General features: G+C 33.3%; 12 protein-coding genes and 1 long non-coding RNA gene across 24 annotated transcripts in view; 4 read left to right on the forward strand and 9 right to left on the reverse strand.

Moving 5' to 3' along the window:
* The window catches only part of LOC128178410 (2-oxoadipate dehydrogenase complex component E1-like), a 21678-nt gene extending 17254 nt beyond the window's left edge, over nucleotides 1-4424 (reverse strand). Inside the window, exons 1-4 of the mRNA XM_052845551.1 lie at nucleotides 4233-4424; nucleotides 1222-1339; nucleotides 759-927; nucleotides 1-106 (exon numbers count right to left, since the gene is read on the reverse strand). The exon at nucleotides 1-106 is cut by the window's left edge and continues 2 nt beyond it. Of these exons, the coding sequence (XP_052701511.1) occupies nucleotides 1-106; nucleotides 759-927; nucleotides 1222-1339; nucleotides 4233-4368 (529 nt within the window). The 5' untranslated portion in view covers nucleotides 4369-4424. The remainder of the gene's footprint in view (nucleotides 107-758; nucleotides 928-1221; nucleotides 1340-4232) is intronic.
* Nucleotides 4425-4430: 6 nt separating this feature from the next.
* On the forward strand, nucleotides 4431-21583 carry LOC128178411 (uncharacterized). 3 transcript variants are annotated; one of them, XM_052845552.1, is made up of 19 exons: nucleotides 4431-5026; nucleotides 5237-5314; nucleotides 7033-7087; nucleotides 7203-7540; nucleotides 8129-8183; nucleotides 9772-9912; nucleotides 10041-10128; nucleotides 11900-12063; nucleotides 12324-12422; nucleotides 12656-12728; nucleotides 13238-13294; nucleotides 13534-13641; nucleotides 14007-14261; nucleotides 14418-14585; nucleotides 14804-14887; nucleotides 15194-15405; nucleotides 15673-15759; nucleotides 16587-16738; nucleotides 19699-21583. In XM_052845552.1, exons 1-19 carry the CDS (start codon nucleotides 4977-4979, stop codon nucleotides 19886-19888), a joined length of 2454 nt encoding a protein of 817 aa, XP_052701512.1. In that variant the 5' UTR covers nucleotides 4431-4976; the 3' UTR covers nucleotides 19889-21583. The 3 variants fall into 3 exon arrangements, with proteins under 3 accessions (XP_052701512.1, XP_052701513.1, XP_052701514.1); XM_052845553.1 differs by lacking the exon at nucleotides 5237-5314; XM_052845554.1 differs by lacking the exon at nucleotides 9772-9912 and having other exon boundaries at nucleotides 4432-5026.
* Nucleotides 21584-28164: 6581 nt separating this feature from the next.
* LOC128178881 (uncharacterized) lies at nucleotides 28165-28957 on the forward strand. Its single transcript, XR_008243014.1, has 2 exons — nucleotides 28165-28344; nucleotides 28574-28957. It is a non-coding gene; the product is annotated as an uncharacterized LOC128178881 (long non-coding RNA).
* Nucleotides 28958-34003: 5046 nt separating this feature from the next.
* Nucleotides 34004-38292, reverse strand: LOC128178540 (uncharacterized). 7 transcript variants are annotated; one of them, XM_052845772.1, is made up of 4 exons: nucleotides 36736-37068; nucleotides 36113-36286; nucleotides 35225-35291; nucleotides 34004-34937 (listed from the first exon to the last, which is right to left on the reverse strand). In XM_052845772.1, the coding sequence occupies exon 4, from the start codon at nucleotides 34888-34890 to the stop codon at nucleotides 34243-34245; it is 648 nt and encodes a 215-aa protein (XP_052701732.1). In that variant the 5' UTR covers nucleotides 34891-34937; nucleotides 35225-35291; nucleotides 36113-36286; nucleotides 36736-37068; the 3' UTR covers nucleotides 34004-34242. The 7 variants fall into 7 exon arrangements, with proteins under 7 accessions (XP_052701732.1, XP_052701730.1, XP_052701727.1 ...); XM_052845770.1 differs by lacking the exons at nucleotides 35225-35291; nucleotides 36736-37068 and adding an exon at nucleotides 38275-38292; XM_052845767.1 differs by lacking the exons at nucleotides 35225-35291; nucleotides 36736-37068 and adding an exon at nucleotides 37610-37812.
* Nucleotides 38293-50731: 12439 nt separating this feature from the next.
* Nucleotides 50732-53344, forward strand: LOC128178852 (calmodulin-like). The gene is made up of 5 exons (XM_052846230.1): nucleotides 50732-50859; nucleotides 50944-50974; nucleotides 51648-51791; nucleotides 51906-52148; nucleotides 53153-53344. Exons 1-5 carry the CDS (start codon nucleotides 50842-50844, stop codon nucleotides 53182-53184), a joined length of 468 nt encoding a protein of 155 aa, XP_052702190.1. The 5' UTR covers nucleotides 50732-50841; the 3' UTR covers nucleotides 53185-53344.
* Nucleotides 53345-54100: 756 nt separating this feature from the next.
* LOC128178851 (purpurin-like) lies at nucleotides 54101-63266 on the reverse strand. Of its 2 annotated transcripts, XM_052846227.1 has the most exons (7): nucleotides 63030-63266; nucleotides 60420-60506; nucleotides 59972-60053; nucleotides 59702-59832; nucleotides 58073-58167; nucleotides 55483-55704; nucleotides 54103-54444 (listed from the first exon to the last, which is right to left on the reverse strand). In XM_052846227.1, the coding sequence occupies exons 2-7, from the start codon at nucleotides 60470-60472 to the stop codon at nucleotides 54332-54334; spliced, it is 696 nt and encodes a 231-aa protein (XP_052702187.1). In that variant the 5' UTR covers nucleotides 60473-60506; nucleotides 63030-63266; the 3' UTR covers nucleotides 54103-54331. The 2 variants fall into 2 exon arrangements, with proteins under 2 accessions (XP_052702188.1, XP_052702187.1); XM_052846228.1 differs by lacking the exon at nucleotides 63030-63266 and having other exon boundaries at nucleotides 54101-54444; nucleotides 59972-60046; nucleotides 60420-60478.
* Nucleotides 63267-64421: 1155 nt separating this feature from the next.
* Nucleotides 64422-69898, reverse strand: LOC128177878 (retinol-binding protein 4-A-like). Its single transcript, XM_052844777.1, has 5 exons — nucleotides 69802-69898; nucleotides 69444-69574; nucleotides 68072-68166; nucleotides 66764-66985; nucleotides 64422-65296 (listed from the first exon to the last, which is right to left on the reverse strand). The coding sequence occupies exons 1-5, from the start codon at nucleotides 69802-69804 to the stop codon at nucleotides 65256-65258; spliced, it is 492 nt and encodes a 163-aa protein (XP_052700737.1). The 5' UTR covers nucleotides 69805-69898; the 3' UTR covers nucleotides 64422-65255.
* Nucleotides 69899-72707: 2809 nt separating this feature from the next.
* Nucleotides 72708-77669, reverse strand: LOC128175664 (apolipoprotein D-like). The gene is made up of 5 exons (XM_052841465.1): nucleotides 77635-77669; nucleotides 75027-75111; nucleotides 74701-74831; nucleotides 73712-73806; nucleotides 72708-72754 (listed from the first exon to the last, which is right to left on the reverse strand). Exons 1-5 carry the CDS (start codon nucleotides 77667-77669, stop codon nucleotides 72708-72710), a joined length of 393 nt encoding a protein of 130 aa, XP_052697425.1.
* A 6406-nt stretch (nucleotides 77670-84075) lies between these two features.
* On the reverse strand, nucleotides 84076-89974 carry LOC128177988 (retinol-binding protein 4-like). Its single transcript, XM_052844937.1, is given in 7 exon segments — nucleotides 84076-84173; nucleotides 85702-85923; nucleotides 86905-86999; nucleotides 87933-88063; nucleotides 88630-88714; nucleotides 88928-89044; nucleotides 89830-89974. Coding segments are annotated over 6 exon segments (609 nt in total). The 5' UTR covers nucleotides 88963-89044; nucleotides 89830-89974; the 3' UTR covers nucleotides 84076-84132.
* A 4489-nt stretch (nucleotides 89975-94463) lies between these two features.
* On the reverse strand, nucleotides 94464-109108 carry LOC128175144 (purpurin-like). Of its 2 annotated transcripts, none has more exons than XM_052840570.1 (7): nucleotides 109035-109108; nucleotides 107511-107576; nucleotides 106823-106907; nucleotides 100828-100958; nucleotides 97921-98015; nucleotides 95964-96185; nucleotides 94464-94542 (listed from the first exon to the last, which is right to left on the reverse strand). In XM_052840570.1, the coding sequence occupies exons 2-7, from the start codon at nucleotides 107543-107545 to the stop codon at nucleotides 94514-94516; spliced, it is 597 nt and encodes a 198-aa protein (XP_052696530.1). In that variant the 5' UTR covers nucleotides 107546-107576; nucleotides 109035-109108; the 3' UTR covers nucleotides 94464-94513. The 2 variants fall into 2 exon arrangements, with proteins under 2 accessions (XP_052696530.1, XP_052696529.1); XM_052840569.1 differs by having other exon boundaries at nucleotides 107511-107579; nucleotides 109035-109093.
* Nucleotides 109109-109989: 881 nt separating this feature from the next.
* On the reverse strand, nucleotides 109990-121570 carry LOC128175143 (purpurin-like). Of its 2 annotated transcripts, XM_052840566.1 has the most exons (7): nucleotides 121523-121570; nucleotides 115102-115161; nucleotides 114322-114406; nucleotides 113635-113765; nucleotides 112717-112811; nucleotides 110773-110994; nucleotides 109990-110084 (listed from the first exon to the last, which is right to left on the reverse strand). In XM_052840566.1, exons 2-7 carry the CDS (start codon nucleotides 115134-115136, stop codon nucleotides 110044-110046), a joined length of 609 nt encoding a protein of 202 aa, XP_052696526.1. In that variant the 5' UTR covers nucleotides 115137-115161; nucleotides 121523-121570; the 3' UTR covers nucleotides 109990-110043. The 2 variants fall into 2 exon arrangements, with proteins under 2 accessions (XP_052696526.1, XP_052696527.1); XM_052840567.1 differs by lacking the exon at nucleotides 115102-115161 and having other exon boundaries at nucleotides 121523-121546.
* A 4270-nt stretch (nucleotides 121571-125840) lies between these two features.
* Nucleotides 125841-131343, forward strand: LOC128175609 (coiled-coil domain-containing protein 42 homolog). The gene is made up of 8 exons (XM_052841368.1): nucleotides 125841-126001; nucleotides 126462-126684; nucleotides 126997-127154; nucleotides 127417-127499; nucleotides 128705-128811; nucleotides 129094-129264; nucleotides 129595-129711; nucleotides 130157-131343. The coding sequence occupies exons 1-8, from the start codon at nucleotides 125925-125927 to the stop codon at nucleotides 130277-130279; spliced, it is 1059 nt and encodes a 352-aa protein (XP_052697328.1). The 5' UTR covers nucleotides 125841-125924; the 3' UTR covers nucleotides 130280-131343.
* A 1004-nt stretch (nucleotides 131344-132347) lies between these two features.
* Nucleotides 132348-139862, reverse strand: LOC128175607 (uncharacterized). The gene is made up of 7 exons (XM_052841365.1): nucleotides 139230-139862; nucleotides 138711-139145; nucleotides 138224-138418; nucleotides 136052-136244; nucleotides 135719-135873; nucleotides 135464-135525; nucleotides 132348-135318 (listed from the first exon to the last, which is right to left on the reverse strand). Exons 1-7 carry the CDS (start codon nucleotides 139336-139338, stop codon nucleotides 134146-134148), a joined length of 2322 nt encoding a protein of 773 aa, XP_052697325.1. The 5' UTR covers nucleotides 139339-139862; the 3' UTR covers nucleotides 132348-134145.
* Nucleotides 139863-140843: the final 981 nt, after the last annotated feature.

Below are 140843 nucleotides of genomic sequence, written 5' to 3' on the forward strand. Positions count from 1 at the left end.
GACACCGTAGCATTATATCAGCTAGCTCTACTCTGGTCTGGGCTGTTAACTCTATATCTCCTCTCCTCTCAAATGCAGAAGCCAACCATTCTCTCTCTTCTGAACTCTACAATGAACAAAGCAGCCATACCACAATCTAGTAAGTGCATGCATCTTCAAAAACAGCAGTAAATATCAATACATAGAGCAGAAATGATTTTCTCAATGTCACAATTTCTTCAAGTCTAAAAATTATGTTCAAGTTAAAGGTCATGCAATTTCAAAGTCAATCAACAAAAGAAGTAATCTGATTGAAGTAATCAATATTGCAGGAAAAGGAGCACTGTATACTACATAGAGATAACTCAATATGCTATAAACTTTTAAGGTACCTAACTTCATCAACACTTTGTAAGACACTACGTCACAAGATGGCAATTTAAATTTTTGTTAAGTTGTTTGCATCAATTGTTTAGGTTAAATATCTTCATAGCTTAGCGGTTAAAATATTTAGCTTGTGAACTGCAGATCATGAGATTGAATCCATCAGAGGCTTTTCATACCAACTGACTTGAATTTTTGAAAGTCATCATTTTTTATCAAAACTGCATATTTTCTGCCTATTTGACTAATATACACTGTACTTCTTATGCACCATATGCTATCTATCACAATCAGGTAATTTTCAGCTGATTTGAGAAACTATATTCCAAGGTTTAGTGAGCCACCTTAAACAACAATAGTTATAGATTAGTAAAATCGCTGGTGAGGAGGCAAACCTCTAGATGCTGAAACTCGAGAGCAGCTGGCCCACAGTAGATGGACTCCAGGCTGTTGACTAGTTCCTCCACTGTCATGTTCGGTCCGTGGAAGATCCCCTCCGTCTGGATGATCTGATTACTCTCTGCGGATATTCCATACAGGGCAGGATCTAGTTCTGGCACACATCTGAAAAAATAATGATAATGTTAAATAAATTGCAATGTCTCTTGAGCTTCACTTCCTGTTCAACTTTTCAAACTTCCAATCATGTTTCCGATCATCTGAATTTCTAGACAGCATAGTGTGTAGCATTTTGAAGTTCACTAACCAAACAGGCAATTCTGAAATTTTTTGAATCATCATCTTTTTTAATACCAAAAAAAAGATGATCTTAATTTTTTTTTTTACAAATAACAAAAGCATCCCTTCAGCTTCCCTCATTAAAATTCTAATTCTACTAGTACTGTCTGTCTCACATACTCTGCCTCTGTCAGCTGTAGTGGATCCAGGGCGGCTTTTTTGTGTCCATGGCTCCTGTATGCCTCCACCAGTCTGTAGATATTGCTTTGGTAAATCCTGTTCTGAACAGTGGCCTCATCTACAGCATTAAAAAGTATAATGATGACCAAATCTTGTTTTAATTACCTGGTTTTGTAGTTTCATTTTATTTTGTTTTATTAAGTATATTTGTCTATTCATTTGTACATGTATTCAATATTTCAAAAACTTGATTAATGCTGTCACGAAAACAAGCATTAGTTTATGTAGTTTACGTGTAGCCTTAATTTATTCTGGAGGGTGCATGGGTTGATATTTTAAGAAACAAGAAATTTTAATTTGTTTCTATTTTCTAGCCTACTGTTGTTTTGAAATGTAAAATATTTGATAGAAAAAACACTGAATATTTCAATTGTCCCTGGCTCAGGACATTTTTTTAACAACTTTAATCCTCCAAATTTGAGGAAGCTTAATAGCCTTACAGCAGGCTTGGGGTAATGCTAAATGTAATGGTAATGCATTGCAATGCATTACATGTTTTCAAAGTAATGCTAGTAATGTGTAATGCCTCAAAATTAGCATTACAAGTAATGCTAATGTAATGCATTACTTTCCAAAATCTAGTGTAATGCTGGCATTACATGGCATTACTTTGCATTACTATGCATATTTATGCATGTTCACTTTAAAAAATGTGATGAATAAATGAATAGTTGAAATTGAATTGGATTAAATTTATTTTCAAAGAAGAAAGAAAGAATTCTAATTAAGAAAAAAATGTTTTAATTGTACATGTTTTATTAAAAAAAAGTTTTTTAAAATTCATTTTTGAATTGTTTATATTACTTATATTACTAAAGATAACAGCACAATTTCATAACATTTTTAAGAGTGTTGTTATTAAGATAAGAGTTTTTAATCATTTAAACAATTTACTCCTCAATAAGAAATGTGTCAACAACACACTATGCCCCCAGGATAATCTAAGTATCAAAACAATCTATTGTTATAAGAAGTGCTAAACACCCCAATCCCCTTCCCTTCTCTATGTCACAATAGAATAGGAGACAGACATGCACCTTTGAAAGCATGATGAATGCACTGTCCATCCATGATGAAAATCAATATCACTTCCAATATTATAACCCATTTGACAATAATCTTACTTATTTTCTCTCTTTCTCTGTGTCTGTCTGTCTGTCTGTCTGTCTCTCTCTCTCTCTTGTATATTAATTACACTGTACATTAGTTTGGACTGATAGAAAATACAAGATTCATGTATTTTTTCTATTATTGCACTTAATATATCCTAAGATAAAGATCGTCAAACAGTACTTTTCAGTCCAAGCTTCGACTGCTCCTGTAAAACATTTATTTAGTATAGCTGGGAAGATTTTCAAACTAACAGGATGCAGTTAAAAGATGAACCCTTTGAAACTTCGATCATAAAGTGCAACAGCAATCTTTTGTCTTTAAGTGTACTCCGTAAAAAGAAATACGACTAAAATGTATTAAGAATTATAACTGGGAAAAATCATCTGTTTATGAATTAATAAAATTAAGTGTCCAAAATTATAAAGATTTGTGTAATCTGGGAATATATCTACCGGTATATTTAGCTTTTAAAAACCGCAATATTATTTCATTAATTGTTTTTGTTACGCATGTTATCCTGTGTCTCTATTTCATATCTGATATTGTATCATGCCAAATGTCTATAAATATCATTTTACTTATGTAATATGTTGTTCATATTGCCACAATATGATTATATATTGAGCAAATAAAGAATGACTCTTGTTTATTCATTGAATTTTTAACCTGATACTGAGCATGAAGCTGTAGATATGTTAAAGAGTGTTGTATATTTGAAACATTTGCAAAAACTCTTTATTAGCTTTACTTTAAAAAAAAAGTAATGGTAATGGTAATGCATTACTTTACTCACGTAATGGTAATGCAATGCATTACTTCAAGAAAATCAAGTAATGGTAATTTAATGCCCAAATTCATGAAGTAATGGTAATGTAATGCATTACTTTACAATGTAATTCGCCCCAAGCCTGCCTTACAGAGCAAATAGTTCAGTGGTCATGAGCAATAAGCCAGTTACTACAAGGTCGCTGGTTCAAACCCCACTGTGGTCACTGAATTGATGTTGTGCATTGTGCACTAAATCAATTAAGCACTTTATCTACATTGTCTCAGTCCACCCAGCCAAAAATTGGGTACCTGCTTACAGTGGAGGTTAATTTAATGATTCTATGATGGAATGGTGTCCCTCCAGGGGGAGTCAATGATTCATCTGCTTACACCACCAAAACTACAGATAAGCACCAGCCTTATGCACCTTCATGGCACAGAGAAGGATTTAACTTATTGCCTAATGGTTATATTTTAATATTAATGGCTATTTGCATGATTCTTTATTGGTTCATAATTATCTCCCCTTGGAATTAATGACTTCTTATTTTAACAAAATTAAAAGCCATATGCCCACAGATGCTATGTTGATATTGGTTAAAATTGACCCTGAGGATAAGATAAGAATGGATATTATAATGCATGTATAGCTGTTGGATGTTGCATGACCTGAGCTGTGTTCAGCAGAACGGGTGCTTGCAATTGCTCAAAAGACTTCCCTATACCTACAAAACAACTTTTGGTGGGTGCAATCGAGCGTCCACTCTGCTGAACATGTCCCATGAAAGCTCATTTGCACCTCTCCATTCACAGTTGCTAGCTGACCTAGAATTTAGACACTGTCAAATACATTATTTGCTGCAATGTCCTTGAGAAGGTGCTTAGTCTAATTTCGATTTTTCTAAAAACAAATTTAAAAAATGTAAATTTAAATTTAAGAGCTGGTGTTATTTGAGACCCAGAGCAAAATTATGACCTCTCAGAGTGTGGAGGTAGAGACACACCTCCATTTAGACCAATGAAATCTAAGGAGATCTGAAAAATAACAGATCCTGTTTAGAACATCTTACCGATTTTAAAATCTGGTGCAGTTCTTGGGTAGTTGCCATAGATACCACATTTTGTGTGATAACCACTCAGTGGTTTCAAAGAATCGACAAAATGCTGCAGATGTCGAGAATGCAGCAACTTCAACCTGGATAACATTGTTGTTGGTATATCAAACTAATTTTACCTCCCCACATAGAGAGTTCCAAGTTTTAGCCGCAGTGGTGCAACACCGTGGCGTTGTAGTAAGATATTTGTAAACTATCAAGTTATCATGATATGCTCATAACTTTAAACTGCCAGAAGTCAATATCTTATATTTGACAGGTCTACAAAATTGTTTTTAGCCTAATATTAGCCTAATATGTAATTTTTATGATTAACAGATTAATATCTTTGGAATCTGCGTAATTTTTTGTCCTCAGTATTATGTGTCTTCTTTTTACACGTACCTATTAATGAAAATTATGGGAACTATTTGTTCATATGTAAGACACCATATCATACTTTAATAAATACTACAAACTGACAAATATTGAAAATAAAAATACTTCTTTCCAAACTCAGTGAATGATGGAATGAACTTGAGAGAAAGTGAAAGTAGAACTTTCGTGGAAATCTGTCGTCGTGTGCACGTCAGCTTTATTTTTTGAAAACTTCCCAAATTGTACTTTCGTTTTGTGCTACCTTTCACCACGAGGCGTTTTTATGCAGTATATGGACGGATATTTCCTATATTAAAGCAGAAGAACTTGAGAATTGTTGCCATGGCTGATTATGCTGATTCAACTTCTAAAGACAGGGGAAGAAGACCTGAGTAAGATATTTATTGTAACAATATTGTATATAATATCTGGGTTCCCTCTGTGCATTGAGAATATGTCTTAGATCATACCTGATAGGAAATTTTAGTGTGAAAATACAGCAACAGAGAACATATGTATAAAGGTGCATTTAAGGATGGAAGCAATTGATTTTGAAAATGAACTATTTTGTAAGATCTGCATATATCTTTTGGTTAATTAAGTCCCAGAGATGAAGATCACACTAGAGACCCTAGTCCAGACCGCGCTGAAACCCCAGAGCAGAGGGGACGGAAGTCAAGGTATCAAAGTGGTTGTGGTGCTTAAACCCAGATATTTTTCAGTTATTACAACAGATATCCTTAACAGCTTGTTCTGATGATGCACCAATGTATATTGATTAGTCAGTATGTTTTCTAATTTAATCAGAAGAATGGGATTTGGGAATGTCACATTTATAATCATATATAATGACCCTATTAGATTGGTTTGAATTTCTGTTTGGTTTTAAGGCTTAATTTATCTAACAAAGTATTGTTATGTTTAATATTTTTATACCTGTACATGTTTTAATACCTAACCTATTGTACGGATATGTATTTAACTCTTTTTTATCCCCTTGCAATGGAGTTGGATGAGATATTGTAAAGGTGGTTAAAATACAAGTTGAAATACAGTTAAACTTCGGTAGTATCTCGAACTTGGCGGACTTAAGTAAAATTTTTTAGATACCCGAGGGTTTGATATGTTAAAATTGATGAAAGTTGGATCATTGTTATGTTTCTATACATGCTTTCACTTTCATGTGTTCAGTACCGTATGTTTGGTGTATACTTCGGTTCTTAGCGATGGGGATGGGCGTACAAGCATTATCATTGATAACAATTTTCCCTACGTAATTATCATCCCAAGCTTTCTTTAATTATTATGTCATCAGATGACGCTATATTAAAAGTATTAGCATTGGCGATTACCTCATGGCTTGCGTTAATCACAGATAAGGGTTTCAACACCTTTTGGCTATTAAAGCATGAAAATCAGAGGTGACCTCAGTAGAAGCCTGTGGTATGCAGCACTTTGCTTCCGGATTTATTTCAATAGATCGGAAATTCCGCATAACAGCGACAGTGTATAAAAGATGTGAAATTATTGAGGCAGTTAATTGACTTGACTTCGAATTCACACATGTTTTTTAATGACTGTGGTTACATCCAGAAAAGCGGGATGTTAGAGTTTTCCGTGTTTGACTTGCCAGGATTTTATTTGATCACTTAATATATAGTAAAAAGGCACAGAGGTACAAGATGTCTATGGTTTTCAAGATATTGGTGTTCGAGATACAGAAGTGTAATTGTACTTGTATTGATGATTTATTCTCAGATAATTGAAAGTGTTACTTTCGCCTTAAAATGTAAAAATTCTATTGCAAATTATCTCTGACTGTTTTCTTTAGTACTTATAATGTAGAATATTGATAAACTGTGGCAGAACCTAACAAATGTGAAACCTAACAGTTATCTCACCAAAACCATTTCAAGTTTAGATAGTTAGAATTTGAATTAGTTTCTGGACTTTCCTTTTGCAATTGCATAAAAAATTAAAATTAATGATCTTTCCAGTTTAATGTCATTAAATGGTTTGTTTCCTCACATTTTTTTATTGAGCAAGATTGGGACACATGTCGTCGGAGCCTGGGTATGTTATATGTTGAACTGAATAGTTATTGTAGCTTTGTTTGACAAAAAGATAATGTAGTTATTCAGAGATACCTTTGGAAGATTTATTTGTTTGCCTTCTCCCAATCATTTTAGTGAATCCCAATCATTCAGTTTTGTTCAAACCCTTACCCCCTGACCAAAAGTAGGGCTGCAGAAAAGTTGAAAAATGAACGATTATGGGGAAAAAATAATTAAATTTTTTTTTAAGAACCTCTTCCGTATTATTCATCACTAAAAGTGTGATACATGTATTTTTCATTTACCGATTTAATTGATATTAATTTTTTTAATTTTAATTACAGAGATAACCAGGAGGACCATGAAAGAGAATTCAGTCATAAAGAGTTAGCCCAAAGGGTAAATTTACCTCTAATTTCTGGGCATAATATACATGTATGTAGTAATGCATAATGGAAACATTCCATTCTCACAGTGATGACTGCAATGTAGCCAAAGATATTGCTAATTACAGGAGGATCATAAAGGACAAAACTGGGGAAATAACCAAAGGTGGCAAGGTCAAGACAGGAGAGGGTATGGAAGAGGACGTGAGCAATATTATGATCAGAACAGCCAGTATTACCCACGAGGGAGGGGCCACCATCCTCAACAGGGTAGAGGCCGGGGTTATCAAGGAGGATGGGGCCAGAATAACCAACAGGAAAGGAGCTGGAATTCTCAAGGAGGGTGGGGCCAGAATAATCAACAGGAATGGCAGGGTGACAGGTCCCATGGTAGAGGAGGTCAAGGTCACAGAGAGCACTACAACCATAAAGATCGCCAGCAGGGACGTTATGACAGATATCAAAGGTAAAAACTTTTTTATATCCAAGTTGAGTTTGATACATAAGTAACAATTTTATAAACTTTTTTGAGTTTAATAAATGTGGAAGGATTTACTTATACTCTTTCCCATCTTTCTTTTGATATCTCTTACTGTCTGTTCACACATACGCACATTTTATAACATTATTTGTACTGCAATATATTATTACAAAAAATAGACTTCTTATTTTTGTGTTTTAGATTTTTATGTATTTCAATGTGCTTCAAAATTAAAATCCTTCTGCAAAATCTGTTTTTAGAACCCTAGACAATTTTCATCCGCATTACCGAAGCTAGTGAAGTCTAATTTGAGTGCACATGAATTTGTGTAGCCATTAATTTTCTTGATGTCATTGATATGTTATAACTTAAAATACAGAAAATGTTTGCTAAAATAAAATTATCACTTATGCCGTAAGATATTATGGGTATATAAGTCAAATAAAATTAGTAAAATTTAGTTGCACATAAATATCACCCACAATACAGTTTGTTTTTACAAGTTTATCACTTCAATTGAACGAGTTCCATTGCTTGTCAGCATTTAATACTAAATTTGATCTTTGATACCAGTGAGAACGGAGAAGGGAGACAAGACGGCTATGGAAGCCATGGAGGCCGTAGAAGGGTAGGTAACTCTTACTTAATACAATTTTTTGGAAAAGGAGAATTATCTGTCTCTTCAATGTGTTGGAGATGTAATGGCTTTCTGATAAGAGAGGTCTCTTACAAGAATTCCTCTACAAAATTTTCAAGATCACTATTAAATAAAGAGTGATTTCAAATTGTGTCTCATAAATAAAGCTAGCTGTTTTTATAACCTTTTAAGTGCATTTTCAATTATAAGTTAGATTTCCTTTTGAAAATCATTACACAAAAGGTTGTTAAATGAACATTTTTATGGTTTTTAAATATATCCCATTTTTGTAATTATTAAATTTAAGGTTTTGTCCTTCAAATTTTAGTTGTAGGTTTGAGGTTAAGATTTAATGAACTAGTTAAACCTAGTTTTAGAATGTTTTTGCCATATAAAGAATTTGAAAAAAGGAGGATGGTATACATTGATGAAAATTTGTAGAAAATTATTTAATAGCATAAATTGTTACACTTTTAATGGACAAGTGTTCGTAAACTTGAGTGACTATTGAAATGTGATGCAGTTTGAAAAGCTTTTAGGCGCACACCAACTGTAGATTTCCAAAAGTATGATTTCATTTTCCTGCCTCTGCTTTGAAGCTTCTTTGATATATTCTTCTTCACCCAAACTACCAGCTATTACATGACATTTATTAAAGTTTTGAAGTCTGTTCTTTTCATTTTTTCTGAAATATAGACCCTGATTTAACTAAGAAATTTAATTCTACTACAGTAGATAAGGTCTGTGGTAATAGATCTGCTGTATGTCTTTGTAAGATTGAAAGCAGAGAAAAACAAGTCTACCCAGTAAACTGGTCACTATTAAAAACAAGGGGTTTGTCACAAACCTATACATGTATATACTCCCAGATCCTATAACTTGTGCTGCACTAATGATTTTAGATTTTTGCTTGATTTTGACCAGAAATATGTCATGATCATCACAGGGGATTAAAAAAGGAGATTTCAAAGTCACACAGTTTGTTGTGACCAACTGAAAAAGATCACATGTAAGACAAAATCTGCCCATATTATCATATTTAGGATGTACTGGTAATTTGAGCAAGATGCTAGGATCTTAAGGTGACTGATATCCAAATTATTATGAATGTTAAATTATTTGTTTTTTATAGTGATTGTTTAACCCATTAAATTATTATTCATTTAATTGCACTTAAATCCAGCCTTGTATTTTAATTAATGAATATCTGTAGAACACAAAGGTCTATTACAAATGGCTGTACTGCAAATGCTAATGCAGTTGCCTTCCAACTTAGTACCAAGCATGTCTAGTCCATGAGAGGGGTGGCGTTTAGGTCTCATAATTTTGAACATGTAGTTGTATCTCCTTTAGTATGCCCTAGACCACCAATCTTCAACTACATTTTTTTTTTCAACCAAACATACCCACCTCCTCAAAATAAATAAATGGAGCTAATTAAGTGTACAGTACACTGTTATTTGCTTTTGGGTAAATGAATGCTATATTGTTCATATACCTATTCTTACAAGTTAGGGACAGTATGTCCTTAAAAGTAAATCAAAAATATCTAAATTTATAAATTTTCATAAATGATTAGAGATGGGATAATGGAGGAAACAGACAAAATCAGAGAAATTATCATGGTTCATCTCAAGGTCCGTCACCGAGTAAAAGGGGCCGATATATGTCTGATTTTGACAGACATTATCAAAAGAGGCAAAATCGTTTTTATTACAAGGTAAATTCGGCAAACAAACGTAGTGTGTTTCTATTTCCCTGACTCTGAATGATTGAATACGAAAAATGGTTAAATTCAGCTAGGTACGTAGATTAATAAATTGACATGGCTTTTGTGTTTTATTTTAGGATGAAGACCCAGTGGTTTTTCTGTCCAAAAAATTGTCATTTATACTTAGGCACGGAGCTGAGAAAATGGGATTCAAAATGATGCCAGGTAAATCAGAATTATCTAGCCCTGTCTTTACATAAACTAAAAAAAACCCAAATATTTAATTCACCATAGATAAACTTACTTCAAGAATACAGCAATAAAGTCTTTAGTAGTTTAACAGGTACCATTAATTCATAGTCGTTATGTTTTTAGCTCACCTGAGCTGAAAGCTCAAGTGAGCTATTCTGATCACATTTTGTCTGTCGTCCGTCTGTCCGTAAACTTTTCACATTTTCAACATCTTCTCAAGAACTACTGGGCCAATTTCAACCAAACTTGGCACAAATCATCCCTAGGCAAAGGGGATTCAAAGTTGTGAAAATTAAGGGCCACACCCATTTTCAAGGGGAGATAATTAGAAATTAATGAAATATTTCGAGAAATTTTCAAAAATCTTCTTCTCAAGAACCATAAAGCCAGGAAATCTGAAACTTGTGTGGAAGCATCCTCAGGTAGTGTAGATTCAAAGTTGTGAAATTCATGACCCCCCGGGGGTAGGGTGGGGCCACAGTGGTGGCTCGAAGTTTTACATAGGAATATATAGAGTAAATCTTTAAAAATCTTCTTCTCAGAAACTAATCAGCCAGGAAAGCTGAAATTTGTGTGGAAGCATCCTCAGGTAGTGTAGATTCCAAGTTGTGAAATTCATGACCCCCAGGGGTAGGGTGGGGCCACAGTGGTGGCTCAAAGTTTTACATAGGTATATATAGAGTAAATCTTTAAAAATCTTCTTCTCAGAAACTAATCAGCCAGGAAAGCTGAAATTTGTGTGGAAGCATCCTCAGGTAGTGTAGATTCCAAGTTGTGAAATTCATGACCTCCGGGGTTAGGGTGGGGCCACAATGGGGGCTCAAAGTTTTACATAGTAATATATAGAGAAAATCTTTAAATATCTTCTTCTCAGAAACTAATCAGCCAGGAAAGCTGAAACTTGTGTGGAAGTATCCTCAGGTAGTGTAGATTCAAAGTTGTGAAAATCATGATCCCTGGGGTAGGGTGGGGCCACATTGGGGGGATGTTAAAGTTTTACATAGTATTATATAGAGTAAATCTTTTAAGATCTTCTCAGAAACTAATCAGCCAGATGGTTCTTTATAATTGTTAAGACTTTGGCTCCAGGACAATTCTTTGGCCTCACAAGAAGGTTCAGAGTTTGATGTAGCTTTATATCCCATATATAAACAATTATTAAGAATCTTTTTGAGAACTGCAATACTCATAATGTGATATGACTATAAAATCAGCCTGTTAGAAAAGGGACTAATGATTATAAACATAAGAATATCCAGGGGGGAAAATGGATTTTATTTATACAGGATCTACATGTATTATTGTACATTGTCCAGATAGTTTGTATTATGACTCCATTCAGCTGATTTTATCATACCTATTGTTCCTCAGGTGAGCGATGTGGCCCATGGGCCTCTTGTTAACAACAAGTTGCACAATTTTATATCTTTAATATTATATCTATGAATCATTTTTACACACAGTTGACAAAGCTTGTAACATGGATATGGACAATCTTACCACTAATTTCGTCCAATTCTTGTTGTGATTATTCTATTGTTTTTAATGTGTATGCCTCCCTGAGGGCCCTTGATTGGTGAATACACATACATATATAATGTAAATTCATATTAATTTTGTAACTGATCAACCTCCTAAGAGGGCAGCCTGTGCAATGTTAGTGAACTAAGATGACTCCCCACTCCTCCCTCTGATTGAAAAGAAGCTGTGTTTGTGCTTGTGTATCACGATTTAATGTATACAGGAGGATTCCTATGGGTGGATGAAATTCTTCGCCGGAATGAATATAGAGATTTTACTGTAGAGGACATCAAACACATAGTTGAAACAAATGATAAGCAGAGATTTAGTCTAGCTGATGAAAATGGACGTCTCAAAATCAGGGCAAACCAGGGCCACTCTGTAGAGGTAAAGTTTTTACTTACAAATTGATGAATTTTAGATATTTTATTCGAAGACACTATAATTGGAATACTATCTTTATAAGAGTAAGAAAACCTCTGTGTAATAAAAAGATGGAATGTTATCTTAATCTAATGAGAGAAAAGAAACCTATGTGTATTAAAAAAGAGAAAGAATACCTGTCCTTTTAGATAAAGGTATAAATTGCTATGTAGTTCCTTGTAAAATGAGGCTGCGTTCATTAAGCCAATCCTGTGCGGTTTTAGGTGGATGGTCTGGAGCTGACCCCCATCACAGATCCTAGCGAGGCCCCAGAAGTCATTCATGGAACTTATCTCAAGTCCTGGGACATCATCAAGAATCAGGTATAGATAATTTTACATGGAAGATATCATAACCCCAACCTTAAACACAACACTTGAAATACACATTACATGTACATTTATGAATAATATTCAAAGTGGATTTTTTTCCAAATTTCTTGTTTGATGCTTCTTACAGTACCGGTAATTAAAAAAAGAAAAGTTTCAAAGATGTAGCCCCTTCCAAGACCTATTCAGTTATATGAACTTTTACTTTATTTACAAACTTATTACAGGGTCTAAACAAGATGGGCAGAAACCACATACACTTTGCTGCAGGAGAGCCAGGAGAAAATGGTGTCATAAGTGGTAAGTGGTAGAATGGTTGTGGTACGTGAAGGTTTCTCACATCCTGTAACTTCTCTTGTAAAGAAGTGGTGCATCACAAAGCCTGTGATATTGGGGTTTGTTGTGTGTTTTTTTTTTAAACACAGCAACCCCCCCCCCCCCCCCCCCAATCTAAATTTTTTATACATTACATTATTTTTTGCTCTATTGATTTGAGATTAAAATTCTTAAGTGTGTTGAGCCACCTTTTTATAAGAAAACATAGTATTGACTTGTAATGATCCTGTTGTTGTTCTGTGCTTTTTTGCTGCTGTTTGGTAGGGTCTGTCTTGTTATAGAATAATATTTGGAGGGACATTATCCCTATTTCTACGTGAAACATTGAATGAAATATATCTGCTCCACTTTTAAATTAAAATAAAAAATCAACAGTGCAAGTAATGTTTGGTATTGTTTATTTGTATGTTTCACACATAAGGTTGAACTGTGGAATATTTACCTAATGGTTTATGTTCTTTCAATGTCCACAGGAATGAGGAGTAGCTGTGAGGTCATCATCAAGCTGAATATGGAGAAGGCCTTAAAGGGTAAGATCTCCACTCACACAAGTACTGAAATGGAATACAGAATAGTGTTAAATGTAATCAAAGTACTGCAATAGATTACAGAATAGTGTTAAATGTAATCAAAGTACTGAAAAGACTGAGACATTTGTGATGACATGTAGCCATTTCTTTTTGAGTTTGTGTATTTGAATAACTTATCAGTTATCACATTCACAATTGAATAAACTTGCCTCAGATTTGCTCGATGGATTTCTTTACAGATGGTTTGAAGTTTTTTCGATCAGCAAACAATGTCATCCTGTCTCCAGGAGATGCTGATGGGTTTATCAGACCGTGCTACTTTGATTCAGCATTTCAAAGATACCCTAGTATGTATATCATTGACATATTATTGAAGGGTTTCAATTTACTGTTATTGTCTTGTGTATGGTATGCACTCAAGTATGATACAGCCCCAAAAAGTTGTGTTCTTTAAATGAAATAAAAAGTTAATGGTATATGGACTTATTTTTTAAATATATTAATAACTGGTTCATTCTTTGTATGGTTCTAGTAATCACAAAAAGTGAACTTCGTTATTTGCATTAAATAGAAAGTGATGATCATGAATACTGCTAGTATTTATACTAACTAGTCACTGTTTATATTGGACAAAAACATACTTGTCTAGTGTTGCTTTTGGTGAACTTTTACCTAATCTTGCAAGTGAAATATTCTTTGTTGCATTTTATAGGGGGGATACTGCCTTTCAACAGTGAGATCAAAGAAGGACCCACCATCCCAGGGCTTTCTGGAGATTTGGGGAAAGCAAAAAAGAAGAAGAAACAAAAGAAGCATAAAGAAGAACGAGAAGGAGAAAAAGTTAAGAAAGAAAAGAGTGAAACAGGGGAACAGGAGGTTAACATGGAGGGAGCTACATCTATGTTTTCTGAAGAATCAACTGAAGGGGCAGATCAGGAGACAGAAAAAACAGCCCCTCAAGTATCAGGTACATGTAGGTCAATTATAGCATGCATGTAAAACTTTTGTGGTGAAAAAAGGAAGGTTTACACTTAAGAAAAGTAGACTTTTGCATGATGCTGTAGGGGGGAGGGGGGTAATTCATAGTTGATTGTGTTTTTGATGTGTCAAATCAATATTGTAGAAGAGAGACTGTCCTCTGATTGTGGGACTCAAGACAGACCCAGTATCCCAGGGCTCTCTGGAGATATGGCTAACCAGGACAAGAAGAATAAAAAGAAAAACAAAGAAAACAAAAACTCTGAGGAAGCTAGTAAAGAGGCAACAAACATGGCAGCCACACAGACTCAAGGTAGGTTAATCAGCCTAAAGAGGCATTGTAGGAGACTGCAGGTGGGAAAAGGAAGGGAAGGGGAGGGGGCTGTTCCTGACACCTCTGGGTGGGTTCAGGTGACACTGGAGAAACTGAAGGACAGCAGTATTGGGTAACCTCGAAATGTAAGATTTCCCTTGTATGTGTTTTGAATTGAATGTTTGTTTATATGCTAATTTTCAAAATTCCTTTTGTAGAAAATGTTCCTGAATCTTGGGATGGGAACACAGAAGGTGATAAAAGTAATAATGCTGCAAATTCAGCTCCAGAGAAGTTGCTGGGTAAGTAAATGAATATATATTCAACCAATTGATTACCTGTATAAGGCTCAAGAGCTGATACAGATCCTGCAAGACTAATACGGTTCCATATCACACCCCTTTTGGACTCCTCCGATTTCCGCTTAAAAAAATTACATCATAGTTTTGCCAAAAAAAAATTTTATAGATACATACTGTATTTAAAAATCATGCAATATTTGCAATTGATATTGTTAAAAAGAATTATTTGAACTGTATAAAATTATTGGACTTATAAAAAGTTCAGAGCTGTGGAAGAAATTAAATTCTCTCACTTTTTGTTTATAGAATTTACTTTTGTGGAGGATGAATATTGCTGCAGAAGTGCTGTGGAAGAATTGAAGTCAACAGGGCCAGTCTTTGTGTACTGTCATTTAAAAGGAGAGGAAGTGACATATGTTGTCTGTGTCTCAAAAACCAGAGCATTCAACTTTAAAACAAAGCTGTTAGCAAAAGGAGATCTGAATGATTATTTGAATACTAAAAGCCCTGAAGCTAAGGTATCGTGTGTGAATATTTTTTGTGATTAATATTTCTCATACCGGTAAATGTCAAAATTTAAGTTTCAACTTCTAAACCTGTATATTCGTGATCTTTGACTCAAAACCAGTCTTTGTATAAAAAAAAAAAAAAAAAAAAAAAAAGGGGGGGGGGGGGCACATACGCAATATAAAAAAAAGTTAATTATCTATAAAGTGGTTTAGAGTTCAACATTAAAAATATTTGAAAAATTATTTTATATTTATTTATTTATTTGAATATTCCAGATATACAACAGTATTGCTGACACATCCAAGGTGTTGTTTGACAACTACAGTGTAATTTTAGATGGCACAAATCCATATGACAATATGGTAGGTACAAATATTTTGAAATCAGTTACATTCAGAATGCTGTAATGTTCAAAGTTGTGTGTGTTCTTTAATGACATTTATATAAGTCAATCAGTTGTTTTCCATGTATAATTAATAAAACTTTATCATGGGATATTGAAATAAAAAGTTCAAAATTTCAAAATTTTAATCCATTTCATATTTTTTGATCTTATGCGATAGGCTTAAAACTGCATTTTTTTTAAAAACGCTCGTATGATTACAAATATTAAAACTTGAGTGATAGATCACACAACGTCACATTTAATACCTTAGGGGCTAGATATTTTTTAATCTAGAAGATTTAATTAACAACCAGCATAAATAACCACTTTGATAGTTCTTGCAAGCAGTTGTCGTCTGATACAATCCAGACTATTAATTTTAACCCATTGTTTAGAAAATGACTTTGTGGAATGCGTAACATTGTTCCAAAAGTTTTGTTTTTCTTTGTGTTTCTTGCATCTTTATTCCCCCCCCCCCCCCATTCCCCACTCAAAAAAAATCAGACTTCCTTCTGGCTATACCTTCAGAAAATATTATTTTTCTTGGGGGAATAAATTTCCATATCTCCACCGCCATCACCATCATGCAATAAATGGTTTATATGAATCACATTATTTTTTGTTTATTTCTTTGAAATTTTCCTGTTTTGGAATGGAAGCTAATATTCCGTGCTGGTATAATATTTTATCCTCATTATTATGAGTTTGTGACGTCACAGAATATTAAAACATTCATGTTTGCTCATGCATGTAAAAAATAGTATAAATCTATTGTGTGGTACATTTGATATACCAATATTTTAGGTTGCCCTTGATTTTGTGGATGGAATGGGACTTGGTGACAAAAATGAACTTCCACAAGGATTTGACCCCAAGGCCTGGGGGAGCCTCGCTGTGGGGCCTGAACTCATGGAGAAGTGCCAGGTGTCCCTGGAGGCCTACAAGATTCTGTCAAGGTGAGATCTAGATTTTTAGCTCAAGTATCAACTAATATGTATGATGTGTTGGTGTATTTTGTAAAAATTACACAAACGTATAATTTGTAATGCTCTGTTATATAGTAAAAAGTGAAATGTTTTGGAAACTTTGGAATGATGTCAGATTTTCCCATTAGAATAAGAAAAAAGAAATTTTGGAACTTTTGCCTTAATATATTGACTGCAACTGTTATTTGACAGAAGTTGTGGGTATTTATCATTTCACTGTTTTAAGATGTGCCAAACATTTTGAAAAAAAAACCCAGAAATTTCCAAGGGATAATTTTGCTAATTGTCAACTTTTCACAGGTTAATGGGGGTGTAATTGTGTGGATATATTATTGATGTATTCATGCTGTTTTTAGCTCACCTGAGCTGAAAGCTCAAATGAGCTTTTCTGATCAAAATTTGTCCATTGTCTGTCCTCGTAGTCGTTTGTGTTGGTGTTGTCATTGGCATTGGCGTTGACAGTATTGTAAACTTTTCACATTTTCATCTTCTTCTCCAGAACCACTGGACAGATTTCAACCAAACTTGATTCAAGTTTGTCCAAATGAAGGACCACACCCTCTTTAAAGGGGAGATAATTCAGAATTATTGGAAATTTGTTGGCATTTTTCAAAAATCTCCCTCTCAAAAACTATTAGGCCAGAAAAGCTGTAACTTGTATGGAAGTATCCTCAGGTAGTGTAGATTCAAGTTTGTTCAAATCATGGTCCCCACAATGGGAGATTTTTGCATAAGAATGTATAGAGAAAATCTATAAAATCTTCTGATCAAAAACTTTTTGGCCATAAAAGCTTAAACTTGGGAGGAGGCATCCTCAGGTAGTGTAGATTCAAGTTAATTCAAATCATGGTCCCCAGGGGTAGGATTGGGCCACAATGGGGAGGGGGGGGTCAAGTTTTACATGGGAATATATAGAGAAAATCTTTAAGAATCTTCTTCTACTTTAAATTTAACTCGCCATTTTATAATTCAGGTTGCTAGTAGTAAAACTTAATGTAGCATTAAGATATCTGCATATTTTCTCTCTGACATTAAATATACTATAGAAGTATATTGTTCAAAAAGTTTTTATTTATTGCACGTTTCATGTCTGGCAAAAAAAAAAAAAATAATAATTTCCATCAATCCAGTCATATTCATCAAAATGACATATCACACTGATTATTATAATATTTTCTGGCACTAGAAGTTTTCTTTTATATTGATTCTTGGGAGAAAAATTGTTTTGGGTGGAAAGGAATATCTTGTACGAAGTTTTTTCACATTGGCGTAACAAAATAAGTTTACCTTCGTGTTATGTAAAATTCTCGCAAACATTACTAAACATATTTGTCTTGTGCAGTTTGGCATATAAAACTTCCATTGGACGAAGTCTCTTCTTTGTATATATTAATATAGGACCGAAACATGTCATGTTGTTTAAATAGTCTGCTATTTTGTTTATATTTTGAAAATTTTTTAACCCAGTGTAACAATTTTGAAAACGAACCTTTGAGCCCTGTTAGGCCAGAAAAGCTTAAACTTGTGTGGAAGCATCCTCAGACAGTGTAGATTTAAATTAATTTTGTTCAAATCATGGTCCCTGGGGGTAGGGTGGGGCCACAAAACTTTTTGGCCAGAAAAACTCAAACTGGAGTGGAAGCATCCTTAGATAGTCTAGATCCATGTTTTTTTTTCAAATCATGGTCCCCAGGGGTAGAGTGGGGCCACAGTGGGAGGGATCAAGTTTTGACATAGGAATATATAGAGAAAATCTTTAAAAAATCTTCTTTGCAAAAACTATTAGGCCAGAAAAGCTTTAACTTGTGTGGAAGCATCCTCAGACAGCGTAGATTTAAATTTGTTCAAATCATAGTCCCCAGGGGTAGGCTGGGCCACAATGGGGGGCGATCAAGTCTTACACAGGAATATATAGAGAAAATCTTTAAAAATCTTCTTAAAAACTATTAGGCCAGGAAAGCTCAAATATGAGTGGAGGCATCCTCAGATTTGTTCAAATCATAGTCCCCTGGGGTAGGGTGGGGCCACAATGGAGGTATCAAGTTTTACATAGGAATATATAGAGATAATCCCTAAAAATCTTCTTCTCAAAAAGTATTAGACCAGAAAAGCTCAAATTGGAGTGGAAGCATGCTCAGATGATTCCCAAGGAAGGATGGAGAGACACAGTGGGGAGGGGTTAAACTTTTACATAGGAATTTATAGAGAAAAATTTAAAAGAAAAAAGAAAAAAAACCGAGAAAAGGTGCAACTTTAGTGAAAGCAACCTAAGATGTGTAGATTCAAATTTGTCAAAAACTTATTTTTACAGGAGTTGGGTTGGGCTACTTTGGGGGGGGGGGGGGGGGGGGGGTCAATTTTACAAAGGAAAACATTGATGTTAAATTTACAAAAAACCCAAATGTTATGATATTACTTATATGCAAGCATTTTGACATGTTGTTGATTCTTTAAAATTGTTTAGACTTTGGCCCCGAACAATTCTTAGGCTTCACAAGTTTGACATAGGTTTATATCCCATTTGATTCAGATCTTTTTGAGAACTGTAATGCGCAATATATGAAATAACTATAAAATCATCCTGTAACAAAAAGGGCTCAATGATTAACAAAATATCCAGGGAAAAAATGATTTTTTTAATACAGGATCTGTTATACTACATTGTCCAGATATTTTGTATATAACTCCATAAAGCTGATTTTATGATGTCCATTGTTGCTCAGGTGAGCAATGTGGCCCATTGGCCTCTTGTTTACTTACCTTATCAAATGACAATCAATTTGACATATGAAATCTAATTGCATGGAAACCATTGTGTACTTTTTAGACATAATTAATTTTGATTATAATTTCTATTGAAACGTATAATGTTATTAAATTAGAGTTATAATAGTATTTTCTTTAAATTGTGGAGTTTTTGTTTAATTAAGATGGACTGATCCAGAGAAGAAATTCAAGAAATCTTTATTTGATGAAGTTAACAAAAAAATTGGTGCTCAGAGAGTTAAAGAGGAAAAGGATAAAAGGAAGGGAAAAGGAAATCAAAAACCAGCTGCAGCAGAACCTAGTGTTCCACCGGATAATAAAAGCAAGAACAAGAAAAAGAAAAACAAGAAGTGATGAGTTACTAATAGTGAATTGTGATACATTTAGATCTACATGACAGGAGGACAGGTTGTAGATTAGAATTGATGCTTTAAGGGGGTATGGGACACCTGTCAATATTAATGTGGATAAAAACACATTACCTGTATAATCCAAATACTTCCACCACTTTAAAAAAAAATTTAATTTTGCAATACATGACCAAAAAAAATGTTTTAAAAATTTTTTGGAAAGGTAAAATTTATAAAAGCCTCAGCAGGATTTGAACTCATGACTTTCAGATTTATAGTCAATGCTTCAACCCATTATGCTACACCATTAGGTAACAATTTTGGGGAAAAAATGTTCATAAAATGCTTGATTTTATTGTTTATTTTGATTGGAAGTACATCACAATTAGGAGGTGTCCCATGCCACCTTAAATTCAACTGGAAAATTAAAGGATTTCATCCATGAAATTTGTAATAGTTTGTATTTACTGTTGATGATAGAATCTAGATTTAAGGTTCAGTGTTCTTCTGTTCATTAAAAATTTGTCTTGTAAAATAATTTCACTTATAATTTAAAAACATACATCAAATTCAGCACACTGTACAGGACATCATCTTGTCTTATAATTTTACAATTTGAAAAATGAATTGTAGTCATTCATCCCAATCAGTATTTTAACCAAGGACAAGTGAACAGTGATATAAAAATTACACATGTAAAATCAACCAGTGTGTGTTTTGATACTGAGCATATCATTTGTACAGCAAGCATATTGACTGTATACTAGCAGTAGTTCTTTGTGTGATGGAATCTGTTGCTGTCAGCTACAATATGTGCCATAAGCAGAAAAAGTTGACATTGTTGAACTATATATATTTCAGCCTTGACCTTGGCTACTCAAAATTTTGTTATGCTCCATAACTTTTGAGGAAGTGGGTTGAATAAGGTGTCTATCAAATGTCTCATTTTGTTTATATATACACATCAAAATGATGATCTGTGCACTTATAAATTGGAGTATACTTATACCCGGTACATGTCAAATATCATTGTTTCATAAATAATAATAAGAAACAACTCTCCATATGAGAATTTCAAATTGATTTCATTTTGTTCATGCCAGGTAATTGTTATGAAATGAAATTTTATCTTTAATAAATATTTAATATTGACTGATATATATGAGATTATTTTCAAAATAGGTGGAATGTAAGGAGACATGTAGTTTTCAATTCTGTTGAATTCAATTGTAGTTACGCACATCAAACATTCAAAAGGGATGGTGTGGTAGAGAATTTAAAATAATGTAGATAATTTGCTATTACAGGGTAACTAAGAGAAAATGTATAATTTTAGAAATCAACAAGTCTATGCTATGTATATATCTCTTTTAGATTACTAGTAATGTTGCTTTCAAATGCATTTTCCCTGATACACTATTTTTATGTACCGTAGATCAATTTTGTGAATGCAGATAGTATATTTACAAGTTGTTTGACAACATAAAACACTCTTTAGGAGAGTGAGATGACTTTTGCCTGTGACTGTTTTTTGTTCTGTCATTATTTAAACTTGTCTCCTTTTGTTGGTTGTGTTAGTTTTTGGTTAGTTTTAGTTAATTATGATATGATCGGCCATTGTTAGAACTGTTGATTAGATGTGCCCTAACAGTGAAAAAAGTGTTAGAAAATTACACATTAAACAAACATGCAATTCTTATTCTTTGTGGTGGTTTTTTTTTTTGTAAGTCTATCAATATTTTTGTAATATGGTTATAAACCTCAAAAGTGTCTTTAACTGTAAAGTTTTGTTTAGTACACACTTTTCCAGCCAAAATTTTATCAAAAGTCGCTATAGTATGTAAGACATTATAGTGGGCAGGTTAGTACTGAGGACTGTACAATGTTGGATATAATATTTAGGCGGTTTGAGGCTTTTAGCTTACATAAAACATTTTTTTCCAGTTTTCACCATTGTTCTGCATCATTTCATATACCTAACACTAACAAGGAAGTCCACATTTAGCCAGAATAGAACAGTGTTTACAATTGGGTATCTATCCATGTAAGAAATGAAATCGTGTCACAACGTTTAGGCATCTTTTGATATGTTTGATTCCTATTAGTCCCGAAGCAACCTTTGCTAAGCATGGTGTAGAGTTTGTTATATGGTTTAGGCTCTCAGACTTAATGGGCTCCATTCTGTAGGATTGAATTTTTCAGTCAATGAAATTGTGAAAATTAATTCATCTACTAAGATAAGATTTGGCAATCCTAAGTGACAAGTAAATTTACTTATTACTGGTAAATTATAGCCATTAACAGGGTATATACTCGGGTGACTGTAAAGGCCCTTGGGTCTTTTATTTTATAAATGATGAGTTGTCTTTCTTTAAATGATTCGCAGGAAATAGTTACGTAAAGAACTTTGGAACAATTAAAAGACATTTGGTTTGCAAAATTCTAGTACTTTGATCAGAATGCTGCAGTCTCAAAAACATTTTATGACTCATTAAGTGATAAATGTATGAAAGGTTGTGTTTTAAATGTTTATGTATTGATTTTTTAAAACAGAATATGAATGATGTGATATTGAAAACTCAAAATATAACAGTAGAAGCAGATATTATAATTAACTAAATAATTTTATATAATATGTACAGTTTCCAGTGCCTTTGTCTATGATAACTATACAAATTGATTTTGTATAAATGTACAGTCCAATACATTTCATCATTTTAATATTAAATCGTACAATTGCTGAATATATTAAGTAATAAGGAATCATTCTTTGTATATGGTGTTCAAATGTGGTCGGATTTGATAAAATCTATCATATCTGTTACTGAAAATGCCATCAAATACTTTTGTTTAAAACTTGATACCCAAGTTTTTGAATTCATGGAGACGGAGGGGACACAAGAAACACTCATTTGAATACAGCTGTAAATTAATTGAATTTCGTATCAAATTGCACTATTCAGATCGACTCATAGTCAAGGAAAACCAACTATTTGATAAAAAATTAAAGGCCCGACATAGATAAACCAAATTTGGTTACTAATTTGGAATCAATCGGTAAATTGCGTACCCACATTATTGCTGGAGCCATATTTTAGAATGAGCGGACTGGCCTCATTTTCTTTTAAATACAATTCAATGTTTTATGCACACACAAAAAATAAAATATTCAAAAAAGGAAAATCGGGGTATTGTAATCAATAAACATAAATATTGAAAATGTCATTTCAACATCTCACTAAAGTTAATACAAGGATAATTGTTGATCCAATTCTTGATATATGGTACAGATTTCCAGTTAAGGGTAACTCTTTATTCAGCTGCATACATAAGTAGCTGCCCACACTAATTATGTATAATTCATTCACTTCTGCTGCAACTAGATCCATTTGATTACATGCGGGGGTTTCCTGAGTGTAAACACATCTGCCTTTATCTGGCTGTGTATGTGTAACTTGCACCAAATGTATAAATCAACACCATCTCCTTGTGTACATGTAATCTCTGTAAGATTATGATAAGCAGTGTAATTGACACATTTATTTGCTGCAAGTCTAACTCTGGCTATGAGCAGATCTTGTCCGACACAATCCGCACTATTTATGACCCAAACACTTTGTTATGTACCTGTAAATGATTAGGTGGAATAATGATGATATTCCAGAAGTCTCTTGTCATTTTTAAAAGTGGGTTTTTTTTCATTTTAGATAAATCTGAAAAATGCAATTTAGGAATATAAGCAATACATTTTTCTAAATAAAAGTAGGATTTTATGAATATAAATGTTTATGCTTTCAAGAAACATATTACATTATTTTATCTTCATAAGATATGAATATATTTTGACAGTTTTGACACTTATACTAATGCACAAGATTATCTTACTTATACAAATGTATGCGTGTTGTTAATTTTTTCCATTCAGTTTGTGGTTTAACCGTTTTGAAAAAAATGTATGTATAATGAATGATTGGAATGCTAAGGGATGAAAATTCTAGGAAGTTATGTTTTCTTGGAAAAAAAGTTCAGTTATTTACCTACGACATGAACCTGTTATGTAGGTACTTGGATCACGAGATATAAATCAGTGTCCATCTGTCTATCTGTAAATTAAAATTATGATTGTCAGTAGAAATTCTACCAAACAGTTAAAAAAAAAAAAGAATTAAAATTATTTTTAAGTATACTGTATATAAACTTGGTATAATTGTTAAATGTGACCCTGACAGATTTTGATTTATTTGTTTACAAGTCAACTGTGTACATGTGTAATATTTCTCTGTCATTGATAACGACAGTAAACAGTTTTTAACACCCTTTGATATGAATGTTCTGGTAAACAAGACTGGCGTGTACACACATTCATAGTAGCTGTAGTGTGTGGGAGAGAGTGACAAGTCATTCATACAATTACAGGTTATGGCTGGTACTGAAGGGATTAATCAACAGTGTGTAAAATAAAGTGTCCATCCTTAATTCAGTCTCTGACTGGAGGCTGTTGTGTTAATTGTTGTTGCTTTAATGCTGTTGCTTGTTGTTTGTTGTGGTTGTCTATGTTGGTTGTTTGTTGTATGTATATGGTCATTGTTGTTTGATGAAATATTGTTTTCATGTTGTGTGAATTGACTGTTTGTTTTGTGGGTGTTGTTGTTGTTGTTGCTGCTGATGTGTAAGTTGTTGAAATGCCGTTGTATACTTGTTGTATTCTTTGATCCATATGTTGTAGAATTGTTAGTGTTGTCATTACAGTGTTTGATGGCTGCTTGTTTTGTTTATGTTGTTGTGTGTGTGTTTGCTATTTGTTATATGTATGTTTTAATAGTGTTATTGTTGCAGTTTATTAGTTCTATTTGATGGTTGCTTCTTGTAAAGTTGCTGATTTTTCTTATTTCATTGTTAAGTGGTTGTTTGCTTTATGTATGATGTAGTAGTTATTTTGCAGTATTGTTACTTGGTGTGTTGTTTCTGAGTGTTATAGCATTGTTGAGTGATGTTTCTATATGTTATAGTAGTGTTGTTGTGTGTGTTGCCTTTACTTGTTGTCGAAGTGGGGTGTTGTCTTGTTGTGTATTGTTTTATGTGTGTTGTCTTGTTGTGTATTGTTGTTGTGTGTGTTGTCTTGTTGTGTGTGTCATCTCTTTATGTTGTATTGTTGTTCTGTGTGTTGCCTTTACTTGTTGTAGTAGTGTTGTGTGTGTTGTCTTGTTATGTATTGTTGTTGTGTGTGTTGTCTCTGTATGTTGTAGTATTGTTTTTTGCATGTTGTCTTTACTTGTTGTAGCATTGTTGTGTGTGTGTGTGTTGTCTTTACTTGTAGTAGCGTTGTTGTGTGTGTTGTCTCTGTATGTTGTAATATTGTTGTTGTGTGTGTTGTCTTTACTTGATGTAGTAGTGTTGTGTGTGTGTTGTCTTGTTGTGTCATGTTGTTGTGTGTGGTGTCTCTGTATGTTGTAGTATCGTTTTTTGCTTGTTGTCTTTACTTGATGTAGTAGTGTTGTTGTGTGTGTTGTCTTTACTTGTAGTAGTGCTGTTCTGTGTGTTGTCTTTACTTGTTGTAGTATAGTTTATGTGTGTGTGTGTGTTGTCTTGTTGTGTATTGTTGTGTGTGTTGTCTCTGTATGTTGTAGTATTGTTGTTTTGCGTGTTGTCTTTACTTGTTGTTGTGTGTGTTGGTTGTTTGTCTTGTTTACGCTGTAGTTGTCCTTTTTGTTGTTGTTGTTGTTGTTGTTGTGTCTGTGTGTGAAAATATTTTTATAGCAGTGATTTGTATGCAAGGTATTTGGAAGCTGGGTCGATCACACTTAAGAGTGAGACAGAGGTCTCTAATTGTCAACTCATTAACGACTTCACAGCCAGTTTGCCAGCAAATTGACAGTCAGCATTTCAAAAAAATGTTAAGATTGCATATGTCGGCTTGTTATTTGCATATAAAAGTTTTGCCAACCTTCGCTTTAATGCAGTATTCATAAGTATTTCATGCAATTTTCCTTTGAATTTCTGAAATAGCGCATTTTCAAACAACATGTAGTGGGATTTTTATCAATTTATTTATTTGGGGAAAGGAGTCAAAGGAGTCATTAATTATTGATCACATTAATTAAGAGATATATCCTCCCACCATATTGTATGGCGACTATAGCTGTTCTATTTTGGGCTTGATTGATTATACCTGACTTTATTGTTAACTTTGGTGCGACGATCTGCCATTATTTATATTGACAATGTTTCATGGAGGATTTTCGGCCCATTTGTTAACTTATCAAGTTTTAAATCTGTTGAAAAATTCCTATCGATATAAAAAAAGCGATACATGAACAGATGTATCTTATAAGGACATTTTTTTATATAGGCCCTAATAAACTTTTTAAAAAGGTCTACATTTCAGAATTAAATAGACTATCTGGAGTATCAAAGCTCTTGTCATCATACAGAAATGTAATTATTTAAATGTAAGATGATAAAGCATATTTTAAAAAGACTTAGTATTTTAAATACATACAACACCCATGTATTTGATCTTGTTAAAAAGTTTGTCAATGCTCGATCAATAACGAAGTCTTGTGTTAGTAAACGTTTGACCACAGCATTTAATCTTTGATTGTTTTCTCCCACTCTGATAAAAAGTGGTCAGCTACTGGGGTTGTTTGACCGTGTAGGTACATGTACCAGGGTCCACACTTATTTAGGGGGTCACGTCCTGGTTGCAAACATTTTATAGTTTGCCTTTCAGTGACCTCTGACAATGTATACAGAACAGTCCTGATAGCACAGGTGTTTCTAAGGACAGCGTTGTCTTGCTGTCAAACCTCCCGTGTGTACCCTATTACCTGGTTCTAATCTCTGTCGAACACTGCACTGAAACAACCCTCAGAAAACTTGGCCTCACATCCTCCATTATTTCCTGATTTTCAATTCGGTTACACTTTTTAAAATGCACTAAATATGGCAATCGTTTTATTTTAAAAGAATTTATCGATAATTTCTGTCAGTTGGTTTATTATTGGCATATTTTCTGTTTTGTTACGTATTTAAAACACCCTTGTGACGTACGTGAGCACATTTCACTGAAGTCGTAAGACTTGATGTCATCGCCGCGTTCTTTGAGTGACGTAATGTCATGCAGTATGCATTACGGTTTTTTGTGTCATTTAAAGTCGCGCAGGCTAAACAAAATAATGACATAAAAAACATAATTCACGTAAATGCAACGATGTGGGAAAGCTCCTTTTTGTTTCGATCAATATAACCGTCATATTGTGATCGTTTGTAGATGCAATGGCCGTCTACACTGAGTTAACCTTTAGAAGTTATAGCCGAGAACGAACTTAGATTTAAAGTCAGCAGGAGCTCTGTATAACAAAAAGAACACACTCTTAGAATGTACTATTCAATGATCCAAGCCTAAAGGACACAGTTTAATAATGTACTTTGGCGGAGACTCCATATGCACTCTGTTACACACAAACATGTGTTTGTACTGGAGCCTACAAGGTGGCAATATATTTAGAGCCTCTAAGTTAATTCTAACTCGCAGAACCAGAAAGCATTTGATACATATGATTGTTTTGCAAAGATGATTTTTATTTCTCACTTCAAGGTTCTTTAGAGAATGAGCTTTTAAAATTCGGGAATTTGCATTTGTGCGGGGGGGGGGGGGTGTGTTAAAATCTTGATTGCTTTTTTTATTTATTTATTTATTTATTTACTAGTATTTATTTTTAGGGATCAATAGGCAATAGAGCCTAGCTGCACGCTACGGGAATTAAAACCAATTATTTGGTGTTTTAATATATAGAATATATTTGCTCTATTCTCTATAGAGAAATGGACATATTACCTCTTGAAAGAGAACACATACGCCCTCGCCAGGAATGTTTTACGAATTTATGAACTACCTTACACACATTTTTACAGGCAGGCAGACACAGTGGTTTGTTTGATGTACATAACCTTTTCTGAGCGCTCTTTTGATGCACATGTATCCAAAGCAGAGGTCGATTATCTCAAATATCTTATCCCTTTAACATTGCTACTCGGAACAAACATATCACCTTCCTTTGAGACTTAGAAATGCATACGTGCATTATTTGATGTAGTTTGCTTAGCGATACAGTGCCGAGCAAGTTATCGGGCGAATGTGGTTTGTTAAAACCGTGTTTAAGATGTTGTACAACTTTAAGATGTCTGTATTTTCAGTTGTACTGTGCACGGACCAGTTTCTGATTTTTCTTTTTTCTTTTTTCTCTCTCTCTATTTTTTAACATTACTTTTTAAGCGAGTTGAAAATCGCGTATTAGATTTGTTTGACAACTTATTTTCAGTTGTAAAGTACAAAAGCCAGTTCTGATTTTTTTTTTTTTTTTTTTTTTAGTAATCGTTATTTTATGGGTTTGCTCGACTGTTGCTGGCCGAGAATCGGTGAGCGGATCCAGATGGCGGCCGTACATTATCTTTGTTGATGTATTTATTTTTGCTATATCGAATATCAAACTTATCTCAGAGTGTTCAGAAACTTTTAATGTTCACATCGCAAATTATCTGACTATGTTTACATTAATGTAAATCGTCAACTGAATATTTTGACGCATAATTTATTCTTAATGTAATAACTTGATTTCTTTTTCCTTTTAACTCACTGAATGATATACCACTTCAATATTATCCGTTAAATATGCATTTTTCTTTTCAGCAATATGCCCTTTGTTGTGTAATATACGTTCTTGAAGGCCGGCTTTTATTTTCTTGATTTCCTCTCCCAGACACCCACCAAATTACTTTGAATTTGGAAAGTAGCTTTGCGCATGCAATATCTGACATGAAATTATTACGTAACCATCGAGAAAGAAATAAAACGTGACTTAAAATGTGATATTTGGACAAAGTGGGAGTATTGCAAGAAAAAAAAAACAATTTGCGTTCTCCTTTACTACTCATTATTAAAACGTATTAGGGAACAGTAAATTAAGCACAAGTTTTCTCTTAATCTTGTCATTCCAAGAGAATGCAGTGTGTGCTGTAATTTATCATGATCTACCCTCAGGTGTTTTTGGTCATAAATAGACAGGTGTTATGTCATTCGGATCATTATTACACAACTGTCATATTTTACACCTCCCAAACTATGGGTCGGAGTAACAGCTTGTGTTTGACGATCATAAAATAATCCCGTTGTAGCGATTGGTGGCCGTATATATGTAGAATGCTGTATTTTTGGCTACTGTATTCGAACTAGCCTATATCGTGTCGATTTTCTAGGATGGGCAATTGGCAATCCCTTTCCATGAACTAGATTGCAATAAAACACTGCAAACATGTAGTTCAAAGTAAACAATCTCTCTCTCTCTCTCTCTCTCTCTCTCTCTCTCTCTCTCTCTCTCTCTCTAATGCAGAAGTATTTTTATTGATGTTCAAGTATATTTATATCAAGCCCATACTATAATAATATTGTCAACATATTTGATGTTAATATATGTGCTGTTTCAGCATTTATTGATTACACTTGGAGACAGATGTGCCATTTTTGTTTGCACCTGCTGCAAAAGATCTCTCAAGCCTGAATTTGATAAATATTGTTGGCCATCAAAAGAGACTAAAATCTATGGTCACATGTGTTTGTGCATCTCCCGTCTCATCAATGGCCTTTATTGAACTGCAATCTGTTTGCTGTATTTCTTTTCCTTTCATCGAACTTTTATTTTGATGTAAATTAAGCATCGTTGCAAATGTTTGAATAACAGGAAAGGTATATTTGACCTCCAGTCATCGTATTGTTTCTTCTTAATGGGTCAATGATTTTCTCATTTAGTGCTAATGCTTTAATCCAGAGATGATTGTCCCTAATGTTATTTATCCTTGAGTAAATCTAGCGTACTCGAGCCAGCCACACGGTGTAACAATGCTCAAATAAATCATAATCTACTCGCGACTTTATCAGCGTATAATGCAGACAATCCCACCTGCGTTGATGTTTGGAATTATTCGGTATACCTGTATACCTGAGAGAGTGTAGAGAAACTGTTGCCAAAGGGCACGAGGTACTAGGATCCTTGCTGGCATCCGATGATTGTGTTGTGCCATCTTATGCCGCATTATTGATGTTTACCATCAGCGGTCTATTTAAGTGTAAAGAAGAGGAAAATGAACTGTAAGACGAGTTTACCAGCAGTAATTGGCTTAATGGCCGCTCGCTCGTCTGGATTGTGCGGTATTGACTCCGCTGATAGAATAAGCAGATTGCAAAGCTAATCTATTCAATAAAAACCCATTCCGCATCTGCCTCATCAGTCACCTTGCGACGAGTAATAGGAGATGTCAATTAATATAAAACGAATAAATTTGGTCTGCCTTGTGGTGTGCTGTAGCGAAGAACATCTTTGTGTTAGACCCAAGACCAAGAGATCGGTCAAATGTCAAACCACTCAACCGCTCTACTTTATTATATGTCAAGGTCAGTTTGGTTCGATGTCGAATTTGACTAGATTGTAATATTTTGACCATCATTGGTTTGGTACAGCATAATCAAATGTACTGCAAGCAAGACAGTCAGCCGTCACAGTATCAGTAAAACGTTCCTGATCAATCGATCATTTGTTGTTTTAAATCCCTTCTAGGGTATATCGGCACGATAACCATCATGTATCGACCTTAAATTGTTCAGTGCTAAACGAGTTAATGAACGCCAAGGTGGGAGGGGGGGGGGGCTTAATACTGCAATTACACTACGACACGGGTGCCAGTACATAAGTTTTCCTTCAAATCAAATCATGCTTTTTAAACTTGAATATTACAGTAAATTTGAAGAAGAACTGTATTGCTCTAAAATGTAAATGACTAATCGTTGTCTCATTAAGGAAACAGGCAGTGCTGAATCATTCACCATTTAAACAAAAAAGCAAATTATTTTAGTATTAGCAAATGAAAAATGAAATGATATACATATACCAATTTTGGATATCAAAGCATGGTTTTCTTATCCTTAGATTGGGGCTTTATACGTATTTATTATAAAGAACCATCAAAGAACATGTAAACCCCTGTTGATTCGCGTAAACAAACATTCACACAGTTGTAATTGCTTCATGATGACATTTCTTGCAAGACCAATAAGTCGTCCACAGGTCACTGCCCTTCGTAACCAAAGGTTCTCGTCCTTTATTTGTTGAATCCAAACGATCGCACCAGAGGGGTCACTTCTTTACGATCGGTCAATATTATACAGATAAATTGTGATGATGAAAACTATATATCCAGGTGAAAGGCGTAGTTTTCCATTGAAGATCGCGGGTGTTGACCTTCTGGTCAAGACCGTTACACTATAATGCCCAAAGACTGCTCGCGACCGAAAATTGATGAGATTGTTAGAAACCAATGAAGCGTATCTATTATCGGCGCTTATTATTAATCTCCACGTGTCCGTTTATTTGTATACTAGGCAGACTTCTGTGTGATTCCATGCCCCCAATCAGTTATGATCAGACAAAACATTGGTTTCAATTATTTATTGACGTTATCGAGATGCAGACACGTATCGCTATACAACAAACGGCCGGTGCTTACAGAATTTGACGGAAATTTATGTATCTGAACGAAATCATAGCAATGCAATTGATATAATCAGCGAATATGCCGCTTGTACTTGTCTGTAGAATTCGTGTCTTTGTGCTGAAACTACTTCGAATTGTGCAATACGCAGGAAATGGCTTTTGAAAATTACAACACATACTTTTCTTTTTTCCCTGTTGGTATCAAAAGTTGGTGTCAATAGATATTAAAATCTAAGTTCTTTTTATTCGTTTTCAAGGTCAAATTAATTGAAATCATTCTCGATATGCTCGAAGTGTTATAGATTACGAAGGGAAATGTCAGGATGTACATGACATGGCATCCTATTTGAATTATAATAAGTTAATATGATATTTTACTCAAAAGAAAAAGGGAATTTATCCCAATAGACATATGGCTTGATGACACATGGTATTGTTTGCAGGCCCGAGTTATTTCCGCGTCCGTGTTAGTTCGTCTGCTTGTACGAAAAGGGACGTGCAATATAAAACATCGTCTGTGAAATGTACGTCGACTTCCTGAAATCTTCACGCTGCTATTCTCGATCTCTGAATACAACCACTTGTTGTTTTTTTTTCACCGAGAACAAAGACTCAACCAATTATGAAAACCCTACATTTTATTGCCCAATGTTCGCTTCGCAATGCGATGTTATCTTTTACTGTATAGTTTTTTTTGTCTCTCTGCAAGTTTTGCACCGATTTAAAAAAAATGTTAGATTTTATACAGCATTTCTTTTTATTATTTATATTTTTTCTCAAAAGAAATAATCATTTTTGAAGATATCATAGAAGAAAAAAATTGTTTGATGTAAACTCGAAGAAAGAGCGTAGAGTTTCCTCTTTCACGCCAAATTAATTACAGGTTGCTCAAAAAACTTACAAATGATGAATCTTGATTTCTTTAAAGAAGGTTAACGAATTTTGATGAAAAAACGCCCTCTAATTTCCCAGAATGTGTGGCTCATCCCTTAGTAATGGAATTTATATGTAGTGTAGGCATAGAGTTATTTGGGCGATTTTGACAAGCCGTTGACTGTAGGATCTGATGCAGATAACATGCTCAGCGTCCACATATTGACTCCCCCGTTAAATTCTTTTTTTTTTTCCCAATTGAACCGCCCGCCCGCAAAATGACTGAAGCTTGTAATTAATTAATGAATACCTCAATTATTGTATTGGTAAAATAATACCTCCTCTTAAATAGTGTTCAACTGCAAAAGAGCATGGAAATGTCATACTGTATTGGAGACTGTGAACGGGAGACTCCTACGGGTCATTACGCCCAACAAGCATCGATCGCCTGTGAACACTTTCTCTTTTTTCGTTATAGTCCTAATTGTAATTTAGGGCATCTTATTGTTATACTAATCGAAGCTGCTCTTGCATGGAAAAAGATTTAGGAGATCCCAATTTTCTCTCATCTGTCATCATAGTAATGGAAATTGGTCAATTATATCCAAAAGTACTCTCAATCTCCAGCAAAATGTAGAAGGGATTTTTGATTCATTTCATTAGCAAATTTAATATTTGTTAACAGTCTGATTTCCATCAGCAATTCCACACGAATGGAAACAATTAACAAATTAGAGTAAAAAAATTTACACATAAAATGAGCAAGGCTTATTGTCTCGGCTACCGGCCAATCTTTGCCGCGTTTTCTTTCCGTTTTACACCATTTAATGTGTCTAAAAACCCTGTTACAGTACCACGGATGCTTGCCTGGTTAGCATGTATCGGGTGGCCAGATCCCTCTGCTTAAAAATCAATCGCAGCAGGTGGGGCCGTTTATTTGTATTCACTGACTGCTACTACAAGACATCATGTTCTTTACAACGTTAACAGATGTTTCCATTTGGGGGTTTCCTCACAAACACTTTGTCCTTATTTGTATCGTCTGCAGCCATTGGGCTTCTCTTTTTACCAAATACAAAAAAATCTTGAAATGATTCTAATCAAAGACGGTCTTTGAAATAAAAAAAAATCTTTTGTACAGACGGATTGTTTACACTATAAAGCTATTGATGACGGTATTTTCTCTGAACGGTGCCATTTAAATTTAAAAGCTAAATAAACCAGCCGGAGGATCAATTAATCAAAACCCAATCTCTTGAGGATATCTGGAAAAGACCGTACAAGAGACATACGGAAATGATAATCAATAAAATTATGCATATCATTTTTGGGGTTTGACTTTTATACCAAGAAAATTACAGCGACTCCATAAGAAAATTCTGTTTTCAAAGAATCTGCTCAGTCAGGTATAACAGAAGTTAGGAAGGAATTTTCTTCAAACAAAGGAAAAAATATGTCAAGTGATTAAATACCTAACGAGTAAGCAGAGGTTTAAATAGAACCGAGTTATTACATTGCAGATGGAACACAATGTTGATATATACAATGTACACAAGATTTATGTGCTTTTTCTAGCTCGGTGGTATCACTCCAGGGCCCTTCAAATATGCCTTAGGCTGGTGTAAATGATTAGTTCAAGCATTATGCAAAATTACCGCTGATCCTATAATAATAAATATGCACTGAATTCCAGACACCCGATGAAAGCTAAAGTGAATCATGACTTCTTTTAATCAATAAACAATGCATATAAATAAACTTAACATATACACCATTCTGTGAATATGACTACATTAATAAGCATAAATGACAACTCTCTCTCTCTCTCTCTCTCTCTCTCTCTCTCTCTCTCTCTCTCAGAAAGAAACATAAATAATGATTGCGAGCCTTTTTACACACACATACACAAATTGTCGAAATATTTTGCACAGTTTGCCATTTGTCACGTCTCTTCCAAGGCATGAATCAGATTGTTTAACACATCTATATCAGTACTGTATATCTGTCTCTCGCTGCACGATCTCTGCACTTGGGCACTCACAGACATAGAGTCTACATCACTTTCACCCTCGTTAACATAAAACGACTCAGTTTCGGGTAGAACCGTCGCACAGATTTCTGGATCCGCCTTTGGGGAGTCTGAACTCTTTTGGTCCTCCTGACCTTCATTCACCAACCTTTGAGTCAATTGGTCCGTGATTATTTTTTCCGATTCATCGGGAAGGGAAAACGGATCCTCGAACACGGAATCCGCCGATGTTAGATAACTGTTATTTAATACATCGTATCCATAACTAGGCCTGTATTTGTAGATGCAGTTTTTGTAGCCCTGATACTGTTTTTCTTCGCGTATCTCTTGTTGCAGTTTTTTAAGGGTGTTGTTTATCAACACTGACCGAGTAAGGAAGTATTCAGGGTCTTCCATCTGTCTCAGTTTCTGAATGGACATCTTTAAAATTTTCCTCCTTTCTTCCTTTCGTTCCTTAGGGGTGTTGTGAAAAGGTGAAATTCTTTTCACTGGACGACCCTCAATATCGTCCACATATTTTCTCTTGACGCCAACATGTTCAGGGTTTAATTTCATGGTCATGGCATTATTCCATCACTTAATTCTCCAGAAAAAAAGAAATGTATCCGCTGTTAAAAAACGAAATAAACGTATAAATATCAACAATGATTTTTCAAAAGTCCCTGATCAAGAGGGCTAATGTTATTATCCCTGTCCATATAATTTTTTATTCCTAGTCTAGCGACAAACAAAGGAATAGTGGAGTCGTTTTCAAGTGTTATTTCTATTAACTCGCTGAGCGTCCCGAACGATCGAGATAATAGATACACACCGGCGTCAGATCGATTTAAGTTCTTATTCCACCGGTTCACCTTCGGCTCGCTCTACAACAATATGCCTTTAACTGTTCGCTCACCTTTTTTGATGTGCAGTTTACACGGCGATTTAATCGTGACGTAACAACCCGACATGAACCAGTGAACCTTTAAACATAAAATGTGAACATCTTATTTTGACATATGGCTCTATATCCGTCACCAGGTAAATGATAATAATCCCCACGTCCACACGGTTTGTAAACTCTCTACGCACAAAAGGGGCCACCGACTCAACACATATCCTGAATTAATTTTTTATCCCCTTGGCGATGGACTGATAAGATACATGTAGATACTCTATACCCAGTAATCTGTACGCGCGGTGTACAAGTGAAATAAACCAATATCATATTCGCTAGGTTCCATTATGTACAATGGACCTTTGAAAATGTTAGATCACACCTAATGCTACCATGTTTAGAGCCGTAGGCGGGGTTAAATTCTGTACACTGCATGTATTTGTATATGCAATACCGAACTACTCTGAACCACATTAAACCACTAAAAGTGATGTATAGTGCAGTTTATGAGGGGTTACTGTTCTTTTGTCTGTAATTAAAAAAGTTATCCGTTCTTTTTTTTTTAATTGCGACACGATGATTATGATTTTAATTGGTATACACTTTCTTGTTTTCAAATGACCCAAGGTTAAATTTTGATTTTTAAATGATACGACTTTGTCAGATTTAGGCTTTTAAAATACGGCTGTAAATACACCGAGGGATAATCGAGGTCAGAAGCATAAAAATATAGCACCTGTCTAAAATTGAATAGCCCTGATGACAGGATTGGTGGAGAGAGAGAGAGAGAGAGAGAGAGAGAGAGAGAGAGAGAGAGAGAGAGAGAGAGAGAGAGAGAGAGAGCGAGACCAACTATCGAAAATAGAATAATTTTGAAAGAAAGAACGAGAGATAAAGAATTATTACCTTGGCGAATTAATGAAGCTATGATCCGTGGCATAAACTCCCGTCAAGACGTCCAGTAGATTCCTTTGTCCTCGGACGGAGAGTCTGTGTGGCAATCCTGCTGCCACCGATTTTCTGTGGGTCACACTAACTGTTACACTGGTGAACCTTGCGCTGTTCCCTTGAGCGGTAGACCTATATTCAACCAAAGAAAAAATTACATAGACTCAAGGGTTTTTTTTCTCTCTCTCACTCCAATCAATAATATCTGTACATGTACCACAGATGCAAATCAGTCACAACTTGAATCAGTATTTTTCCAGGCCAATATTAGCTCATTGAAACACTGAAAGTATATTATAAATAACACAACGAGATGGATTTTAAAAAGCGTCGAATAGCACTCAACGAGATTATGGTGTTAATAACTGGTCATAATCGAGGGGGAAGCCCTAACGAGACGCACATGGCGATAACATGTTCTCCAATCACAACCTGACATGCCATTTGTTTTAATACACACACATCTCGCGAACTGAAAAATTTGCTTCTGTGTTACAGATTACCGGATTTTGGTTTCACGGTCTATGTATCTACGTCATGATGTCCCCTTGTACACTCGTTAACAGATATTAATAAATTACCAATCTGCTTTCCCGTCAACTTCCTCCCAGTTTCCTGGACACAGACAAAGGAACTGAACAGAATTAGTCGGCCCAGTTAAAAGTTGTGTATGGATTCTCCCCTCTTTTAATTGTTACTTCCTCTCTCCACCAAGTTACAAAGCGTAGTAAGAACAACCGTAATGATTAATAGGCAGACTTGAACAAGTTCTATGGGCACAAACTCTGCCTCGGGCGCTCGGGCGCCACTGACAACAAAATGTACATTTATCAGCGCGAATCAAGAATTACCAAAGACTGGAACTTGGGTTGACAAGAAAGCAGACGCAGAGCTTGTACATATACAGTTATCAATCAATTTCAGATTCATTAAAAAAAAACACCAACAGTATGGGCTCTATTTTCAGTGTTTATGAAGCGCGTGAATTACATACCTGCGTCGAACATTAAATCCTGTAACGTACAAATTAAGATATCGGTATATTTCTTTCTACGCTATTTATTGCTCTTATCTAATGTATCCTTTCAGGAAAACAACAGCTCCTACTCAATGTTTTACTCAATTAAACACACATGCATGTCAGAAGGAACGCATATATGCTAAAAATAATTTTTTTTTCAAGTAAACAAAACGAGTCTCCTGGGCGAAAAAGGAAAAGGAATTTGTCACTAATAAATTGATTCTTAAAGATAGCAACACTTGGCACATCCCACACAAAGACGGAAAATTACTACAACTCGCATATTGTTAAAACTACCTTATCCTAATTGTACGTATAACTCTTTCTTTACATCTAAAAGGTTGACTAATTATTTCTAACTTTCGGAATGCAAAATAAAGAGGAAATATTACAACCAATCCAAACATAGAGTCTCAGCAATTCTTACCACGTACCTTGTCCAAGGCCAAAACACAACAAAGAGTCGATGATAACGGGTACCTTGTTTCGACTTCGACACAGCTGCCGATTTCCGATTTGTTTAAATGCCACTCCGGGGATTGTTACGAACACACGAGTGTAAATTTGTGTACCCAGTCATAAGATCTTCTATTTAATGGGTCTTTTACGGCCAGCTACCCAGCCTAGCCTCGCGCTTTAATACATCCCACCTGTAGGTCAGCAGGGGGTGGGGTGGGGGTGAGAGGTGCCGAGCTTATTTTCACAGATTGACCATTTGACATTTCGTTTTAAAAGTACTTGTTTATTAGTAATCAACGTACAAATAGATTTATCCGTATTGATATGTATCTATAAATAATACTTATGTAGACAGATGAAGGGGGATATTAATCGTTCATACCTTTAATCGTGTTATTGTTTACTTAACCCTTTGATGACAATTAGAAATGGAATAAATGATTGCATTGTTAGATTGCTGTATGTCAGGTAAACAATTACCTGTTTGAAAATGAAACTTCTATTTTGAACTGACCTCTCAGATTAAAAAACAAAGCAGGTATATTTACATCACAGGTAGCTAATCAGTAAATAACAATTTTGTCTTATCGGTAAATCGTGAACTCATGAAAAAAGACCTGGAATAGAAAATACTTCTCACCTTCTCGCCTTGCCTGGGATCAATCAGCATTGGCGGACGCGCACGCTCGCATGCACGCAAATCTCGTTAGCGACACGGTTAGCTGTGTGTCATGTTTCATATAAATTTGACGCCGAGGGCAGTTTTACTATGTTAAAAGTATATTGCTCACCAAATAGCTGTTAAAAAAGAAACATTTTGATAACTGAACGTGAGCACCAGCTAAATACCCCCCCCCCCCAAAAAAAAAATCGACGCAAATATCAAGGATGATTTTTGTAAAATTTAACAGATGCTTAGTTCTCTATGATGTTATGATAAGGCTACTCGCACCTTTGCACTACACATAATATTGCCCTCAGAAAAGGTTAATTCTGTATGCAATTAGTGGAAGCAATTATATAATAGGTCTGCAATAATTAAAATGCATACATGTTAATGATTAATCGAGGCTGAAAAATACAAAACGGAATAACATGACATTACTATAAAGAGACTAGTTACATTATAGGTTTATATAACAACAAAAGAAACCATTCTGACGAGACTTATTCATTAGATTAAAGACACCTACGTCATTGAAATGGTACCTCTTAACGACAAATTTATTATATTTTTAGCACAATATACGTAAGAGAAAGGGTCGAGATAGCGAGTCTTTTTTTTGGGGGGGGGGGGTTGCTTGTTATTTCTCGAGGTAGCCCTGCCCGTCAAACTAAATTTTATAAAGTTAACATGGCGTAACACAAAGCTGGTTATGGACCAGTTATCAGCTAGGACCAGTGATCGGCTAAACCGAGGTTCGGGTATTTAGAAATACGATTACTCGACATTCGTTAATTTAGCCGTCTGCTACTGATAAATGCGTGGAGAGAGAGAAAGAGAGAGAGAGGGATGGCAAGCTTATGATATTAACGACTCCAATATATAAGTAAATTGACAGTAATAAGTATGAAAAAAATATGAAGGTGACCATGAAAACTGTCAAATTTTGTGAAGTGATATTCTACAAAAATCTAATAGAATTCCAAGAAAAAAGCCGTCATTTTATCTGATAACCTGTCCAATATCAGTATATGACTGACGCTTGTTCCATCATACCCATGTACCTGCTTGAGTAAACATTTTATGTTATATATCTGCATATATAGGTCTACTTATCTTTTTAACAATGTCATCATATCTACTTAAGCTTATCTTTCAATCATGACTTAACAGGTGTTAAAAAACAATGTGATGAATTCACCGAACGATATGATATTTGCGAGGACAGTGAGTAATCAAGAAACAAATTTTTCTTCCATGTCATCATACAGTCCAACGATATACACAGAAAACGCAACGCTGGCCCAAAATTCTGCGACCTTGAAATTAAGCATTTAACAGCAGTACAGGTATAATGTTTGTTAAATCATCGTGGCTTTGTTATGGAGGTATAGACATTTGACATTTGCTGAGTTCTCAAATTCCCATTTTCAAGTTTCCACAACTTGGCATTTACATGGAAATTCCCCATAGTATACATGTGTAACGCAGTCTTAAAATCATTTAAAAGGTTGCTAAATGCCTTTAAAATTGTGCCTGTATATTAATATCACATCAACTGAGTGTTTTTGTCATATTTCGTAAGAAATCTGATCGTCTTCATATTAGCCACTGAATTAGGCGAATCACGATTGAATTGACTAGTTTCAATCAATTTTTTCCGCGTATAGATATACATGTATGCATTCCTTGAACTTTTTTTAAAACGCAGTATTTAGTAGTGACTGAATATCGGTTCATAAAGTAACAAAATTCATTCAAATACGTACAACAAATACTATTAACATTCTTAAATGGTGTCTTTTTTTGGAGTGCAATATTTTTTTTATTGATTTAAACATTGTAAGAACAATGACCACACAGACTCCATTAACTTTCACTTACTCTAGTTGACTTTTTTATCATTCGGCAAACACCGAATGATTCGTCTGTACGAACACGGGCACCTGACGTTAAGATATTTATTTTTATAAAGTAAGATTATTTCCTCTACTATAATAAAATAATTCAGGAAGCAAACTTAAATACTATAAAAAGAAATATATTTAACGCCAGGTGCCTGTGTGTACGAGACATGGATCAGCCGAGGTATACCGAGTACCAACTTCCATATATGAAATAATTCGCTGTTCAATCTAAACAACGTACCAATTTACAATTCCAATAAGTTTCATATTTCCACACACCTCGTATGGGTATTTAATTCAATAAAGAAAAACAAAGAGATACGTGAATATTAATTGTGAATAATTTATTGCTTTCTTTAGTTGTTACGCGGGTAATATAATTATATTTTGTGTTAAGATCGCTATCTTCAGTTTATACTTTATATTAATATCAAATTACAAAGAGGGAACAGACACCTCGTTCTTCCATATAAGTGAAGTTTTCCATGTTACTACTACTACTTTGATGTCCGAGTTTGTTATCTCAGTGTAGCTTGAATATCGATACAGCACGAAATAACCCATGCATTGTCATCGTGAATAGTAAAAACAAAACACCAATAAACGACGTCAACATTGATAATTATAGATATTTGATTAAACACCAAGGTTTCACATTTCTTAATTAGTTTTAAAGAATTTAAGGAATATGCATATATATATATATATATTTATATCAATACGCAGGCTAATGGATCTTAAATACTATAACTACAATGTAGATTATGATACGATCTTTTCATGGCTATATGAAACACAATAGGATACCTTAAGAAATAGCGAAGGAAAATTTTCAGTGCATGTAAATACTTCCGTCAAGTTAAATGTTGTCAATCTGCTCTAACCCAGGCCCGTTATTGCGTATTAATTTTACAATTCAATATTTTATTTCCTTCCTATTGCAAATAAGTAGAAATTTTTATTACCGTAATGCCGTTTTCACTTTCGTACCCTGGCTTATAATAACCTCATAAACGTTTAATTAAATCGTAGCATACAGAAGAATATTATCTCAAGCAAGATTATCTTTAAAAAGAATTCGGAAGCATTTGGGTAAGAATAACTGAAAAGCAATTAAAACAATGAAATTTAGAGAGTTATACTTGATTGACATTATAACTGTGTATCCAAAATAATATCATGACATTACCCTCATTTTTTTAATATAAAAATGATGAAATAGAGTATTTACATACCACCTTTTACTATGATACTGTTATACGGCCTTTATTATAATACTGACAAAACCCAATGCTATGCTGAAATAATGCTAATATTTATGTAAAAGAAATTACAAGATTCATGGGGTTCTTAACTTGAATATAAGGAAGAAAATAATTTCAATACTTCGTTTGTTCGCTTTACAACTGTACTGTCACAATACATGATTGGTTTTGGCATCATTGAGAGAGAGAGAGAGAGAGAGAGAGCGCTTAAACGCTTGAAACCCATAATGGTAAGGGGGGGCAATGATTATTTTTTTCTCACGTATTCGATTTGTTCTGCAGTCCACATCTATTAAGTTAAAGCTGCTTGGTCCGATTTTTCTTATTATTACAATATCAATTTTTTTTTATACAAACCATTTATCTTAGAAAGTTATGGACTTTTTCCTATTTACACCAGCAAAATCAGTCTCCTTTCAAAGTTAGAAATATTCAAAGTAAATAAAAATAATTTCTGTTTGGGCAAACGAAAAAACAAACTAAAATGCATCACGGAAATGTTTAGAAAAGGAAACCGTATGGTTTCGTCCCCCGAATAATTGGGATTATTCAACCCGCATGCTATGTATCGATTGTAAAGAAAGCAAACATCAGAAATATTAGCAAACAAAACGTACACGTTTATTTGTAATTTGTCTGATCATTTCGACCTTTACTTAAAGCGGTGTCAAAATCGTAATACAACCATACCCGTCTCGTCGTCAGGGGTGAACTTTAACATAAGGCGAAATAACGCGGTACCCTTTTATGTCGTTTGTTTTGTTAGCAAATTTTGTACGTATTTTTCTTCATTGAAATTTGGATTAATTGACTAGGAAAACTACTGCAATGTCTATTATTATAGATATACTTAGCATAACCATCGTTTAAAAGCGTGCATAAAATTCGATATAAAATCGGACCAAGCAGCTTTAACAAAAGTATTTCATGTTTTAATCTTTTTTATTGTCATATAGATGGAGCAAACGCACATACATGTAACTCTGTTGCATTTTTGTTTCTATTGGACACATGTCGAATTATTCCATTCAAATATAACACACCAAATTGTGAATGAATAGATAAATTTGAAAGAATGAACACATGGAAAAACATGTGACAATACAAATACATGTTATATCTGGAGATATATGACCAAATGTTTATCTTAATTCAGAGTCCCGAATAATCTGTATATTAATCGTCACAATCTCTAAAAACTGAACAAGAAAACCACGAAAACTTAATGATATGTGCCTGAATGAAACATGTTGGTCAGTCGATCTAAACCAACTTTTGAAACCCTCGCAAAAAAAAAAAAAAAAAAAAAAAAAAAAAAAAAAAAAAAAAAAAAAAAAAAACTAAACCACCAACCACTATTGTTCACCCAGGTCCAAAGAGATTTAAGAGAGACTTTTCAGGATGAGACTATCCGCCTCCCCGACATATTAACTAGTTTGAAGGCAATTTTTTTTTTTGTTTTACGGAAAACGCGTCCATGAGTTAAATGTATATGCTAATGAAGTAAATATTTAATGACCAAATAAAAATAGAAGCATTGACGAAACCAAACTGTCATTGCTCCAGCTCTCCAATAAATCAACTAGACCACTGAAGTTTAATCATTACAAATTATGATCAGGTCACAAAGTAAGACAGCGGTGGGATTAATTAATATTTCCTCTGTTAAAAAAAATTAGACTATAATTTGTTTGCTACATTCAAAGCACATGTGAACCACACATACACAAAAAAACCCCCAAAAAACAAACAAACAAAAGAACCAAACCCCCCCCCCCCCAACCCCCCCCCCCAATAAAAAAACAATTTGTATGTAAAAAAAAATATAATTATGAGATAGTTACATGTATATGGATAAAATAGTCCAAAATTTAATATACAACCTGCCTCTTGTCATTCACAAGCACATGGAGTTATTTATTTTTCTCAAAATGATAAAAGAGTCCGGTAATTCCCTACCTAATGATAAATTAGTTATGGGGGTATTTTTGCATATTATGAAAAAAAAAACACATATAAAGTCAGCTGTCCTCGAAAAACTTGTTGTGCAAGGAATACATGGGTATGATAATTATACAAGTTGTACACTTTGTACTCATTTTATTCTGAAACTATTTCGAAAGATTCAGGAATTTTCATCAGGAATAAACTTCAGAATTATTAAATAACATATAGATAAACAATATAAACACATACTTATTTATATCAACATATACACATGTACGCTAGAAAAATTGAGAAAGAAAGAAATCCTATATCTTAAAATGTCTAGTTTAAAAACGGACGAATTGTATTTGATAAAATTAACACTTTCAGTTTATATTTGTATTTTCTCTATGAATCTCTCCTTAATTCGTCTGAAAACGAACAAAGCTACGTCAATTATTTGTTATTGTCGATCAGTTCGCTAGGGAACCAAAAGTGGAAGCGCCAACTCTTCCATAGATGGAAGTAACGAAATTGTGGAATTATTTAATTTCATAGGGGCCAATTTTCGTGGATTGTGGGTGTTTTGCTTATTCGTTGTGATGTAATTTCGTGGGTGCGCCGGTTTTCAATTTCAGAAGGAAGACTATATATCTTATAATTAGTTTTCGTCGAGGCTGTAAATTCGTGGTTAAGGGTACCCACGAATACCACGAAAATTGAGACTCAGCGAATTCTAATGATCCCAGAGTAATCTTTTGGAAGTCTTACTTCATCCTTGTACTCAGTGCCTTCAATGGATATAAAAGTTTCGACCGATCACGAAATAGTTAACACTTTGTCATTTTCAAAAGTATATATATATAAAACATAAGACACCATTTCACAATGTTACATGTATCACTACATGTATCAATAATAGGTACCTCAATAAATGTTATGACATATGATAATTAAATATTTGTTTTCGACATGAAAAATGAAGAAAAACAAATAAAACAGAATGGGTTGGGGGTACTCACTGGGTAAGAACATATGCTAAAAAATGTTTATTGGTTTTCTGAAGAAATAGACAAGAAAAATACTCAGTGGGGGTTATTTTTTCCTGCATTCATTTCTTGATTAGGATCAATTGGCCTTTACTGAACCAATAGGCTAGCACATAATTTTCATAAGGTAAAAACACACGTTCATTATAGCTGTGAACTTTAAGATCGTCCCTGGTCTTATGTGTTGTGATGTGAATATCGAGCATAAAAACAAGTTGAAATTAATGTCACATCATATAAAATTCTATTTTGTAACAAGTACACATACCTTCCCTCAAAGCCAACATTTGATATCGATACAAGACAAAGATTCCCCAAAATATATTTTCACAACCCCCCCCCCCCCCTTTTCACCGGAGAAATCGGCTTGAATGAAAGCAAATTTTTACGAGAATCTAAAATACATACAAAGGTATGTATGAATATCTAAACATTAAGCAAAAGATAGAACCGTTTTAACAAGAGCTTGGACTTTCTGTTGGATGTTACTATCTAGTTTGCTCATCAAAACAAGCTGTCAAATATTGACCCGCTTACCTCTAATTCGCTAAGTGAAGCTCATTTATATTCATAGACTGTCAAAATCGGAAAGTTGTTTGCTAAGATCTGCTCTGCTGTGTGAAATTGACGCTGTTTCAGCGAAATATACATCTCTGGGTGAAGTCGGGCGAGTGTCATTGCATTCAATATATTCATATCTATTAGCCAATGACTGGACAGTTAACCATGAGTAGTCCCCGCCTTCATCAAATCGGAGTTGTCATGTACTGCCCAAAGTCCACGCTCTTATTAAAACGGTTCTAATGGAGATAAGAACTGGGACAGCCTATGTAGTTACTCCCCATTCCACGCTGCTCACTGCATTAAACACTAGACTCGTCTGTTTTCAGACAAATTCATTATAATTCACAAATTAAAAAAACATTAGCCCCCTCCCATTTCTCCCAATTTTTACTTCCGGTTGGTCAGTGAATCTCTATTGCACGGAGTAACAGTTGTTGACCGACAATCGTACTTCCTTTCTTCAAATTAATCAAAATTTACATCAACGGAACATTTTCCTTTGCCTCTTACATATAAGAAATCCAATTGTGTTTATAAGTGAATCCAGATCTAACCAGTTTAAATCAATTTGTCAGCGATTGAATTAAAAAAGTCCACGAACTTAAAGTTTCTTTAAGTAGCGTTCAGTGTATATAGTGAAGTCGTTTATAATATCAATAAGTACTATATAGAATAGTGTCAAGCCTATTAGACGGTGTCTTGTTTAATTAATACTTAATACTCGTGATCAGTGGGAATTATTAGCTAAATTTAAAACTTTCACTGCGCCGACTTACGTTAGGTTTGATTTCCAAAATGTTACAAGTAATTTCCATCTATGGAATATTTGTCTCCCATCCCAAACATCGTACTCGACGCAATGACGCTATTACTTTCTTCGGCTCACATTATAATGTAGATCAATAACCTAGGATCGACTCAATGAAGGGCGCCTTTTTCTATTCTGTATTTACATTTATTTTCTATAACGTTCATTTCCTTAATTCCTGCGCGCAAACCACAATAAGGAGCATTGAATAATAAGATCTTACATAGAATATTAGCTGTAAAGCGATATACACACTGTATAGTATTAAATTGTTTTCAATTTGTTTTTTAAATTTTTTTTTTAAATTGAATTTTCAATAAATGGTGTTTATATATATATTTTTAACATACATTTTTAAACGAGACTTTGATGCTTTGAACCTAATGTTTAGTTCATATATTAATGGAGTGCGACAGAATACAGGTTCCGAGTTCGAATCCCGGCAGAGAATGTTTCATATCTTGTGGCAAAGGCCGAACTAAAGTACTGAGAAAACTGATATCTTGATATAATAATGCATAAAGCAGCCTAGATACTAACAGTAAATAAGGCGAACGTTCAACGAACAACTGTCCGCATCCATTAACAATTAAGTGTGAGTCCCTCGAGTTGGAGTCCCTCTGAATATCAATCTTTCTGACCGATTCTTATTGTGTCAACTTCCGGTTGTATCCTTGTCCGTTTGGTACTGGTTGCTCCTGCATTCAATTAAAAAAGGTTTTTTTTTTTTTTAACCCAGCAGATTTTTCATAAACAAAGCTTTTCATTAGTCCAACGTTATCATTTTTCCATACCATCATTTGTAGATTAAAAAAAATGATCAATTCTTACGTACTCACTGTAATAGCAGTACTAATGATTTACATTTTTTTAACGTTATTAAAATCTTGTGATTACAAATGTTGATAATGCCGAACGTCATTGAGGGTCCTTCCCAGAGAATAATAATTATCGTCTGCGTTGCTGGACCGATGCTGCTATTATTTACGAGACTTCTCGGCTTTCTTATAAGGAAGGGGGTGACAATGGGATGAATTGGCTGCTGCGTTAGAAACTTGAAAAATAAACAATTTTTATTTCCATTTTCTGTTTTTGAAAACGAGAATGTTATTATTGATGATAATAAATAATGTTGATAAACAACTGATTTGCGGATATTTGTGTCAATATATATCATTGGTAAGCATAATAATTTTTTTCAAAGTTTGTATTATAAATACGTTGTATACTGTAAAACTGTCCCGATATACCTTAATATGGTGCAGTGGTTAATCGGCGTGTCGCGAGTTCAAATTTCACTGCGACTCTTGGTCTATATTAGAGAAAATTTCGACAAGGTTAGCTTACCAAAGGTTTTGAAAATCAAACAATGAACAACATTTCTTCTGCTCACAAGCTAGGAACTGAATAATATCTCAGTATTAGAGAGATTTTAAAGTGGTCGCAAATGAAAGTGATGAAAAGAAAAAATTAATAGGATATAAATTTAAATTGCTCTAAAATATTGACAGATTCCACACACAAATACTAGTTCGTGTACAGGTATAATTGACACAAGTCTGCGCGCTGTTGACATCAATAAGCACCAGGTGCTTCCGTGTGTATTCACAAAGCTCTAATCTACATCCTAGTCCCTGTAGTCGGGGCGGAATAACCCGAAACTGTTTTTATTTCCTCCTCTTGTTGAAGCGTTTCGTGATAAGAGTGTTGGTGCCATAAATGGTACATCCTGATACAAACCTGATACAGAATGACAACTCTCTCTCTCTCTCTCTCTCTCTCTCTCTCTCTCTCTCTCTCTCTCTTCTCTCTCTCTCTTCTCATAGCTAATCTAAGAACACTAGCGTCAGAAAATATGCTTCATGTCAATTCTAATTCTTTTTTTACCAATATTATAGTTTGCCTTGCAGAAAGAGCTCGGATTTCGGCGTCTGCTACAGAGTGATGCGCATTTCCACCTGTCGCGGCGAGAGCGCGCGGATTCCTGTCTACCTTGTAATAGCCAGAAGAGCATGCAGGTGTCAAAACGTTAGTGTGTGTACTTAAATCAACTGACATCAATATTCTAAGCGCGCACGACAAATGATCGATGACAAAAGATGTTTATCACACATCAACTTAAAAACAATACCCACTGGATTTTTAAACCAAAGAATTACATGGGCCTGAAGGCTTGTGTACTTGCCACCCGGATGCATTGCTTTCGCTTATTGCTAAATTGGGTGTCAGAATGGGTATTTTTTGCAGCGAAAAAACTTTATTGTACTTCCGATTTCATATTTTCCTTATCACGGGACCTACTGTGTAAGAATTTTTTTTCAGAAATCGAAGGACCTTTGAAAACTGATCAAATAAACGCAAGGTCGTTGCGCAACGTTTCCCCCGCATTTGTTTTTGTTTTAATTGAGTACACATTTCAAGTTTTTCTGCACTGATCTTCTCTGAAACGTTCGGATTGACGTACTGAAATGTCACAGGGTCGCCACGATAAGCCTTGCTACTGCGCTCAATGGTGCCTTATCAAATCATGAAATCTTGTGCAACATAATTAATAAAAGGAAGCGACACAAACTACTCTGCAGCGCGAATTTATGTACAAGAGCTCCGTCTTCATTGGGCAAAAAGCAACAGACATTCCGGGTTTTTAAGGAAGCCACTGGGACGCCCCCTTCTGCGATTATTCAAATTTTCACCAATTAAAATCATACCTTTGTCTTAACCATGAAGCATGTTTTGTGTCTATCTTAATTGCAAAAAAATTATGTTAAATCTTGTTAAAAGAAGTTACCGAGTACTTAAAAATGAAAAAAAAAAAACTAGTACTGATCAATGTAAAAAGGCATATCAGGGAGAATGGAGAGTTAATTGTTTCAAGGAAATTACCCTATACCGATATTTAACGTATCAACGTTGTACTCTATATGATGGGTTTCCTGATCATAATCAAGGCGCCAGGAGTTGTCTTCCATGAATCTTAGAGAATATACATGAATGTGCGCGATCACTGCGACTGCGATGTGCGAATATAACGAATTCTCGTATTTAATGAAATTAATTTCATGTGTGCGAAAGTACAAATTTACGTCTGTAGGTGACAGAAAAACGATTTCATTTCGTGATTATATAATACATCGGCTCCAAATTCGTACTTAGATTTTCTATATTTAGAGGGCAGGCACGAATCTTTATCAAAACGATCATCGGTTGGTGATTTAAAAGAGGTATAGCGATTTGGCCTCAAATATAGCACTTTTGCAAACATCAGACATTTTCAATATTATACAATATTTAGTTCAAATATATTCAAAGGAAGGCAAATTACACAATTACCATGCTCTAAGAGTCCCAATTATCTTACATGACATCATTAAAATATTCAGGTTTTGGCAGGGATATATAGGAAAATAGTTAGTATACGATAAAAAAAATGAAATGTATCTATTTAAACCACCTTAAACCAAAGAAATCCTATAAAATTTATGTCCTACAGGTATTGTAGTACACGTATAAATTGAATTAGTTTTGGTTTAACGTGCATGGTCTTTATTTGCACTGAAAACTAGACACATATTTCAATTAGTGCCTTTTCTAATACAATCATGTTTATAGCCATATATATACATTATATTGAAAATGCATCTGTTGAAAATGTTAGATGCGTGGCCTAGTGGTAACGCGTAGGTCTCTTTGATTTTGTGGTTGCTGGATCGAATCCACGAAGTACGAAATATTTTTCACTTAAATTGAAACATGAAAAGAATTGAGAGATTAAGTTCCATGTATCTAATCTTTTTTTTTTGTAAATTATCTTATTTAATTCAGTTTGGGTATGAGCACACCCAATGTAAACAGTTATCTTCATTAACACTTTACATGTACTCCATTTACACTTAGATCCAAATAAAAGCATTTTGCTTGAATTTATCACGATTCAGAATATCAACTAATATTATACACAGCCTTCCCCGAATTTATGACAAATCAGTTGTTACTGACACCATTATAAAATCAAGAACATTGTATATATAGTTTTCGAAAATCATATTGCGACAACAAGGTACATGTACCAGATGCTATTTTTAGTAACAGGTTTTTTCCGTCCAAAAACAGATGTATGCGAAATAATGGGAAAAGGCGCTATACCTCTTTAAACTTTTTCTGAGAGTTACGGAATTTGAGAACGTTGATCGAATAAAAGTAAGGTTAGTTAATGACTTAGACCCTTCGCTTCATCAAAACAAGACAGAGTAAAATAAGAATTTTAGAAATGTCACAGAGAAGATTGATATTTTTTTCCCGATCTCTATTGTATGAGCAGAGGGAAGTTTTTGATACGCATGTGGCGGTTTATTTCAATGAAGTGAAAGCACTAATGATTGTGTGTTTTATGAATGAAATACCTTCCTTTGCTTATAATATAGATAAAGACATATCCATGTATAAATGACTATGTAAGTGGAGGAACGGAAATTGCGACTGCCTGAACAATTTTACAGTTTGCTGATTCGCTTTTGCATCTGACATCATGAGCGGAGAAGAGAATTACCACCAAAATACCTTTTAGAGGTAAGACATCGCGCACGGTGTTGATGTTAAAATGTCCTTACCATTTTTTAAAAACAAGAAATTAGGACATATGTTATTTTAAAAAGCATTTTGAAACTGCCATAGATAAATGAACAAAGCACAAAACAAGCACATTCCTTCGGAAGGTGGAGGGGGGTGGTGTCAGTTTTCAAAATAACCCTGTTACCCCTTCTTAGTAAATTTAACAACATTTTTTACAAACATATATACATGAACCACACAACCATGGAGGGATTAGTTACCAATAAAATCCGTGTAAACGATCACACAAACACAAGAATTATGCCCTATCTTTGGGGATAAACTCCCGGAGGCTTTGTCCTGTGCCGTTTTAAGGGTCTTTCCTGGTATCGCAGGCCCCAGGAATGCGAGGCCGTGTCCCCCCCGAGTTCTCAGAGCGGTCCGGGTGAAGCATCAGGAATCAATGGGCTGTAAGGATGGAGAAATTATCCAAGGTAAAACCACGAAAATACAATAGAATGGCATGTATGTAACATGTTTATTTTCATATAATTAATAACTGCATTTTATTTTTTAAGATAGAAAACTTAACAGAGGATAAAATTGAAGGTAAGTATCTCGTACTTACTTTGTACCTAATGGAGAAGACTTATAATATAGCAATGATTGTTGCCTTATTCAAAAATATTTAAAGTGTGCACAATGAAATATGTTTAATCAGGACAGAAAACTCCATTTGTTGGCTCATGGTTGTTTCTCGGTCTCACTGAGTTCTATTTCAAAATATCCTAATTGTTTCTCGGTTTCATTGAGTTCTATTTCAAAATTCCTAATTGTTTCTCAGATTTCTATTTCAAATTTTCCAAAGTTGTTGTTTTTCGATTTCATTGAGTTCTACGGTAGTACCATTCTTGTTCTTTGGGGGGAAATGTTCGTGGCTTTCATGGGCTTGCACACGAATTCACATCCCCATGAACCTATACACACTCATTTGTTTAATATTTATCAAAATTATCTTGATTACACTACCAACGAAATAACGTCCCCACGAACCTGAAAAAAATTGGCTACCCACGAACATTGACCCCCACGAGTAAAATGATTCCGCAGTATTTCAAATTTTCCAAAGCTGTTTCTCGATCTCATTGAGTTCTATTCCATTTTTTCTCTAAATTTGTTTTTCGATCTCATTGAGTTCTATTTCAAAATATCTTTATTTGTTCTTCGATCTCATTGAGTTGTTTTTCTATCTCATCGAGTTGTTTTTCAATCTCATAATCAGAGTACCGAGAAGCCTTCCGACTGTTTGACAAGGACGGGAATGGTTCCATCACAACAGACGAGTTGATCACCATACTGAAGAACCTGGGCCAGAATCCGACGGATGCCGAGATCAGCGAGATAGTCGGCGAGGTGGACGCCGATGGTAGGCCACAGTGTATTACTGATATCGATACATCGATTGTACGATGGGCGATATTTTAGCCGTTGGTTACACATTCAACATGTTCAAACATCAGATCATGATTAACTGTTGCAGGTAACGGAAACATCGACTTTCCAGAATTCTTACTTCTGATGTCCAAGAGAGAAAAGGACGAGGAAACGGACGATGATTTATTAGAGGCCTTCCGAGTGTTTGATCGGGACGGGGATGGACATATAAGCACAACAGAGCTCCGAATGGTCATGCTGAATCTAGGGGAGAAGATGAGTGAGGAGGAGGTGGAACACATGATAGAGGAGGCGGATGAAGATGGTGATGGTCAGGTCAACTATGAAGGTATATTTGTTGATTTGATTCGAACATATTCAATTTTCAATGGTTTATTGACATCACTATGTTGGCATTCAGTCAAAATGAAATCAAATGACAGATAAAAGAAAATTATAACATAAAGGCTACAGCATGCAAATCAGTTTTATACAATACTTTATAGTCCCTGGAACTGTTTTCTCTGCATAAAACATTTATCCAAGTAGATACATAGACGTTTTGTAGTATTATAATCACATGGATTAACAATTTCTTTAATGGGATCAATACCACAGATCAATTTATCATTGAAAATATCACAATAATGAAATCGAAGTTTGTCATACACAAGACAGTAAAGTACAAAATGTTTTTCATTTTATTGTCTAAATTACTAATTCTCACAACTTACATGTTCCTCTCCTAATGATAATACATACAATATATACAATTGTCATAGTGATATTACATGATACTTAATTATTGACTTTATAATAGTAATATTCATAATTATGCTTTTACGAAGTATTTGCGAATACATGTATATAGTAAATAGCAAAAAAAAAATAAAAAAAAAAATAGTCATTTTTCAATCTTCCAGACTCTTTAATAAAGTTTTGAACTGCTGCAAAAATAAAGCAGTTTGTATTGTAAGACAAATTGTCACTACCCCAAAGAAGCAAATGTGCATTTACATAATTCTTGCTTACAAAGGAAAAGTGATAAACTAAAGTATGTTTGTTAAATGGACCAGGCGCAGATCCAGCTATTTTCTCAAGGGAAATGGGGTGTATACCTTAAACTCCTATCCACCAACCCGAACAGTTTTTGACAAGTAAAAAGAAATTAAAAAGGGAGTAAAAAGATAACTTATTTTTTAAAACGTATATCTGATACCTCGTGGGGGAGGGTGCGGTGTTTTGCATTACGTACACACGTATATGTAGTACAGCTAGTGCGATTAAATATCATATACACGTGTGTATATTTATGCCAATCATTATAAACAAATTGTTTTATGTTTATTTCAGAATTCGTCAAGATGATGACAAACAGACAATAAAAATGACGTCATTCAAATTTAAATATAAAAATCTGAATGTATTCTTCAACGAAATAAACCGAACTTAAGCTCTAAAACCTGTTCACTTCTTTCTTCACACTGCCCAAATATTTTATTATGTGTCGATATTTTGCGATTTTAAAAATTAGACATAGCTTTGCGATTGAAGAAATTACACAAACTAACTACTAGAGAACAAGGATGCAACGTTCGCGAAATGTCAGTTTATTTGTACAGTTATTCTAGTGAATAGCTACATTTAGTTATAACACAAAGAAAGTACAGTGTACGTGTATTTTTAAAAGTGTTACTGTTTGATGCTGTTTTTACTGAGAAAACCACCCCCTGAAAACTTACATGGAAAAACTGTACGTTTTGTATTTATTCTTATGTATGACTTCAATATGATAAACAAATGTATAAATTTAGTTGAATTTCACCCAAACATATAGAATACGTACCCAAAAGAAGATGAACAAACAGGAAATCATAAAAAAGACCTATTACCAGTTTGCTCCAATATCAAATCCACTGATTGTAATCTCCATATTGCATCAAAGAATTTTCTTCTTACGATACATAAGGCTCAAGTCATATTTGCTGCTTTTTTTCCATACCCATCGACATCATAAAAAATGCCGTTACAATCTTTTAGAATTTTAAATCGTTCATATTGCTTGTTTCCTTAAAATTCAACGTTTTTTGCATAAAGTTCTTCTGAATGTTCTATGTATAAATGTGGGTCTTTCCTATAGCGTTTCTTTCTGAGTTCTTGCATTGTGCAAATTTGCCCATTCATCACCATCTACATAATATTAATTTATCAATAACTGAGGAGGCGACAACCACTAATTATCCAATACCAAAACTTCATTACATCATTTCATTATGAGGATACATGTATATAAGTGAAATGGATAGCATTGTTTTTTTTTAATACTTGTTCATGTATAAACCAAATTACATGCTGGACGAAGTCTTTACTATTATCAAACGGAGGAATTTTCCTCTCTGTTTATTATTTAATTAAAACATAATTTATTGAGAAACAAAATAAATTGGGTAACAGGCAAAGCCTATGTGAACCCTCTCCAATTAATTTCTGGGTTTTTATTTTTATTATCCATTGTTGTACTCTTGTATTCATCTATGGTAACAAAAGGGTTAACTGAAGTAAAAAAACGAGTATGGTAAAACACATGATATAAATGGTCAGATGAGTTCTCTCTGCCATAGATCTTTTGATGTCGTCGGTACAATCTGAAATAAAATACAGATTGCATCATTTTCTCTTAATATTTTAAATTAGGCCTATACTCTGTCCCGAGTTTTTGCTTCCACCACTTTTTGCATGATATTTCAATAATAGTAAATACCTTTGTGCTCAAACTACGTTCATCCACTAATATAAAAAATGTCCAGATTATCTGTTTTGAAACGCCCCCTCTACCGCTTCAGGTTTCAATACACATCCCGAAATTGAAAGTCTACGGAGATTTTGCATTGGAACAGCCATTAATAAGCCCGGATGGTAACGTTAAAAAATTGCGCGATGTATTCCGAGTGTATTCCGAATGGAGAAAAAATGTAAACATTCCCCATTATAAATCTCCGTAAGGAATCTGTTTTCGTTCCTGTGAATTTTTCTGAGTGGAAAGGGATAATTGTTCAGTGAAGATATCTTGGATAAATTCCCTTTTAACGATTTCAACTGTATTTCTTTCACAGGTATGTGTAATTTTATTAAAAATCATCAAAAAGCGATGGAAGCAATAACTTGGGACAGACTATAGTTCGTAAATTTTCTTTGTAACCTCTGGTATGCAAGTGCAAGTTATGGCATCATGAAAGTTCGACAGCGTTAGTACTTAATACTGTTTTAAATTTATCACTTTTTATTACAGACTTCTCTCTGAAACACATTTAGCTCACGAACTACTATCGATAAAATTAAGCTATATCGAGTGTATTCGATTACTTTTCTGTATTTATGTATCTTCTTAATATTTACTTCTATTATACATAGAATCATTTTAACAAGACATTGGACTTTCAGTTTAGGACGTAACTATTTCTTGTATCAAAACAAGTTAAAAATGACGCTGGTGTCGAGTGAAATATGCATAGACTGCGTATGATCTTAGCTTAATTAAAAGACAGACAAATCTTGTTGTTTTCACAGAGCCATAGCTGAGTGGCCAGCAATGAAATAGACAGGCCTACGCCACATTGCTGTCTGACACAACTACCCAAAGTCAAAGCTCTTGTAAAAATGGTTCTATTCTAAGCAAGTGTTACCATTTGTTTGTCTGGTGACGAGAAATGACGTCAGATTTAAGCACAGTTTCTCCAGCTGGTCGTCTGCTTCTTGTAACAAGTCGTCTGCTAAGGTTGGCTTCCGACTGAACACCCAAGCTCTGGCTTTGAGGCACGTACCATCCTGTTGTTGAGTCGTGCAGCCGTAAGCTACTGAATAGTTGCTATAATCTGTCCTTATCACCCAGATGTCCGATAGATTCCCTACAAAATGAAATTTGTTCTTGTTGTTTTTACTTCTAGAACTACAACAATGATTTTACTAAGTTATGCTGTATATGATTTACCGGTATTGTGGTTTCATTAATGTTTGTGGACATCGATTTTAGTGGAATAAGTAAAATCTGTAATGTTTAAGATCATTTAATTCGTCTTGCCAATAAGATTGCTTGTAGCATATATTTTCCCCCATGAACATTTGATTTTGTTGACAAGACTAATAGCAAATTCCACGAAATTGGATGTGTAACAGATAGCAGTGAAACCACGGCTCTATCAAATGTGTTGACACAATAAATCTTAAACATTGTAACAAAATTCAACCAATGTTCAGGTATAGGTGGTATCACAATTAAATGTATTTGTAAATATACAAAAAATCAAATGTATACAGTTTTTAACTTAAAACCGATACTTATAGAGAAGGCATTTGTTATCAGTCCAGAAGGTTTGAAACTCTTTCTTTCACTGACTGATTGGTATAAGTAGGTTTTTTTTTTTTTTTTACATTTACACTGTTTTTTCTGGTTATTTACGCCCGAAAATCTCATTATAACGACTTTTATTCCCAATTGCTCATACAAGGGTTGATCCAAAAGTAATGTCACACTTATCACCGCGCTTCTCAATGACGTGCTATTGTATTGAATGATGCATCAAAATTTTCCTTATCAAAAATGTAATTCAAATTAAAATTTCTGAGATAAATTTTGTTGAACACTTAACAAGGTATTGATGTTTATAGCATGATATATACGTGACATCGCAGCGTCATGAATTTACATCTTTTTAAAGATTTGTATATAAGGAATAAGGAATCATTCTTTGAGTATTATGAGGTGATAATTTTGGTCTGGGCGTGATCAAATCCAATAAAGCCCGAAGAGCTTTATGATAGATTTGATCACACCTTGACCGAAATTATCACCTCATAATATTCAAAGAATGATTCCTTATTACTTATATTTATATAATTTTAAGCCATCGTACGATTAAATATTTAAATATAGATAAGCAAGCCCCGTTGGCGCCTCAGTTTGGCGTCATTTGTATTATGGGTTATATTGTACAAAATCGATACGTAGTGTTATCACAGGCAAAGACACTGGAAAATGTAAATATATATGAATAAATTACATGCTTCAAAATTTGAAAATGCCCCAAACAACACAATATTTTAAAACAGATATATTATTAACTTTTTCTAACCGTTTTGAAAAATTGTCCATTTCGGATATACTGTCCATTTCGGATATCCACCCAATGCCTTTTGTCTCTTGATCAAAATATAAAACGGCTGGACATGCGAATAGTGATACGATGCATATTTTGCTTAGGATATTTCAACCTAAAATTGAGAGTGAGTAAACTGGATACCTTAAACGTGGTTCCATACCTAATAAAAGCATGTGTCATGTAAAATAAATAAATGACATAGATAGAAGACATACGCTCTGAAGGAAAATTAAAGCTGGGTTCTTACGTCAATGGCTGTATCATAAAGCTACGTTCATGACTTCTTGAAGAGACCCTGACAAACTGATCGCACATTAAATAATCCAATATACTACTTCATTGATTATAAAAAGATTAGTTAGTTACTTTATTAAAAAAAAAATGAAAAAAAAATGTAAAACGAACATCGTGGCGAATTTATTTAGAGTACTAAATTTCGAAATTCGACCAGAACGCCAAAGATCCAGAAATGACGTCGCTAGCGTGCGGCGACTATCGTTACCTCTTGCTCTACAAAATATATTATCTTTCGAAATAATTATCACAATGCAATAAAGTTTTCAGGTCTGATTTGAATTTGGTAGATATCATACAGCACGAATTTTTGTCACTTTACGCGGATTTTTCACGATTTGATCGCATCTGTGACATTACGTTTGGATCAACCCTCATATATTGAGGTGTGTCTTACTTATTCGGTTGCACCTGATTCAAGTTAGTGCATCAATCAAAGATAAAACTTTGTACGTTTTTCCATATACGTGACATACTGATCAATTTTAATTACGATATTTTAAACACCCATTTCACATAAGAAGTTTTAACACATACTTTAGTTAAACGATTTATTTATAAAGTTTTCGGTTATAGAAAAAAATATTTAACTTTTTGACACAGGTTATATAAATTTCTGAGCGATGACGCGACTGTTATTCTCATATCAATCATAACCCCCCCCCCCCCCTACCCATTTTGTTATTTACATGTAGACATTCGCCCGATTTCTATCAAGCTAATGAAAAAATTGTGATACTAAAGCTACTAACATGACAAAGTCATGCAAAAAAGTTCGTTGAAAAAGGTTAACGCTTGATATCTAGAAAGTAATGGCACCTACCTTGGTTTTTCTCGTCTATCATGAATTTTCCAGGTGTTTCTGTTAAGTACAGAGTGGATTGGCGCTGGAAGCATTCCACCAGAGAAATAGGATCTCTGGAATAGAAAAAAATCAGTACTATTATGATAATGTTGAATTCATTTAATTTGATAGATGGCACAAATAGTACGTACAAAATTACTTATTAGAAATTGTTTAATATATTTTAAATTTCAAAACATTATATACATGACAAGAAAGAGATTTACATAATATAACAGAGTCGGACATCTTGTTCCTTGAACTTTCTGCTGATACTTTAAAGGGTCGGTTATAGGATTCAGTTTGGGATTTTTGAACGTGTAAAACAATCTTACGTTACTTCTTGTCATGAGCTGATGTCGGTAACTATGAACACTTTGGATGGATAACTATTCGTGGAATTTCAATTTTCGTGAACTAAGTTCACATCAAAGTTCCAAGGATACGTAAATTCGTGACCGATGATCTTATCAATAGTGTATTGATATTGCACTGTCGTGGATCAAATTCAAAATGTAATCCACGAAAATGTGTATCATTGATGAAAACACAGTATACCAAAGATGGCATTTCTTTACAACATGATATGGGAATAGTCGTTCTCAAGCCAAGCAAACTTGTACGAGTGACACTGTGTTGTTCATTCCTCAAGTGATACTTTTTTTTGCTTAATCAGAAATGTCAAACCTTTTAATTATTGTTTGACCTCAGGAGATTTTACTCATACCTAAAGAAAATTCATCCATTTTTTGACAATTAAATGACACGAGTTGTTTTAAAAACTCTACTTTGCAATGGAAATGAAACTTAAAAAGGCGAATGTAGGGAATAAATAACTTGAAAGCAATAAAAAATTACTACTCATAAAAAAAGGAAAATGGTCAATGCTAAAATATTCATGCCCGAATGACAAAGGTGACTTAATAAGAGGTTAGCTTTGCTTAACAGAAACTGTCTTGATCTTTTATGAGATTGTTCTGACGAAAACAATTTTAAAGTTAAAATTCTCCCCATGTTGGCGATGATAATTTGCAAATATTTCAATACAGTTTTGTTAATTGTTTCTAGCAGGAACAGGTAAAAGTCATTACACATTGAAAAATTGATAAAAATTCAGTGTTCCATGATCATTGTGTTGTCATTCAGAACCTTTTAACAATAGGTAACCCAGAACCTCTAATCAAGGAGGCTCCATAGTTAACAAATTACCTATCAAATATGCCTTCAAATTTCGATCTGATAAATTTGGTCATGAACAATTTTTAAATGAAAATTTGAATGTTTCCCTATTTCTCTCTATATATAGCTCTCCGTCTAAAAGAGATTCAAATTGTCTAAAAATGACCACCCAGCACTCTTAACCACACCCATTCTAAATATTGAGGTGTGTCTTACTTATTCGGTTGCACCTGATTCAAGTAAGTGCATCAATCAAAGATAAAACTTTGTACGTTAATCCATATACGTGACATACTGATCAATAAATAAATTGTTTGATATAGTATGAGTAGCTGATTAGCCATTTGTAAATATAAATTATGATATAAATTGCTTTCTTTTTTTCCCAACGTCTCTTTACATCTAAATTGATGTTGAGCATAAACTGACCTCCCAGTGTGTAGAACTGTTAAATTCCCACCTTTCTTTCTGATATACTCATGAGTGTAATCCTGGAATAGCTCAGACTCATCAAAATACACCTCCGAATACCATTTCATCTCATACCATTTGCCTAGATACTAGAAATGAAAAAAAATAAAATAAAAACCATAACTGAAAAGTAAAAAACTCCAATCAATTGATACCATCCATTCTTAAGTACCCTTTTTGTTATAATATTATAGTATAAATATTGTAATACTTTTCTCATACGATTACCTTATCAGTGTCAAAATGACCCTGCACTGGAAACGAATCCACCCTACACCCTTGAGATCCGACTCCCGAGAAAACCTGAAAGCTGTAATGAGCTTAGAGAACGATACTCATTGCTAAATGCTTAGTTAAATTAATTTGTTTTAATGGGCATACACAATACTTTATCAACCGATACTTCACTATACACCACACTTTATATGTATATACTAGTGTATACAAAAGAAGAGTGTATAATAAAATCAGCTAATACAGATTTTCAGTTTTTGTTGTCTGGTTACTTTCAGCGAACTTTTTGAGATTTTAGAAAAAACAACATTCTGTCAACGAAATAAAACAATGAAAAAGCTGTCAAAGTCCCTTTTTAAAGTATCAGTCCATAAATTAAACGTTTTCATACCACCTTCACATTCTTGTATTACTTTGCTTTAACACAAGGTGCGTGTCTTACCTGATAGCAAGGACAGTCAAACATTCAGCGTGTCTTCTGCTCGGTGTCGACATCCTTAATGGTTATTAACAGGCTGGTACAAGAAAGCTTATATTGACGCAAGCGTCAAATGGGCCGCAAAAAAATATAATTGTTTTATGAATCACCATTGATTGTTTACATAAAAACACACCAAAGAGAAGAATATAACGAGTTGGTTTACTAATTGTTATGGTAAATTTTTATATATTTTCAGCAACACGTTTTGAAGTTTAACATTTTGCTATTATTATAAAGAATCGAGTTTGTTAGCATTTCTAACGGTGATTGTATGACCACTGCCATAGTATGAAGTATAGGAAAACACATTGATTTGTATGTATTCTAATACAAAGTTCAACTCATCATGAAAAATGATTTTTCTCTTGGAGATTATAAATGTCTTTCAAATCATTTCTGTTTTTTTGTTACATTGTATTGAATTAAAACTAAATGCATTAGTTTATATGATTTCATAATAAAATAGAAATAGATTATTTTTAAGGTACGTGTAAGATCATATGCTCCTCCGGTAGAAACTGCACAATTTTAAGGGTAAAAATTAAGCCGGTTGATTTTTTTTCTAAAAGGAATTATAAATCTTATCTACACTTCAGTAATCGTGCTTATTTAATTGGATGAAATTCTCAAAAGTATTTTACAAAATAAGGTTAGCTCAATTTTTCAAATCTTTCATATTTTTGCGTAGATAATTTATATTTCATGAATCAAATATATCATTTATATAAGATTTCATGTTATTCAGGTCTTTAGTATTTCAGGTCTTAGGTATGTCACGTATACCGACCCCGATACATTATTTTGAAAATAGAGAAAAAATCCGAAAATTTTCCGAATAGATTATAGTCTCGATAAAAACGGGCCTAACACGACAGTCTCAATCGCAACTTCTCGGGCCTTTCCGGCAGGCTCGGAAAAACACCTCGAAAGTATTACCTAGGCGTCCATGACAACCCCCCTTTTTATAGTATACAATTATTTAATGCTTGAGCAGTCAATAGACCAGATCATACTGAGCTGTTCCCTGCACCAAGGGAAAAAATTCTGGTCTATTGACTGTTCAAGCATTAAATAATTGTTTTATTACCTAATTCCTTTTTTAGTTTTCGGGGTTTACAATTTGCATATTGCAGATGGTTTTCGTGCCATTTTGCAATATACTCAGATTTTTTTTTCATCTTTTACATGCACAAAACCTGTTGCATGCATTACAACATCTCAATTTAATATTAGTTTACACAAAGAAGGGAGAGTCTTCAACCCATTAGATTTTAAATAGTCTTTTACTTTATATAAAGCTTTAGATTATATGATACTCCATTTTTTGATAACATTGAATTTGGTTTCTTTAAGTATTAAAACAGCGTATATGTAAAGGAATATTCCCTGAGAACTATCGAAAGGATGTAACATTAACATACCCGCGTTCTGAAATACGTTGCCGGTCCAATAGATCGCAGTCTGACCGGCGGTCCAATAGATCGAAGTCTATTGACCGGCGGTCTAATAGATCGGAGTCTATTGACCGGCGGTCTAATAGATCGCAGTCTATTGACCGGCAGTTCAAAATAGACGCAAATATTTAATTTGTAATAAAACAACAAAATCCCTTTGATTAGGTAATAATATACAATTATTTAATGCTTTAGCAGTCAATAGACCAGAATATTTTTCCCTTGGTGCAGGGAACAGCTCAGTATGATCTATTGCCCTCGGCCGTTGGCCTCGGGCAATAGAATCATACTGAGCTGTTCCCTGAACCTCGGGAAAAATATTCTGGTCTATTGACTGCTCAAGCATTAAATAATTGTATAATATTTCTATTTACGGAAACTTATAGTTTATTCATAGCTCTATAGAAACAGCCAGACCGAAATCTACACGCCTCATTTATCGATTGGTCGAAATCTACAGCGGCTGAAACTGACAAGAAAATGACAGGGCAGATATTGACACGCCCTGTTTATCGATTGGTCCAAACCTATAGCGACCAAGGAAATATCACGGACTGCACGAAATAATCATTACGATGTCAGACTCAAAGTCTCACTGGAGACGATTTGGCTGTTTCTTTTAGCTAACTTACTTACGGTCATCAACAGTAATTTTGTGAATTTTACTTACTTTTCCTAATCAATTTATCGATTAGCTTGAAGAAAGATGTTAATATAAACAATAAAATGCTTTCTTTGATGATTCATTCGGGTTAAGAAGGTAGTGATCATTGCAGAAAAAATCAACATAACCCGCTAACGCGGGTTACGTATTTTTTCTACAATGTCACTACCTTCATATCCCGAATGAATCACCAAAGAAAGCATTTTATTGTTTAAATAATACACCAGTACATAAATCTATATTTAGCATATTTATTGAAGCGAAATAAGCTCAGAATATCCAAACAAACAGGAGTCTTGATAAAGTTACATGTATACACATTGCAATATTAAGTATAATTTGGCCATATCCAGATTTAAATTGGTCTTTTGTACTATGGTTTTCTATAAATGTACTATAAAAGACATTATGCGAAACAAGATTAAAATTCGATTAAAATACGTTAACTCTAACCTTGTCCACAATTTATCGTCCTTCGGCTAAAACACTGCTTTCTTGATATACATTCCAAGTTATCATGGAATCCAGCGTCCAACAGTGTCTGATGTTTGGCTTTAATCAAGCTTATCTGGAGAAATATCAGGTTCACTGTCTTCTCTCTATCTTCGTCTCTTGGTTAATTAGTAGTTTCCCCAGCGACTGTTTACATTATAACGTACCATTCTTAAGTAAGGGCTCCAAGGTACTGTATGAGTTTCAGACATTGAGGAATGTTATATAGATCATATCGTTATGATTATATATGTCACCCCTTCTCTAGTCCACCATTGGCTAAAACGGTCCAGCTTAACTTGAAACAACATAGCTAATTCGTTGTTGAGTTTTTATTTAATTTTCCTTTGGTTGATAGAGTATGTTTCCCCTAAAGTGCATCATAGTATCGCCATTGTTTCTTTTTTGTTCTTGATTATTTAATGATATTTTGAAATGTTGTTGTTTTATGAATATATTTTGCGAAGAGTTATTTTAAAAGGTTTGCAAGGCGCTCCTTAAACAATAACGAATCGATGCTATACGGATCGATAACGACTTCAAAGATATATAATCTAAGGTATGTGTATATACTTTTCGAAAGTGTACTGTTAAATGTTTGACATCGTAGGGAAACTAATACTAATTTCATGTTTATAAAACAAATGGAGAAAATACTACAAACATTTAGACCTACACAGTTGTGGGTTCCATATGCATTATTAAAAATGTTGATTTTTGACGTTTATACCATGTTGCACTTTAACATGTACGCATATTGCAGTGTGGGTAACCTAAGTACTTTGAAAAAATACGCACTCTGAAATTTCTTTTTCCAAAGAGTGTTAAATCAAGGACCAAATCAACCCACTTTGGAAAGAAACTAAAAGTGCGTTATGAAGATAGATCAACATGTTTTGTTATCGAGACATTTAACGCACTTTTAAAAAAAGTATGCATAAATCACAAATTCTATGATTTGATTTTTGATAAATCGGTAGTAAATTAATTTGTAAATACAAATGAATATGATTTATTAATATTGAGAACGTGGAAGGGACAACCAAGGGTACAGTTCAATTACCAGTACATCACTGATTACAGGAAGAAGGTCACTTACCTCTAATCTTTCCTAACCAATCATATTCAAGAAACGGGAGTAAACTTAATAGAACGAAAAAAAATAACAAGCTTTGCTTTAAATTAAATACAGTGACATTGAAAACAAACGAGCTGGTATGGTATGATGAGGAATTAGTATGTGTCTAGATATAAACCATATTCTCGAATTCAAACCAAATAAATCTTTTAATTATAAAAATAAGAGCGTTTCATTGTACAAAAATTTAAATATTAGCAACTACATAGATAAGCAAGAATGTATGTTTATTTTTACACTGATATTCAAATAATCATAACTATCGAATAATTTTTTTCATCATGTCTGTACATAAGCACATGAAATTCAATTCTTTTGGGGAAAAAATGTACTTTGATCTCCATAATATAAATCATTTCTTATTGTTTACGGAATAGCCGAATATTTTATACAAAATAACAGATCAATTCTGAGGGAGTAAATTCCCTGCATACATATTCACAAGATAAAAAAATTGAAAGTTGCTAAGTAATGCAGGTGATGTCATATTGGATATTAATACAAATCTCAGGAGTGTTCTAAATGTGTATATTGAACTTATGAGAAAACGCTTTAATCGAGAAACTATCAAGTAAGCTGAGAATCAAATGTAAAATATCCCACGAGCTATACAAGATTAAAATAATTGATAACAGAAAAACATTAGGGGCATATTATGCTATATAAATTCATAAGGTATCAAATGCTGGAAAGAAAAATAATGCATTATAATATGCTGGAAAGAAAGCAAAAGGAATTAATAGTATGAAGGAAAAGTGTCAAGCATTAAGCTGTAAATAAAGTATTAATAGAATAAATACATTTTGTAATCCATTCATACTGTTATCGATAAAGAATCAAAAAGTAGATTCTGAATACTTGACAATCAAATAATGACAACGCCTATTGTTTTCTGTTGAACTCTCAGTAGAAATAAAAAGCATATGTTTATGGATAGGTTATAAGCAGTTCGTGATCTCCAGTCCCTCTCTGTTTATATGTGCTGACAAGGACTGCTGCTTAATAATTTATTTAAAACATATTTGATTTACATCGAAACAAGTCCCAAGTTAGCCAAGAACGGATTCTGCACTGGTTGAATCAGAACAACCTGTAAAAGAAACCATACTGAGAATTTGATCAGCTTTCTAATACCAGGTAAGATTTAATTAAGGTCTTCCGTTTCCAACGGAAGACCTTATAGTTTTCGTACTGTTTCTTATTATTATTATTTTTTTCCCAAAATTTTGTGCACGCGATATCTCGAAAACTATTCGGCCGATTTCGACCATTTTTTCACAGATGATTGCCAGTGGTCATAATTCTAGAAGTTTTTTGAAATTTTAAAATCGGCACTTCCGGTTCCGATTTACGGCCGATTTTGTCAGTTTTTACGACCCATTTTGTGCAGACATAAACTCAGAGACTATCAGAGATAGGAATATGAAATTTTCAGGATAGGTAGACCATAGGTAAAAGTTGTGCACAATGTAGTTTTTTAGCGCCAGTGGCGCCATTTCTATGAGCTCGCCTAGGCTCGAAAATTGGGTACGAATTTCGAATCAAATTTTTCATACGTTTTGATCTGTATCTTTTTATGAGTTGATATTTTGTCAAAACATATATAATAAAAGTGGTAGATAATCAAAAGTCCTTTCCAACAAAATCAAGAAATAGGGGCTGGCCCCTTAAATTAGGGGTCAAGACTTTCATAAACTCTATTACAAATAACTTCAAAACGATAAAGATTTTGTAATGCATTACAGAAGCAAAGTTGTTGACCGTAACAATATCTATTAGGCAAGATCGTTGCCACGCCCATTTATTACGTAATTAGGGATTTTTAGGGGCCAAAGTACTAAAACTTTGACACAATTTATCTAGAAAAATAGACATATTTTGTTAAGCATTGTTGAAGAGAAAATGCTTGCATTGATGATTTTAATCGATTCCATTAATCAAAACACCAATGCCTGTCCCCATTAAGGATCTAGAGGGCTGGCCCCTAAAATATTCAATCATTTGTATCTAAAAAATGAACAACAATTCTAGATAAGTGTAAGAACAAAAAATGTTAGTATTCGTGAGACCGTTCAAATGAACTCAAGAAAATAGGACTGGCCCCTTAAATTAGGGGCCAAGATACTCGTAAAGTCTATTACAAATAACTTAAAAGCGATAAAGATTTTGTAATGCATTATAGAAACAAAGTTGTTGGTCGTAACAATAGCACTTTGTAAAACGAATTTCTAAACCAATTAATAACGTAATTAGGGATTTTAGGGGACTAAAATCTTAAACCTTAAATGTGCTGTATGTGAAAAAGCAAAACTCTTTGTTAAGCATTTCAAGGGATATCGACAATCGTATGCATTATCTGAAAGGGAGTGGTTGAGGGGGAAATTTGAAATTTCATTTACATTTTAATCGTATCGTTTAAAAATTGAACGGAAGACCTACTCGTTACTCGTAACGAGATCGTATCTAGTTTTATTAATAATATTTACAAAGAACACTTCTAAAATATGGCGTCAATACATATGAAGCACCCATTTAAAAAAATGAAAATAGGTTTTACTTTTGGAGTAAGTTGTTGTGTAGAACTGTGTTTCATTCAAACACAAATTCTCTATCACGTGATCAACTTCCGCCATTAAACTCTCTGGCAGGGTTTGGTGGCGACTGAAGACCCATGTTATAATTTTCTTACACGTGTTGTCGTCGTTCAGTTTACTGCACTCGTATACCACTGAGTAGTTGGTATAGTCGGTTTTTACAACCCAGTAATCCACAAAATTTCCTGCAAAATGTACACGATTTGAAAATTTAATGAAAACAAACTGCTGGAAATAAGTGACCCGAGAGGGGAAAGTCTGTGAAAAAATAGGCCTTCTGGCTCTGCCATACAATCTATAAACAGGAAAACATTACGACACTACAATAGTATTTAAAAAATAAACATTTTACACGTTTCTCACAAGAAAGTGAAAACATTTTTGTACATATTCATATACACTTTCATGGTTTGCCTCTTTCAAATTTACATGTCTAAATAATAATTTTCCAATTTCATTGTTATATTTTTTGAACCCCCCCCCAAAAAAAAACAACCCCAAATCAACAAATGATGATAAAACAGCTTACTTTAAATTATTATTGTGGTAATTGCAAATGAAAAAGAAAGAATTTTGAAAATATTTCACGGAATTCGAAATAAAATAATTCAACAGTAAGCAATAAAAATTGTATCGCTTATTCATTTTTAGTTAACTTTTCCTATGCATGTGTTTCATTCTCAAAAGGATTCTACCAATCATGATATAAACATATTGGAAACAATACACAATTTATGGGTACTTTATGAAAAAAATATCTGAAGCAATTGCATTTACGTGGGTCAAAGAGCTATTTTTAAAATCAGTGAGCGATAAATACACGATTTAAAAAGTCTGCTATGAACAATATATTCACAAAATGCATATTTTATTTTCAGAGATAACTTTGAATAAGAAACATACTACTGTTCTGTTTAAACTGTCATGTTGTAAATTTTGAATTTACTGGGTGGGTGTAAATACAAAATTTACCACATGACAACGTTGTCATGTTGTAAATTTTGTATTTACACCCACCCAGTAAATTCAAAATTTACAACATGACAACATTTTGCATTGATAAACAGTACTGTTAATTCTAAATTCTATACGTCTTTCCAGCAACCAAAACAGTCTTTATATTTCCAAGCTATTAGAAAATGCAAATATATGAAAAGCGTGAATCGATATCTAAGCCATAAAATCATATTTTTAAAAAGAGACTGATGTACGTTTTCAATCTGATGTATAGGATTTTGGTATTACATTTCACAATATACACAGATACATACCATGATCTTGAAAGTCTAACCGAAACTTTCCTGGAGTGTCTGTAAGATAGACGGTGGAATAAAACTGTATACATCCCTGGCTGTTGACTGGGTCTCTGCAGTTATACGGAGAAATATTTGCATTGTCTATTTTTTGCCTCTTTCGTCTTTGTCGGTGGACAAAAACATTCTTAAAATTACTGAGTTAAATAGAAAAAGAAAATATCATACAACTGTTGTGGCGCGTATTAGAGACGAGGCGAAACCCTTTGCAAGTGTAGAAGAGCAAAAAAATAACCCTGGCAAAAATAACCCTGTATACATTATTTGATTTGTAATATTAGTAATTAAAGGACTATGTGCGGTTTGGTCAAATATCTGCCCCCGATTTCAACCAATTTTTAAATAGTATCGTATAAGAATGAAATCTTCACAAATCATTGTAAAGAGGATGCCTATAACTTTAATCTTGATTTTAGTCATTATTGCTCACTCGCTTTTTATCTATGACGTCATCTAAATGACATAATTCCCGCAAAGTTGCAAACAAATGGAGATATTCTCATTTTTGCTCTATATTTTGCATTCGGAAGTATAGAGCGCAGGTCTGCTCAAGTGCAATTTTAACATATGTTTTACTTAAAATAGTTATACATATTATACTAAAAAATGGTACTTGAGCAAGCCTGCGCTCGATGTTTCCCAGTCGAAAAACCATCGGAAAACACCCATATTTTGCTACAAAACATCAATTTATCAAAATAATGCAATATTCATGACGTCATTTCTACGTTATGACGTCACTGTGGTGATAACCTTTTACACCTTTATTTCCAATATGATTTTAACTATCTTTCATCTTATTTTAAAGCTCTTTCTAAAACTTTGATTTTGGGGGGCAAAAATTGCATAAAACCGCACTTAGTCCTTTATTATTTTTTATTTTTATACCATTTAGAATTTCATAGCAAACAGAAATAAATCATAAAATGAAACCTCGCTCCTTCGTTCATCCTCTATATTTGTCTTCTCTTACTTTCTGCCCGAGAATTTGTGTATAACAAGCATGTCCTGAGCTTGTTCACATTACAAAGAAATGTGAGCTCTGTTTTTCGCTTAAAACTTGAAAAGGTAAATATCTTAAATTTACATAGTAATGTAAAATCTGGAAAAAAAAATCGGTACCATGCTCATTTAAATAAACCCAGCTTTTCGGTATTTAACTCAAATACCTTCAGTCTGTTTGTTACTCAACACTCCTCAATTGTTAAACAAAATATTTCCTATTAACGAATTTATAAGAGAAATATAGCCGTTTGTTGTTTTTTTTGTCAATTTCTTTCCGTATTCCATCATGCACAGCAATTTTTCTAAATGCACATGATAGATTTACCTGCCATGGTAGGTCATGGTTAAGTTACCATCCTGTCGTCTGCTTAATTCTTGTGTGAAGTCCCGGTAAATTTGTTCTGGTGCTACATACCTATTGGTAAACCACTTTATTCCATACCATTGCCCTACATACTTAAAAACAATTAAAATGCTCAAAATATATATATATTATTTTGTTACATAGAAAATTTGTAGTTAGTACGAACTAGTAAATGCTTTAAAAAGAAAATGCATACTTTGACATTTACAGCACAAAAAATATATATTTTGAAATACACAAATTCTGATTTAAAAAAAGTTTATTTAAGTTAACTGTGTTTAAAAAACCTTTACATCTAAAAAATTTACGCGAGTAATACCATGTCTGTGGTAAAATTCGCCACCGCCTGAACCGAATCCACGCGCAGTGTACAGTTGCTTGCCACGAGGCTTTGAAACAAACAGCTACAACATACATCAGAAGCCAATGTAGTTGTTTAACATTTAACAACGATTTTAAGTAAACGTAGCTGTTTGATAAGAATAATACAATATTTACTCTCCTGATCAACGAAATAGAAAGAATTTAAAAATATCTATAAAGATATCTACCATAAAGCCAATTCCTATGTTTGTGGGATTATAAACAAAACATAAAAAATTCAGAAACTCAAAGTATCAACGATATGATATCTATTCTTGACCTAAAGGCTCAACATTTATATATTTCTTTTAATGGTGCTCCCCCCTCCCTCCCTCTCTCTCTCTTTCTCTCTCTCTCTCTCTCTCTCTCTCTCTCTCTCTCTCTCTCTGTGGAGTTCTATTCTTTAAAAGTCAATAAAAGAAAACCTTTTCAGAAATAGAAAATTCATTTAATCTGTAGATAGCTTCGAAAAAGCATTAGGTATCGCAGTGTTAAAGAATAGTAATAAAATGTTACAAATATTATCTTAAGAACAATTAGCTTTTGTATTTTCAACTGATATCCTTTCTTGGTCTTAATTGGTAATTAAATTAAAATGTACAATGACTCCAAAGTTTAAAAAAAATGTTTTCTTGTAAAGAACGCTGCAATAAATGAATCCATCTCAAAAGGGTCAAACGGACATTCGTTATACTCTTCTGTTTCGACTAGAGTTTGAACACTTTTTTTAATAATAATCAAATGTAAAATAATTTAATATTTATGTGAATCTGACCTCAAAGAAACCATTGCTAGCGGCAAACGGAACATTTTACAGGTATGTCAGACGTCCTCACAAAAAGAAAAAAAACGTTTGAAAGGTACTGCAATATAGAAAGGATTCTCCTTTGCATTAGATGTGCTGTTTAAACTCATCACCTATTACATGAATTAATACTTTTTTAATTTATTATTATTATTTAAATTAGATTTAAATCTTCTGAAACAAAAACATCATGCAAAGGTTGCCAGAATGTGTTTATCTATAACAGAATGAGTGAATTCAACGGACCAAGGAATATAGACAATTTTTATTTAAATAATGTTATTAAATTTACAGTTTTGAATTTAGATCCAATTTTGAGCTCGAAAGGTCGTGATTCAAATCAGCTATTATAGTTCATGATAATTAGAAACATGAGGGACTCCTACTGACCCTTTTTGAATCAATACTAACAAACCAAATCTTTCAAAGGTTTGACTATATTGTTAAATTGCCCTTTTGAAAAAAAACCAAAACTAAATCATAGAAGGAAAAATATACAATGAGAAAAAGTGACGTAGCTAAACAATAGCCCAATTTATTTACGTGGGTATATTGTCTTATTTTCAGTAATAAGTGACCACAAGTCAATTTCATTCAGTCAATTGGAACAAATGAGTTTGATCACTTCATTTAGTTTAAAATGTCACAAGTGGCACCTTCTAAACCATTAAATGTCCTACGAAAACCGATTTCCGCAAATACAAATTAAAAAGCATTTGGTAAAAAAAGAATTACTAGTATTTGTTTTAACCCTATTTACAAATAACATCTTTTCAATACATACGTTTCTGCGTCGATCAGGTTCTTCAAAGCAAAAGAGATCCTAGAAAAAGTTTGCTTAATAATGCAAGAATTCGTTCAATAGAGGTAATTTGAACAAAAATCGACCTCTGTTATCAAGGAAACTCTACTTATATAGTTCACTCTCACCCAAAGAGAAGAAGTAGTGCCATGAGATAAATTTTCAAGCCTCTAATAGAATGAAATCAGCATACTTACAAATGATAATTGCATGATGTCATCTTTTGATTTGAAAATATGATTAATTTTTGTATTTCGCCTCTTTTGCAAAAAAATGTAAAACGCATGATGGCACATGTAAATCTGTTGAAAACTTTTACATGCACATATCTAGATTTTTTTAGCAGGGGAAAGGGGGGGGGTGATAATTTGGTTGTCAAGGGGGTGGGTTTGGCACCTATTTGTTTGTAACTTTACTATTTTGAATATTTTATGATCAACGTATGACTCCCGTTTTTCAGATGCACTCACTCATAAATACAATAAGAAATGCTATCAGAAAACCAAATTGATTATGTTAATTTGATTGCATTTACAGTCGAGAACTGGTAATATTAAAATGACTTTTCTAATAATTCTCTCTTTTTTCACAAAGGTAATGTACTTAGGATGCCTATCTGCATGCAGTTTGACTCATACAGGTCTGATGACGATAATTTACACATTGCACCGTTTCTATCATTGACGGTATTATATGCATATTTTATCTAATGATCTTCCTTATCAGTAATAACAACAAGTTATTGCTAACATGTTTCATTCTAATGATGAACAAAATTATTCCGGAAACTATATTGGGTATGGGGATACTACAAAGGGAAAAAGAATGGTTTTTGTTGGTAAATGGCTTTCTATATAGCCAACTATCCTTGAGAGAGACTGTCTATATATTGCTTAGCCAGTCCATCGAGTGAAGTTTCAACCTCTGACCTACCGTCTAGAGGAAGTCTCACTTAGATAATAATATTTCACTTTAGAACAACGGGACAACGTGATACTCAACCCATTGAATATATAAATTAATTTGGAGTAAAAACTCTTACAGAACTCTTCTTCTCGGGGTTCAGTTATATTTGACAATTACACATGACTGTACCTTTACCGTAATCTACTGTTTTCTTTTACATGCATATAGCATTAAATGTCTTATAATTACTTCACTGTAGATTACTAGAAGTGGGTGAATCATATCGAGTAATTTGAAATAAGACCTTGTTAACTTAGGCAACATGGAGGCTAACCACACTTTTTTTTTATCAATTGATGTAGTCGGTTTTTACTACCCAGTAGTCCGCTAGTTTGCCTGCAAAATAAACAATCGTCATTTCATAAATGGAAACTATCGCATGATTGTCGTAAACAACAAACTACGAAATTCCTGCACCATAGTTACTTCTTTTAAAAGCTTTGACAGCTCTCAACGCGTGTTTTGAATGTTCATCATTGTGCAATTTATCAAAAACCAACTTTCGTATTTTATAAACTCCTCCGAAATAGCCAACATGAGAGTAAGGTGGTAGCACGTTTTGAAAGATTATAGTCAGTGGGAGTTTGTATTAAAATATTTCTTTTTATATATCTAACATCATTTGTTTTAAAAAATACCAAAAATTTAAGATTTGACAAATGTTAAAAAAATGCACCAATTCGTTTCTTTGACGCGCAAATTAGTTTTAATGAAAAGAACATTCCAGAAAGGAACAAGATTTAGAACTACTACACCACCCACGTGTTAAGATAAAAATCATTATATATGTATATGCGAATAAGGGTTGACATTAAATTCAATTTATAAATGCATATGGGACATATATGCAAAAGCCGAAAAAATAAGTTTGTTTTTCTTCCGTCAGCTGCAACAAAAAGAATTAAGGCCACATTTTCTGAACTTCAGATTCGATTTTTATCCCTGCCCGCTCCTCGAAATATCAAGTAATTTTATTTTATTTCAGTTTTTAAAATATGGTTGGGATTTTTTTTAAACATTTGAAGAAAAAATCAAAAAGTATATTAAAAAGTTGTTATAAAACAATCTAGTCCGCATACTAGTTAAGTGTTATTTCCATTTCAGATATTCAAGGATTTAAGAATCTTAAATGTATCTTTTAGCAATGAAATCATTTTGAAAGTTTTTCGATCCTGTAACATTCAACCATATTGTAAGCCTATTCTCAATTTAGACCTTCATACTCTTTAAATGTTAACACCGATTGACTTGACTATGGTATAAGCAGATAACAATTTATATCTTAAAACATACCTTTATTAAAATAGTTATAAAACATTTTTCCTGGAGTGTCCGTAAGAATCATGCTTGAATGAAACTGTAGACAACCATGGCCATTAGCTGGATCTCTGAATAAGAAATGTCCTATCTTTAATTGTTAAATATACATTTATTAGTGTTTAAAGCGCAAATAGTTTGTCATATTTAAATATTTAATAAAAAAAAACAAACATAAAAATTAAAATTAAATCTCTCTCTCTCTCTCTCTTAAAATGCAACAGAAAAAAAAAGTTTTGGTTGGGTGGGATAGAATTTGTTTCATACATTCATGTCTAAGAAACAAGACATTCAACTTTCTTTTACTTTACTCAACTTAAACCAATAAACCAACCAAATAATAAACAACTTTTAATTGATGTTGTTGGAATGCATAGTCAGTAAGTAAACTTTTCCGGAGGAGTGATTTAAATATGCATCCATATGAAAAAAATCACATCTTCCAGTTTGGTATACGTAAACAGATTGATTCTTCAAAAGAAATATTAAATATGAAAACAATGTTAGAAGATTAAAATTGATCGAAAAAATCCAAATTTTATTGTTCTGATATCTCATATAGAATTCGATTGCCGATCATGTCATTCGATTGCTATGCACTACAAATATGATAAATGTTAACAATTTAAAATTAATAAAAAGGTAAATTCTTTACAATTAATATACTTCCATAAGCATGCTTGTATACATGATATAATCATATCATATTCCAATGTCCAAACACACATACTATAATCGCTGTAGTCAATTCTGCTTTCGGTATTCAAATGCCTTATTAAAACTATTTGTAACTCACATTTTTTCAAATTACTAATGAATGAAATGGTTGTATTCGTTTTCTCAAACAGATTTTGATTGAATAATTTTATTTTTTTTTCTAGTGATACATATATCTTTTTCTCTATTTCTTATTCACGAATCAACACTGCCCCGCAGTTTTACTAAAGGTCATAACGTTAATTTACCTGCCGTGTGATGTAATGGTTATATTTCCGTCTGGTCGTTTGCTGTAAAATTGTGTGTAGTCCTGGTACATTTCACCTGGTGCTTCATACCTGTCAGAGAACCACTTCAATTCGTACCATCGGCCTAGATACTTAAATTGAAATATTTTGAAATGTACCTTTTTTACAAAACAAAATTGGTTGATAGTACTTACACCAGAAGACTGCTAGAGAAAATTATAAGTTGTATATCTGGAGATATACAGAGCATTTTTAATACCAAATATTCAAAACCTATAACATATTGGCCACGAAAAGTGTATATGAAACTTGAAAGTTGGTCTTACTCTCTCTAAGGTAAAATTCGGTTGCACTTGAATCGAATCCACGCGCAGTGTACAGTTATTTGCTACGATGCTTTGACATATACAACTGCTATAGAAACCGTAAGACAATATGATATACAGTAAACATCGATTTTCAAAGCATAAAGTGATACATCTCTTCTAATCAAATATTCGGGGGAAAGTGAATGTGAGGAATTAATATCCGATTTTTAACTGTTGGCAAATAAATCTATACAAGTAATTTTTATAAAATATCAATAATATGCAAATATTTAAGTTTGTGTATAACTTTTTCATAAAATAGAATTGTCCAAAAATTATTTTTTTTAAGCTTTAAATGGGCATGCAGTTAAAGTAAGAAAATGTAATGAATTCTACCAAGTTTTACTTGAATTGGACATGTAAAATATAGTTAACTTTAAAGTTATAAGTGATCAAAAATAGATTGATGATGATCTTACGATATCCAATAGATCAGAAAATCACTGAGACAGGGTCGAGAAACAAGTATACAGGTAAGACAGCACTATACCTAGCTGAAAGCATGCTGTAAAAAAAAGACATAATGGACAGCACGTGCTCAGACCAGAAAGGGCTTGGAGAGTCACAATTCAAACAACTGACCAAAACTGACATGACAGAGAAGAAAATGTAAGAATAAGGATTGTAGAAGTCAGAAAATCACGCACTGCAGAAATCGACAGACAGGAATGTGATTAAGATTGTAGCTTCCGGGGAGGGGGAGGGGGGGGGTAAATATATACTGAGTTTCCAATAAGATCAGTGCATAATTCCCTACCATTACCAGCTAATCACCATCAGTAAGTTGTGTAACAAGAGGCCCAGGGCCACATCGCTCACCTGAGCAACAATTGCCTTAATTCTGTTCAAATTAGCATTACAGTATCAAAATACCTTGACAACTAAGTACAGTATATCTTGCTAAACAAAAAAACGAAAATCTGCCAATTTTTATCCACCTCTTTTTTGGTAAAATACCAAGCCCCTTTTGTTGTTGTACCTGTAAGAAGATTTTTCTCTATTCCTATGTACCCCCCCCCCCCCTCCCATTTCGTGGCCCCATTTTTCTCTAGGAAATCATGGTTTCATCAAACTTAAATCTGCATAACATTATCTTTCACACTATGTACTGAGTTTTGGACCGAAAACTTTCCCAGAATATTTTTAAAGATTTTCTCTATAAATTCCTATGTAAAAATTAAAACCGCCATCATGACCCCACCCTACCACTAGGGACTGAGATTTTGCAAACTTGAATTTACACTACCCGAGGATGCCTCTACACAAGTTTAAGCTTTTCTGGCCAAACAGTCTTTAAAAAGAAGATTTTTAAAGATTTTCTCTATATATCTATGTAAAAATTCATCCCCCCTTGTGGCCTCACCCTACCCCTGGACAATTATTTAAACAAACTTTAATCTATACGATCTGGGGATGCTTCCAACCAAATTTGGGCTTTCCTGGCCTAATAGTTTTGAGAAGAAGATTTTTAAAGATTTTCTCTATATATAAAAATTTATCCCCCATTGTGGCCCCGCCCTACCTCCAGGGACTATAATTTGAACACAATTGAATCTACATTATCTGAGGATGGTTACATACCAATTTCAGCTTTCTTGGCCTAATTGTTTCTCTATATATTCCTATGTAAAAATCCATTCCCCCATTGTGGCCCCACCATACCACCAGGGACTATGATTTGAACAAATTTGAATCTACACTACCTGAGGATGCTTCCACTCTAATTTGAGCTTTTCTGGCCTAATAGTTTTTGAGAAGAAGATTTTTAAAGATTTTCTCTAAATATTCCTATGTACATGTAAAACTTGATCCCCCTATTGTGGCCCCACCCTACCCCCGGGGACCATGATTTGAACAAACATGAATTTACACTATCTGAGCATGCTCCCATTTTAATTTGAGCTTTTCTGGCCTAATTGTTTTTGAGAGGAAGATTTTTAAAGATTTTCTCTTTATATTCCTATGTAAAACTTGATCCCCCTCTTGTTGTCCCTTCCTACCCCCGGGGACCATGATTTGAACAACATTGAATCTACACTACCTGAGGATGCCTCCACACAAGCTTTAGCTTTCCAGGCCGAATAGTTTTTGAGAGGAAGTTTTTGAAAAATACCAACAAATTTTCAATAATTCTCAATTATCTCCCCTTTAAAGAGGGCGTGGCCCTTCATTTGACCAAACTTGAATTCCCTTCACGTAGTGGTACTTTGTGCCAAATTTGGTTGAAATCTGCCCAGCGGTTCTTGAGAAGAAGATGAAAATGTGAAAAGTTTACAACAACGACGACGACAACGACGCCAACGACGACAACGACGACTACGACAGACAAACGGACAAATTGTGATCAGAAAAGCTCACTTGAACCTTTGGCTCAGATGAGCTAAAAAAGGGCACTTTGGTGCTTATTTTATCCAGGTGTTCAGTTGCATTGATAAAGGTCTGTAACAGGTTGAGACACTACAAAGCCGTTAGGAAACTGGCTAATGTGGTGGAGAAAGGAAAAACATGGCCAAAGTCGAAAATGTTTTGTTGTTTAAATACATGGTGCATTTAAAAATGGTTTTACCTGAAAGTTGCTATTGCAAGCAGCTTAAGGAACATAATGGAAGTCAGATTTGTGCTTGTGGTGGTTTCAAGACACTGAAACATAAAATTTCCCTCCGACAGTGTATAAGATAGATGAGTTAAATGATCATACTTGTCATAGATGCAAAATAATATCTCGGTTTGTCGAATTCATGAACAGTTGAGTAGTACAAAAATCAATAAAAAGCAAAGATGAAAGTTACAGCCCAAATTAAATAAATGCACAAAATGTACTTGAACATTAATTGCTTATATTAAAACTGGAAGGCTCTTACGTTGTGACTGTACAGTAATTGTGATATCAGTGTTTAGATTTTCGTACTAAAATACTCCAAAATTGAATGATATGATACACATGCATATTTGCGTTTGTGTTTTGTGTTTCGTAAAGCATAAAAAAGTTAATAAATTCAAAACTTATATTCACATTACTGTTATATTAATGACTAAGCAAACTCAATGTGTGTAATTGGTAATGAAAAGAAAAATATTCACAATTTATCTATTAGTTCCTGTCGAGCTTTATCCTTTCTTATACTTATATATCTTTTCTACTTTTTATAGCTAATTGCTTGCCTAAAGATTGGAAGAAGTAAATTAACTTTCAAAAAAGTATTCTTTTAATCCTTGAATTTTTAAAAAAAGGTAAAATTTTAAATCCTTTGGTAAATGGAAAACAATATAATTTTTTGTTTCATAAAGATAAAACATATGGATTGAATACATACTTATCTATGTCGAGGATTAACTTTCTTTGAGCAATAGCGACCCCTAGAGACAGTGCGTTTAAATATGCTGTAAATATCAAGATTTTGCACGCAAATGCACAAGAATAATTTCAGAACCCGACCTCTCTTATCAATGCAACTCTAGTTGTTCAGATGTACATTCACCTAAAGAGAAAAAGTAGAGCCATCAGATATAAAATCATCCTTTGACCAAACAATACCACTATAGAAAGTGCTATTATGATATCGGTTGCTTTTGTAATAATCATTTATTCACTTCAGTATAAAGTACAACAGCATCTACACTTTCATATTTCAATAATGTTAGAGACAACGTCATAAATATGTCGTTAGCAATAATTTGGAGTTGATAGTCGAAGGAATAACATTTTAAATGGTGGGACAGCCTTAATACTGTAGAACTATTATTCGCTTTAAAATAGTTTGGTCAATGACATACATTTTACACTGATGACATCTGAATAATTATCAAAAAATCCGTCAAAATTGTACACTCTTTCCCATGCCTTTGAGAGTTGAAAACAGTGAAGTATGGATAATTTCAATATTTTTTAAATTTTTTTTTATCGTACTAATTAAACATCAAAATTCAAATTATTCCAACATTTCTCCATCTTATTTTTAAAATCAGGACATTTTTTAAAAAATTAAAACTCTTTTAACATAATGTAATAATATTACGAATTCTTTCAAGTTCCAGGATTTGACATTCTACGAGGCTAATGATCAAGTTGGTATCGACATCGATATTTGTCTCTTTTACTGGAATTTTTGGATCTTCAAACTGTTTGTGACCTCAGGTATTGTACTTTGTAAAATTATGTTTTGAAATCTTAAACCCTGAGTGAAGATTATTCTTAATTTTAAAAAATTCTAAATCATTAAATTTACTGGCGTGGTCTCAATTTAACTTGAATTTTGTACATAATATTATGGTACGTTTTTTGAAATATAAAATACTATTGAAATACAAAATGAAATATCACATTTATTATAATCCTTTAAGTACATTTGGAAAATTTCGGCTAATTCGAGGACCAATCATCGAGATAACTTTTTATAATAAATAGGCTGAGATGTGCCGAGTTTGTCCAAGACCCATAACTACAAGTCTGGGTCAAAGCTTCAAAATTCAGGCCAGTTTGTGCTTACAGTTTATTCGAATGCATTGTTGCTATATATTGCTGTGCCACTAGACACAGTTTTGTAGTTTTATCTAATGTACGTGTCCATTGCAAAGCAAGTGAAATAAGGTTCCTGGTTTCTTCATGCATTTGAAGAAAGAATATGAAAAGTTTTATACATGAACATTGATGTTAAATGAATTCTTTAACCAACTGAAAACAAAATATTAATAATGAAAGAATAAGATTGATGTTGTTTTATTTTAATGCATGAATACAGATACATGGCAGAGAATTTTTTTCAAATTGGTGAAACGTTCTTGATGAGATATCTTTTAGAATCATGTACATTCAAAGAAGAAATTCTTAATTTTTTTTAAAATACATGTATACATTTACTGCCTCCCCAAATGGTTAACTTCAATTGCACACTGTATCTTTTCTTACCTTGTCTTTCCCTTTATCTGCCTTGGTTTACCTGATGTGAGATGTCGCGGTTATATTGCCATCCTGTCTCCTGCTTAATACCTGTGAGTAGTCGTGGTAAAGTTCATCTTGTGGAAAATACATGTCAGAGAACCACTGTATTTCATACCATCGACCAAGGTACTACAACAAATGAAAAAAACCCCGTTAAATATATACTTGAAAAGTTAAGGTTTTGGACTCACCACTGTAATTGAAAGACGTTATTATTCAAGGGACGCGATATGATATATATGATGTTTTATCTTTCTCTGAGAAACCGTGTTATATAGATATACATGTTAATGATACCATATCTAGGGTAAAATTCTTTTCCACTAGAATCGAATCCACGCGCAATGTACAGATGCTTGCTACAAGGCTTTGGATCAAACAGCTACATTGCAACAACAATCGTAATTCAAAGAATATTGTAGCTCTCCAGTCAACGTTAATCAATATTCAGTATATTAACATGAAAATACATGAATTCTTAGTTTGGTTTTAACAAAAAAAAATATCAAACGTAAATTGGTAGTAAACGGCGAAAGGATAATTTCATATATGATATCACTATCATCAGAAATACTGACGACATATGATACATAATGTCATTGCAGTTTTAATTAGTTTAGGCAATGTCGATGTTATATACAAATATGACACTATTAACTGTTGACTGAGCGTTTTTTGGATGATTTACGTAAACATTTACGAAAAAATCTGAACCTAACAAATAGAAAATTGCAAAAGTTTATCATGAGTGCATTTAAATAAATTAACCTGACATCAAAACTTATATTTAAATTCGATATAACTATCGTTTCCAAATATCTAAAAGGGATCCAAAGCGTTCAAATGTTTTTAGAATTAAGAAAAATAAAAACTCTAAAAAAAATACTCAGTTGCAGGGCATTGGCACTATACATGGTTAAAAAAAGTTTGAATGCAAACCATTTAAAAGCTATGTTATACTATTATTGTAGATCAGCAGGGATATTAGAATCAACATTGTACGAGAAAAATGCACAAAAAAGTTCTTCTTTTGAAAATTTCTAATTATGAAAATACTGTAGAAAATTTAAAATAATTTGCTGTAAAAAAGTTAATGAACATTAATTTCATGGCAAAGGGATCTGAAAAGACACCAATGAAGAAAAAGAATGTTTTTTTTTGTAAAGAAACGCCACCGAAAAATTCTCTGAGAGAGAGAGAGAGAGAGAGAGAGAGAGAGAGAGAGAGAGAGAGAGAATATGTAACGTTACAGGCTTTTGTTCGGAAGGGGTTATTCTGCAGACGGTGGACCTATAATTTTAAATGTAAGAATGCAAGAAAATACCAGCATGCAAAAAGATTTGAAACATGTACAAGACCCTAACTTCCTAAGTTAAACGAGCCCGAGTATCGCTACAATACAGATTTTTCACAATTTGTTTGACTTGAACATATCAATTTAGATATTCGGTATTGTCGTTCTTGTAAAAATGTCAACAATAAGCACTGCACGTTAACATTCAATGATTCTTATGTATATGTATCATGCGCAAGTAAAATCAATTGATATTGACTTTTATGGTATTTTATGCTATTTTCATGATTGTGTCTTGTTTTAAAGTTTGAGTTTACTAAATGGGTACACAAACAAAATTTATAACATGTCAAGTTGTTATGTGATAAATTTTGTTTTTGCACCCACCCAGTAAATTCAAAATTCACAACATGGAAAGTGAATTTAAACAGCTCAGACGGAAATTCGTTACATTCTGCTGTTTCAAACAGAGTTTGGAAACTATTTTAATGAATGTCATAAAATTATAAACTTACCCAAAAATAACCATTGCCACCGGCGGACGGAACATTATAAAGGTGTGTTAGATATCCTCAGGAAAAATAAGGAAATGGAACCACAAGTCTGAAAAAAATAATAAAAAGGATCCGACTAAATCATCATGTTGAAGACCATAAGCTAGTCTTCTCTTTTCCTTACCTTTTTCAGAAATTGAGACTTAGGTTTTTAAGGCAAAAGTCTACAATATTTAACAGAAATTTAAAAAAAAAATTGTTTAAAAAAATATTCAATAGTGAAATTATATATGTCATTGTGGGCGTTAATATACTGATTTGGAATTAGAATGCCAATCTTTTATTCATTACATGCATTATCTAACTAAGGTTTGCGCTAAGTTTGGTTGAATTTGGAAGATATCCACCAGCACAAAAGTAACAGAGGGAAAATTCTTTTGACATCTTTTGACTGAAATAATTCAATATATAAGTTTAAATCACAATATCTTTTCGTATACAATTTTGCAATAATTAAACCTCTGATTTGATATTTATTTAAAAAACATTATAACTTTAGAAAAAAAAAAGAATTGAGTGAAAAAGTTTAAAAGTAGTACAATTAATCGTTATTTATGGTAGCAATTCGTCTTATTTTCAGTGCTTATAGTGCCACAATGAAATCCCAAACCATAAAATCTCTTGCGAAAACAGAATTTAACAATTACAATTCAAAAGAATTTGTATAAAAACATTTTGTAAAAAGGGAATTCAGTTTTTAAATACATACATATTTACGTCGATCACATTCTTCAAAGCAAGACATAAAAACGAGATTTCAGAAGCAGATCGGATAAATATGTACTTGTACATTTGACCTTTCCATAAATATTGGTTAAGGTCTATGTAAAGATCGACTTCCTTCTATGCGCGATTTTGCAAGAGTCTGTCAATGAAGGTCATATAGCCAAAGATCGTCAACTTCTGTTATCATGTAAACCTTACTTATACAGTTGAACCTTCACCCAAGGAGTATAAGTAGTGTCATTAGATAAATGTACAAGCAATTGCATGAAATCAGCATACCTTTAAACAAGATATGTTCTGTTGCATAAATCGTTTTAAAATATTAAAATTGATTTTCTCTATTTACTTCCAAAAAAGGTAAGATGAAAACTCTTAATTCACAGATTAAGATTCTTTCACCGAGGATGGGTATGGTTCTTTTTGCCAAAAGGGTATCCCTGTATTGTATGGATAACCCCTCCTACAGCTTTTATAGTAGGAAGTTGTTTTGCAGAACAAGTGTACATATATCAGAAATGTGCATATTGCTTGAATTATGGTTTTTGATAATTTATGGGGAAAAGTAAACTTGGTAATTTTCGCATAATTAATTAATGACAAATGGATCATTGGTACTGTTCACACAAAAAGAAACCCGGTTTGCTGTCACATTGACAGCTTTCCTCTTGTTTGTGGAAAATGAACTATGTGAATTTAAAAGTTTGCATTTTTTGGAACCAACTTGCTCTGCACATGACTCTAGTTTTCTATATTTGTGACAATTAGACGAATCTCGTGAAAATATTTTGCACGCAAACAAAAGTTGGTACTGTATATCGATTCATATAAATTTTGATAAAAAGTGTCAACTGATATACACCAAAAATAAAGATAATTTATGAAAATTGTAACGTTACTTTTCAAGCAATCGCTTAATTTTTCTACTAAGTATTTTCTAGGTATTTCTTTTGTCGTCCCGGTATGTTAATTTACCTTTTAATACGTTCAAAGATAAATTGAATATATTGTGTAGATATTACTTGGAACAATATGTACATATAGATGCTAATGACTTTTCAATGCCAAATCTTAGCTTCCTTTTTTTTGGGCAGTAATGCTGTGCTTTGATTCGATATTCTGGCAGGTTAGTCTGTACCTAACAACAATTATCATGATAGTAATATCATCATTAACTAATTAGTTTAAAAAAAACATGTCATATGATTAGCCTTCGGTCATACTATGTTCTCCCCAGAGGACTGACTATAAAGGATATATTTTCTCTAACCAAGCCGGTAAATTAAAAAATTTGGGCATCTGTTTACATACAAGTTTATTTTTTTTAACAAAATTGAACATGGGTGATCGAAAAATCCCCTTATAAATTTTGTCCTCCTGGAGAAGTCTTACTTAGGTAGATGTATCACTGTACATGTACGTACAACAACAGGATCACGTGACAACGTGACACCTATCTTATTGTCTGAGAAAACAAATAAAACCACGAACAAGAAATCAACGACTAATGAAAATTCATTTATTTCAGAACATAATTTCTATACATATTTCAAATCAACCGACAACGGAATCCGGATTGGGTGCGACAGAACAACCTGTAAAAATATACTTATATTAAAATGTTACCACATTTTCTACTTTCGGTTTATTTAGTGTATAATTATATAAAACAGGCAATGTTTCAAAAGTTTTTTAAAATTTTCTTCGAAAAAATAAATACCATTGCCAGATTGAAGTTTTTTGTTTATGTTTTGAGGCCTTTAGGCCTATTCACATGGACCTCTTTCCGAATGAATGTAACTTTATCTTTATTTAATTTTTTCGCATTTCTATACTTATACTTGCAAATATGTTTTCTATGGGGGAAAATTAATTTCTGTATCTTTCTTAATAACTGTTTTAAATGAATTCACAATGATAACGGCACCAGCAAATCGTTTGAAAGCTACATTTTTTTTAAACAAGACGCCCATGGGCCACATTGCTCATTTGAGCAACAATAGCCATAATAAGATCAGTTTTATGAAGTTATATACAAACAGCTTAGCAATGTAGTAGAATAGATTCTGGATAAAAAGTTGATAAGAAAAATTCGACTCTCCGATGGTCGCCTCACCTTACATCCAGGGATCATGATTTGAGTAAACTTAAATCTACACTACTTGAGGATGCTTCCGTACAAGTAAGAATTTTTACCGTCTAGTTATCTACCTATGAAAAAGAGTGTGGCGTTTTTTAACAAGCTTGAAATCTCAGACAGACAGACGGATAGACGTACCGGAGAAAAAGTGATCAGAAAAGCTCACTTTAGCTTTCAGCGCAGGTGAGCTAAAACTGTTATGTTCATAATTATGAACAATTTGCCTTTCCCAAACATGATTCAAAGTTATAAACAACAATCTAATAATGTTATTCGGAAATTGAACTGATTGTGATCAAATTCTGTGAAACTCAAAGAAATGATTTTATATTTAGAAATCACAAAGCAAGAATCATTCGTTTTTAAATTTTTGAAAACAAGTATAAACTTTTAACGGGGCATGGCCACAATTTTGATCAAATTCTATGTTTCAATTTTTATTTTGTTTACAATGATTTATTTCTATAACAACCAAAATTTGAGTGTCAGTCGTATATTCATAAGCAAAATACAGGGCTCAGTATTCTTTGTCATTAAATCAAGTCTCGTATCCTGTAATTATTTACATGGTTCAATATCCCAGAGAAAATCTTTTTTCAAGCTGATGTTTTATCTTCTAATCTGCTTTGTGCATAAATAAGTTCTTAACGTTAAATACATTCATTTTAGATTTTAAAAAGTGAAATAATTTTTTCTTTATTCAAAATGTACACAAAAACGTAAAGTAATTAAGCTTAATTTACATGACATAGAATTTTAAGCTATGTTTCTTGCTGACGACTTACACTAAAGTTTTGGTCGACTATTAGAACTGCCTAACTGTAGCACTGTAAATACATTTAAACCGGAATAATGAATTTTGACCAAAATTGTGACTTTTTATTTCATCAGTGTTCGTCATTTGTAACTACACTCATGGAGTTTTATTGTAAAGACAACGCACCAATCACTCGTAAAATAAGGGATAGGTAAAATTGTATTACCATTGTTGTGAGTGGTTTTATAAAACGAGGCTTCATCCAAACATAGAGACTCTATCACGTGACTAACTCTCGCCCTCAAATCGTCTGACAGGTTGGGATGGCGACTGTACACCCAGGCCATAGCCGACTTACACGTGCCGTCAGAATTCAGTTGAATGCAGTTATACACCACTGAGTAGTTGGTATAGTCTGTCTCAACTACCCAGTAATTCTCTATGTTCCCTTAAAGATAAAGACTATTAGCAAGTTCGAGAATATCGGATATATAAATGTTAAGGTGGTCATAAACAAATATTTCAATCATTTGAACTGCGTTGTTCCAAATATGACGAGAAGCCCTGAAATTCATTACCTAATTATCAATATATTATCAACTTAGCTCGTCTCAAAATTCATTTCAAAACGAAATGTCATCTTTACAAGTTATGTTTTAAGTCTCATTAAGAATAGGGTTTTTCTAATAATTGAAAATTTAAATTATTTTCTTTCTTTATTGTATTTTATAAAATTTCGTTGTAAAGTAATTCTGAATGGTTGAAATGAACGTCCAAAATGAGATCTTGAAATGTACATAAGTTTTGATTTTTAGTCACGTATTTTTTGCTCAGAAAGTGTCAAAAGAATAATAGATCAAGTATTTAGTGTCGATTTCGTTTTACGTGCAGAATACCGAGATATTTTGAAAAAGTTATTTTTTTTCGAATCAAACGGTTTTTAAATTATTTGACCTTATTAAGGATATTGTCCTCTTGTTAATTGCTTTGTTACACCTAATTATATTCACGTTTTGAGATATTTCCATTAAAGATAAGTTCAATTGTTATTATAAGTAAAATTTAATAATTTCGATTTTTGGAAAACAACATATTTTATTAATCCCTTTTTATATCATTCCTTTTGATGACATATTCATCATCTACAGAGATAAAAAGAAAAGATATATTTATCTTTTATTCAGTTTAAATTATAAAGTGTTAATTTTGTACAATTCTCTGTGTTTAGTTTCTTATTTTATTTTATCCGGCAGTGCGTTAAAGTTAATAAACAACATTATCTTACTTGCAATTAAAACAATAAATAAATTTTTCCTTTACGTACATAAATGCTGAAACCTATCAGGGCCGCTTTTATATAACGTTTGTTTATCATTCCGCATAAGTCTAAACTGAGTAGAGAACGAGTTTAAAATTTTAAAGAGCATACCATGATTTAAATAATTAAACAACATTTTCCCCGGTGTGACTGTAAGGTAGATGGTAGAAGAAAATTGGAGACATCCGTGGCCATTAAATGGATCTCTGTCAAAAAAGTTCGATTTTTAATTGTTGCTCTTTGGTAAATATCGGGGGAATCATTCTAGGAGAAAACTTGTAGAACTTCTTGCATACAATAATGTTCCAAAATAAAAATGTTTTAATTAATATTGAATAAACAATACAGCATTAGTTTATTCATAGTATTTATTTATAATGCAGGACAGAAAATCCTATATATTTGACTCATTATTTCAAATTGATCTTATTCATATTCAGGTCAGTATACTGCGTGAATATGATTTTTTTTAATAGAAGACATTAGAAGGGGTTGTAGAACAAAGTCAGACATTATTTACCCTGACAATTTTGAAGATTAAAAAATATATTCAATTAAACAATACAGATCTTCTATCTTCGTGAACAGAACCATTCCCCAAAAACTCAATCCTTAAAGACTTTGAAAAGAATCCAATTCTAACAAACCCTTTAGATTCGATTAAACAAAAATGTGCCAGGTAAGATCTATGATGAAGGCATTTAAGACAAAACTCTTCAATAAATTCCATTTTAAAACAAATTAAAAGATATAAATGTATTGAAAACATACATATCACTTAGAGTAATTCTGCTTTTCTTGTATTCAATTCACTTCTCAAAAAGCATTATAATTTGGTGATTTCTGATTGACAAACTAAATATTTTCAAATCTGAAATTTAATACGTCAAATAGTTGTGTTTGTGTCCACAAATTCCTGTACATGTATTTTATATATTCTGTTTTATAAAACCACATCCTGCTCGGTAATTTTCCTAAATGTACCTACTGTGATTTCATCAATAATCTGTGTGAATATCTTTGTTTGGATGAACGACGAGTTTTGATGATCATTGAAGTGCAATATACTCATAAAACAGTGTACACTTGATCATCAAAAATTGGAGCCTACAATAAGTATTGGTCTACGGTATAGTTACCTTCCGTGTGTTGTGATGGTTATATTACCGTCTTTTTGTCTCCTGTATAATTGTGTGTAGTCTTCGTATAATGCATCTGGATCTACATACCGGTCAGATAACCACTCGAATTCGTACCACTAGCCTAGATACTTGAAAAAAATAACCAAATTACGTTTAAAATGTATTTTTTTGTTTCTAAAAAGCAAGGAAAGTTAGTAAATATAAAACCACCTTGTAGGAAAATAAATATACTTAGAAAATGTGTACTTGTAACAAACTTTTAAAATCTACCAAATTTGTTGGCGGTAAGAACTATTTATAAAACTGTGGGCGCTTTCATCAACGTTGCCTCTCCGGCGACGTTTTTAGGAAACGGTGAAACTAATGGAACGGTTGGGAACGTCACAACACACCAATAAGGACGATTGCATCTTAAAACTGATACTTATCATCAGTATGATATCACTTAAAATTAAAGCTCTTTGCAAATACTGTATAATATAATTATAATTGTAAGAGAACAAATCGAAGATAAACTTTCCGTTTTGTATAACATAAAAACTTTTTAATCGGCAATGGTAAATCGGGTTGGTAAATCTGGTAAATCACCAGCGGCAACGTGATTTTATTGAAATTGGCGACGATTACAACGCAGGGAAATCCGGCAATGTCGTTTAAATGAGAAGCACCTCAAGTTTAACTTTGATCTAATTACCCTTTCTAAGGTAAAATTCGCTTCCACATGAATCGAATCCACGCGCAGGGTACAGTTGCTTGCTACGAGGCTGTGAATCAAATAGCTACAACAAAAATCACAAGTAAGTATCATAGCTGAACCGTGAGAAACGATTTCCAATAAATACCAGAGTAATTTAAGAATAGTTTATCAATAACTTTTCTCTCTAAACGTATGAAAGGAAAGAAGATATTAGGGGATAGGGTATGAAATCTTAAGGTAATTCGCAAGATATTTAATCATGCTAATACAATTTATGAAATTGATTATCTTTTACCTGAAAGTTATTATTGCTAGCGGCTTCAGGAACATAATGAAGGTATGACAGGTCCACTCAGTTAAAAAACGATAACTCGTTCTGTGGTTGGTTCCAAAACACAGAATTCAGTCAGTTCTTTAAGAAGATAGTTTGTTTAAACGTACCAGGTAATATTGCATATTGGTTAAAAAGTAAGATTCACAGCTTTTAACATAGAACCATTTTAACACGATCTTAGACTTTGGGTAGTTGTATCAAACAACAATGTGACGTAGAGGTGTTTCTTTTATTCCTAGCCACTTAGCCATGGCTCTTTCATATCAAAAAGATGTGTCTGGCTTTCTAGCGAAGACAACGCAATCGGTGCATAATTCGCTTGAAACAACGTCATTTTTAACTTGTTTTGACGCAAGGAATAAATAGCTACGCCCTTCTAAAAGAACAAGGTCTTGTTATAGTGGTTATATTTATACGATGTTACAATGTAAAGACGTCGTTTTGCGACATGACAATTGGCTTTAACGTGATTTAAAGATCTCATATCATAGTGATATGAAAAGACAATTATGTTTGTTTCGTTTTATGTAAAAGGTTTAATTCAGTTAAACTATATCATTTATATAATTTTGTCTTTAATTATTAATGCGAATAGGCTGGATGGATGTTAGATGTATGTTAATTTTGTACCTCAATACATATACAACGGAGGATTAATTAAGATTTTGCACAATTTTTCTTCATTCATTATACTTGCTTCAAAGCATGCTTTTAAAATTCCCCACTTCATTAATTATATGCAACTCAATTCCCGTAATTGCATCCCTCTGGACAAGTGAAAATTGACAACGCACGAAATATGAAATTAATCTCTCCTTAGTATATTTCTTTTCTTAATATAACATATGTGGATAAATACATACCTATCTAAGTCGATCAAGATCCGCAAAGCAAAAGCAATCCTTAAAACAAAACGTTTAAGTATACATATGTGACCATTTAAAGGTCAATACGTATCTTATCATTTGTTCGCAAGGTACACATCTCTATTTATTAGCGGTAAGACCTCTGTTATAAAGGAAACTCTCTGAACAGTGGCACCTTCACCCAAACAGAACAAGTAGTTTCAACTGATAAAAATATTAATGAGCATAAAATTAGTCTCACAACTGAACTGTAACTGGTTATTTTGAAAATGGAATTTTTTTCTGATATAAACATTTAAGGAAGTGAACATGAAAAAATAATCAAAGGCTCAAATTTGTCCGTTTGATGTATATAATGATTTCTGATAACCATTTATATACAGCTTTCCCCAGTTAGAACATAGATCATTATGAATAACTAGTTCCTGTTATCAATTGGCGCTGTCATATGGTTTAAATGTTTAACTCTCTGCCGGGTTTTCTTTAAACACCTAAGAGAGGGCAGAAGCGATGCTAAAGTCAGTGAGACACATTACATTTTTATACACGCTTAGTAACAGAGATAAGATGCCATCACCTAAATGTGAATAGAAACTTGAAATGGATGTCAATAGTTGTCATTTTGAAACAAGGTTTACGGAGGATAGTTTTGAATCTCAGATAGTGCATTCCCATCAGCTATTTATGTTACATGTAACGAGATAGGAAAATTTCAAATCTCTCTATTTTAAGACAAATTCGTAAAAAATCACAGCAGTAAAATTACCCGTTATACGGTATATGACATGCATACATGTACATTGTAAGCGTATACTTGCTACAAGTTTTGTTAGTAATGAGAATTTTTTATAATATTATGGGCGCTTTTCATCAACGTTGCGTCGTTGGCGACATCATCTTGAAACGGTGAAACTAATGGAACGGTTGGCAACGGCACAATACACTAACAATGACGATTGCAGCTAACTAATACTTATCTTCAGTATGATATCATTAAAACATTAAAGCTCTTTAATGAATGTAGTAGGACAAATCGAATTTTTAACCGTTTTGTATAAAATAAATGTCTTCTTAATCGACAATGGTAAATCTAGTTGCCACAATCGCCAGCCGACAGCGTGCGCTCCTTGCAATTGGCGACAAATTCAACGCTGGGAAATCCGACAAAGTCGGTTTAAGGGGAAGCACATCAAGTTTACCGTAGATCTAATTACCCTTTCAAATTATAAATATAATACAAATATACCCATTCCACTTGAATCGAATCCACTCGCAGGGTACAGTTACTTGCTACGAGGCATTGAATCAAACAGCTACAAAAATATCAGAAGTAAATGTCATAGCTGAATTATGAACAACGATTGCCAAGAAATATTGATTACATTTAAGAAGAGTATAAGAACTTTTCTATTTACCAAAACAAAGGAAAGAGGATATTGGGCAATAGGGTATGCGATCTTAAGGTAATTCGCAAGATATTTAATTATGCTAGTACAATTTATGAAATTAATTATCTTTTACCTGAAAGTTACTATTGCTAACGGTGTCAGAAACATAATGGAGGTGTGGCAGGTCCACCTCTACAAACACGATAATTGGTTTAGTGGTTGGTTCCAAAACAAAAAATTCAGTTAGTTCCTTAAGAAGATAGTTTAATTAAACATACCCGTTGATACTGCATATTTTGTACTGGTATATCAAAGGCAAAAATTTAAAGCATTATTGGTTAGAAAAGTAAGATTAACAGCTTTTAACTATTAACAGCTTAGGTCCATTTTAATAAAATCTTGGACTTTGGGTAGTTGTATCAAACGACAATGTGACGTAGGCCTGTCTGTTTCATTGTATGCCACTCAGCCATGGCTCTTTGAAATTAACAAGATGTGTCTGGCTTTTGAGCTAAGACTACACAATCGGTGCATATTTTGTTTGAAACTGCTTCATCTTTTTTACTTGTTTTGACGCAAGGAATAAATAGCTACGCCCTACTGAAAGTCCAATGTCTTGTTAAAATGGTTATATATTTACAATTTAACAATGTAAAGACGTCATGTCGGTACATGACAATTTACTTTAACGTAATTCAAAGTTTTCCTATTACATGTATAGTTATATGGAAAGACAATTATGTGTGTTTTGTTTTATGTAAAAGATTTTTACAGTTTTACTATATCATTTATATTAATATGCAAGTTTTAACTGTGATGAAGGTCTGTTCCGAGACATAGATTTTTTTTTAACTAAGCAGAGTGTAGTTAAATTAATAGCATTACTGTAGGCTTAAAGCTTAGTTGTTTAAATGTTAACATTACGATGTGTCGTAAATGTCCGATATCATATGCAATATCAACCCGTGCATGTACGGGTCAAAGTCTAGTAGTTAAAAATAAAACAGAATGACTTTTTTTCGCTAATTTGTATGATACAATGAGTGTGATGTTTTTTCACATATATACATTTATGGGTTTGTTTGGATATGATACATGGATTGTTGGTTACCGTAACACAACATTTATTTGCAACGACATTATTTCACAATTTACCGCGGAGATACCATGGTTTGTAGCGATTTAAGCCTTATACTCACCCATGTAGGTATTACACCCATACGGCAAGGACTTGTTCGTAGCGACAACTAAATGCGACTGCGAGGCCTTCGTGAACCTCGGTAAAATTTCTCGCACGCGAATTTAAATTGATATACGGCATTGTTTTGTCTATGATAATTGAATTATTGTATGTGGTTATGCCATAAATTTGAATATCCCTCCCCAAATTAGTAGTCAAAACCAGTAGCATGTATCACCATGTGTTTGATACGTGGTATAAAACTGTATCATTCGAACACATATTCTCCATCACGTGACTAATTTCCGTCTTCAAATTGTCAGACAGGTTTAGACGTCGACTGTAGACCCAATCCATTGCTGTATTACACGTGTTGTCGTCTTCCAGTTGAGCTTATTTATATTTTTTGACAACGCAGCCTACCTAAATCACAAATTTTACAATATTCAACTATTCAATCTGATGTACACGTGTGTTTTGTAGGTTTCTTCATAAAATTTTTAAGTGAATCTAGGAAACTTTGTTATATAAATTCAAGTGATACCTTCTCTAGGGTAAAATTTATTTCCACTTGAATTATCTTACAGAACACAGTTCTATGCCACGAGGTTTTGAATCAAACAGCTTCAGCAAGCAAAAGTGATTTATATTACTCTAACAAAAGACTCAGTTTCCGTATATGAACTCTTATTCGCTGCCAAACTGACGGCAAAAAATAAATGTAACCTTAATAAATGTTTACTCTGAATTAAACAATTTCGATGTTGGCAACAATATGCCGTTGTTTTAATTAATTGTTAGGGTGATTGAACCAGGTTTTACAACAATTCTTTAACGTTTGAAAGAATTGTGGAAATCCTTTTGCAATGTTTTATTTCGTATGGGCATCGAGGCTGTTTTCTTTTGCTTTACAAAATTATGAGTTTGATCATGTGACAATCACAGACGATAGTAATTTAGAAAGTGAGGGGGAGACACTGTTCGTTAAAGTTTTGGTGCAAAAAATATTTAAATCAAAGACGGAATGTCACAACCTTTATATGCTTGCCAGTACTTAGGGATCCACAAAAAGGGATAGGTTTCAAGGAGTAAGCAATATATCTAATAGGAATATCTTGCAGGCAAATAAAAGATGGCTTCTAGTGTATTTCGGCTCGTATTAATTCCCGTAATAAGTGTCGATTGATGTAAACCCCCTAAAATTTTATTGATTAAAATGTTACCTATAAAATAATGGATTCATTTTTTTTAATTAACACTTCCTAGATATTTCCCACGTCGTTCGGTTTTGTCAATTTACCGTTATTGCGTTCACAAATGAAAAAAAAACCGATGTTAATATTACACTATTAAGTAATACTTATATATCTATGACTTTGACTTTTCAGTATTCAAATATTCTGATATTCTGACATGTTAATCTATATTTATCAACAGTTGTGATTTCATCATCAACTAATTGGTAAACAAAATTATATGCCATATGACGAGTCTTCGCTCATAGTGAACCTTATCATCAAAGGGTCACTATTAAATGATCATTTTAATTTAGGGTGGAAGAGAGGCTTCATATATAATGAGCTTTTCCCCTATCCAGGTCTGTAAGGTAGATAATTTGGACGTCTGTAAACAAACAAGTGTTTTTGAATACTTAGAACAATGATGTTTATATACGAACATATTTGTTACAATGATCTTGTTTATCAGAAATTTCCAATATTTATGGACAAGATGTTCCATTCTAAAATACTTACATTTGATCTGGTTAAAAAGTAATTCGAATGTTATAATTTGGTACTTTGATGAAACATTCTACATTCAAATACTGGAAATATCAATAAAAAGGAATTAATGATAAACAGGGCTCTTTCAGAATAGTTATATAAAAATCCCCGTACAAGTTTCACTATATAGCCAGTCCTCCTGGGGAAGTCTCACCACGGAAGGAGAATTATTATTATTATTACATGTATATATGTAAAAAAGGATCACGTTACACCGTAACTAATTGTCAGACAAAAAAAAAATGAAACAAGAAGTTGAAGAACAAATATCAACGACTAATGAAATATCATTTATTTTAAAACATAATTCCTGTACAACAACTTTCAAATCAACCAACAACTGGCGCGGCAGAACAACCTGCAAAAAACATGTCAATTCTAGGTTTGTTTTCTCAGTTTCTTATTGTTTGAATTACACAAACCTGACAAAGTTTTAAAGTTATTAGTTGTTATGTACATGTATATAATACATTATTATGTAAAACTAAAATGTATGTATTTTTGCATTTTTCATTGCTTGTTTAGTTGTTTGAAACGTACTTGATTCATTATTGCTGATTTGGATTTAAAAAAAAAACCATTGTTGTTTACGTCAAATAATACAATATTTATCATTTATTTTTGGTTGTTGGGGGGGGGGGGGGGGGTTGATTTGTCTTTAATCATGTTACGTTTATAGGTTTTTTTTTTCGAATATAATACAGTTATTATTTACATTGCCGTACTATTGCATAAATGTCATTCTTCTTGTGTATATACTTTGTTGGGTGTTGTTAATATGGTTGTACACAGTACATAATTCGTTTTCAAAGAATAAATTTAGAAAAAATAAACAGTTAAAAATCAGTTGCATTTTTAGCTATGATTGTTATCTGTAGGTTTCTTTTAATTCACCTTGATCCCTTGATTTTTTGAATGTTGATTCATCTTCATTTTATATTTCTTTATTTCTATTATTTATATTTGCAAATACGTTTCCTTATTTGTACCTATAAAAAGGGGGAAAACGTTTGTTTCTGTGTGAACTTTTTAATGCCTTAATAATATTAACCACACGCGCTCATCGTTTTAGAATCGCAATATTGTGAGCATAAAACGGGTTTTTCCCTAGTTCTAATCGATTTGCCGTTCTCAAACGTAAATTCAAGTAATAAACAACGATGTTAAAAAAACCCACAGTTTACTAGGATATGAATTTTGTTGGTACGTGATCACATCTGTGAAGGCCACGGCATTAATTCAGATTCGTCAATCACAAATAAAGAACTCATTCCTTTTTAAAACTTTTTTTTAGAAATAAACTTATCATGATTATTCCTGAAGCAGCCAGTTTCGCCCTTAATGTTGATCGTCCCCTCAAGCAGACGAAATCGTGAGATGACAATTAATTTTCTATTTTGTACATTAATCAATGTGTTATTTATTTTTCAAGATTAAACTGTTTGATTTTTTTATATTCATAAAGCTGAATATAGTTTGCTTATAATTAAACAGACACAACTTTACATTTTGTTGACAGTATTTATTATGGAAATTCCCGTTGTAAAAATAGTTAAATCAGAAAAATAGAGAAAAGTAAATTCGGCAAATTTTATTGATGCAGGTGTCGAAGAAATCTTTCGACCAATCAGAAACGTCAATCTCCTCAAACTTATAAATGTTGAATGTTAAGACAATTCTTAACTTTTAATTCTAATTATACGCATTATTTGCTAGAGTGGTATTTTATTGTAAAGACAATGCAACCACTCGTAAAAAATAGGTTAAAAATACTTTTACCATTTCTGTGTTTGGTGGTATAAAACAAGGCTTCATTCAAACATAGAGACTCTATCACGTGACTAACTTTCGCCCTCAAATCGTTTGACAGATGTGGAAGGCGACTGTACACCCAGGCCAAATTCGTCTTACACGTGCCGTCAGGGTTCAGTTGTTTGCAATCATACACCACTGAGTAGTTGGTATAGTCTGTCTCTACTACCCAGTAATTCACTATGTCGCCTAAAAGATGTAAAAAATACTGGAAATATGGGTCAAGATGATCATAAATAAATGATTTTATCATATTTTAGCTGCGTTATTCCAAAATTGACAAGAGGCCCTGAAATTTAATACTTATTAGCCAATGCATTATCCGCAAAGTTCTTCGCTATTTTCATATGCCTTCGTTACATTATTATTTACGAATATTTTTTAAATAGTTGATCATTTACGTAACTTTTTTTTTTATTATTGTGTACAATATCAATAAAGAATAAATCTGAATGCTTGAAATGAACGTCCAAAAAGAGATCTTAAAAATGTACATTACTTTCGTTTTTCGGTCACGTGATTTTGACTCGGCGATGTCAAAACATAAAGCTGGTATGGGACACTTCAATATTAGGACGTACTTCGATCGAAATGAACAATGAAAGCATAATTTTATAAACCTTTTCTTTCATCAAATTGTTAACTTACAGCGTAGCGCAATGGTTTAAAGCAAAAACTACGAGTATATGAGTCGTAAGTTCAAATCCCGCCGGGGCTATTAAAATTTGTACCTTACCAAAAAATATTATTTTTTTGGTTAAATCTTGTAAAAATTTAAAAAGCTGAAAGTATTTTGATTATTACTTTATCCACTTTAATGTCGACAGGTGGCTCATGCTACCTTATTTAATCCAGTATTTTGGAATTAATTTTGCTTCGCTTGCAGAATATCTAGATAGTTATGAATAGTTATCTTTTTTCAAATGAAACGGTTATTACAGGAGCATGGTCAGGATTTTGGTCAAAAATTATTTTTCCGATTTTAATGTTAATAATGCTTCAGTAAGTCATTTTTAATAGGCAACCAAAATTTGATTGTCATTCGTTAAGTTATAAGCAAGTTAAAGAGCTTATAATTCTTTACTATGTAAACAAAGCTTTCGTTTACATTCTGAATGTTGAGGTGAAAAGTCCAGTTTTAGACCTAAAATGAATGTGTTAAACGTTAGGAACTGTTTTTATGCTTAGAATGAATAAGAAGAGAGACAAATAAGCTTGGAAAAGAATTTAACTGGTATATTGAACCTATGTTAACAAAAACAGGGCATAAGCCTTGTTTACACGACAAAGAATTGTGAGCCCTGTATCTTACTTATAACTTTATGACTGACTCTAAAATTTCATTTGATCATTAAAAATGCTTTCCTAAAGCATTGTAATTAATGAAAACAGAAAAATAGAATTTGACCAAAATCGCGACCATGCCCCTTTAACTTAATTGACCTGATGAAGAAAATTGCTGTTTTGCTGGTTATTTGTTATACTTTACCATATTCATGTTTTGAGATTTTTTTCAGTTAGTGTAAGTTCAAATGTTAAAATAGATAGACTTTCATAATTTCGATTTTTTGAAAACATTTAAAAATATTGACTGAGTTTGAAGGCAACTTTGATTATTTTTGCCGCGAAGGGACTAAATAATGCCCGACGCGAAGCGAGGAGCAATGTATTTGTTCCAAGGGGGCTTATATAATCAATGGTGCCCGAAAACACAGTCAACATTTGTTTTATTATATGAAGAAACAAACAAAAAGTCAAGAAAGGATTTGAAAATAGATCGCCGTGATTTTTTTGGCTCAACATAGAATTTTTCTGTTTTCATAATTGTCTTTCTTAACTTCTATTTCTTATTCAGTTAAAACCAATATATATTGACTATAGTCTATGCTGAGTAGAAAACAAGGTAACATCTTAGAGATCATACCTTGATTTGAATAGTTAAACAACATCTTTCCCGGTGTGTCTGTAAGGTAGATGGTAGAAGAAAACTGGAGACATCCGTGGTTATGAACTGGATCTCTGACAAAACAGTTTAATTTTTGGGAGTTGATTTTAATCAAATCTCCTATGCACTTACTAGGGCAAAGCGAAAGTGAAACAGTGTTTGGACCTAAGCAGAAATCAATACCGCTGACAACACTTAGTTCTTGAAAATAATAGATAAATTCGATGCTATGTATTCTGAAGCATTGTTTTTCAAGAAAACTTATTTATTAATACCATGAAAATAGTAAGATTTTAAATTGTACAAACAGTTTAGATATTTTTTAAGGTCGTATGTATTCCTACGCTAGAGTTCAATGTAGTCTCGTTCAACCAGACGCTTGGCTGTCTCCGTTAATATCCGACAAAGCAGAGTCTCTCTTGCTTGTCGGAGATAAACGGAGACAGCCGAGTGTTTGGTTGAACAAGACAAGAGTTCAATTTTGCCTGGATTCATACAATTTCTCAGAAATATTTCGATTACTGATACTTCTTGTCATACAAAATCACATATCGTTGATTTTGAATAAATGATAATCGATAAAATCAACTCCCGTCAGTACTTCAGTACTTTGATTATTTGTTTTTCTTTCGTAAATATATCTCTCATCTCTCTCTTTTTTCTCTCTCTCTCTCTGGTATCACCATGAACTTTTCTAAGCAATGTCATATAGTGGCGCAGTCATGTGTGTTCAGAGGGTGTATAAACGTTAATCAAAGGGCTAAGAAGACAAAAAGGGAAACGATAATGCGAATAAATTTCCTACTTTTGACAAATATAAAATTAATGAACGTCTAAAACGGTCCAAACACAAACTAAAGTATTTCAAAAATTTAACCAAGTCATGAATTGTTTTTGATGAAATAAGGTAGAACTTGTTGCATACACCCATGTATCAAAACAAATTTTTTTTTTCATTTATATTGGTTAAACAAATAGCGTTTGTTTATTTATAATTCAAAACGGCAAAAACATTCATATCAAATTACTTCATGGAAAATATTAAGAAACTGTATAAATGAAAACAGTCTAAATCCTTTTAACAGAATGCCTTTGGTTTAAGAATTATATGCATTAACAAAACAATTTCTTTTCTCAGAGCGGTATAAATATGGAACAATATTTTTGGATGATATTCTTAACAAAAATTGTACTTTTTTAACTTGAGACGAGTTTTATGAATAATTTTTATGAAAACCACCCTTTTTGCTAAAAAAAAAACCCCACATATCCTCTCAAGTGAATGGGACCAAAACTACACTTTGAATATTCAGGGCAAGATTGTACCTTTACGAAAGCTAACTTGATCAAATATTAGCTGGATTTTGTTGAACAGTTGTAAGTTGTAAGGATTCAACCCTCTGTATCAAAAAAGGTCTAAAATTTTTAATTTATAATTCAGATTACCAAAAAATTATTTACATCACTTTTCAGTGCTGCGCACAAATTCTACCCGATCTCTTCAATAACAACTTGACTATGAAGATGTTATTTTTGGGGTGTTATGATATTAACAATACTCCACTACATTTCTGTATTTTACTTGGAAAATATTTTATCAGTTTAACGCGCACAAAATCATCCGGCAGGCAAGTTCAATTTGCTGTTTTCAAAAATTAATTAAAAAATAAGGTTCATGCCAAAAATAATTGCTCATGTTCAACAAATTATATGCTTATTTCTTCATACAAATAAGTAATTGTGAATTATATTTTTTGATATACTGAAAAATTGAAGTTACTATTCTTAGGTTTATTAGGTAAGACTATTTTCCCTATTGTTAATCAGTCTTCTAGCCATCTCTGTATTCTCAATTAAGTAGCAATAATCTTCCTTTTGTGTTTTTATTTGTTGGTGTATTTTTTATATTTGAAAAAGTTATCTGCAATGATTTTGATTACTGTATACAGGGTTATTTTCGCCCTTCTGTATTTGCAAACAGGTTTGCCCTGTCTTGAATTTGTCCAGACTTTGTTGTGATTTAAGAGAAATCTATGAGACAATAAGAATTTATCTACTCTTAATTTTTTCTATAGAATTGGTTGTAGAGCATAGTCAAACATTATTTGTTTTCTAACACGTGTGAAGATTTTAAAAAATATTTTTTTAAAAATATATTCAAACAAACAATACAAATCTTGCTCGGTAAACTGAAAAATTCTCCAAAAGAACGCAATATGTGAACAACATGAAGGATCAAATTAATTAAAAAAAATCAATTGGCTTTCATACACCTAGATTCGATTGAAAAACTTTTGCAGTTGATATCTATTCAATGCATTTAGGACTAAAATCCTCAATGAATTTCGCTTTTGAAACAAAAATACAAGATACATGTATATTCTCCATCGTAAGCATACATTAATCTTTTATCATTTAAATCAATTTCACTTCATGTTTGATTTACATATATCAAAAACCATTATAATTTGGCGATTCCTACTAGTCAAAGAAAATATTTTTTAATCTCAAATTAATGCGACAAATAGTTGTCGTTGTTTTTTTTTTTCAAAATTTTATTCATGTGTCTCTTATGCTCCATTAGTTTTTTTTAACTACATGTACATCCTGCCCCGACGTGAAACTTAATTTCCATTAAAGTTTAATTTAGTAATAAATAATGTATTTAGATGTTATTGGCCACGAATTTCAGACTGGCTGAAAGTATACGGGAAACAATTGCTTTCATTAGATCCACGAAAATTTCTGAAACTGCGCTATGTTTACCTTCCGTGTGTTGTGTCGGTAATATTACCGTTATGTTTACCTTCCGTGTGTTGTGTCGGTTATATTACCGTTATGTTTACCTTCCACGTGTTGTGTCGGTTATATTACCGTTATGTTTACCTTCCACGTGTTGTGTCGGTTATATTACCGTCCTGTTGTCTCCTGTATACGTGTGTGTAGTCTTCGTATAAAAAAGCTGGATCTACATAACCGTCATACATCCACTCAATTTCATACCACTGGCCTAAATACTTGGAAAAAAACATCAAAATTCTTTAATATTGGCTTAAGCATTGTTCAAGAAAACAGTGAAAAGTTGGCAACTATATGGGACGACCTTGTACAAAAATATCCATACTTTGAAACCATATACTGGTTATTTTTAAAATCTGCAAAATGTGTTGGTTGTTAGAATAATTTATAAAACTATGGGCGCTTTCCATCAACGTTGCACCGCCGATGACGTCATCGGAATTCGGTGAGGTTATTGGAACGGTTGGCAACGTCACAATACTTTAAGAAGGATGATAACAGCTTAAAATTGATACTTATATTATGATTTCATTAGAAAATCAGAGATATTTGCAGATATGATATAATTCAATTTAATTCAAACGACAACTCGAAGATATGACATTTCAGTTTCGTAAAACGTGCGTTCCAGAATTCAGCGACAAGGGCAACGCCAGTGTAATGAAGAATTTAGACCTTGGTTAAAAATGAACCGGGAATTCGTTTTTCAACGTTGTATATTAAAACCAAAGGTGTTGAATGAAGACCATAGTCCGTTGAAAATTGACCCGCATCGTGGAGTTTTGATAATGAAACCAGTTCAAAATTCAACAGCGAATAAGCACAAATTATTTAAATAACATATATAACACGGATTGATTTAACCAGTTGCTTTCATGTTTATTCTTATCATTTAATGCTTACATGTTTCAACAGTCAGACGAAAAAATGAAACATTTCGATGTTTATATTAAGAATATGTAGAATCAAAATACTATTCCTTCAAATATGAATTAACTATTTAATGCATTAATTCGTGAACTTTTTGCAAATAGTTGCTGCTTTGTGTAATACCTATATTTCTAAAATTATGTTTTCAAAATGAATATTGGAATACATGGTTACACGATTAACTATTCAATTCGGTAAAACCGGGTTTATTATATGCTGGATAGCAAGGTGTACAAAATAAATATTAGATAAAAGTTTACAATACGTTTTATTGTTTACATCTTGTTTTATCCTCACGCCTGGTCATTATATGGGAATTGTGATATTATTCGCTGCAAATTTTTATACAAAATTAACAATATCTTGTGATTTTTTGCTTGCACCCACTCAGTATATGAAAACTGTGATAATCTTTATTTTGTATTTACATCCACCCAGTAAATAAAGTTAAATTAAACTTCAATATGACGATACGCTAACAGTATTATCTTCATAGAAGTTCGCATAAGAGAAAATACATAGCAATCATCTTTTTCTATCCGCACTTTCTAAAGAAAGTTCGGGAATATTCTTGTTACCCTGTTCCGTCCCCCCGACTGTCTGTCCGTCTGTCACGTTTACTTTCTCAAACTGCTCTTACATCTTATAAATCAGCAAACTGAACTCTTGGAGTTTGATTTGGGGTGTCATGTTGATTAGTGAAAGGGTTGCAAAAATTCTCTGGTAGACCTGGGGGTCAAATAATTGGTAAAAATGACGTTTTTTTTCACAAAAAACCTTCTTCCTCGAACTCCCCAACAGTTTCAACAATAGACAAGTCATTTCTTAAAATATGTTTTGGAATGTCCTATAGATGCGCAATAAGGTTTCAGAAATTTCAATTTTGTCCTGGGGTTCATTTGGTGGGTGGAAAATGACTAATCGTCTTTTTTTTTTTCTTTTTTTTTCTTTTTTTTTTTTTTTTTTTTTTTTACAAAAAATCTGGTTACAAAAAACGTCAACATTTTTTGCAGTAGTAAAATGATCTTTTAGGATATGATTGGGGGTGTCATTTTTAAGTGTAATCAAGTCTCAAACTTTTTTTTACCACGGGGATCGGTGGGCAACAAATAATGACTTTCTTGGCAAAAAACGAATGATTCCCAGAACTCCTCTTACAACTTCTGGAGTAGCTACGTCATCTCTTGGAATATGAATTGGGGTGTCCTATAGATGTGCAATAAGGTTTAAAAAATTAATTTTCATCCAAGGAGTCAAACAGTAGCAGATAATTGACGTTTATCACTCCTAAAAAAAATCTAGATACCAGAACTTCTCTTGTGATTAAATTGATATACACATCATATCTTGGGATATGATAGGGGCTGTCCTATAGATGTGCAATATGGTTTTAACAATTTAAATATCACCCAGGGAGTCAAATAGTAGCAGAAAATTGACGTTTATTACTCCATATTTACATTCTACTTTGTTTTTCCATTAAAATATGTGATGTTTAAATGCCTCTAAATGCAACACCTATTCACTGCGTATGAATTAACAAGTAATTTACATAAGTAGTTCTCAAACAGTGAATTCTATGTTATCGGTGAGAAAATATAATTTATAAATGCTGTCAAATCACCATGTTTTACAGTTATTCAACAAAAAAAATGACTTCATTATTAAAAACAAAATTTTAAGAGTTATTTTTCATGGATTATATGTTCATGCTCGTTGTCAACAGTCTATTAGATAATCAGTTTAAACAGGTTTATAAAACAGCTGTTCTTGCTGTTACTAATTTACTCCCTCCGTTATATGCAATTTATATCGATTTATTTAAGTAAATAATTGATTTCATCAGTAAGGGAATGTAAATATAAGCATTAAATGATTTATTTTTGACGTCGTGGTGTCAATAACTGCCGTCAGGTCAGCACACAAATTATCATAACGCGCTAACACGCGTTATTCAATTTGTCTGCTCACCTGACAGCAGTTATTGACACGACGACGTCAAAAATAAATCATTCAATGCTATATTAAAAAACCTAATTCCCAGAACTCCTCTTAGATTTAATGAATAGACACATCCTATCTTTGGGTATGATAGGGGCTGTCCTATAGATGAGCAATGTTTGGATCTAGAGATAGGGTCGGGGGGGGGGGGGGTCCAGATCCCCCCTCCAAAAATCAAATTTCTTTAAATTACATTATGGAATTGCCAAATATGCCCCCACTGGCAAACTCAAATAACTCCCCCCCCCCCCCCCGGAAAATTTTCTGGATCCGCAATTGAATCCCTTCTTACAGTGTAAATAAAATGATGGGTTTTTTTCCTTGAAATAAAAAACAGAGACTTAAATTTACACTTTTCTTAATTGTTAAATTTATTAAAATCAAAATATATTTGGGGTCTACAAAGTTTTATAAACTGGTAAAAAATGTTTTTCTTTTAAAAAATCACACTACACCTTGCATAATTGACAAATGATCTATTGAGACATGATCAGAAGTCTAATTTTCTACCTGGGGATCAATAACTAATTTTCAAGTTAAAATCAATAACAATAAATGATTAAAATTAAATGTTTATCCTCCACATCCACCCCTTATCCAACCCCCCCCCCCTCCCCCAATCAAGCCTGATTCTACAGATTCAGAGTCTTCTAACCTGTGTATAGAAGCAAATTATAAATGATTTTTTGATTGGTATTTTTCTCTAGATGCACATTAAGATTTTGGAAATTGCGTTTTAATTTTTGAGATAAAACAAAATATTGTATGTATTCGGGGCAATAGTTAAGTCTCCTAAACAAAGCATCATTAGGCTAGGAATTACCCCCATGGGCCAAACACTACACATTAATAAGATAAAATACTTTATCATTTCTAGTTCTAGAAAGTCAGAGTGTCTCAAAGAGGGGCATAACTTATATACCATTTGATGCGCAATGACAAGTGCAAGAATAAATATGGTTTAGGGATGGGGATCTCAAAATCTCAAAAGCCACAAAATGTATCATCATTTCCTTTTTCAGAGGGGGGGGGGGGGGGGGTTTAAAGACAACACCTGGGGAGTCATAAACTTAACACCATAGTGACATTAGAAACAAGAATTATGATATATGGTTTAGTGGTTGGAATCTCAACAGTTTTCAAGATATTTGGTATTTTCCTGTTTCTTGGAGTCAGAAAAATCCCATTGGGTCATGGCATACATAATATTTGATTCATCATAATCCATAAGAAAAAAAGACCCTTCCTTCCTATTATAACTCACATTAACATGATAATAAGTCTCTACACTTACTTACATGTTATACACAAATTTAAAACAAAACGTCACAGGGTCAGTATGGGGTCAACTCAATAGTGTAAGTCTGACAAATGAAAAAAAATAACCTTTGCAATTAAAAAGACAGAAACTATACAAATGCGTTAGGATAGATAATGATGATAATCTTATCCAAATATTAAAAGATCATGATACAGTATGCAAAAAGTCACCTTCGTAGCTTTAGTTACATAGTTTTGTACATGGATACCAAGTTTTCAGTCTTATTAATATTAAACGATTGTTGTCGATCAAATCAACTTAAAACAAATATAAACTAAAGTATATGTATCGGAAAGTATGACAGCTAGAATTAAAACTTTAAAACTAAAACTATCAAGTATATACATGTACATTTTAACCACGTAGAGCAAAATCCAGTTCATTAAAAAAAACAGTTTAAAACTCTGAACTTTGAGTCAATTTTCAACAGGGTCAATTTTCAAAGTGTCGAAGTATTCAAAGTTTAGAAAAATCGTTTTCAAGCTGTTGAAAAATGAATTATAAATTTCACGAATTTTGGTCTCATTTTTCAACGTTGAAAAATGACCCCGGGTAAATTTTCAATTCGGGTCTATATTCTTCGTAACACCGGCAAGTCCGGCAATGCAATTTAATGGAAAGAACCTCAAGTTTGAAGTGAATCTTAATACCCTATCTAAAGACTGTCTCACACAGAACACGGTTGGGCACACGGTTCCAGTACGGTATACTCGGTTATACAAGGGTTGACTGGTACGAGTATTGAGCTCCAACCGTACCTGGGGATGAGTTGGTACGATTTAGACTTGAATGTAGCACGAGTATGTACGAACAAAGCACGGATATACTCGGTCAAGCAAGGTTTGTCACGGTTTGAACACGATTTGCAAACGATTTTCATACGATTGTTGTACGGTTCAAAGTACGGTCTAGTACGGCCTGTTACGGCCTAGTATAATTAAACATGACTTTTACTCGATTAACTGGACATTTACGGGGTTTACATACGGTCCCACCGACTTTTGTTCTAGTTATGCTCCAATTATCACACATTTGTCTATGTTTTGGTATAAATTGACTCGTTTTGATGGCTTGGCTTCATAAATTTTCGAATTTTTAACAGAGAAGTTCTAAAAATGGCAGATGACAGAATAAGGGAATTAGAAATCATGATAAGACTGATAGACATTGAGATTATTTTGGCCAGAAGGCGCGAGGGGAGACAAGAACAAGCCAACAGAAGGAGAAGAAGAAGGAGGCAAGTTTTTTTTAAGGTGTCAGCAGGTAGTTGTGTTTTCTGTTGTGTTCGAGTGCTGTATGATCATACACGAGCTTTGTACAGACGTAGAGACCGTGTCTGGTCGTACTTGACCATGTATAATTCGTACTTGAACCGTATTGGTCGTGTGACGATCGTATGAAACCGTATCGGTCGTATAAAACCGTGTGTACACTCGTGTGAATCGTACGGTGATCGTGTGACATTCGAGTGTTAATCCGGGTGTTGGATGTAGGGCTTGGGAACGGTTTCACACGATTCCATACGATTTATATACGATATTGACACGGTTGAGCTCACTCGTGGAATGGACTTCATGTGCGGTTGTATATACGGTCTCGTAGGGTCTCACACGGTCTTGTACGATCGCTAATATGATCAAACACGGACATGGCACCCGTGCCAGTTTTTTAACAGTTTAAAAAATCATACACGGCTTTCACGGATACACTCGAATGGCCCGAGTGTAAGTCGGATAAGGCCACGGTTGGTTCGGTTGTATGTACGGTTTACACGGGTGGCCAACCGTATAAGCCGTGTGTTCTGTGTGAGACAGGCTTAAGGTAAAATACCCTATCTAAGGTAAAATTTGCTTCCACTTGAGTCGAATCCACGCGCAGGGGACAGTTGTTTGCTACACGGCTTTGAATCAAACAGCTACAACAAAAATCAAAAGTAAATATCATAGCTGAAGTATGAACAACAATTGCCAAGAAATATCAGTGTAATTTAAGATTTGTACATGTACAATAAGAACTTTTCTGATTCAACAAATGGAAAGGAGATATTACGAAATAGGTTATGTGATCTTAAGATAATTCGAAAGATATTTATGCAGTACATTTGAACAATTCTTAAATAAAATACACATACATGTGAAATAGATGCAATGAAATTTATGAAAGGAATATCCAAAATATCTTCATTGACACATTATAATTTTTCACTCGTAAAAGTTCAAAGACACGAAACAGACTTATTATGGAAATGCTGACATCTCTGTTCCCATTCAGAAGTCACTCGGAATATCCCGCCCAATTGTTTAACGTTATTATCCGGGTACTTTCATCTCGCTTGCAATGCAAACTCTAAACTAGCCATGTTTTAAAATCTGACAAGCGTTCAAAGGGAAAATTTAAAATTTTGAAATACTTTTGAATGAACACCGTTTGTATCATGGGGGTATTTATTAATATTGAATGATTTAAGAAAAAGTGCTGCATAAAGACTTTAGTATTTATGATATTGATGATATCTTACCTTAAAGTTACTACTGTTAGCGGCGTCTGAAACATTGTAGGGTATAAGGTATGACAGGTCCACTCACTACTAAACACAGAATTCAGTCAGTTCTTTAGGAAGATAGTTTAATTCAAGATACCCGTTAATATTGCTTATTTTGTACTGGTATGCTGAAAGAACGAGTTGTAGAGGAATAATTTAAATCATGTTTGACTAGTAAAATAAGTTTTACATCAATTTAATAACATGTAGAATTCCCTATGTTGTTTGTGATCCAAAATTACTACTAATATAATATTATCAGCCAAACTCTGATGTCAACCTGAAAATGTCCTATTAACTTCAATATGCCATAACCTCTTCGCGAGTATTCTAGCATGATAAGCGGTTAGAGTGCTGTTTTCTAGTCTGCGTATCATTTCACTTGTACAGAAAACCTACATATGGAACTTAAAATTCATTCAAAGTACAAATATAATCAATATAATAGATGTAAATCTGTACTTTCTGTTTTCTAATATATTTGCAAATAGGCTGAATGCTTGTTTCAATTCCTTTCCACAATTTAAAAAGATTGAAGAAAAAATTAAAAGAAAAAAAATTATCAATTTTTGCATAGGCTATGTCAAATTTAATAGTTCGACAATGAACATTTGAAATAGTATTGCTGAATGATTTTAAACACAAGCTATGAATTCAACAATTTTATTAAAAAAAATATTTATCATCTGTTATTTAGGTAGTTCCATTAATATTATGATATATCATAGTTATGTGTAGCTGTCATTTTTTTTCAGACAAGTTGATCGTGGACAGCGGCGTTGCTGACTTGCTAGACGACCCTACCGCGAGGGTACGCTGTTTTACCTGAGACACCTGTCTTCAGCGCATTGTGATTTGGACCGCCGGGGTGTGCGGAAAATGTTGGATCCGCGTTGCATATACTGTACCGATGAATAGAATGTCCATTCATACTGAAATACTTATACCAACCATTACTTAATTTAAAAAGTTATGCTTAACTGATAACTCAAATGGATTGGGTAACAGGCAAAACCTATTTAAACCCTCTCAGAACTTCAAAGTCTTAAACTATCATCTATTCATATAAAATATTTTGCAATACATACATATCTACGTCGATTAATGTCTTCAGTGGAAAAAAATAGTTAAAACAGAGTGTATTATTATGTACATTTGACCTCTCTGCAAAATATTGGTAAAGATAATTGTCTAGGGAAGCATATTAATTAGTGCCACGTTGTGGTTTTTCCTTAATAATTCCATCTTAAAGTTTAAAATTGTTTTACCAATATTAAAGTTGAAATTTTCAAAATTAATCTTCCAATATCTAACTATAAAGCTGATTTTTCAAATTTTACAGTTAAATTTTCATTTTACCAACATTAAAATTGAAATTCCTAACATTAAACTTTGAATTCCCAATATTAATCGTGGAATTTTCAACTTTAAAGTTGGAATTTAAAAATAAATTTGCCTCCAGGCACTAAATTGCTTTCGTAACTGTCAAACTCGTCTCACCTGATTTTTGTCCGTGCACAAATTTGCAAGGATCGTTTCAATAAAGATACGTTCGAGAAAAGCTGTCTATTCTTATCTTTCACCGAAAGAGTAGTGTCTTTCGATAGATTAACACGGTGGTTATGTAACATGAAATCAATCAGTTCATTGTATCATTTTCATGATACATATGGGATTTTTATTGTTGTTTCACTTTATTTCACAAAATAAAAATAAACCATGATGATAACTCTCCTTTTGTACCCTCACTAACTTGTTAATTGATTAAGTAGTGTCATTAAACTAAACGAAATGGTTTATAAATCCACATAGGTGGTGTTATTGATATAATGTTGGTTTTAATGATTATCTAAACTTAAAAAAGGTAATGGCACATTTCAGGCTATTTGGCTTTTTTATGATAATTAAGGACTAAAAGAAAAAGTTAACTTCATAAAGCTTATTAAAATTACAAAGAGGCCTATAGATGAAATTGTCAACTTCTTTATTACCAAGTCTTTCTACTTAAATAAACGTATGAGTCACTTAATGTTACATACAAAAGGACTTGGATGCTGAAGTGGTTCCGTACGATTTTAAAATCACGCCAAACGTTACCGGTTGGATTGCACGACATTAGGGACGGTAAGTTTTGATACATGGCACAGTCTTCTATAACAGACTTAATAATTAACGATTTACATGTACTATATACAATGAAAAAATCAGTTATGTTTGTTTTCTTACATGGAGGAAGGTCTTTCATTTACATTGTATTGGAATATCTTCTCAGTTCAACTTATTAATGGTGATTTGAAGTTTTAAATTATACAAGATTTTTTTTCTTCTAAATTTTAGGGGTAAACTATCCAGGTATTACTATAGTCTCATTATACAGCCAGTCCTCCTGAGGAAGTCTCACCAAAGGAGAAGTATCACTATGCATATATAAAAGAACAACGCGGCACTCTAAATATTGCCTGAAAAATCATTTATTTTAAAACATGATTCATGTACAGCAATTTTGAAATCAGCCAACAACGGAATCCAAATTGGGCGCGGCAGAACAGTCTGCAAAAAATACAGATATCGAAACGTTACTACACTTGTAAATTTTGGTTTTTTCCCTTATTTAATCATATAAATTAATAAATAAACCAGACACGGTTTTTATATGTACATGTATATAATACATTGATATGCATATCTAAGTTATATATCTTCTTGTATTTTATATTCCTTCTATGGTTGTTTTGTGTATTATTGATTATTCAGTGCTGTTTTTGGATTTAAAAAAAATCATTGTTGTTTACGTCATAAAATACAATACATGTTATGTTCTTTTTTGGGGGGAGGGGGTTTCATTGATTTTGTCTTTAGTCATGTTACGTTTATTGGTTGTTTTTTCGTATATAATACGGTTATCATTCGTCTTTGTAATATTGTATAAACTCATGGTTCTTGAGTATGTATTTTGTAAAGCATTATTTAAATGGTTGTACACAGTACATAATTCGTTTATCAACTCTAATAATACAGTGACTGAGTGACTGAGATTTGTTTTAGATTAAAAACATCAATATCTTTTTGTATTTAAATTATACAAATATACATAGCATTAATTGTATTTATTTATATAACATTGATTTTCAAAAACTATTAAGGCTTTTATTCTCATAAGAAGAAAAACTAGAAACTTGGCAAAATTTTTAAAAAGATTTGAATATGTGAAAAAAGAGATAGGTTAAAATAGTATTACCATTTTTGTGAGTGGTTTTATAAAACGATGTTTCATTCAAACACAGATTTTCTATCACGTGACTAACTCTCGCCCTCAAATCGTCTGACAGATTGGGATGGCGACTGTACACCCATGCTTGATTCGTCTTACATGTGTCGTCAGGATTCAGTTGAATGCAATTATACACCACTGAGTAGTTGGTATAGTCTGTCTCTACTACCCAGTAATTTCCTATGTTGCCTAAAGATGTAAATATTATTTGCAGATTTGATAATATCGGATATATGTGTCAAGATGGTTATAAACAAATGAGTTCATCATATTTTAACTGCATTGTTCCAAAATTGACAAAAAGCCTTGAAATTTAATACTTATTAACCAATACTTAATCCACTTAGTTCCACGCAATTTTCATATGCGAAAAAGCGATGTTATTTATACAAGTTCTGTTTGAATTCTTATTTAAGAATATTTACATTTTCAGCTGTCTTTGTCTATAGACCAATAATTTAATAAAATATGAGCAACACAAAATGGGCGTGTTTTATATCATAACTAAAAAGTGTGACGCGTATTAATACATAGCATGTGCTACATGAAAAAAAAAATTTAAGTAGTGGTTTTAAAATATTGTTTTAACGTGTAAAAATTGGAAATGATATAAATATAAGTAATAAGGAATCATTTTTGAATGTTACAAGGTGATAATTTCGGTCGGAATGTGGTCAAACCTATCATAAAGCCATTCGGGCTTTATTTGATTTGACCACGCCCCGACCAAAATTATCTCTTCATAATACTCAAAGAATGATTCCTTATTTCTTAAATATTATTGAAATGTTCATCATTTTCGTTACTTTCTTTCATTATTGTGTAATATAAAATTTCGATATGAAAGCTTGAAATGAACGTACGCGTTCAAAATGAGATCTTGAAATGTACATTTGTTTCGCTTTTCAGTCACATGATTTTTACATGCTTAGTGTCAAAACATAGAGGTGGTGAGGGACACTTACATATTGTGACGTACTTCCGATCGAAATAAACAATAAAATGAAGCATTCTTAAAACTTTTTATTTCCCCAAATTGTTAACTAACAGCGTAGCGCATTGGTTTAGAGCCTTAACTACGAATCTGTGAGTCGTAATTTTGAATCCCGCTGGGCATATCAAAATTTTTATCTTTCCAAAAATTTTAAACCATTTTTTGGTAAAATATTGTAAAATTATAAAATTTTAAACGCTGAAAGTATATTGATTATAATGATATTATATATTTATCCACATTAATATCGACAGGGTGTCCCATACCACCTTAATAGATCTAGTATTTTGGAACTTGCAGAATAGTTTCAAATAGATTTTTTTATCAAATGAAACGGTTATAAGCCATTTGTCCTGATGAAGGAAATTGCGCTCTTGCTGGTTATTTTATTACTTTTTATTATATTGTTGTTTTGAGATTTTTTCAATTAGTATCAGTTCAAATATTAAAATAAATAAATTGTCATAATTTCGATTTTTTAAAAAACATATCATACAATTATTGACTGTTTATGAAGGCATTATTCATAATCATGATCATATTAAAATATTGCCCGCCCCGAATCGGAGTATTTTTAAAAAATTTATTTTGAACTAAAATGTGATAATTTTCTACTATTCCGTATTTTTTCTTTTCTTTTATCAGGCATTGGTTTATAGTTAATAAAATATATATTATCTTACTTGCAATCAAAACATTTTTACATACATCAATTCCGAAACATCATGCATGAAATACATTGATATAAAAAACTGAGATCTTTAAGCAATAAAAGTATATATAGAACTATTTTTTCTGCCGATTTTATACAATGCTTGTGTACCATTTCACATGATGTCTTTTTTCAGTTTTCGAGTAAGATTGACTTTAAATAGTCTAAGTGAGTGGAGAACAAGTTAAAATTTTTAAAGTCATACCTTGATTTAAATAATTAAACAACATCTTTCCCGGTGTGTCTGTAAGGTAGATGGTGGAAGAAAACTGGAGACACCCGTGGCTTTTAGCTGGATCTCTGACAAAGAGCAGTTCGATTTTTATTTGTTTTTCTTTGGTAAATCTCAATCTCTCTCTCCCTCTCTCTCTCTCTCTCTCTCTCTCTCTCTCTCTCTCTCTCTCTCTCTCTCAAAAATTCAGAATGATCAACATTGACCAACATTATATTTTTTCACTTAGATTTCCAAGTATTTTACCAATCTGTATGGGAAACCTCCACACACAATAGAGGTTTATATAAAATTAAAACAATTCCTTTTGCATTAAAGACGTCAAGGAACCACTAGTAATTTCATCGCTGCAGTCAATATGGTATTATCATGAACTTTGCTGAACAATGGCATACAGTGGCGCAGTAATGTGTATTCAGAGGGTGGATAAACGTTTATCACTGGGCTTAGAAGACAAAATGGGAAAACAATAATGCGAATATCTTTCCCATTTCAGACAATTCTAAAATGAACAACTTCGGAAACGGCCCAAACACTGCGTATTCTAAAAGTTTAACGGAGTCATGAATTATAGCGGCGAAATTGTTTTTAGCATAAAGGGGTAGAACTTGTTGCATACATCTATGTATCAGAACAAAATTTTTCTCATTTATATTTGTCAAACAAATAGCATAAGTTTATTTATAATTCAAGACGGCAAAAACGTTCATATCATATTTCTTCATGGAAAATATTAACAAAATGTGTCGGTTATATTACCGTTATGTTTACCTTCCACGTGTTGTGTCGGTTATATTACCGTTATGTTTACCTTCCACGTGTTGTGTCGGTTATATTACCGTTATGTTTACCTTATACGTGTTGTGTCGGTTATATTACCGTTATGTTTACCTTCCACGTGTTGTGTCGGTAATATTACCGTCCTGTTGTCTCCTGTATACGTGTGCGAAGTCCTGGAATACTGACGCTGGATCTAAATACCCCTCATACATCCACTCAAATTCATACCACTGGCCTAAATACTTGGGAAAAAATCAAAATACTTTCAAAAATAGGCAATATTATTGTTGCATGAAACAGTGGAAAGTCAGTACTTATATAGAATGACCTTGTAGAAAAATATCCATACTTTGAAAGCAAATACTTATTATTTTCAAAATCTTCAAAATGTGTTGGCTATAAGAATTATTAATGAAACTTAGGGCGCTTTCCATCAACGTTGCGTCGCTGGCGACATCATGGGAAAACGGTGAGGTTACTGGAACGGTTGGCAACGTCACAATACTTCTAGAAGTACGAAACTAGCTCATAACTTATACTTATATTATGATATCATTAAAACATGAAAGCTATTTGCAGATGTATGATGATTAAATTCAATTTAAATGACAACCCGCAGGTATAAAATTTTAGTTTCATAAACCATAAAAACTACACCATACTGTTTCTTAATCGACAACGGTAAAATGAGTTGACGCAATCGCCAGTCGGCGACGCGCGTTCCAGCAATCGGCGACGACGGCAAGTCCGGCAATGTCCGTTAATGGAAAGCACCTCGTTTGAAGTGAATCTCAATACCCTCTCTATGGTGAAATTCGCTTCCACTTGAATCGAATCCATGCGAAGGGTACAGTTGTTCGCTACGAGGCTTTGAATCAAATAGCTGCAACAAAAACCAAAAGTAAGTATCATAGCTGAACCTATGAACAATGATTGCCAAGAAATATCAGTGTAATAATATAAGATTAGTATAACAACAACTTCTCTGATTCAACAAATGGAAAGACATGAGGTATTAGAAAATAGGGTATGCGATCGTATGATAGTTTGACAGATATACGATACTACTATAGTCTGTATCGAGATATTTATGCAGCACACTTAATTGAACAATTTTTAATCAAAATAAACATATCTAGCTGTGAAAGAGGTGCAATTGAAATCTATGAAAGGAATATCAAGGATATCTTCACTGACATATTATCATTTTTCATTCGTAAAATTTTACAGATTTCTTACGAAGATTTATAATGGGAAATGTTGACATCTTTTCTCCATTTGGAAGTCACTTGGAATACCTCTCACAGTTTTTTAACGTTATCATCCAAACACTTTCATCTCGCTTGCAATGTAAACTCCCATTATAGACTTTTTTTTTATTTTAAGCCATTTAATATTGAAATATGATAAGATACAGGGGACGTTTCTATAGAGAAATTTTGGGATTTTTTAATACTTTTGAATGAACACCGTTTATATCAAGGGATATGTATCAATATTGAACCATTCAAGAAAACGTGCTGCATAAATCTCTCGGGACGGACTTAAGTAAAATTTATGAAATTGATGATCTTATACCTGAAAGTTACTATTGTTATTGGCCTCAGAAACATAATGGAGGTGTGACGGGTCCACTCACTACAAAACAATAATGGATTCTATGGTTGGTTCCGAAACTCTTAATTCAGTCAGTTCTTTAGAGAGATAGTTTAATCAAACATACCTGTTAATATTGCTAATTTGTACTGGCATGTCGAAAGCACGAATAACACAGGAAAATTTTAAATCATTTTTGACAAAAAAAAAAATAAGCTTTACTGCAATTTAATAACATGTATAGTTTTCCGTGTTGTTTGTGATGCAAAACAATCACATCCTACAATCTCTTGTACAAAGTAACACCTTTAAGTATTATAGAGTTTTAGTCGGGAGAGGTAATCTATACTTTTCTTCTACAGTAATTGCTCGTCAAGACCGCGACGGTGTTGATTTGAACGCCGGTGTAATGAAGAATAATGACCCCCATAGAATAATGACCGGGGGTCATTATTCTACGTAGAAAAATGACCCCCCGGTCATTATTCTACACAGAAAAATGACCCCCCGGTCATTATTCTACGTAGAAAAATGACCCCTTTGCCTGAAGAATAAGTGTCATTTTCATAAAAATGAGCACACTCCACATGAAGAAAAGTGACCCCTGTAGAATAATGACCCCCTTGTAGATAGTTTATATATATATATATATATATATATATATATATATATATATATATATATATATATATATATATATATATATATATATATATATATATATGTATATATATATATATATATATATATATATATATATATATATATATATATATATATATATATTTTATTTTTTGTGAAATAGTCTTTACACTATTGTAATTTTTACTGCCGCAGTGTACAGAAAGTAACAGAAATTATAATTCATATTCAAATAAACTTAAAGTGAAAAAAGGGGTATATCTTAGAAAATAAAAATCCTTCCGTTATAACAAGATATTGACGTATTGCATCGGGGTATGGTTGTCATCTTAACAATTACATTTACATAAATCTATGGTGTTCTGATAGGGCCACTTTGACCTAAGTTGCAAAGGCGATAGAGCGAAGGCGTAGGAGCAAAAGTGCGAAGATGCGACAACGAAGCGCGAAGATGTGATGCCTAAAGTGCGAAGTTGCGAAGGCGAAGGAGCGATACTACTATCTTCCTTTCCAACTTTGCACTCTGGCCTTCGCATCTTCGCACTTTTGCATTCGCCTTTTTTTATTGCATTCAGCAAGTCTCTGTCGATTACATTGAATTTAATACAGGCACCGTACTCGCCAAGGTTTTCCGATTAATCCAGGCTATTATTGGTACGAATGCGCTAGGCCATCGCGCTTACTATGAATGTTTATAAATATTTTAATGTGTACATGTAACATATATGTTTATTAATAATGGCTATGCCTAATCATTATCTACTCCACACAAAATTTAATGTCCGCCATAATGTGTACATATGCACTTCTAAACTTCTGTCACTTACCAGCCGTCTGTTAACCGTGGACCAAACACAGTTACATTCTAATTTCATTATGCGACACGCCTTGCTCATGCATGGATCTAGAGGGGGAGAGCCCCCCCCCCCCCCCCGGAAAATTCAATATTAATAATTTTACGCAGTAAATCGGGAGAGGAGTCCGGATCCTATCCCCCTGGATAATTTAATTTTACTAATTTTATATTTTTTCCCCCAAAATATGCCTCGGAACCCTTTAAACGATGGAGAGCTCCGCAATTATAAAACATAGGTAATCACAGACTACAAAGCTCACCGAGACGAGGCATCACCTTTATGAAGCATCACCTTTATGAGACCACCTTTATCATATTATATGAAAACCATCCTTTATGATCTTGGATATTCATGGATTCTGTTTTGACACAATATTGAATATCATCTGTTAAAAAATTGGTTGATAATCATATGTTCATATGTTTATCAATACAATAATATATAATTAAAATTGCATCCTATCATACTTACAATATATATAATATACTACCATAAAATACCGTAAAAAATTGTGAGATATGATATTATAACGATGTTATAACGTAAGATATGACATTGTATTGTATTATACATTATAATTGTATTTAATCTAATAATAGAATATCATAAAACATAATACAATATAGTATTATATGAAACAATATCATATTGCAATAATACATCATAACATTGAAACATATGATATTATATTGTTTAATTAAGCATTGAATCATTATTTTTTTTAAAGAAGTGGTCTCATAACTGCAACGGTGTGCATACAAATTGTATAATGCGCGCTAGCGCGTAATGGAAATTTGTTTGCACTCATCGTTACTCATATATTGCAATATCATATGTAATACTATCATGCGATTAAATAATAAATAAATGATACAATATAATATTATACAATATTGTATCATATTAATCAATACTTTACATAACAATATCATGACACAATATCATATCATAAAATATAAAAACAAGAGATGTTTGTAAAACACTTATGCCCACCTCCCTTGGAAACATCCACAAAGAAAATGAACTGCAAATAACTGGAATTTTTCTATGTTCAAGGGGTATAACTATAAAATTGCTCGATCGTACCCAATATCGAACGTGACCTTGATAATATCATAATAAACCTGTATACAAAATTTCATTCCAATATGTTGATCCTTTGCGAAAAAAATGAGCGGTAACTGTAAATAACTGGAATTTTTCTACGTCCAAGGGCCATAGCTCTGTCGAAAATTGCTCGATCGTACCCAATTACGAACTTGACCTAGATATTATCATGATAAACCTGTATACCAAATTTTATTTCAATATGTTCATCCTCTGCGAAGAAAATGAACGGAAACTGTTAGTGGACAGACTGACAGACCGACAGCAGCAGAGCAATATGCCCTCCCTTCTTCGAAGGGGGGCATAAAACTTGATACAATATTTTATCGCATCATATAACGTTTTACAATATAACATTTTGGTATTATATTGTATCCTATTAAACAATAGTGTTTCAAATCATACAAAACTATATCATAGGAATCATGTTACATCATTTAACAACAACCACATCTATCTATCAAGCAGGTTTGAGTGAGGTAGGAGATTTCTCTAGCATCCTTGATAATGGAGATCAGGCTCTGCATCTAAAGCAACCTCTGCGTTTCATTTATAATATAGTTACATCAACTATGCAAGCTATCATCTACAAAACATGTGACCTGTTCCAAAAAACTAAACCACATCGAGAATCATAAACCTATGGCTCTGATTCAGCATTCAAGCCTGTCAGGTGCATCAGTATCATAAGGCGCACCATCCATACAAGTTTAATGAAGTTAGGACCAGTAGTAACTAAAATATAATCATTAGAGGGCACCTGCAACAAAAACTTTAACCAGCTCTAAAAACCTTAACCTCCTCCAGGATCCAAAGCCTATTCAGCACTCAATCCTGTCTGGTGCATCAGTATCATTAGACACACCATCCATGCAAGTTTGGTGAAGTTAGGACCAGTAGTAACTTAGATATTGCTATTAAAGGGCACCTGCAACAAAAACTTTAATCTGCTCCAAAAATCTTAACCTCCTCCAGCACCTGAAAGTTAGGAACCAGATTTAGTAGGTCCAGATGCATCATCCATGTAATTTTGGTGAAGAGAGGACAAGTAATTATAATAGCTTAGATACAGGAGCTGCAACTAAAACTTTAACCAGCTCCGGACGCCGACGCCGGGGGGATAACATATGCTCCCATTGACTTCGTCTGGGTGAGCTAAAAAGGCGAAAGAGCGAAGATTTGAAGGCGAGAGTGCGAAGTTGCAAAGGCGAAGAAGCGATAGTAGTATCACTTCTTCGCTTTCGCGACTTATATTAGCACTTTCGTCTTCGCATCTTCGCGCTTCGCTGTCGCATCTTCTATATTCTTCACATTGTTCATGAATTATACTTGCATTGTGGATTTCCACAATACAAACTGCTGGGTACATACAAGTTCATCACTTAGAATTAATGATGAAACCAAAATTATGAAAAGTTTACTTTATAACCAAGCTGAAGTTAGTAGGCACTGACAGCAGCAATTACGCCAGTAGAGGTTAGCGGCCATTAAGGAAAATCGTCAAAGTACTGAGAGTACTCGTACACAAAATATATTTTACTTTATCCTCGGCATACTTTAGTAAGTTTAGTTAACATCAAGATGATTAATGCTTCAATAGTTTGTATGAGCATTGGTAACTTTTTATACAATAAAGATCGTGTGATCAAAATCAAGCGGGATATAAACCCCTAACATGGGCCCTAACCTCTTATCAACGCTTTTAGAAACAATCTTTTATTATAATCGATCAGTGTTTATTACATGTATCTATTAAGATTAACTATACTCAGGTACTCTTCACAAATTTGCTCTAAAAGAATAAAGTCTATTCATAATCACAAAACATTACAACAAATGTTTAGAATATTGATGTTCATGTATTACGTAGAAGAAAACAAAACTAACGCAGAATAATTTTTTTAAAAAATCACTTTCCCCAAGAAATGTAAATAAGAAGTATTCATATTCCTACGTTACCTGCCCCTTAGTCTTTTCCCATTAAGATATATACATGTATCATTCTTCGATTGACAATTCATTCACCAATGAATATTGCTTATATCATTACAACAATTATTCTTTTATGATTATTGTTCGTTAATTATCTCACAATATCCTCATTTCCAAATTTTTCTTTATTTGCGTCATTTCCCGCCGTATGTCGTTGAGAGAAGTAACGTAACTGTTAACAATCAATTTGTGGCAATGTCAGAGTGTTTTGCGTGTGCTTGCTACGGATATATACAGCGATTTATCAACAAGTTCGGTGTTTATAACTTCAAAATCAGTTGAACAGAGTGAAATATTAAGTAATTTCAAAGTCATATCTTGGATACGGGGTAACCAATTTATATTCATGTTTACGGGGGGGGGGGGGTCATTTTTTTATGGGGGTCATTTTTCTTCATGTTGAACATGAAGAAAAATAACCCCTGGGTCTTTTTTCTTCAGAAAAATCCAATTATTCTTCAGCTAGGGGGGTCATTATTCTACGTAGAAAAATGACCCCCGGTCATTATTCTACGGGGGTCATTTTTCTTCATTACACCGGTTTACGTGAGACACCTGTCTTAACCGCGTTGCAATTTGAACCGCAGGGGTGCGCGGAAAAAACGGAATTTGCGTTGCCTGTACTGTACCGACGTATAGAATGTCCATATATGAATTTTTTTTTATATGAAATAATTATACCACCATTCTCAACATAAACAGTCATATTTTACTGATAAATCAATTGAATTTGATAACAAGCAAAGCCTATTTAAAGCCTCTCCCAAATACAAGGACAAGTCATCGAATTACAAGATATTTCCATGGAAGTATTATTATTCGTTTTCAGAGTATTACTGATATTCTGTGTACATAACATATAAGGAATAAAACCATTACTTCTCAATTCATATACATATATGTAAACTCAATTACTGTTGAGCTATATCATGTTTAATTTTGACAAATACACAACGCCCAAATTTTGTGACGTATGCCATATGTTTAATGTTTTCCAGAGATTAACATAAAGCTTGAATAGAAAAAAATATCTCTATGCTATACTTATCAAATTTCAGGCACGGACATTTTTTTTAAATTAAATTTAGAATTTTAAACACTTATTCAAAATACACATCTCTATTTAGTACATCCTGTAATACACATGTATCTTTGATTTTCTTCTTCTTTAATTTATTATTAAATTTTATCTTCACGAAGTTATTTTCAAATTTTGAGTTTGAGGTAATTTATAACATCAACAATTCAATTTATGCGTAACATACATATAAAAGGTTGAATTAAAATCGAATAAATACCATAATGTTAAAATGGAATGCTGAATAAATTTGTTTTCATAAATATACTATATTCAAATAAAATAAAATATTATGGAATACATATCTACGTCGATTTTTGTCTTTGGGGATAAAAAATAGTTAAAACAGAGCAAATAAATAGGTACATTTGACCTTTCTGCTAATATAGGTCAAGATCGTTGTCTACGGGTCCGTATTAGTGCCACATTGTGATTTTTTTTCTTTAAAATTCCGACTTTAAAGTTGATTTTTCCAACATAAAAGTTGGAATTTCCAACATTTATCTTAATATTTTCAACTTCAGAGATGGAATTTTCAAATTTAAAGTTGATTTTTCCAACTTTAAGGTTTATTTTCCAACTTAAAAGTTAAATTTTCATTTTACTACCATTGAAGTTGGAATTTCAAACATTATTCTTGGAAACATCAACGTCAAATTAAAATTTTCAACTTTAAAGTTGATTTTTTTCAACATTAAATTTGGATTAAAGTGCACTAAAACGCTACCTTAATTGTCAAGCTTCTTTTTCCGTGCACAAACTTACCAGGATTGTTTCAATAAAGATAAAGTTTGAGATAAGCTGTCTCTTGTTATCAGTATAGTTGCACCTTCACCCAAAGAGTAGTGTCTTCAGATTTTGCACGAGTGTTATGTAACATGAAATCAGCTAGTTTTTGTGCAACTTTTATGATATTTATAAATGAGGCTTTTTATGTGTTGTTTCACTTTATCTCACTAAATGAAAAACACCCATGATGACAACTCTCCTTTTGCACCGTCACCTACAAATTAAAGATAATTTAAAAATGCACACAAAAAAATCGAGCCAGTACACAGTAATTAGAGAAAACAGCATTTGGATTTACTTTGTATCTCCTTGTATTGATTTAATTTGCACGAATGATGTAAGTAAATCTCACTTGTCCTTTGTTTTGACCACAAGTCGCGTGTGTCCACTATTAGAACCATTTTTTATAAACAAGACTTTGGACTTTCAGTAGGGCGTAGCTACCTATTCTCTGCGTCAAAACAAATTAAAAATGACGCGGTGTCAAGCGAAATATGCATCGATTGCGTAGTCTTAGCTCTGAAGAGCCATACAAAGCTTGTTGATTTCAAAGATCCATGGTTGAGTGGCTAGCAATGAAATAGACGGGCTATTTAACAGTGAAACTAATGATTGAAACTTTTGTCATGTTGTAAATTTTGAATTTATCAGGTGGCAGTAAATACAAAATCTACAACATGACACTTTCGGGAGGCAAAGAAAGATGTCGGTACGATTGACTTGTAAGTGCATTTATAATGAAATTCATCAGCTATGTATTTTGTCGTACAAAGTGGCCAGTCTTTCATTTATTGGAATATCTTTCCACTTCAACTTGTAAGTGATGATTTAAAGTTCGTAGATATACCAGATTTTTTTCTAAATTTCGGGGGTAATCAAGTTTATCCCTACAAGATAAATAATGTTACGTAGAAAGACTTTGATTTTTTTAATGATGAAAATCCGAAATTTCTGTGTCCCTTCAAACCCTTTTTTACCTTTATAAATCAAAACCTTTATACGCTTTTGCTGCAACTCACTTGTATTTGGCAGGTATACCTGAAAGTCAAATACAGAATAGGGGATGATGGCAATCTAATGCATACAAACGTTATATTAGACCAGAATTAGTTTAATTAGGACAACAAATTGTGACAGAGGGTTACAACATTTACAATGTACAGTGTTCCTTATTTAATTTTCAGAATACATTTGGATTTTTGGGTCTATCATAGTAAAAAGGGCCTGAGAACATATCTCCCAAGATCCTGAATTCAATACAAACTTAAGAACAGACATGAGTATCATTTGGAAAGGTGTTTCAGGCTTGCGGTGGTGTCACCTCTTGTTGACAATCCAAGTTAAACCCAGTGCCAAAACTTTTAGTCATTCATTGTGGGGGAAATGACATAGCAGATATTTCATTGTCAGGTCTGCAAAAGTTCATGAAACGTACCTTAAGGGATATTTTTGAAATCTTCCCCACTACATGCATTGTTTATGGTCCCAAATTTTACCTAGATCTTGTTGGAGGTATGCTATCTCAAACATTTCTGCAGAAATTTCGAGAAAACGCATTAGCAGCTCAATTGCTACATTTGTGCTTAATCATGGTGGGGAATCAATTAAATATCAGTCTAGAAATTTCAGCCTTTCACCACACCTTAATTTTGCCTGATGGGGTGCATCTTACAAAATTAGGCAATTTTCATTATTTAACCACATTACAGAATGCGTTAAAACTGTTCATTCAAAATGGTTCAAACAAATTCCCTAGTTTATAACTCTATAAAATTAATATATCATTTTCACAATTCGGTTAAACTTCTTTCATTGGTAATTTTTCTTTACTTGAGGCATAGTATCATGCATTTAGGTTTGTGGATTGGCATGGTCATAGAATTTGTTGCAAATTGTGTATTTTTATTGTACAAGTGTGTATACACACCAAGTCTACAGACTTCTGATGTGAGGGAAGTTGTTAGAGTTTACCTGAATCAGTCTGTTGCTTTTATTTGACCGGTAGTTGCTGAGTTGGCATTTTTTCATAGAGTGGGCAGGTGTGGTCGATTTGGAGTAGAGCGAATTTTAGTCGAGTTGGTTTGAAGGCAAATTTAATTTTGCCAATTTGTCAGGTGTCCGATTTGGAGGCAATTTTGAAAATTTCTGCAGGGATGGCATATAACATGTTAAGGAAGTGTAATTTTCTCCATTTAATTGAGGTATTCCTGTCAAAATTCGGCCGCCCAGTTGGCGGTAGGAATTCTAGGAAATCCTTGGCACAATTTTGACAGTAAAACATTTGCGGTCGGATACTGTTATTTCAAGGTCCGACTACATTTATATAAACCTTTTGTGTTAGTTTACCATAAACACTTGTTTACTTAATCAAAATATTGTTATCTAATAAAAGTATTGACATTTCTGCCATCCATGTGTTTAGTGCTCTATTTTGGTTAATTTTTGGATAAAGTGGAGCACATAGGTGCTAAACCCTTTTCCTTTAAAATACTCATGTTCAATTTTTAAAACTGATATTAATTCTAATTAATCCCATAATGTGGCATCTCTGTGTTTTGCTTTTAAGCAATAGTCTTTTCGTAATAAAATATCTAGGTATTATACTTTTTTAAAATTATCATATAGGTATAACCCGGCCCCTTGTATGAACTATTTACCAGTCTAGACGGGACTCCCAAAACGGAGTTAACTCCCAAAACGGAGTCTTTGGCTCCATCATGCATTGCGGTAAAATGGCGTTTCTAATGTAAACAACGTGCGAGTTATGCCCCTAAGTTCTAAATAAATCTCTAAATTTGGCCAAAAACACGACAAAAATTAATTCTAAACTTTTAAAACATATTTGAACGTTTATGTGCCATATTAATGTAATATGTTCATAACCGTTTACTAGTATTACGTAAGATTAATTTTTAAAATGAAAAATTCACCCAAAACTTTGATCACGCACAACTGTAACTGTTTTGAAATAAATTTAACGCTTGGATATGTTTATTTATCATTGTTTGTTAAAAGTATAGTCTCATTTTAATCTTTTTCATGCTAAATTATCCAATTATCTTGAATAATTATGTATTTAACATGGTTTCCTAACATCGCAAATGCCGCGAACGATTATAATTGTTTTGATGATAATTATCAGTTCAATTTAAAGAGTTATTGAATCTAGAGTGACAATTTGTTTCATTTTCTGGGCTTTTAAACAACCAATCTTATTTTTTGAATACCAAAAAGACGTTTTTAATCATCGCTAGAGCACCCATGTTTTTGTTAGTAATCGAAGCCTTTTTCGTTTACGCACTTATCAATTTGTATGTTTGGTGATTTTAAATTGTAACACAATATGAAAGAAGTTAAATTTAATGCAATTTACCTTTTATTAACGATTAAATTCCATGAAAAACACAAAAATATCACTTTTTAAGCATCGTCCAAACGTCCAACTTCGATGAGAAATAACTTTCTTAAGTGCAAATAAACCCCTATTTCGTGCTAATACGATCGGTAGTAAATTACATCCTGGGTCTTTTAAAACATGTTAGAAGTCTGCCAACACATGCAGCACTTTGCAAGACGATTTCTTGTTGACCCCATGTTTTCACCGAAAAATCGCCATATTTTGTACCAGTGCGCATGCGTAGACTCCCAAAACGGAGTCCAAAATTCCTGCAGAAATTCACTTCCGTTGACTCCGTTTTGGGAGTCCGTCTAGACTGATTAAGATGGTCAATTAATACAAGTAAAAATACAAATATTTTATTGACACAAACACAATTACAATTATTGGCAAAGGCCCAAAATATGCAAAAACAGAAGTATTGTTATTATTACATACAAAGATGCATCATTAAATTTCACATTCACATGGGAGGATAAAAAGTTTTGATATATTTAAGATAGTGCATATTTTCCGTATGAAATACATGTACATTCATAGATGAATGAAATAGTTATTTTCAACACTGTTAAAAAATTATTATTAAAACAGAATTTAGCCAAATACGGACGATTTACATTTTATGAAAAATATATATTACTAGTATATATTTCAATGAAAACTTGTATATAAATTTCTTTCAAAGATAATGATGGACCAATTTAATCCACTTAATATCTAAAGAATTAGAATCCCGATATAAAGACATGAGTCTTTTAACGGCTCCGCTCGTTGCGTGACTGCAAAGCATTAATCTTTATAGACGACGACATTTAAATAAAGCGCTCTTCGTCACGTGGTCATCTCCAAGGTGCGCAGATTTGCATAAAGGTGTTTAGACATGGCGGACGAGCCTTTCGGTGTTGACTTATAACTTGTGTGTTTATTATTTAAGATTACTAATATGGATGACAATGACCGATTTAAACTAGAACTGGATGACCAGAAAAAGAATATTTTTGTTACCCAGTTGCACGAAAGGTAGGCATACACCTGACAGGTGAAAATGATGTAAATAACAGTCACCTGTCAACAGTAGTCGAACGATTGATGTTGCATGCTTATATATGAAACCTGGACACAACGATATGTTTACAGCATAAGTCTCAACAGTATTAAAGAGTTGAATATGCTTGCTATATCATATTGCTCAATGCACACTCTTTTTATAAGCCCCCCTCCCCATTCTCTCTCTCTCTCTCTCTCTCTCTCTCTCTCTCTCTCTCTCTCTCTCTCTCTCTCTCTCTCTCTCTCTCTCTCTCCTAGGGAAGTTTTACTGTTACTTTACTTTGGGAACTATAATCATGGGGACCATAAACAGTATTACACTTCATATTACCTTGATACCTAGTGTACAACAATTTTAAGTGTTGAGTGAGGGTCACATCTACCTTAATAAACTATGTATACATGTATACACTTTTTCACACTTTTATTGTAGAGATGATGAGGACCATGACGTCACATCTTTCCCTGTGGTCAAAGAGACGGGGGGTCAGCTGCTGGAGACAGGCATCAACACCTTCCAGAAAACCCTGCTGCTGAAGAAAGAGGTTGAGGTGGCCAAGGTGGATGCCGAGCTGGAGAAATGTCGGCAGCGCTTCCGTCAGAAGATGGAGGAACTACAACAGAGAAAGCTCAATGTCCAGAAAAAAAGACAAATGGTAGAAATGATCTTGTTAAACAAATTGATAATTAAATTTCTGTTTTGTAATTAACAGCATGCACTCTTTCATGCAACGTCTTCACTAGCAATGGGTCTGTTTTGAGAATATATTAATCAGACTCTTGGCTAGCAAAAATGTTCTTTAATATAGTGGGAAGGTTCACTGAACTTTATTATATGGTTCTATTATACATTCATAAATGTAAACTATGCTAATAATTGTATTAAGACAGTTGCAACCTTCTGTTTTGTTGCATTGTGGAAGAGTTTGAATAATTTCACATTGTACGTTTTCATTGAATTATTGCAGATGAACAATAAAATGGCCAAATTTGACAAGTTCATCAAGGACAATGACGCTAAGAGGCGGCGGGCCATACAGAAGTACCAGATCGAGGTCCTACTGAAAGAGCAAAAACAGACGGAATACGAACAACTCTGTGAACAACTGGCTGCCCTTAAAAAAAGGTCTGCAAGTCAAATAAGAGTAGAATTAAATGTGTGAAATGACAGTCTTTATGACAAGAGAGAGAGAGAGAGAGAGAGAGAGAGAGAGAGAGAGAGAGAGAGAGAGAGAGCAATTGCCATTCATGGGCATGTTTCACATTATCAATGCAAATAATTAATACACTTAATTACTGATCATAAACTGTGCATAAAGGGTCATCATAATATGATGAAATATAAAGAAATAGTGAACAAAGCTTTGATGTTTGTTGTTTGTTTTAAGGAAAAGCTATTTGGAAAGGAAAGTAAACCAGTACAAAAGGTTTGAAGAGTATCTCCTGAAAGTCATCGACATAATGCCTGAAGGTTAGCTTTATTTTGGGACCAGATATTATATAACCGACATTATATTTACCATGTAGATATTATCATAACCCTGACATTGCCATGATATACATGCCACTACTGAATCAAAAGAGTTATCGGAAACTTATCAGTTTGCAGCAACTTTGCCACAAACATTTCATTTTAGTAAGGGTACGTTGTTGAATAGTATTCTCTCAGATTCTATAATTATATTGTCAAATAACCCAATAATCCTAGATTTCATTCCTTATTTTCCTAGTCATCATGGGAGATAGATTGGTAATAGAAACACTTGTTCGTTTATCACATGTTGTCGTTCAAATTCATCTTGTATTAATTAAATTATCACAGGCAAAGTACATGTGTATCAATGTATGAATTTATATGTTCACACACTCATTTTTGTGCTCATTTTACCTATACAATCACAGGTGTTTACTACGTTCATTTTTCACACAAAAAAATCACAGATATGTTGTCGAACATGTTTTCTGCAAAGAATGTACGGTAATTGATCAAATGTCTCAGACCTTAGTTCTGAAAATAAGGCACTGCATGACAAATGTATAGTCTAAGAATATATTTTTTGATAAGAGGCCACTGAGCAATCTGTTTCAAGATATATAAAGATTTTGCACACTTGTGTGAATACCACAATATATACTTTCAAAGTTTTTGTTTAAAATTATACAATTATACAGGTTTATTGACCTGCTGTGTTTATCTGTAGATATATTAAATTAACTTATTTTATGCTATATCACCAATTCAGATGCCTCCTTTAAGAGAGAGAGAGAGAGAGAGAGAGAGAGAGAGAGAGAGACTAATTGTTGATAGTTTGTAAATAAAGAAGCGTGCAGCATCCCAGACAGAATTGATGAGTTCTGTTATAATAGCTTATCTTTAGTGAGGTACAATATGTACATTATAATAAAACCATTTGTTAAGCTTAAATTCAATTTCCTTCTGTTTATTGGAGAAAAGCTCTTACACAGTAGGTTTAATATTTCGATAGCACGTCACCCACATATATATATGTATATAGTGTAATTATCTTAATTGTTTAACACCTTTAATATGCCATTCATGTTTGAATTTATTGAAACATTGCATGCCCACAAATATCAATAATTTGACTGTTTATTTTAAATGCTTTTAGTACTGCTTTCATTATAGTTCAGTATATATATCTTTATGATTGACAGATTACATACAAGATGACGATAAGATCAAGGGCCTGATGATGAGACACAAGACACTGAGCGAGTCCAATAAAGATCTCGTGGATAACCTGGTACACATGGGAGATGAGGTAGGAATATAGTTATACAGTCATCATACAATCTACCGTAGGTATTAAATCAAAAAGCAGAAAAAATCACTTGTTGATTTATAGTAGATAAATAAATAAAAGGGCCCCTTATTCAGGACCAGTATAATATGCGGCCTTGATGGTTATTTTATATGCTGCAATAGATGTATAGAACCATTAGATTTTTTCTTTACATAATAATTAAGAGTAAATTAAAATGCATATTATTAAAGCTATATTTATTGTCCTAAATTAACTATCCAAATTATGTTTTATCTACAGATTGAACACCTGAAAAAGAAACTAGATGACATGAAAACAGACCATGACAAAAGAAAAGTGTCCATAAATAGCCACCTTGCCAAACTCCAGAATCAGCAAGATAAAAGACAGGACTCCAACAAGCAGCAAGAACAGCAGTTTGCCTCCAACCAAGGGGACATGAGAAAGCGGGTATTGGTTCACTAGATTAACTTATATCAGAATGCATCATTTTATCATAATCTCATAATTTTTCCCCTTTTAATTCACATATTTGTTAATAAATGAGAGATAATACTTTTTGCTCCCAATTCTGGTTCCACTGTCACCAAAATTTTCAAATTCCTCAACTTATTCCTCAACTCAAATCTTTTAAAGAAAAGTGCATAAATTTGAGGTCAAACCTCAGATTTGAGGCTGAGTATTGACTTGAGGAAAGTTGGTGATGGCGGTCATATAGTGGCATCATCATCTTATGTTACATTAGACAGTAAACAAGGTTAATGATTTCTCCTTTTACAGAGAACTGAGCTTGGAGTTATACTTATGGCCATAGACAACATTACAGAGAAGTGCTTGAAGCGTCTGGACTCCTCAATGGAAGATATGACTCTGGAGGATAAATTACAGAAAATCGGGGTGAGGAACCTGATGATTTTATGTATTTCTTATGTGTTTGGTAGAACATTGATTTTTTAAGATGACTTGATCTATTTCATGAATATTTGTCTGTGATTTTAAGCAGTATGTTAGGCTATTAAGAGAACAATTGTTATATTCCAATGGTGGTATTGAGAGAATGGCAGTTTCTAGTTTTAGGCCAAATAATTTATTAACTGTATCAAAAATTGTAGCCGATCGACCCACATTGTTTTTTTTATTTTTTTAACATTTACCATTATGGAGATAATTTGGAATTGTAACAACCTCCAAAAAATGATTATAAAAAAATTGATAATGACAATACATATAAATGTAAATATATACCGGTAATTGCAGTAACTGTTACACTTGCTTGTTCCATTTGCATGCATGCGAGCAAGTAAATCATTAAATGTTACCGTAAATATTTTGAATTTGACAGGCTTACCTTCAGGAACGGGAAGATGTCGCTCAAATGGCAGCGCCCTCTAGCAGCTCAAGCCCAAAGGGTAGCACAGATCCTCACAAGTCAAAGGTCAAAAAGAAGGTCATGGTCACCGGCTGAACTCTTTATCTTTTGTATCATTTTTGTAAAGTCAAACAGAATGCTTGTAGAAATATATGTATGTATGTACAGTACAAGCTTCATGCATTTACCCAATCAAGTCCAAATGCACAGAAGTAGCAAAATTTACATTTAAAAAAAAGTAATTTCACAAAGTCTGCACAGTTTTACATGTACATGCATCGATTAAAAATGTCTTAACTCTTGGATAAGAGAGAGAGAGAGGGCTGTAATTTAATACAAATTGGAATGACTGTTTCTAATATGCTAAATTCTTGTCATTTAAATCAATTATTGTAATGTATTGTGAGGGTATATGTAAACCTGGTGATGAGAACAATCTACGCAGTATAATGAAGGCAGTTAATTGATCCCTGTAGAAAATCCTCAATTTTTTTCATTTCACTTCATTTTACATGTCCTATCATTCCATTTTAATATTTAAAGAAAATGCAGTACAGTTTGGGTACTTTAAACCTACATTGAAAAACTGATCATTGTGTTTTCATAGCTATGGAAGTTGTTGAATAGTGCTATCTTTGCCAAATACATGTATTGAAATAGTATCTTTTTGATTCTATATTAAAAGTTTGTAGACAATTTAGAGAATTTTCTATTAGGTTTTTTTTTGTTTTTAGTTAAGGAAAAGCAGGGCGTATATACCAGTATATAGGTGTAAATGTATTAGTATATAAATCCCTGGTAAAAGAAATTAGGTTCTTAGATCACTAATTGATACAGAGTGGTACGTGTCACACATTTTATTGATGTCCTGTTTTCAGTATCAATGGATTTTGAATATGCCATAGATTTATTTTCTATACTTTTCATTAAAATAGGTTATAAAATAATGTTACATTTTGTATTTCTTTAATTTTCAAAAAAAAGTTATTCCTTGATTTTTGAGATATTTTTTCGATATTATACACACAAATCTTATCATGTACTAGTCATTAAAGATTTGAATGTGAAAAGGACTGAATTCCTATCATTTGGTGTACACATGTACCGGTATGTAACATGATTGCTGTCAAGGTTAAACATGAATAAAGAAATTAATCCATTATAGCATACATGTTTTGTTTCAGAACATTAATAGACATAAGTTTTAATCATTTTTTCGCTATAAAATACTGACATTTGTTGTCTTGAGCCGGTGTGTCCATCATTCGAATATATTGTTTTTGTAATACTCTGTAAGAAGATGGGTGAATAAGGCGTGTAAACTGCCCATATGAGGAAAGATAAGATACTATAAAATTAAAATATGAACAAATCTCATAATTTCTTTCTCAATTAATAAAAACAATGTATATTTACCATAACATCGATTTATAACCTTTAAATATGTTAAATATTTAGAGTAGATTGATTTAAACTGGCATATGCGTGTCAAACCTCCAAATAGTGTCATTTTTAGAACTTCAATGCCCATTCTTTTATAGAGTGGGTCTGGGCTCCATATTTTTGTCATAGTCTATATGAGGTTTAAAGGAAATCAAACCGATTTCAATCAACAAAAACATGGAGAGATGACCCACTATACTTTAAAAATGTCATTTTGTATCCCAACAATTGAGCGTTTAAGAGAAATACTACAAGTCCGTAAATTCTTGGTTGAAGTTCCATTAGCATTTAACATTGAAGTTTGTTGTGACTGAAATGGCTCAGTGGTTAGAGCACCAAACATTAGGTAACATTATAGATCTAGGGTTTTTAGGTTGTGGGTTCGATACCACCAAAACTTTAGAATTTTTTTTTCTTATCGTTTTTTAAAATATTCAAAACTGAATATAGTTAGAAATCTTGCTTTTGTAAACTTGTAAAATAACATCATATAGTATATTTGGTTGGAATTAAAATTACTTTGAAATTGTTTTTTACGACAAAACCAAATGGGCATTTGGGCTATCTTGTTCCCCCATCTTCTTTATTTTTATGCAATACCTACATGTATTTATTTCACTAGAAACTGGAATCCTGGAACGTCATGAATGTTTAACTTTCATGGCAACTATCAGAACAAAAATATATCATTGCAAAAACAACACTGTTTATAGTTCTTGACTAAAAAGCATATCACCCATTCTACTTTATTCAAATATCAACAAGGAATCACAATTGATAAAATTAAATAAGAGTGGTAATGCATATATATAATACATGTGTATATACCTACTGTAGGAATGAGATCATACAAGGGTGACTGAAGTCTCAAACACAACCATTTGGAAATTAAGTTCATAATGCAAGTGTTGCTGTCATGGCAACCAGATTAAAATCTTTCTTGATTAATACTTAGTATCTATAAGTTTACAATACTGTAAACATATTACATTTAGCTATGTATTCTATTTTGGTTTTTGGCGTAAAGCCCCTTCTATTAAATCAAGAACATTGCTAAATGCCTTGCATATATGTAAAAGATTTTGGTACTTTTACAAATACTGGTATGCACTATTCAAATGCACACTAACTTGTTAAAACATTTCTGCCAATAATGTACATGCTAAATATAATACATTTACAGTAAATTGTGAAAATTTGATTCAGGGTTATTTAAAGAATAATCTAAAATCTCCAAAAATCAATCTCATGTTTGGCACACAACATAAATATATATATGCATGAACAAATTTCTACAAAAAACTATCACTTGTCCCTTCTAAATATGTTTATGAAATTAAATTTCAACACGATGTCATTAGAAAACATGCCAGTGTGTTCCAAGAAATATGGATATAACATGGTACTATAGTTTGTGCATCTTCTTAAAAAAGCCATAGCTTATTGTTACCTTCCATGGTTCAATAAAAATACAATAAGCCTAAACATTGTGAAAATGAAGTAATCTTAATTCTTTAAAGACTTTCTTAGAAAAATACCATATATCATTATACAAATTTACTGGTACTCGAAAGTATGCAGTAAAATTACTAACAAACACAGATTTAAACAAAAAACAATAAATGAATGATCAAAGTATCCCAAACCATAACAATGAATGACAATGAACTCACTGACAAAACAATACATCATGGACAAAGAAAAAATAACAAGATATCTGAGCCAATGCTCACTAGTGATACCCCTGCTCTGATGTAAAATTACAAATAAGCAAAGTCGACATTTAATTATCAGAAAGTTGACATCGAATTTGTTAAAAAATGAATCCCTTTATATGGCATGCCTAAACAAAGACTGCATGAAAATTTCAACCATCTGCTATTTATAGTTGCTGAGAAATCTTTGATGAAAATTTAGGCTAAAAAATAAACTGTTACACAGTTATATCATTTAACAGGAAGCTGACATCTGATTTGGTACAAAAATGATTCTCAACATATAGCATACCTTAACAAAAGTGTATTAAGATTTCAAGCATCTGCAATTAAATAGGATAGATATTTGTTATGGACAGACAGACATACAAGATTATACAAAAAAACCCAAATTTCTTTGGAGCAGGGGTATACTAGTACATGTAAGTAATATATAAAGAGACTAGGTTTTGAACATGGTAGCATCTAGACTGAACATTATATTCATTTACAGCCAATTGTAAACTACAACTTATGTACAATAGAAGTTTTACAGGCAGTAACAGAATAAAAATTAAACAGAGTTCAAAAGAGTCCTCTTGAAAACAATAGCTTAGCTAGAACACGGCCTTGGATTTAAGGAGGATATCTTGGTTTGACCAGTAAATATTATATCATTAAAATAAAAAAAACAACAACAACCTTTGAACTAATGCATCCATTACACTGAGTATCAAAATAACAAGATGTGAAGGAAATACATATGTAATACACAAGTAATAAACATACAATATTTGTTCTCAGTGAGTATGGCACACCCTGGTGTTAAACTTTGGTTTCGATGTTCTGTGTAATGGACTTGGACTGTGGCTGTGTTTGGGATTGTGGTGGGAAACTGGAAGGCACCATTGGCTGCGAGGAAGGAACGGAGAAAGCTTGCTGGGGGGTACCTTGGGACTGGGCTGAGGGTGAAGACGATGAAACAACCAACTGGGGGTAGCCCTGTGGAATACTCTGGAGGGGCTGTAGATGTGGTACAGGCATTTGACCTGATGTTGCAAGTTGTGGATAGACTTGTAAAGGAGCATGGGGAGAGGTTGATGGGTGCTGGGAGGTGGTGGTTGGGTGGGCGGGGTAGCTCTGTGGTTGCTGGTTAATTGTCTGCTGATTGGCTGTGTATGGTGTGTAATGTTGCACTTGGCTGCCAAGAGGCTGCTGGGAGACAAAGTTCTGAGACAAGGGCTTATGGGTAGGCAACATTGGTGAACCATGAAATTGAACACTCTGCATATGTTGCTGCTGCATCAGCCTTTGCTGAATCAACTGTTGTTGCAGATGTCTCTGCAATTGTTCTTGTCTCAGCTGCTCTAGTTGCTGTTGAATTTGCTGATGCTGCTGCATCAGGTGATGTTGAGTTGTCACAGTCTTCTGCATTGCAAACTGGTTTTCTGATGCCTGACTGTGTAACATCATCATCCTCTCTGCTGCAGTTGTTCCTTGCTGTCCTGCAGCGGGATTCACCCCTTGTGGAAGATTAGCAGGATTACTTGGAGCAGCAGGAGTAGCAGTTTTGAAATTCAAATTTGCATGCACCATATTTTGTTGGACCATTGGACCTTGCACAGCCTGTGGCAAGCCAATAGTGACAGGTATAGCAGATATTTGATCCACATTTCGAGGAAATCCATGACCAACATTTTGCTGAATGCCTGGGGTAGCCCCTTGGGAGGGGGGTTGCCCTGATCCTTTGGCACTGATGTTATAAAGCCTTCCAGGCAGGAGTCCCTCATTTTGAATTTGTTTTTGGTGCTCCACACTCTGAGGAAGAGCCCGGCTCTGTGAGGGAACTTGGTTTTCTTTCTTCCTTCGCTCCATCTCTCGAATCAGGGCACTGCGATACGCTTCATAGCTCATCACTATCTGCTCCAGTTCTTGTTTATGAAGGCGCATCAACATAGCATCAAAGACCTCAATTTCATTCAGGCGGAACAGATCCCACTGAAAAGAGACAAGGTTACCTATAATCAACTTAAGGACATTTGTTTTAAGAATAATATCACTGTGTAGAAATATGAAATACATGTGGAATAAAGCAGGAATTCATTCTGTCACTTAACATGAGCCTGGTAGATGATATACCAACCTTCAGCTTGTGATCGTGTTCTCGAGCTCCCTTAGAGTATACAACCAGCCATTTGGGAATCTCTGTTCCAAGAAATGTATCAATCTTTGTACTACATGTAAACTTTAAAAACTGTTACAGTTCTAACAAGCAGTTCATTTGAATGGCTCAATGAATGAAACAATTATTTAATTGATAAAATGGACCATGTGCGATAGTCAAAATGTTTTGCTTTATATATTAGTTTAGTTTTTTAAGGTATTCAGTTACTCTCACCTGTATGGAGGTATGGGTTGGCAGGAACAAGCATGCCGTCCTGCCTGGTCGCTCGATACTCAATCTGGCGAGGGAGGTGGGGAGGGTGGCTGTATCTGACATTCCCCTGGGTAGGGGAACAAGGGTGGTTTACTTGTGCGATTTGTAAATAATGGCTGCAGGGGAAAAATATAAACACTCGTTTAAATAATTTACTGACAATTTAGTCAAAAATATATAGTTTATGACCTTTTATATCTTAATGCATGTCTTAAGGGTGAGGATATTCACTATCATTTTGCAATTTTTCCACACCACCCATACAATGGAAGACAAATCTGCCTAAATACTTACTTGACATAGTAAACCCCATACTCCTTGTTCTCAATCCTCTCCCAGCCCGTGGGAAGGCTCTCTTTCTCCAGGGGGTGGCTCCAGTGGGTCGTCTGGGTGTTGTGGTCAATGTAATACTTCCTCCCCCTCACGGTCCAGTCCAGTGACCATCCTGGGGGGAGGGGGAACTCATCATTGTACGCAGAGGAGGATGCTGAAATGGACATCAAGATAAATTATAACCGTTTCAATTCTTTAAAATGCAAGAAATTTCAATGAAACAATAACTAATATGGAAACTGCTTCATGTATTTCCAAAAATGCCATTTAAATGATCCTTTTTTTTAATAATTGTTTTAATTTATTTTTTGAAATGTCTGTATATTTTAACGAATCATACAAATTACATTTATGCAGTCTTCTAATGACAATTAATGGTTATATCTTTTTTTTTCATTCATGTCACATCAGGTAACTGAGTCTGCATGACTATATAGCTCTGTGGTCGTTTGTGACTCTAGAAAATTATATAAAAGAGACATTGCTCAAATATTTGTCACAGATAGTTTATAAACCACAGAACCAGCTGACTCATGTTACACAAATGTTTTACTGATGTGACAACAGTAAACAGGAAGACACATGAGTGTGAAGTCATTTCACATGCAACATCTTACAATGTCCACCCATATCAACTCTAATCTGAATTTAACCATTGTGTTATCACCTTGATGAATACTCTAGATTTTGGAAAGAGGGAGGGTTAAATTTAGATTTAGAAGCAAACATTAGAAGTAACGCTATTTTTTCTTATTCTCTTCAACAGAGATTTGTTAAAATTAAATTGGTAGCTTATTCTTTAAATGAAAAAAAATCATCCAAACTCTTTCTAGAATGTGCTATGTTTTTTTTTCTTTTTACATACTTCATATACTGTACACCAACATATTTAAGATTCATCAAATTTTTCTGAGAGGGTATTTTAAGTCACAGTGTCACATTTTTACAAAGAATGTATATTTTGCAACCTTCACATAATGTCTATTTTTTCCTTTGTCATGGTATATTCATATATCTGATCTTTACAGATACTCTTTCACAATTCATATTTTTTAATACAAAAGACAAAACAAACTTGCTAACTTTTTTCAGGATTTATTTTGATAATCTTTACATTGATGGTATTGAATTTATTGATAATGTAATGAATGCACATTCAAAAATATCATATATATGTCATTATCAGGTAAGCTATTAATAATTTTGTCAAAGAGTGAAAGTGTTGCTACATAAATTTCAGCGTAGTGTTAATTAAGCTTGAACTATCTGAATGAATAGTACTGGACTGTTGCACAACAGATTCACTTATTCCACTACTTGTGACAAAGCTTGAACTGCTGCACAGCGAGCTACTGGACAGCTTGCTGTGCATTGTGCTGTTCGCATTGTTAGTCTGCAGCACATCAGCACTGCTTGAACTGCTACACAGTGAACTACTGGACAGCACGCTGTGCATTGTGCTGGTTGTACTGTTAGTCTGCAGCACATCAGCACTGTCCTGTTGGAGAGGACTATACTGCCAATTGACTACGGGGCCTGTGTCAGAGACGGAAGACTCAGACATTGAACTGAAAGACTGGAAAGAACTTGTAGAGTGACTATGTTGCATACTGCTACTGGAATGTTGCATTATGTTGCTGAAATTTTGCTGGTTCTCTGTTATGGTGGATTGGCTGCTACTGTGCTGTAGAGAGTTTGTGCTAATGGAAGTCTGCATGGACTGAATGTTGCACAAGTTGCTGGAAGGCTGATCGTAGCTAACATACCCTGGGTTGTCAAGTGATTGGTTGCCCTCAGGATTCAAGTTGCTGGAAGATTTATCATGCTGATAACCACCATGGATACTGTATAAATTGTCTGGGTCTTTTAGTGCTTTTGCTTGTGCACTTTGGCAAGCTTCCAAAAATGATGGCGTCTCATCAAAGCTTTGGTTTTCAGATGTTGCAGAAGTCAAAGACTGAGTATTTTGAGTACTTTTGTTTAAGGTATTTTGACTACTGTTTGTGACAGTATTTTGAGTACTGCTGGTGATACAAGAAATAGTCTGTGGACACCCCTGGCTCTCCATAGAGTGCGGAAATATACTACCTGGGTACTGATGCATCATGTCAGCACATTGATTGCTGTACTTACATGAACTTGTGCTGGACTGCTGTGTGCTGGACTGCAGACTGTGCTGCGTGCTGCTCACATGACCTCCACTTTGCTGTGCATAGTGGTTCCTGATCTCCTCATGGTACTGCTGAATTTGGTAATTCTCATCAAACTGGCTGTGGTAGTCTGTGAAGTTACCCTGGGCCCCGCCAAGGTTACCCGCTTCATGGAAATCTGCAATTAAGTAATGGATATCTATTAATAATTACTCAGGAATAGACTCTTTTTCATTGATGTTAATGACTTCCACTCAATTTTATTTATCTTCAGTTCTTCTCAAACTGTTACATATCCTTAATCAACAAATCTGCAATGAATTTCAAAATAAGTTTCTTACCAAGAAAAAGGCTACCAACCTTGCACATGTAAATATGATCATAAATACATGTAATCCATAACATTTTAGGATAAACATTTACTAACATTAACAAAAGAGAGATTACTATAATTGTGATGTATTTGATACCTTCTCTGATGGCTCCAAGGTTGTTTCTCTGCCCTGCCCCCTGCTGGCCCTCTGACACAGCCGGCTGAGGACCACTCCCGTACCCCGAAGAAGCTATGGTCCCCTGGCTGGTGGTGGAACCTTGGTTGGTCAGGGAACTGGTGGAGCCTGAGGCCCCCTCTGATCGGTCCCCCGCGCTCAGGTTCTGAAGCCCCTGGGACAGCTGGGCTATATTTGGAGGGGCACTCTGAGTATTTCTCTGTTGAGTGAGGGGAGACAACTGCTGGGACCGAGTCTCCAGTGAGCTGACGTTTGATTGGACATTGGAGCGGGTCGGCACCTGGGCTCTGCTGCCGATTACATTGCCGGCTGCTTGTTGTGGTACGTAGAATGTTGCAGGAGTTTTGACACTACGCCGCTGGAAATTTGGGGTCTGGCGGACAGGTGTGTGATAGTCTACAACAGAAAGTTATCCCTATTTACTTCTGATTAAAAATTAATCATAAACTTTTCTGAGAATACTGTGAATCTGAACCCTACCTGGTAGTCTGTCAACATTAAAAAGATCATCAAGAGACTTATTGAGATTTTCAAACACTTCTTCTAATTCCCGGTCTATATCATAAGGAACAGAGGAACAAGAAACCATGGCGATCAGAGATGAAATTCTACACTATATTAACATGATCTTTCCAAATAGTGTGCATTTTAAACATGTTACACAATGACTCACTAATCTTGTGTTAACATTATCAAGTGGACTTGGAAAACCTCAGGAATTTCAAGTGTACTGGTATACTAGTACCAAATTTCAAAAAAACACATATAGTCTGCTCATTCAGTATACCGTACTATTCTAATGATCTGAACTTAATTATCTTACTATCTAAGATAGATTTACTGTACAGTAATCAAAGAAGCTCCATCTAAAATTCAGTGTTGCCTTTAAAGATGAAACAATATATTATTTGTGTTAAACTCTTACGTTGTATCATACAACTTTTAAAATTCAAATCTTACTAATACATCAGCTAGTTTATATCTTTGATTATATTTTTGTCCCAATATCACCAAATGTTATTTCAATTACATGGTACACTTGAAATTTTCAATTTTAAATAAGGTACAGGTTTCAAATGATGATTTTACTCCTCATTTGCACAAACAAGATACATATTGGATTTTACTTCTTTAAAATTTTAGTCATCTGTAATAGTCTAAAATTATATATCTAATTAATTTTAAAAAATTCACCTTTACATGTGTTCAAAGTGATTTCAGCATGAAATATAAATAGTTTATAAAAATCAATACATGTACTGCACTACTGCTACATTATTCTATAAATGATATAAAAGGCAATAAAGAAGAACAAATTCTGATTCAAATTTTGTCTGGAGGCATTTTATTAGATGCTAATGTGTTACTATCAAGAGAGAAGCATTGCCTTATTTCATCTAATCAATCATTATGTAGATGAATTAATTTTCCCCCAAAATATTCCTATTCTTTAAGCATTCCAGGTAGTTAAAGATTGATGCTGTCTTCTAAAGGTTTGTAGTGGAGGCGTGGTTATATTGAGTTGACCAAATATTAAAGCTCCTAAACTTACTGTAGATCGCCTTTAAATTTGAAGCATTATAAATTAGTTGAATCTTTAGTTAAGAACAATTTTTGTTGCTGCATAGAATTACATTCATTCAGTTTATCATAGTATGTATGCATAAGAAATATCCTTTATTTAGTAATAACATTAATTTTAGTGATATTAATACAGTGGGCAGGCTATCTTACCAGTAATCAAGTCATACTGGGATACACTAGAAATGAATATATTTTGAACTTTTTCTGACCTGGAATATTGCATCAGGTTTGATGATTTTAGAATCAGATTAATGCAGTTTTATGATAGACTCATTTTGAAATAAAGGTTATTGCATGCACTCAATGCAATGTAAACATTTCAATTACACAGGTGAGAAATAATCCTTTCAAATCCATATCTTATACACAGTACGTGCATTAATTATGTTAATCAGTGATGAACAAGATGAACTGATATTCATAAATTGTTGAAACTAGTATAGCATTTCAAAGTTGTAATAAATTTAACCCAAACTATTGCTTGACAATGAACAATTAAAGTAGTGAGAT

Source organism: Crassostrea angulata, chromosome 3 (genome assembly GCF_025612915.1).
Source record: "Crassostrea angulata isolate pt1a10 chromosome 3, ASM2561291v2, whole genome shotgun sequence".
NCBI lineage: Eukaryota > Metazoa > Mollusca > Bivalvia > Ostreida > Ostreidae > Magallana > Magallana angulata.

Bases quoted from the DNA above. Each gene is read 5' to 3' on its own strand.
- LOC128178411 (XM_052845552.1), top strand. From the start codon at position 4,977: ATGGCTGATTATGCTGATTCAACTTCTAAAGACAGGGGAAGAAGACCT. The intron at 5,027-5,236 runs GTAAGATATTTA...TGGTTAATTAAG, and splicing joins GACAGGGGAAGAAGACCTGA to TCCCAGAGATGAAGATCACA. The intron at 5,315-7,032 runs GTATCAAAGTGG...TTTTAATTACAG, and splicing joins CAGAGGGGACGGAAGTCAAG to AGATAACCAGGAGGACCATG.
- LOC128178540 (XM_052845770.1), bottom strand. From the start codon at position 34,890: ATGACCATGAAATTAAACCCTGAACATGTTGGCGTCAAGAGAAAATAT.
- LOC128178852 (XM_052846230.1), top strand. The intron at 50,975-51,647 runs GTAAGTATCTCG...TCTCATAATCAG, and splicing joins AACAGAGGATAAAATTGAAG to AGTACCGAGAAGCCTTCCGA. The intron at 51,792-51,905 runs GTAGGCCACAGT...TAACTGTTGCAG, and splicing joins CGGCGAGGTGGACGCCGATG to GTAACGGAAACATCGACTTT.
- LOC128178851 (XM_052846227.1), bottom strand. From the start codon at position 60,472: ATGTCGACACCGAGCAGAAGACACGCTGAATGTTTGACTGTCCTTGCT. The intron at 59,833-59,971 runs GTAATCGTATGA...TTTCATTTCTAG, and splicing joins GTCATTTTGACACTGATAAG to TATCTAGGCAAATGGTATGA. The intron at 55,705-58,072 runs GTAGGTGCCATT...TTCATTTTGTAG, and splicing joins GATAGACGAGAAAAACCAAG to GGAATCTATCGGACATCTGG.
- LOC128177878 (XM_052844777.1), bottom strand. The intron at 68,167-69,443 runs GTAAATCTATCA...GTATAACTGCAG, and splicing joins ACCATGACCTACCATGGCAG to AGACCCAGTCAACAGCCAGG. The intron at 65,297-66,763 runs GTAAAACCTATT...TTTCTTTTACAG, and splicing joins CACAACAACTTACTCCAAAA to GTTGTTCTGATTCAACCAGT.
- LOC128175664 (XM_052841465.1), bottom strand. From the start codon at position 77,669: ATGTTCCTTAAGCTGCTTGCAATAGCAACTTTCAG. The intron at 75,112-77,634 runs GTAAAACCATTT...TTTCTATAGCAG, and splicing joins CTTGCAATAGCAACTTTCAG to TTGTATATGTCAAAGCATCG. The intron at 73,807-74,700 runs GTAAATTAACGT...TTTCTTATTCAG, and splicing joins ACCATTACATCACACGGCAG to AGATCCAGCTAATGGCCATG.
- LOC128175144 (XM_052840570.1), bottom strand. From the start codon at position 107,545: ATGTTTCAGACGCCGCTAACAGTAGTAACTTTAAG. The intron at 106,908-107,510 runs GTAAGATATCAT...TTTTTGTTGTAG, and splicing joins CTAACAGTAGTAACTTTAAG to CTGTTTGATTCAAAGCCGTG. The intron at 100,959-106,822 runs GTATTTTACCTT...TTTTTTTCCAAG, and splicing joins CAAATTTTACCTTAGATAGG to TATTTAGGCCAGTGGTATGA.
- LOC128175143 (XM_052840566.1), bottom strand. From the start codon at position 115,136: ATGTTTCTGAGGCCAATAACAATAGTAACTTTCAG. The intron at 114,407-115,101 runs GTATAAGATCAT...TTTTTGTTGCAG, and splicing joins ATAACAATAGTAACTTTCAG to CTATTTGATTCAAAGCCTCG. The intron at 110,995-112,716 runs GTATGACTTTAA...TTACATCTTTAG, and splicing joins GTTTAATTATTTAAATCAAG to GCAACATAGGAAATTACTGG.
- LOC128175609 (XM_052841368.1), top strand. From the start codon at position 125,925: ATGGATGACAATGACCGATTTAAACTAGAACTGGATGACCAGAAAAAG. The intron at 127,500-128,704 runs GTTAGCTTTATT...TATGATTGACAG, and splicing joins CATCGACATAATGCCTGAAG to ATTACATACAAGATGACGAT. The intron at 129,265-129,594 runs GTATTGGTTCAC...CTCCTTTTACAG, and splicing joins AAGGGGACATGAGAAAGCGG to AGAACTGAGCTTGGAGTTAT.
- LOC128175607 (XM_052841365.1), bottom strand. From the start codon at position 139,338: ATGGTTTCTTGTTCCTCTGTTCCTTATGATATAGACCGGGAATTAGAA. The intron at 136,245-138,223 runs GTAAGTACAGCA...TGTCCATTTCAG, and splicing joins GCAGTCCAGCACAAGTTCAT to CATCCTCCTCTGCGTACAAT. The intron at 135,526-135,718 runs GTGAGAGTAACT...TTCTTGGAACAG, and splicing joins CAACCCATACCTCCATACAG to AGATTCCCAAATGGCTGGTT.